Below are 144,179 nucleotides of genomic sequence, written 5' to 3'. Positions count from 1 at the left end.
GGTTTCGAACAAAAAAAATAACGTCACAGTGCTTATGTTTTTTCGTGGCATCATACAAATATTCCAATCGATTTGCAGCAAAATCGGATTTCGGTTTCGATACGAACATCTTGTTTCTGATTTTCTTCTCCAGAACAAAATAAAAATTAAGTAAACAATTACATAATTAATCATAAATACAGTAGAAATATGAATGCTAAGCATAATAAAGTGAGACTTACCAATTGAACAGAAATGCAGCGAATAATGTCAAACACAAACACTCTTCGGTTTTATCACGATAGATATGGATATCTTAACCCATTTGCTGCTGAATTGAAATAATTTTTCATATGTGCCATAGTGTTGAGACAGGTCATTCGAAATGCACACTATGACTACATACATAAATACAATATAGCTATACATATATTTACTATAATTCAGAAGTATATGTATGCTTAAAATAATCAGAAAATTCAGGCTAGGTAAATTTGCGAAAGTGGAAGGGATGCCAATTTTATTAGAATCTTCACAGCAAAAAAATTTGGTCAATTATCAAATTCTATCAGGAAACGGTTTATCTGAGTTTAAAACCCATCAATATATTGCCAGCAGGAAAATACGTATTCGTAATTATCAAGAAAATAGGTTAATTTTTCCGTTCTGACGTAATCTTTAAGCAAATAACAAAAAATATTTAAGTGATGGTTAAAATTAATAATATTTGTTACAAATCTTTATACCGAATTTTCGATTGCTTAATACAATATGCGATCTGAATTGTTTTTTGAATTTTGGACGAGTGAAATTTTAAATGATTTTTTCATCTTCCTAAGTAAAAGAAAAATAGTTTTTTTTTCCAAAACGAATTTGAAGCTAAAGGGTTAACGTTAAGTTATTTACACGGATGTGTCATTAAACCACAGAAAAACATGTTTTTTAAAATATTATATTGAAAAACCGCGTAAACATCCAATCCGATACTAAACCAATAATCTTCTCACAGATTACACACATTTATAAATTAAAAATAAGATCAACGGTGATTCAATTTTTCATCCACATTTTATCTCAAAAGGAATACTTTAATATTAAATACAATTTAAAGTTAATTATAAAGATAATAAAATATAAGCTTGATTCATAACCGCAAAAAATGCTCTTCATTATAATTTGAAATGACATTGAGCATGAAAAACCGCATAAAAAGAACAACCGACTATTATATTATTAAAAATAGACGCAGAATAATTGATACTGATTTCAACAGTATGTATGTCTATTAAATTCGTGTAAAATCTAATGTGATAATTTAACCGTTATATTCGAGAAATATCTTTAAATTTATTGTTTTGCGTTTTGTAATATTTTAAATCACTGGTGGCCTGTTATATGTTTATTTTGCTCTTCTGAGATTCTAAGCATATCGAATTAAAAGTAGTGATAACAATTTGTGAATTAAAAGTCAGTCTGTAGTAATGTTTTTGGAACTAAAAATTGGACTTCCGCTACTTTCAAATACATATAACGGTTTATTCTTAATGATATGATAAGCTGAGGTAAAGTCCTATAGATATTTTTCAATTGATGAAAGTTTATTTGCAAAAACAAATACACTTATCATTGTTGGGTTTAGTGAGATAAATATTATTTAAAATATATTGATGATAAATAAAATGAGAGCTTCAGCTGATTACCTTTTCGTGTTGTCGGTGTTATAATACTGTCAAAAATATACCTGTTGTTTAATTGAAATCTAACAAACTAACATACAAACACACCGAACGTTTGAACTCACATGATTTAATTGTTATGAAGTCGAAATCCAAATGGTTGATTGACGTCACTTGAATTTACATTTTACACGTGGCGAAATTAATTCAAAATAAAAGCGTGCATAAATGGATCGGAATATAATTAAAAATGAATTAGGCACTGATGTGCTTTCTCTACACGCGCTCGCAATACAAAACATGAAATCCATACCGTACGGATCTAATTAGTAACAAATTTTCTGGCTTTTTTTTCGCTTTAGTCCTGGCAAAAAACACAAAAAAAGAGCAAAAAGGATTAGGCGGGAAGCAGCCGTCATCACTAATGAGCCATAATGGAACTGGAGTAAAAAAAAAACATACCCGAGGCCTTTTGTCTCTGCCACACGACTCTCATTAATTCCTCATCACGCGTTGCTCACCGACCAGATGGACCTGCGATGCTGTAGTTTCAGATCGCACGTGTTCCAGTCATTTCGCCTTAGATGAAAGCAAAAAAAAATACTGAAACTTTAATATATATGTATATTACATACATATAATAATATATGAAATTTTAGTTTGATACAAAATTTGATGAAGTTCAAGAGTACAAAAACTACTTCCGGTTGATAAAGTTGTTGTAAAAAGTTTCAGCTCAATTAAGTAAGTGGCTTTTGACATCAAATCTAATCTGAAGAAGATATGAATAAAATGTTGGAGAAAATTGAAACTGATCAAAGCAATCATAAACAGTAGAAGCAGATTTGAGATTATTTATTTATTTATTACATTTTAAACCAGAAAGGCCCTACAGGTAAACCCCAATGCACCTTCCTGGCCAATTACTAACAATGCAGCATTTTAATTACACAAATCACTGAAATACGAGACACTGAAAAACTCGCAAATTAATGAGACATATATTTTATTTATTTTATTTTTTTTATTTTTTTTATTTAATTTACACAAAGAAGGCCTAACAGGTAAACCCAATGGGCCTTCCTGGCCAAAGACAATTATATAAACATATATGTACACCATCCATATATACACAAATACTTACACGTATACACAAATACACATACATACATACATAAATATAAAAATACACATATATACATATACATACATACATACCTACACACATATATATATATATATATATATATATATATATATATATATATATATATATATATTCACATATACATACATACACATATACATATACATATACACATACACATACATTACAAACATCCATAAACATACAAACATTATACATGCATATACACATAAACACATAAATACACATAAATAAAGATAAATTACTCATATATATAAAAATAAAAAATAGCATACATATATAAATAAAGATAAAACCAACATACATACACATTATGCTAAATAGTAAATATGTATGTAGCTAGAAGTCATTTAAAATATGCTGCCTGACAGAACTGTATGATGAAGTAAAAACATCAAGGCTCCCAGAAAGCAGGTTAAATATTCGAATGGCTCTTGAAAGGGGTGAGTCATCAAGCACATTAGTTCTGGCCCGAATAGGCAGGAATAGAGTTCTGGAGCGAGATTCTCTCAGTTTCTCAGGTACTCTAAGTTTAAGATTACACAGAACTTCATATGAATTGTACATAAATTTTATTGTACATTAATCGTACTCAAATAGTGGTGACATAGTAGATAGGAAGGATTTTAGCCAATTTTAATCAAATATTTATAAAAGAAATCTAATAATAATTAAAAAATATTCTTACTTGTTGAAATTATGATGTATTTATACTTCCATAATGCATCCTCTTCAACATCTTTGATTTTTCAAAACTCGTGTTTGTGTGTCAACAGCAACATTTTCTTTTAACAATGCTAAAACTAATGGTAATTTTTTTTTGCTAATACTAAATGTCAAAAAGTTATCAAATTTCAGCATGTGAATTTAGAGATGACTATTCATTTAAGCTGAGTTCTCTCATTTTTACATACCTCCTTTACGTTTCACTTACGATTACAATTCAGGAAAAAGTTTGCCTCTTATCTGATTGTTTTCGTACTTTGCCATATTGCTCATTTTGGTAATCAATATATGTAAATGGATCCTCCGCCATTACGATGGTGCAAAAATATCGTGTAAGACGCGTTTCAAATATGCCCGGCGAGATAGTTGTTGACGTTTATCCGCCGTTTGTTTATTAGTTTTAAACATAGATGGCAGTAGTAAAATAAAATTATTGTTTTTATTCAAAATAATAATTTTATATACAAATTATAGAAGAGGTATGTTTTTAAAAAACTTTTTTTTACTAATAAATTTTTTCTGCCCAAAATTATATCTATCCTCAAGTGCGTATGGTCAATAGTTCAAATAATGTTTTCTTTCGAAGTTTTGGGTGGTTTTAGATAAAAAAGCCAATAAATTTCATTAAACGTCCTTTATGTTTTGAATGCGCTCAGATTACTATTCGATTGTGGTCATCGAGTGTTGGAACGAGAGTCTGCTCATAATATTTGGAATACAAAATTTTAGTCAAAATATTTTTTAATTGTATTCGAAAAACAATGTGTATATCAATTAAAGTGCCAAGGCGGCGACCTGGCCCGACTACACCACTGGGGATGACCTTAAAATGGCTTATAAAATTTGGTGTGATAAAAGGTTTGTATAATATCGCAGTTCAGATGAGACGGTCTCAGTCCAAAATCAATCCATAAATTCGAAATCAGAGAGTTGTAAACAAAGATAGAAGAGATCGAAAAGAGAGACGTCAAACAAGCAGCGAAAACACCTTGGCCAAAGAACAAACACCGCATCGGCCATTTCAATTTTATAAAAAACATATTTTTATCATTCATTATATAGCGTATCGGTGATGTAAAAATATATATGTGATGCAAAATTTATAAGATACTAGCTGAACCCGGCATGCGTTGCAATGCCACAATAACGCATGCAATTCCCGTTCCCGTTCCCGTTCCCGTTCCCATTCCCATTCCCATTCCCATTCCCATTCCCATTCCCATTCCCGTTCCCGTTATTACATTAATGATAATTTGTCGGAAAAAAAAACACATGTGATGGTTGGAGTTCAACTAACGTCTTTTTAACGCCGTGTCGTCATAAACCAACTGGTCACGTGGTTACAAACGAACACATTTCCTTGACTACATAATGGCGCTTCAGACTTTCGCGTTGGTAAAATCGTAATTACGAATATTATTATTAAGAGGTTTTTTTTTCACAGTAAGCTTTCCGGACATGCATACAACAAATCCTGAAAGTCCTATAATGCAAATTTTATAATATTGTTACGTACGCCGCGGATTGAGCGAATAGAATCCCAGAGACTGTGTAACCGTTCAAGGATTATCTGTAACGGATATCTGTTAACGGATTAACTAAGTGCATACCGTGCGACTGGTATAAGTGATTTCAAGGATTAGCGACAGGCTAAGTGGAGATAAGCTAAACAATGATTGCACTTCTCATAACGTGGGAATACATATCCGAATACGTGACTATACAGTAGGTAAACAGATTAGACATCCTGAGAGATCTACCCCTTATAAGGTGGTACGTAGGCTATATCATGTTATTCTGGACTGAGCACTGCGAGTGCGTGTATCTCCTTAATCATCAATAAATGCTGTGAAACGACTGTTGGCCTTTTACTTGGATCCTCCACCCATCCCTACGCAACAATATACTAGTGGTTTTACCCAGCTTCGCTCGGTATTTGTAATATAAACCGCTTAAACATGACTAATATAATATTTAACAATTTATTAAATTTATTTGAATAGTTTTATTTTATATAAATTTATTTGAACCCTCGTTTGTATTTTTTTTATTAAATTGACTGTCACGAACAAAAAAACATATATACTAAGACTGTATCGAATCCTTTGAATCGAAAGAAAATCTAATCGGCGCCTATGAATCGAAAAAAAAATAAATCGAATGTGTTGTTTACTAAACAACCAACGAAGTTTACATATATATATACAAAGTCTCTTTCGAAATTATATATTAGAAAGTGTGAAAAAGATAAAGTTATAGGCGTTTAAACAATTAAAATCTGACAAAAGGGGAAGGGAGACAAGAGTGGGGGGTGAAAAATCAAATATATAAGACTACAGCCTAGTGGCAACGGGTTAGCTGTCTCAGTCTTTAAAATTTTTGGATGCTTATTCGTGTTTATTTCGATTATAATTCATCATCGACATAGCGAACCCAACTGAAATCTGTATCAGCAGCCAAACAGATCAGAAGAGTGTAGAAGTTTGTCAGACCATTTGATGAATGCAACTAATAAAAAACTTTGTAGTACTATTCAATCAAAATATCAAGGTTGAGTTCATATGGACATATGGAAAGACTTAGTCATCTTGAGGACATTCATGAATGTGTATGGCTAAAACTAAGATTTGTTAACATTCCTTTTTTTATATACATATGTACTATTTATTTTCCACCAAGATCTCCACCAAATATTTATAAGCGATTTTTTGATTTAATTATATCTAATTATTCACATTTTAGTAATGGTCGCATTTTTATATCTGGAGATTTTAATCTGAATTCTTCTAACTGTTTTCCTGATGACCTTAATTTTTTTATATCTTTATTCAACTTAAAACAAATTAATACTATTCGAAACTATTTTAATAATTCCATGTTGGATTTTCTATTAACAAATTTAGATTGTCAGAATATTATTATTTCAAATTCAGTTGATTCCTTGGTTCCTGAAGACAGCTATCATCCTGCTCTTGATATTCATTTAAAATTAACTATAACTTATTCCTCACTTCGTTTAATAAATAACTGTCTTAATACCTCTGTCCTAAATGGATGGTTATTTACAAATGTTGATTTCAAATATTTAAATGATATTCTTTGTAATTGTCAATGGGAGCGAGTTTATGAGTGCAAAGATGTTAATTTGGCCCTCTCTAATTTCTATGACATTATATATTCTATTTTTAATGATTGTTTTCGGTTGAAAGGATTAGTGACGAGTAAAAGGATTTATCCGCCTTGGTTTACTAAAGAAATTATTAATCTCTTAAAAAGTAAATATCAAACACATAAACTCTGGAAGAAATCGAGCAATCCTCTTATCTTAAATAATTTCCGTATTTTACGTACGGAAATTAAGAAATTAATTAATAATGCATATAATGTTTATGTAGCTGATTGTGAAAGTTCCATAGTTAAAAACCCTAAGAAATTCTGGAACTTCATCAATTCTAAACGTGTAAATCGTGTAAAGTCGACCATTATGTACAATGATTCTGGATTGTTAGAGGGTGATCAAAACATTGCTAATGGATTTGCCGACTTTTTTAAATCAGTTTTCAATAATCCTACTGATTCCATGGAACCTACCAATGACTCGGAATTTACTTTCCCCACTTTAGCGATTAATCATCTTGACTCTTCCGATCTGAAATATGGCTTTCTAAAGTTAAAAAATATTTATTCTTCCGGTCCTGACTCCATCCCTAATTACATCCTAAAAGGATGTGAGGTTAGTCTCTTAGAACCTTTAAAATTCATTTTTAATTTAATTCTAAGGAACTCTTCATTCCCCAATTTATGGAAATGCTCTAAAGTAACTCCTATTCATAAGAAGGACGATAAATCTTGTGTAAGGAACTACAGACCAATAACTATCTTGTCAGCGCCAGCCAAAATGTTTGAGGTAATATTACACAGATACATTTTTAATCACTTTCAAAGTATGCTCATTGATCAGCAGCATGGCTTTCGTCCGGCCAGATCAGCCATTACCAACTTGTTATGTTTCTCTAATGACATAACCAGCACTTTGGATTGTAATAATCAAATGGATGTAATATATACTGATTTTGAGAAGGCGTTTGATAAAGTTGATCATAAAATTTTGGTTAGTAAATTAAGTTTTATTGGATTTACTTATAATCTTGTTGGTCTTTTTATTTCTTATTTACAGGATCGACGTCAATTCGTTAAGTTTGGGAGTTGCTTTTCTTATGAGTATGTTGCCACTTCTGGGATTCCCCAAGGATCAAATCTTGGCCCTTTATTATTCCTAATATTTATCAACGATATTCAATCTTCTATTCACCATTCTAAATTTTTATTATATGCGGATGACTTAAAAATCTATAAGAGAATAATTGATTTACCTGACGCTCTTTATTTGCAAGAGGATTTGAATTCTATTTATGAATGGGCTAATGTTAATAAACTTCCCTTCAATATCCTAAAGTGTCGGGTCATTTCTTACTCTCGTTCTCGTTCTCCTATTAAATATCCGTATAAATTTCATGATTCTCTTCTTCAGAGAGAATTATTTATATCTGATCTGGGAATAGTCTTCGAAAATAGTTGGAGTTTCAACATTCACATTGAGAATATCTGTGATAGGGCAACAAAAATCCTTGGATTCGTAATCCGTAATTCGTCTGAACTAGGGCTCACTGCCATTCGTCTCTTATATTGTACATTAGTTCGCAGTGTGCTCGAGTTTGGCTCCATTATATGGTCTCCCTATCAACTTCGTTACTCTCTAATGTTGGAACGAGTCCAAAGGAAATTCCTTAGATTTTTATATCTGAAGACATTTGGATTTTATCCATATCTGTTCCCTAGTGCCTTTGTCTTGGGATCTTTGGGTTTCAACTCCCTGGCAAAGAGAAGAGATTTATTTCTTGGGAAACATTTCGTAAAATTACTTAGAGGAGAGATTCACAATCCCACTATCCTGGAGAAACTAAAATTCTGGGCCCCGGAAAATCGTAGAGTTTTAAGAAAACATGATATATTTTTACCAATTAGGGCTAAATCAAACGTGCTCATGAACTCCCCCCTCTCGAGAGCTGTTCGACTCCTTAACTTACTGGCACAATACTTGGACCTATTCGATGCCAGTTATGTTGAGTTGGTGGAACACATCCTAAATAGCACGATATAAATTTTTCAATCTTATTTCTTTGTTTTTATTTTGTGTACATATTTTTTACTTGATTTTTATTATTTTTTTATGATGTTTTTTTTTATTTATGATTTTTATTATTTTCTTATGTTTTTTTTTTATTTATGATTTTTATTATTTTTTTTATGATGTTTTTTTTGTAATTTTTATGATTTTTATTATTTGTATTAAAATCACATTGACGCTTTGGGGCAACCTGTCAAGTCTCTGTGGTATTGATTTTTTAAAATAAAATAAAATAAAATATATGTAAATGTTAACATGTCGATAATGTATAGTACTAATATATATAATATTGACGTTGAGATGACTATCACCGAACAATTCGAGATGAAACGGTCTAAGTGGGTGTTCTCTCGTGGGATTCGACTAGTTGTGGGTCGATCGGTCGATTTACAGACTGGCCCGAAATCCCCGAACGCCAGATTGAAAGGGTGGTTGAGGGGTTGGTTATAACACCGCGAACAGATCGTCTCCATCGTGAATAGATTTGCATTGAGAATTATATGCCCGATCGTCGAATCGTATCTATTATAACTTGTGTAAGCGCTTGTCTGCGGTTTGGCTTCGAAAGGACGTATCTCGATCTTTATTGGAGCGTATCCAATACAAACACTTAAAGGTATCATTATTTTTCAAACTAGAATTTGATCGAGAAAAATTGCTGGTGGTGTTGAGCGAGCGAGATAATGCATTTCATTTACAGATAATATATTTCTAAAGCTATATTTCATTTTATTTTATTTATTTTTACATTGATATACACCAGGAAGGCCAAGCAGGTGAACCCCAATGCGCCTTCCTAGACAATTAATTACAAACATTGCAGCATTTTTATTACATAAATCGCTGTATTTCGAGAGGCTGGAGATCACAAAATTAGCAATTAATTAATTAATTAATCCATAAAGGCATCTATGGGTTTAGACGTATATATACATTTTTACATATTGTACATAAATAAAATTCAGATATTTGAGACATAGCGGGTAAGATTTTTTTTTATTTTTAAATGCTTTTTACTATGACTAAATTATGCTCACAATACATTTTATACCAATTTTAATAGCTGCTGATCTTCTGATCATTTTCTATTTTACAATTTTAATTTAATTTTGTTAGTAATCATAGTATTATATTATTCTAATGTTAATGTGCAGCATAATAGGAAAAAGAGCTCAAAACCGACAATTTACAATTCTTATAAATGCTCATAAAACATCTAATACATAATATTAATTAAAGACTCTCTAAAGTCGATGACCTAAAGCAGATTGTGTTTAGGTAATTTGTGTTTATACCTGAAGGGTATAGACATTTTGTTGTAATCACCGAGACTCTTCACAAGTGTGTTGTATGGTTATTAGTGATTCTGTCATAGAATCTATTGGTTAGTTTGTTATTAATGTATGTGACTAACGGAATATTATTTACGGCATGCATTTTTTTCAAGCTAGTATATATCAGTGTGTTATAAATTATTTTTATGGATTTATTTTGTATTATTTGGAGCTTGGAAAGGTTGGTATTCGAGGCTTTATTCCATACAGGTGAAGCATAGGTTAATAATTGTAATATGGGCGCGAGATATAATTTTATTTTATTTTGAGTTGATAAATAACTATGGCGATTAAATATTGGGTATATTGAGGATATACGGGTAAGATGGTTTTTTCCAATTTGATAGGAACTGTTACAACAATGAAATCAAATAAATTGGCAAACATTGATAGAAAAGTGTCAAGCTGGAGTCACAAATATCCAAGCCTGACCAGCAGCATTAAATGGCATGGAATCGAACCCGGTAACCTATCGGTGCTGAATATAAAACAAACACTGAGTTATAATGCTGGCTTATATGGGGGAAGAATCAAGATTTTCAATCTTGAGTGCTTTTGAGATTTGAAAGTATATTTGATATCAAATACCGCACAGTTGTCCTATATACAGTGCCATTTGTGCTTTGGTGCAGAACCTCTAAAGCAGATTAACGTTAGACAATATCAAACGGTGCAGCTGCACTGTCACAACATTGTCCACGGCTAATTGCAACAAAACACTGACATTAACGTTTTTCTGTTTTTATTTTTTCTTATTTTCCGGACTAGTTTGGAGTAAGCCGTTGGGATATAGAGAGAGAGAGAGAGAGAAAAGCAACGCGTGTAAACACGCTCTTAGCTTAAGACTTAACGGCTTTTGTTGCACAAACGCTAATTGCATTTTAAGTGCACTTTCATCTCGGCCTGCAAAGACCGTCGTTGTATTGCATACGTATTATCAATTTTTGGTTCGTCCAATCAATATTTCTCAGTATATCCATTCGGTAAAAGCGGTTGTATAAAACAGTGCAGACGAATGTGAAAAATTCGGAAAATCTGAGCCGTTTTTCACCGAACGGGAAAATGGACGGGATTCGCTTCTGCTTATCGCAACGTCACTTCGGTGTTGGAAAGCGAATAAATATTTTCCACGGTTTCAAAAGTATTACGTTTATTTGTGCTAGAAATGCGACTGAGTTTTATTTTAAAATAAAAATATGCTGCTCGTATTTTAATAAAATGTTCACATTGAATGTAAAAATTGAATATTCTTTGGGAAAAAAAGCAAATAAATAAACACTAGCTCAATTTGTTTCTTGTTTGTTGTTTCTAATATTGTTTATATTTCTATTTATACAGAGCCAATAGAAATGATGCATTGAGTATACGGATTTATTAAGAATAGTACAATTTGTAATTGAAATAAGAGATTTAAAAGTATGTCAAAAAAACAGCTTTTAATAAACTGTTGGATATAATTTATTTATTTCATAGAACATGAACACTTTACTTTATAGATCGCTCCAAAGCGAAGAGTGTACTTAAACAGATACAATACATTCAATTAACAAAAGCATTTTATAAAATGCCACTTCATACAAACATCCACAGTGACACATATGGAGAAATTTTTGCAACATTTTATAATCAAATTGGCGAACCTCAAGATGCTGAATAACTTGACATTAGCAAGATTTATAGGAAAGAAGATCCCAATTTGATTGGAACCGTTTCAATAAAAATCAGAAAAATTAGCGAATTATGATAAGAAACGACCTGGAGTCATAAACCAAGGTTTAGACAGCAGCGGGACTCTAGTGGGACTAGAACCCGTGACCACTCCTTTCCAAAACATACTATTCTAACCACTAGGCCACGCCACTGGTTAAATAATTATCATATGAATGTAACAGCAACATCTTTGGCTTAGCCAACAGAATAGTTCGGTGGTTGCGTTAATTCAAACCACCGAGAGGTCCGGAGATCAAGCCCTAATTTCACCTCGATTGAGAAGAGTATAATATTTCTGCAATACTGTTGGTCAGACTTGAATATTTGTGACTCCAAGTCAATCGTTTCCAATTAATCTGATATGATCTGATTTCATTGTCAAAACGGTTCCTCATAAAATGAACAAAATACACATACCAACTATGCATGTACATATTTGTCACTACTATTTGAATATAATTTCAAATTTGTTACCTATTAAGTTAAGCATGTTCAATTTTAAATCCACATTATAGCTCAGGGTAACTTTAATGGTACCACGGTAAAATATAGTATTAAAAAATCATTTTTATTCTGTTTAATCGTTTGAAAAAATTTTCAATAAGTTGAAAATCAGTCAAATTATGCAAAAATTTATTATTTAAGCTCTTCATAGTATTTTTAAGGGTTTATAAATATTTAAATTGAATTATGTTGAAATAAACGTGTTGGTTTACGAATACGTATTAAAATACGTACACTAAATGAAATTTGTTCGAAAGTAGTCGTCTCACCGGTGGATCGCCACGTTCAAAGCTTGCCTAGGAAAATAGTGCGATTTTTCCGCTTTCCCATCGCTAATGGGATTGCAGACCAACGTTTCCCTGGCTTTTCCCTCTATTTTTCAGACAAAACACGCTGAAATCCGATGGAAAAACCGGCCGATACGACTGCGGTCGTGGAAATTGGATTTAATTCATCCGCAAATGGAGCCTTAGGCACCGCATCTGCCTCAGGAAAACTGCACGACGATCGCTTTTCCACGGTGAAAATGCATATTGGACTACAACGAAGGTGACGACGAAGCTGATGAAAATGCATTTTAGATACAATCGAATTCGCATTCGTTGCTTTAGTAACGCGTCAAGCACAATCGAAATCTCATATTTCGTGGAAAATTCAATCCAAAGGAAAAATCCCTTAAATGCAGACTACTATGACGAAAAATAGAATAACACATTTGATGAAGAATAACACTTTCTATGTTTTTCACTTTACACAGACTTAGCTGGAAATAGTGAGAACGAACTCATTATATTAAAGTAGTATTTATATCGTTGAAAACTTTTTTTAATAAGATACATAATAAGCACAAATTTTGAAGCCTAGTTTTCTTCATTTAAAACGTAAAAAAATTATACATGTTTTTAATTATAAAACGTCGCATTTTAGTTGACAAATTTTGTGAAGAAAACTAATAATCTTACTTATTAAAGCTGAGATATAATTTTGAAATTTTTCTTGCTTAATAAAAGCGAAAAATTAGACCGTCTAGTTCAACTACGAGTTTTACTAAATACAACTTTATCAAAATAAATATATACATATATTCATATGTAAATATATACAATTGTTTGAATTCATAAAATATTTCATACTATTTACGATATAATATTTAGGAAAATAAATAAACATACAAAAAGTTCAACAGTAGGCATCGCGATATTAAATATTTTAAAAAAGTTCAAGTAATTACAGGCTGATTAAGATAAGGATGTTATTGATATTTTATTTGTGCTATTTGAAATGTATGCATATAAAGAATGATTATTTTTAATACATTCAATAGCCGTTTTCATAAATTTCTTCCATGATGACTCATATGTCGTATTTTTGATTTTTAAATGCTTTTTATTATTACTTACTTATGTTCACAAACACATCTTATATCTATTTTAATAGCTACTGATCTACTGATCATTATTTATTTTACAATTTTAATTTAATTTTGTTTGTAATCATAGTATTATATTATTCTAATGTTAAAGAACAGCATAATAGGAAAAATAGCTCAAAAACCTATTTACAATTTGTATAAATGCTCATAATACATCGAATACGTAATATTAATAAAGTCGACGATCTAAAGCAGATTGTGTTTAGGTAATCTGTGTTTATAACTGAAGGGTATGGACATTTAGTTGTAATCACCGAGACTCTTCACAAGTGTGTTAGTATGGGTATAAGCGGTTCTGTCATAGAATCTACTGGTTACCATATGTCGTATGAACGTCATAGTATGCTGTAAAAATGAAACGTTAATATTGAATAAAAAATCATATTCATACATGTAAATAAAAAATTCAAAATTTCCTTAACCAAAGTGCATTTTTCAATTGCGGAAGTGCTGTGGAGATGCGCTTTTCGTATTTTCACTTTAACTTAATAACCAACATGTAAAACTGGCTGGCTGACAGACTGGAAAACTGCGCAGCTGTCACGGCTTTAATATGACAGCAACCGATATAATATTATACACAATATCAAGGAACGGGGACTAAGGATGAAAGACCGAAATCTCATGTGTACAAAATATATGCAAAGCTGTCCATTCGACGAAGCGAAAAGCTGTCGCATAATACACAATGCGACATATTGAGTATCGCGAATAAGTACGGATTCGATTCTACGAATAAGCAGGGACGTGTTTAGTGGATTTTGCGAAATGAATTTTGTGCGAAATCTGAACAGGGATATCGACCATAATTAAACGGTGAATTATTGCCTCGCATATCGGAATGGCCGATGGCCCGCTTTAAGTCGATACAGTAACGTAATAGGTTATTATATAGAACTAATTTTGTGCCCGTTGATTATACGAATTAAAATAAAGTTTTATGTTATATATGCATATAATGTAAGGTAATATATAGGCGCGCGCGTACGTATTAATACCAAAAAGTTGAGTGCGCGCATTACACGCTCACCGATCCAACCCGTTCACCCGTTCGAAATGATGAATGAATGTGTGTGTGTGTGTGTGTGCATCTTCGTGGATGTGTGTATGTGTGTACGCTCCCATACGCTGACGTCACCTGTAACTTGACCTGACGTCACACATGTCAGATTCTCAACACCCCTCCACTTCCCCGCGTCACTTGACCTCTGATTGGTTGTGTCTCCACGCGTCAGCCACATACCCACAAACATAAATACATCGCTTACGTTTTTATATATATTACGTTTACTCTCCCACGCATCTGACGCTGACGTCACCCGTTCTAAGTCAGATGCTCCACCCCTCCCCCTAGTTACACGATCGGTCGTTACGCCACATCCCTTTGCATAACGTATACTCCTGGTAATCTAAAATTTGTTTTTTTTGAAATCTTCATACTTTTCGAGGCACTCGCACATACAAACATATCATACATACTGTTAATCAAATTCAGTTCCCACAGTAATCAAATTCACTTTCTCACATTCATATGCGTGAGTAACAAGTCCATTAAAATTCCTTTAAAGGGATAGTAAGATAAGACAGGAGTGCCGGACTTTGCCCAACCCAAAAGATAAAAATCATTTATACAGATCACGATTAGATCACATAAGTTAGTCATCACCATCGAGACTCCGAGAGTGGTAGTTATTAATATCGACCCCGCAAGTGACGGTCAGCACAGCAGCAGAACAAAGTGAACCGAAGTTAATAAGTGAAACAAAGTTCTTCATATTTCATTTTAAATTCATCATCGTTCCATAATGAAATGTGTATTTTTTGAATATATCTACCAATAACATAAATGTAACGTTTTTATGATAATAAATGAATCTTGGTTTGTTAACCAAGTGATTTAAAAATATATTAACTGCGTTTTGGAACATGACAATACATCCCGTCCGTTTGTATTTATATTAATATTTTATAGGATATTACTGTTGATTTTTTTTTTATTATTAATACGAATAAATTATTCAAGAATCATATTTCTTCAAAAAAAAAAACGAGCGTGATTATTTGATTTCTTTTAAAAATATTTAAATTTTCATCATTCTTTTACGTATGAACTATTTCTCTATCGATCTAGTATGAGACTTACGTATAATATATATATATACATTTACCGCCCCACTTGAACCGCGATAGCCAATCACATTTCGTTTCAGTTTCGCATTGCGTTTTGGTCAAGAAATACAACATTGTTCGTGCGTATGGCGATCGGTAGAATTTGGCTTTATTTTTGGTAAGGTTTGTGTTTTGAAATATTAACATAAATAAAATTTTAATATAAAAAATACGTTGATGATATTACTAATTTATTTATGGAATATGTATATATTTTATATTAATGAGAATTTATGTGTATTTTCCAAACGATAAAAGTAATTGTAAACTTGATAGAATTTGACTTTTTTTTTTTTGTAAGTTTTAAGTTCGTGTTTCGTATTTTGAAATATTTACATTAATAATATTTTGATATAAAATACGAAGTTGTTGATTTTATTAATTTATTTATGGAATACGTAAATATTTTATATAAATGGAAATTTAAATATTTTTTTAGAAGGCATAAGTAATTAATTGTTAACGTCATATTATGGACAGCAATACTTACAGTAATATTATTTACGACCTTAAATTGAAATAATATTGTAGCATATGCTAAAAGGAGCCGCCGTTTTAATTGGTTTTCGAGGATTATCTCCAAGCTTAATTGCAGTCGGCTAACAATGGAGACCCCCGAATTGACTTAGTTGTCAGTAACGGCATTCGGTCGCTTTCCACTAGAGTTCTTATAACTGACAGCGCAAAAGCGTGGGACTGCATGCCGAGACCGTGGAACTGCATATCTAGTACGTGACTATAACAATAGGTAAACAAACGTCGAGGAAGATGCAGTGAGTGACCTGCTCTTTATAAGCAGGTACTTAGGCCATATGAAGGCATTCTGGACGGAGCATTGGTTGTGCGTGAATCTCATTTATCACCCAATAAATGCTGTGAAGCGACTTTGGCCTTTTATTTGGATCCTCCACCCACCCCTACGTAACAATATTATATAGTGAAATAAGAATATAAATAATTTACATATATAACATGCTTATAATGTTAAACACATTGCTCGAATGCGACAGAATGGTTGGTTCTCGTAAGACTTACGCTACATCGGATAGTTACATAGGTTCCCTTTTCAAGAAGCTTTTATCTTTTATGGTTTTAACATTGTAGATAATTTATTTATTTATTAATAGTTTTGAACCATTGTGGCATTACAGGAAGAACCTAAAGCGCCAATTTTTTAATTGGGTCAAATAAGCATTTTTGCGTATTATATATTACAGGTTTTTTTATTAAATTTTTCCCCCTTCACATTCGAGCACATTTAAGTTTTCGGTTTTCGGGTCTGAAACGTGACCTCTGAACAAAATTATTGTGAAACTCACGTTTCGGTCACCGTGAAAATTTCTCCCCGTGAATAACATTGCACGTTTGTTTTTTTTTATTGTGCTTTCGTGAATTATTGCTCTGTTGTTCCGGATTTGGCGAGCGCAGCTGCACGGCGTTGTCCGCGTGAGTAATTATCGCGATCTGTTGCACCTGCTGCAATTGCAGCACAGATTCGTTGCAAAAACGGTCTGTATTTATTACCCGGGGTTATTATTACCGGGTGTGAGGTCAAAACGAAACCTTCCGGTCACTCGCCGGTCCGGATTCCGGTAAAGAATGCAGGAGACATATTTTGCTCACGTCCTTGTACAGTAGCATACTATATATAGGTATATTAGTTTTTATCTCGTTTAAAACTTGATTTTGATTTTTAAATGCTTTTTATTATTACGAAATTATGTTCACAATACATCTTATATCTATTTTAATAGCTACTGATCTACTGATCATTTTCTATTTTACAATTTTAATTTAATTTTGTAAGTAATCATAGTATTATATTATTCCAATGTTAATGTACAGCATAATAGAAAAAAAAGCTATTTACAATTCTTATAAATGCTCATAATACATCTAATACATAATATTAATTAAAAACTCTCTAATGTCGACGATCTGAAGCAGATTGCGTTTAGGTAATCTGTGTTTATACCTGAAGGGTGAAGACATTTTGTTGTAATCACCGAGACGCTTTGCAAGTGTGTTAGTATAATTATTAGTGATTCTGTCATAGAATCTACTGGTTAATTTGTTAGTAATGTCTGTCCTTAACGGATTATTATATATGGCATGCAGTTTTATCAAGTTAGTATATGTGGGTGTATTATAAATTATTTTTAGGGATTTATTTTGTATTACTTGGAGCTTGGAAAGGTTAGTATTCGAGTTGGTATTCCATACAGGTGAAGCATAGGTTAATAATGTGTTAAACATCAATCTAGAGTCATAAATCCAAGGTCTGGCCAGCAGAAACCAGTGGGATTTGAACCCGTGTTTAATGATAAAACGGTTCGCAAATTCATTCTCGAGCTCTTATATTTATTTACGAGCGAAATAACAAACATCAGACGATATTAAGAAGCTCTTCAATTTTTCAAAACCGCCAAAGGAATGAAAATATTTCGCAATTTAAAATGTTCGATGGCAAAATAAAAACATTTCACAAACGAAAATCTCGAACGTGCCAAACCCGTGATTGCCAAACCACGCGGCTTTGACTAATTATACCCTCCGTATGGATTTGTTGTTTCAAATTCGTGCTTTATTTACACATCTGGTATAGAGAGAGAGTGAGGGAGAGCTTTGGAGAGCTTTTAATCGGGGCTGTTTGGCCGCGGGGCGCCAAAATCGAGTGAAATTAGAGCGACGCCAACACGCGAGCCCCCAATCAGAGCTCACAATAGCCCCAATAGCTTCGATATACCAAAGCAGTCGGGGCTATATTTTTTTCGTCGCCTTAGCGATTGATCGGACGCGGAAAAGCTCCCGGCTGCTAGTTTGGTGGTGCGCAATAAGCCTGTGAAAACTGACCCCACGTTGGGCGATATAAATTCGCCGTTAATTAGAGTTAAAATCAATACCGATAATTATGTTTAAACCTTTCCGGGAAATGTTGATTAATGACGCTGATTGGATATTTATATATTACCGTTTGTGCTTAAGTCATAATTGGGCGTCAAAATTGGTTCGATGAAATGCGGCTTAAGTGTGATAGGTGATTATTATTTATTATTTATTTTTTTTTTACATATATATCAAGAAGGCCTTACAGGTAACCCCAATGCGCCTTCCTGGCCAATTACAAACAATGCAGCATTTTTATTACACAAGTCGTTGAATTACGAGACACTGAAAACTTTTATTGTACATTAATCAATCTCAAGTAGTGGTGACTTAGTAGGTAGGAAGGATATTTAGCCAATTTTACCGGGAACCGTTTCAACAATGAAATCAGAGAAAATTGACAAACTCTGATAGGAAACGATCGACCTGGAGTCACAAATATCCAGATCTGACCAGCAGCACTACAGATATACTCAGTAAAATTCTTTTTAATCGAGGTCAGCTCATGGGATCGAACCCGGCGCCTCTCGACGCTTAGCAGAAGCTTAACGACCGAGCTATGCTGCTGGCTTACGTTATTAATGTGATGTGTTATGGGTATCGTTTTTACTTTCCCCTTATGGGTGTCCCCTTTTTTAAGTTTTTTAATTCAATTATCTCCCAAACCGCATACACACAGACACACACTTCTTTCAAGATCATCTAAACGTGATCAATGAGGAAAAAATCCCACTTCCGGCTTATTAAATTTTATGATTTTTTACTAACCTCTTATTCGTTTCACATGGTTTTCGTGTAAGCTGTCATTTTTTATATCCCTTATCTCTTATCCGATCGTTTTCATACTTTGACATTATGCTCATTTTGGTCATCAATATAAGTTAAGGTATCATCCGCAATTACGATGGTGAAAAAATATCGTATTAGACACGTTTGAAAATACTGCATCGTATTACACGGTGACGTTTATCTGTCACATTCATCATTCACATCGGTAGTTTCATTACTTTTCGCTATTTAAACGCCTATAACTTTTTCTTTTCTCTCTATATTTTATAAAATTTGCTTTATAGGTTCTCGTTATCTCTAATATATAAATATTTATAGTTTTGTGGAGGCTTGCTGAGCCAACGGTCTTGGGTGTTGCCACACCGGCCTTTATGCAGGGTGGCAACACTGTTCGGTGAGTCTGACAGAATGATGTTTAACCCATAACCTCAAATCAAAACAAACTTTCTAACCAATACAGGCTTAATATATGTACATAGATCAAACAGTGATAGTTTTATTCTTAGCTATTAGTTATCAGCTGATTTAAAAGTTCTACTCCGGTTATATAATTTTTTATTTTAATCACATTGATACATGGATTATACTTGAATTTTCTCTTGAAGAGCACTCATATTTAAAGGGTCGAAAAAAATAGTGAAAGAAAAATCGAACAAGAGTAAACAAGTAAGAACAAAAGTAGGTTCAAATCAGTCAAAATCTCGAGTTCGAATTTTTGAATGAATACAAAACGTCATCTATTGTTACTACGTAGATAAAGTAAAAACAATAAAAATTTATAATTATGGTTCGTAAGTTCATGATTTTAGTAAAATTGTCTACTTGATGAGGCTAGAGCGATGTAACGATGTTAAGAATACTGTTATTTTTCCATTTTAAAATTTTAATCCACAATCTGTCTATTTTATGATCATAATATAATATCTACAAATGTAAGCTGTTTTTTCATTACACTTATAGGATATTAATAATTGTGAGCCCAGAAAATACGAAGGTCTTTCTGTCTATTATTCTATTTCAAGCTAGTTGCAAATATGATTCTAGTCTAAAATTATACAGGATATTTATATATGTTGGTACAAAAAAACATACAGCTAGCAGAATAGTTCGGTGGTTGGGTTTATGTTAAGCACAGAGAGGTTACCGGGCTAGATCCCATGCTAATCTTTAATGCTGCTGGTCAGATTTGGATATTTGTGACTCCAAGGCAATCGTTTCTTATCAGAGTTTGCCAATTTATCTGATTTCATTGTTGAAACGGTTCCTCCATCAAACTGGTAAAAACCACCCTACCCACTATGTCACCAATATCTGAATTTGATTAATGTACAATATGTTAAAATTTATGTACAAGTCTAAATCCATAGATGTCTCTATGGATTAATTAATTAATTAATTAATAATTAATTTCGTGTTCTTCGACACCTCGAAAATCAGCGTTATCTGTAAAAATAAGGCTGCAATGATTGTAATTGGCTAGAATGGGGGCTTACCTGTTAGACTTTCCCAATTTATGTCTATGCAGAAATAAATATGATTTATTTTTATATTGATGTTTTTTCACATTTGGTCACTTTTTCTTGCTATCGAGATCAATTAACTGCACACGATTGACCATACAGGTTCTATAAATCAGAGGGAAATTCCAGTAGATGGGTTTTCGGTCGACGACTGGGCCAGCCGATCAAAATTTCAGTCATAAAACATTTTAACCGATAAAGTTGGTGAAATATTATTCGAGAGTACACGCCCGGTTGGCGGCTGAAAGAAAACTTGCCCGTGAAAGATAAGCAAAGTTCACAAAACTCTGTCTGTATGTGTGTGCATTTTCTGCACTGCCAGAGGCTTTCTTTTATGCAATGCGACCTACAACTGGTGGAAAATCTCGAAGAAAAACGAGAAAAATCAAGACGCGCAGGGGCGGTTGTTCGCAGCATACAATCAGGGAAAACTTGATAACTTTTTCACTTACATTAAAGCCAAAACCAACACACTTTTCTACAGTTTCTCCATGGTATAAAGAATAATACACATTCTCTCAAGCCCACACGATTGAAAGTTACCATACTTTTTATATTGCACTACCGAAGAGAACTTAGAAGAAAAGCGAAGCAAAATCATCTGTTCACGTGTAGTTTTTAAAATTCCATAAAAAGTTTCCTTTGTAACTCAATGGAGAAATATAATCGTATATACCTATATAATATCGCTGCTCTGTGTGTCTTTTTGTCTGTCTGAAATAACGCTTGCCGTACTATAATAGTCGTTTCGATTCGACATGCATATGTACGTCACCGCTAAACCGCTGCCAAAACATATACGATCTTATATTGTAGCATTTTTTGATCTTATATTGTAACTATTTCTACAAAATATACTCATCTCGGACTTTTGGCCGAATGGACACTTGGTCGACGGACATTGGGCCGACGGACGCTTGAGTGTACGGACATTTGAACAGAAATTACTCAAAAGTCACTGAAAATTGATACTACATATTTTTATTTTATTATTTTTATTTTACATATATACCAGGAAGGCCTTACAGGTACATCCCAATGCGCCTTCCTGGCCAATTACAAATACAAATACAGCATTTTTATTATAAGTCGTTGAATTGCGAGACACTGAAAAAACTCGCAAATTAACGAGACATCTATGAATTGTACATAAATTTTTATTTTACATCAATCAAATTTTTCAAATAGTGGTGACATAGTAGGTAGGAAGGATTTTTAGCCTATTTTTTTTTCCGGGAACCGTTTCAACAATGAAATCAGAGAAAATTGGCAAACTCTGATAGGAAACGATCAACCTGGAGTCACAAATCCAGGTCTGACCAACAGCATACTCTGAAAAATTCATTTTCATTCAGGGATAGAACCCGGCACCTTCTTGACGGTAAGCAGAAGCTTAACGTCCGAGCTATGCTGCTGGCTATATATATATATGGCTATATATATTCAAAAATCTCTTTGTCCTCATTAAAATTTTTGATATTTTTGATAAATATAAGGAATTAAAAATTTCATTCGGTCAAATGTCCATTCGGCCTAGTGTGCGTAGGAAAAGTTTCCCTTCAGGCAATAGAACCAAATATATATACATACCAACATCATTTATTTATTTATTTAAAGTTTGGACAATTGTGGCATTACAGGAATTCCTAATGCGCCACAATGGTCAAAAATATAACAGCAAAGAAAAGAAACAAAATAATAACTAAAGAAATTAGATTAGATATTAATGATGCTTGGATTCTGGTTTTGACATTATTATTTATGATATAAAATGTATATTTGTAAGACGGCATCGGTTTTTAATTATCCAAAGCAACGCCAGTAAAATAATGTATTATATATATTCGGAAAACGAGTACTAATTTTAATAATGTAATTATACGGAAAAGCAGTAGCTAATATTTGGTACCAGGCATTGGTTAACCTTTTACTACACAAATAGAATCCAAAATTAATATCGGAAGATCAATATTAGTCTCTATGTACATTGCATTAAATATGCTCATTTTTGATTTTTGGATCTACATAATTCTCCTTTTAGTATTTTACTGCTTTTATACTGAAGTTTTTTTCAGTTCGTTGATCTTACCCAAAATTTGTATCAAATTAGAGAAGGTAAGAAAAAGGCTAGAAAGAAAGGTAGTCTTTATTTTCTTCTTTATCTCAGCTATGCAATTATAGGTATTATTTCTTTGGGTAGTGTAATAAATACTATCTATATTTAGGTTGAAAAGTTCGAATTTTTGCATGATCACAAAACTTCATCTATTATTAATACGCACATATAAAGTAACGAAATAAAGCATCAAAATGTGGGAATCTTCGCATATACCGGTTTGAAATTGATAATTGACTAGATTTTTTTCGTTTTCAACGATGCTAGACTTTGAGACGGTGCTTGGTAAATTTAATGTGAATTCTTTACTCTATTATGTTTAAAATTATGTTTCTCATGCACGCATGCATTTTCTTGCACGTCTTCAAACGAGTCGTCACATATGAAAAGAATTTGCTTCTTACGGTTCGTAATAATACAAGATGTTCCGGATAATATGTCGTACGGTAAGGAAATCTTTGTTCGACACATTCGAGATGTTTCATATCGATACGTCTTGTCGTATGTAACGCAAAGACTAGACAGAGACTTCAAGTCGTTAAAGGCTTTTGAGGATTGTGTTACTAGACTGAGCTTGTTACTGTAATTAGTACTCGATTTTACATAGACGTATAACATAACAATGTTGATAAATGAGATGTCTACGAAGTTGTACGACACGTGTACATGAATAATCAGTGTTTTGCCTTTTGATGTTTTTGAAAGGAGTTGCAATATATGAATTTGATTTATTGACAATAGCTTCCAGCATTTAGTATATGCATATTATGTATATTATATACGTAAAGGGAGTGCACTGATTCGATTTTATGTAGTAAGCCTTATCGCAGTGTCAAAGTCAAATTGGTCGAGCTGGAGAATTTAACTGGAAGTTTCAAGTGAACGTTTCACTCGCACAGGGAAAAAAATAATCTAAGATATAATTTATGCAAGAGTTTGTTCAGGGCCGACGGCAGACATGCAAACGCCCCTAAGGGTAGATTTTAAATTTGCCCTCCCTCACATTTCTGTAGTATTTATCGCTGTTGTAATTAAAACGTTAAAGTTTGTACCACCTCTTGACCTTCCCTATAATTTTTCACTTGCCTTTCCAATAAGGGCTTTTTTCTTTGCGAGGAAAACTTTCTTCAATATTTCCTTTTACTAAATGTATTGTTTTACGTTACATGTTTTAAAGACTGATAAAACGTGCTATTTTATAGAAAGTATTTCATACGAATTTTGCTATGAATAAATTATGGCAATTAAATTTTAATAATAAGTTGACGATGGAAATCAATTTCAAAAATATGGCATAATTAAATTATTTTTATGAACGTATCAAGTGATTGAAAATTATTAATTTTAAGTGTGCATAATATTTTTTAATAAAAAATATTAATTTTAATAAGAATTATAATTTCGTATATTTTTCTGTTTCGTTTTTGAAAGTTTAATGATAGTTATACGTTTTTGACATTTGGTCTATATATCTTATGCGTGGACTTTTCGGTAAATGACACTTGGCTGACGAACGTTTGACCGAATGGTAATTAGGCTGATAAACTTTTGACCGAATATGACATTTGGCCGAATGGTCTTTTGGCCGAACGGACACTAGGCCGACTGATATTTGGCAGATCGGACATTTGGCTGATAGAAAACTTCAATTGCTATAATTTATTTCTATTCAACAATGCATGGCAAATGACTGTGAATGACGATGATGATGTTTATAAGGGATAGTGGTATTTACAGGTCCGTGGAACTTAAAAGTTTGAGTAGCACTGGGCTAAGGCACATCAAAAACAGCGAATTTGAATTTTATGGTCTCCAACATATTTAATAAATACAAATAAAATATTATTTTCAATTTTCTGCCGATTTTGAAAAAAAAGCTATTTTTTTTAAACATATATAAAATGATTAATAATTTAAATTGAAATTAATCAAAAATCACTAAAAATAGATTCCGTATTACTAAAATTTACTCTTACACTCCTATGTATCATTAAAATTGGATATTTTAGTTCAATTCAAACAATTAAACATTTCATTCGGCCAAATAACCGTCGCCAACTGTCAGTTCAGCCAAATGTCTGCTCGATTATTTATAGTGAAACGTTAAAAAACTTCTGCCCACATGTACATTGAAGATATTTCCTCAAGATCCATAATTATTATGCTTTCGAGCAGAGTAGTCACGGGGTCTAGACCTACTAGAGTCCAGTTGCTGGCCAGGCTTGGTTTGTGACTCCAGGTTGATCGTTTCTTATCGGAGTTTGCCAATTTTTACAAGCCTGTTCTTTGTTTGTTCGTCTGACAACATTTGGATTTGATATCCTACATTCTTCCGATCGTTTTGAAACATTTTGCGTGGTTTGGTCAACTCAAATTCGAATAAAATCCGCCAGTTTGAAGGTGAAAAATAATCGTAATAGACAAGTTTAAAAAATGCTACAATTTTGAGCATATTGACGTCTAATGGTAAGTTACCTTTTTTATTGTCCTTTCCGCCACTCTCTCACTTTGTCAGATTTTTATTGCTTAAACGCCTATAACATATTCATGAGGTTGCGCAGTTGACATTTCGATGTACATTGATGATTGGCAATTCTTAAAATTGAGTTGGATCTTTCTGGCAAGTTTAAAATGGCAAAAGCCGAGACAAAAGTATAAAATAGAGCATGCAGCGAAATGAGCATGCGACCGCGTGGTTAACCCTAGTATGCACATTATTCTGATTTTCATTTAAACGGTTTCAGTATATTCTCTTTGCTAATCTCAAGTTATTCAACGTCTTGAGGTTCGCAAATCTATATATATAAAATTAAATGTCTGTTTGTCTGTCTCGTAAAGGCTCCCAAACCACAGAACCGATTACGATGGAACTTTCAGGATTTGTTGTATTGATGTTCGGGAAGATTACTGTGAAAAAAAACTCTTAATAATAATATTCGTAATTAAGATTTTACCAACGCAAAAGTATGAAGCGCCATTGTGCATTCAAGCAAATGTGTTTGTTAGTAACAACGTTACCAGTTGGTTTGAAGAGACTTTCGGCTTTGAAGAGACGTTATTTGAGCTGAAACAATTACTTAAAACGGGCATTGCATGCCTTATTCTGGAATTGCAACGCATGCCGGGTTCAGCTAGTTTGATTATAAAAATACTGAAAATTTTCACCATTAATGTCAATGTGGTTGTTTGTATGAATTCGCACTCTATTAAATGCTTGTATTGATTTTTAAATACCTCCTTTACGTTTCACATGGCTTTCGTGTTAATGGTCATTTTTATCTCTTATCCGATCGTTTTCATACTTTGCCATATTGCTCATTTTGGTCATCAATACACGTTAATGTATCGTCTGCCATTACGTTGGAGATAAAATATCGTATACAACGCGTTTTAAACACGTGGGAAGTAAATCTCCCTGACGTTTAATAAGCGTTCGTCCCGTATCTTTCAACCTGTTCGCCTTGATATGGCGATATAAGATTTTAATTGTTTAAACGCCTATAATTCACTCTATATTTTATGAAATTTGCTCTATTGGTTCTCGTTATCTCTAATATATAAATATTTATAGTTTTAACTCTCATATGTATATATAAATTTCAAATTTGGCGTGTAGCTTCTTGTAGGGTAATACACGATATATTGATTTATGGCCAAATGTGTCAAATCTGACATTTCACGTCTTAAAGTATATCTCTCCACGGAGTTTTATCTGCGAGATAAGTATTCAATAAGAAGTTATGTTGTATCTAATTGTTAATATGATTTACAATAAGCTTTAATAAGCTAAATACATTTAGTTTTTTACAATAAGCTTACATACATAACATCACATTCAATTATTTTTAGTTATCAGCTGATTTAATTTATCTGATGATTGAAAAGTTCATTTTTGTAAATACATAAACTCATTTATGGACAATCATACATTGATAAACTATTCTTTAAGCAAATCATTAAAGCAATCTTAGTATTAATAACCTATTCTTAACTGCATAAATGAGTATACATATGTATCTCCAGCTGCAACTCATAACTTCAAATTTCATTCTTTATTTCTTCATAACAAACTTTCTAATCAATACAAGCTACACATGTTCACAGATCAAACAGTGATAGTTTTATTTTTAGTTATTTTATTGTATTGTTTAGTATCTGTAATAGTACACTTGTCGCTTTGGAGCGATCTGTAAATACGAGTTCACATATTCGATTGGAATAAGAAATAGCCTGTAGTAAGAAGCGTTAAGCTACTCAATTAATTTTCATTTTAAGTAAAGTGCTATGCTAGAGATAAACTTGGATTTATAGCGATGTATGCGGTGACAGGTTTTATATGTTCTTTTCGTTCTACATTAGTATTGCCATCGTCAAAATTTAAATACATACATAAATATTAAAAAAAAACTGTTCGACACTGCACTTTGCAGTTGCATGTGCGTTTATTTAGGTTGCGTTCGTGAGAGGCGACTGCAGCTCTTGCACGTGTTCGCCGTGAAATTGCATTACCCGGTTTTATGGGGGTGCACACCGAAGCTACGTGCAGTTGCATCTGCATAAACTACCCGCTTTTCAGCAAATTTTTGAGTTGAAAAATATCCTGAAAATTCCTCACAGCTGAACTTATTCGAAGTCAAACCGAACGAGAGGGAGAGAAGGCGAGTTTTCCCTCGTCGTAAAACAATTTTCCGGAATTGCGCGGTGCAAATATAATTTTTTCCACTCGCCCCGACTCGCTGAAAAATTCACCGCGTCTTATTAAAGGGAAAACAATCGGAGAAAATTGGAGGGATCGCGAGCGGGTATTCCCGGTGGCTTCGCATAAGCAGTTGGCTTTATAGAGAGAGAAATTTACGAGTTTGGCATGTGTAGACGACAACTATTGTCGGTCGTGGAAATTTTAAAAATGATTTTCCACCAGACAATGTTATGCTCTGTCGGGGAAAGTTCGACAGGTGAAGTTTCGATCGTACAATATGATACTGTCTGTACGTGGTCTTCATATTATATGTATTATGGAATGCTTAATACCGCTATAGTGGTTTCAAGCACGAAGAAAATATGTTATATAATTTAATAGTGCAGCAAAAATCAATCCTCAATATATAAAATATCTTCGAAATGGACACGTCATATTCTAGTTTGTTATTTAACGGAACACTGAGTCTCTTTTGTACCGGAAATTTTACATATATATTCAATGCAAAGTAAGATAAAAGTATTATTCACTATGATACCCAATGCTAGGTAGTTTTTTCAATAAAATTATATTATTGAAATATTAAAACAATAGATTTTTGACTTACTTTTTGGTCAAAATTCTACCTGTAATATATTAATTCCAATTTAAAATTAGTTGAATTGTTTTAAATTCAGAAGAAAACGTTGTATCAAATTGTTTGTATGGATAAGTTGAAGCATCAGTAGATGCTCAACATTTTGTATTGACCTGCTTATCAAAGGAGTGTATCATAAATTTAAAATCCTTATTCCTTGTTCCTGAGACTATTTCTGATTATATAATACATGTATTGGTTTATAGTATAATATTTAAAAGATGAAATCATCCCTTAAACGAAAATTCTTCAAAGCAACGAGCACGAAAAATTTACATTTTAATTTTTTTTAGACTCAATGGTAATTCACGCAGAGTAAAAGAACTCAACACATGCTTTTGTAATTAATTAAAAATTAAAGTAAGTAATTAAATTATACTATTAGTATTTTATTGATAATTGATTACATTTTTTTGCACCAATTTCTTACGTAAATCAATACCGATAGAAACCGGTACTACCGATAGTGATAGATTTTTCGTAGTAAACGGTAGTTAAAAAAAATGACGGCTTTGAAATTGTGAAAACTATTTTCATCTTCATTTTCGTAATCCCACAGTATCAATACATATGTAAATATTTAAATTTTTATAAATTTTATAAATCAAGGTCAAAAGATTAAGCTTTGATATTGTGTGTAAATAAAAGTGGAAATGAAACTAGTTTTATTTGCATTTTACTTGAAAGATGGGGAATGAGTCAGTTATGTATTTCATATATACATTTGTACGAATATTTGTCAAACACACTTAATATTTTATATACTCTTATATTTGTTTACAGATTTTAACGGGTGCTATATATTACTAATTTCAATTAATTGAACAATTAAAAAATTCTATGGTAGGTACTACTAATAATTAAAAATGATAATCCTCAGTTGTATATCTTAGTGTTCTTCAAGTATTCCATACATCGTTTTCTATATAGATTTTTCCATGAAAAAACAATTATATACACAATATTTCTATACAATATATATATATACGGATGAACTGATATTTTAACCGTTGTTTTATCTGCCAATATTTAAAGCTTAAGCAAATTTATGCTCCATTCTAAAAGTACGCCCGATTCAATTATATACGTAAATATTTCATTACTATTATAATTTACGATACACTAAATCATGTCAAAAAATTCTTTATATACATATTTCAATGACTAATAGACCAATGTAAATTTCCATTCAATTATTCAAAGTCTGTTTTCAATCGATGTTATTAAATTCCAGCCAAAATGTAAGCAGTACTTAAAAAAAATCGTCATTAAATAACTTTTATTCAACACGACCAATGAAAAATGGTATAAATCATATAAAGAAAGCAATTTTTCATAAAAAATAAAAATATAAGTAATTTCATTTGATGTTATCGTCAGAAACGAAAAATTATTGAACGAATGTTGAAATAAATATTGTACATTTTAAAAATGGTTTTCGCTGACAAATGGCGCGCTTTAAATGCGAAAATATTTGTGTTTTAAAATCGTGAAAAATAAGGCTTGATTTTTCCATTTTTTTTTTATAAATCTAATCCACTTGTGCGGTCATGCGATTTTCCAATTATTGCACATTGCGTGACTCACATAATTTGCCTATTTTAAAATTTACCCATTTAATACGCTGAGTATGAAAAAAAAAATACGTACACACTGTATAGTACATGAAATATTTTATTTTGGAAATAAAAATACCTCGCTTAATGCATGTTTTCGTAATGAATAAAGGCTACCTTGTGAATTAAAAATAAATAAATAAATAGAAACCAACGCAAAAAATACGCGGAGAGCTTATTAAAATAAATTTGAAATTCGATGAGGGGGCGAATTTGTACGAGGACAATTTGCATAGACAAATATCGAAGAGGCTCATTTGAATCCCATAAAAAGTCAAATTTGTTTCGAAATATATTCAAATCCAATATTATATCCACGATATAGCAATTTCAATGTTTGTTCAGCTCAAATATGGATGCGCCTCTACCATTAGGGGATGGGGGAAAACCGACTCGGCGTGTCGGTACATTTAACAAAGAAAGATCGAGTATAATAGTGAGAAAAGCCATAAAAGATCAAGATATTATGATGGGGAAAACCTCGAGATACACTGCCAGACTTACTGGCGAACGTGAACAAAGGCCTTTTGAAATAAATATTGGACGAAATGTGAAATGCGTTTGCTGAAAAACGATATTAGATGGATACGTGTCGTGTCTATTGTGAAACTTTCTTTTTTTTCCGTTAATCATTGAAAGAGAATAATATTGGAAAATTTTGAAAAATAAATAAGCTGCCATCAGAGAGACGGATGATCGTTAAATATTTACATGAATCATAATATATGTATAATATATCAACGAATATAAAATTCATCAAATAAAAAACATTATCCAGAATTTCATTTGGGCAAAGCATTTAATATAATGCTTTGAGTTGAGTAAATATTTCAACAGGCCGAATTATTAGAATAATATTTAAAATATTTATATGGCCCAAAGAAGATTGAAATTGGAATGGAATGCTTTTCGTAGACTGAGCATTGTTTGTAAGTCCAACGATTTATTATTATATATGTATTTAAAGCTTTTAAAAGCTCAATAATAATACTATTTGTGTGATATATCAGACAATTTAAATTAAATTAAATTTAATGTATTGTTTGCGAATAAGTAGCTGAGAAGTTTTTAATTATGTATTTAAGCATTTTATTTTTAAAATTGGGTCAAAGTGACATCACATATGCTAAATTCTTCGTTACACATCTTACATTGTTACATTGTGTTATACTAGAAAAAAAATACAAAAGAAAAGACCAATAAATAAACATAGAATATCAAGAAGATAGAAATAATTATAAAGGTAAAAATAAAATAATGAATTGTTTGATAAAATAATACTACTTCCGGTTTATAAATTCTAGCCTCAATTTTATTAATTTTCAGCTTGATTGATTAAATGGTGTGGAAAACATCGTGTTGTAACAATATTTTTGACTTTTCTAAGAGGAAATAATACTACTTCTTGTTAATAAAATTAAATGATTTTTTTTTATTTTAATCACATTGATACAAGGATTATATTTGAATCTTTTCAAGAAGAGTACATAAATTTAAAAGGCCTAAAAAATTAGTGGAAGAAAAATCGAACGAGAGTAAACTGACACTTCCGGTTGACGGGTGTCCACCAAATTAAACTTGATATTAAGCTTAAACTTATAGATATGTAATTTCAGTTCGATACATTAAAAGGTTTCTGGGAAAATCATAAAAAACCTAGATACTAGTAATAGTTATACTTCCGGTCGAGGTTAAAATATTTAAAAAATTGAATTGTATTAAATTTATAATTTCTATAACACATAAAAATAATCCACTGGGATATAATTGAATCAAAAAACATATAAAAACTTAGACATCAAAGAGTGGAGTTATCATTTCCGGAGTTACCAAAAATTTACATCATATCCAGAATTTCAGAAACCGATACCAAGTTTCACTTTGATAGGACTAAAGGTGTTCAAAAAGTCCCCAAAATACACAGAAAAACATACTAACAGACACACAGACATACACACATTTTTGCTAGATCATGAAAACGTGTTCAGTGATCAATTCTGAGTTCGAATCAGTCAAAATCTCGAGTTCGAATTTTTGCATGATCACAAAACTTCATCTATTGTTACTACGTACATATGCAAAAAGAAAGAAAAAATTCAATCTCTATATATGTATGTAGGTAATATCTATATTTTGGAAAAATTAATAGCAATAAAAAGGAATTCAAAAGATTGGCTTCGGGTTGTATAACGCTGGAAAAGTGAAAAATCGTAATTAAAAACTGAAATTCTTTTAAATAGAAGAAATTGAGATTATCATCCCTCAAAATCTTCACAAATAGTTTCAAGAGAAAAGAAACTACAAACCAGAAAGTTGAATCGTAATGATTCTAACACAAAGGAACTGAGATATATACATATGTACGTATACGTACTAGTAGTATTGAGCGTGATTTAATTATAAAGAAGTACATTCAATGGTAATTACATATATTAGAGTTCAAATTAAACAAATATGAAACTGTGTTTTGACTAAATATATTATTAATCGTTTTATCATTTTTTTCACCCCACTAACAGTCAAAACATTACTAGATAAAATAATGACGACCAATTAAGAGTAGCAATGTATAAAAAATGCATGCTTAAAACGTTAAATAAAAAGTGAATGAGATATTTGATGCAGGATAAAAATATACAATGCATGTATTTAAATAAAACATAAATGTACGTAGATGGGGTAGGCTTTTATTCATCAATCGATATTGAAAGGCCAATAATGATGATGATGATTCACAATATAAAATGAAAATCGCAGTATTTGTTTGTGACATTGTAAACACGATATTATTTTAATGTATTCGAGCGTCGTGTTGTGTTGAATTTATCTTGTCATCTGGAATCAACTTGCGTGACTCGTTCAGTACGAATGTATGTATTTAAATACATATTGTAGAATTATATACAAACAAACATTCCAGTTTTATCGTCAGTGTCAATGTGTGTGGCGTGAGATTTTAACGTTATCCATATGTACATATGTATATGATGAATATTAGATTGGACGGCCAAATGGTATGATTTAATTTTGTATTGTGTATGCTTTTTGTTGAATTGTAATAATATTAATGTCATATGTGTGTATGCCGAAAAATCAATCGATGAATTGTACTATTTAGCTTTAGAAGAACAATAGAATGGTATACATATGTATATTGAATGTTAAAATGTTTCTATTATAATGTTGATAATTCGATATGCGTGTTATGGCCAAATGCCTGTGACTGTCATAGTTGACATCTGACATCTCGCTGCACGAATCGGTCGATCTTTTTTGTTTTGTTTTTAAATATTGTCAAACGCAATATATTTCATGTTTTGTCAAATATTTCACGAAATTAACCCTTGAAGGACGGAGCGTCGAGATCGAACGAGTGTCTCGAACCGGGGTCGAGTAAGATCCCAGTATTTTCAAATCAAAATACAGATTTTATCAATGCAAATGGGTTCATATATGTATATCTTATTAATCGTTTTATACATAAACATAAAAAAGTTTTAGTCCTATAGCATGTTTTTGACTATATTTGTATTAAAAAATAACGACAAGCATCAACATGCAAACGCACATAGGTAAGGCCAACAGGCGACAGCATGACTCAATAGCCACGCGCCGAAAGCAATGAAAACAATTTCTTACGAAAATATAGCTGTCTCTTTTTCTCGCATTGATTCATATGTCAACAAGAATATGCAAGCGGACAGTCAAAAACATGAATTATCGCTACCGCCTTTAACAATTTATAATTTGGAACATAGAATAAATGTTTTTTTTAAGATGTACCCCTTTTCTAAATCATACAAAATCTATTAAAATAAATTTATTGTAGTTCATTCTAGGAATACAAGAAATATAGGTGTATAGCTTTGAAAACCACATAGTGGGGCACTTGCATACCCCACTTCGGTGAGGGAGGGTTAAAAAAATAGAGTCATGTCACTTTCAAATATGGCAGGTCTAGGGTTTCCAAGCCGGCTTAAATCGAAACCGAAAAGCTGGCTTTTTGACCATTTTTCAAAAAACTGAAAACCGTCTTTTTTGACTCGATCAATCGGATTTTTAAGGTTTTCTTTAATTAATGTTTTTTTTTCTCAAAACTAACAATTATGAATTTCAAATTTCTATGAAAGATCAACATAAATGTGTGTATCTAAACTCTCTTAGGCAATAGGCTTATATTTCTTTGGACAACAAAAAAAAGATACACCACTTGGCGGTTTCTTTGAGATTTAGTAATGGACGAAGGGCAGTTCATAAGCCAATAAAATGTTATTGAAAGTAGTTTCAATGATAAGTTCAGGTATAAATGTATAAAAAATATTATTATCGCAAAACCTTGTACTTTACAACAACAAAAAAGTAGTCGTAAACTCAAATGCTTTATGGCAAAATGCATGGGAATTTCCGGAATATAATTGATTTTTCTTTGAAGGAATTGGAAGCTTTTTAAATTTTGAGGCCACATACCTACTTTTTATTATGGTTTTAAAATGTTTATGATATGCCGTTTCTAATGAAATTGATTTGTTTCCGAAATTTGCAACGGTCTTACAAGCTTTTGGATTTTTAAGCTAAAACATATGTGTAAAAATAACTTTGAAAGATGGAAATATTCCAACGTTGAGCGCACCTCAAAACGAATCTTAGCAGTGTTCTTAATATCGATTTACACAATTAACATAATTATATTTTTTGTGAGAGGTAACACATTATTTACCGGAAGTAACTCATAATTTACAAATGACATCTGGCCAACTGGGTTTTTTTTCGTAGAAAAACCAAAAACCGGTTTTTCTTTCGGTCGGTTTTTCTGAACTAATATGGCGGCTCATATATTGACTGTATAATATACAATAATATTTGTTTCGATGTATTTAAGCTAATTATTAAATTGGTTGGTTTATGGTTATAAAATATTTGTTCGGGACGAACTATTTCAGATTATTTCAAAATTATATTTAAGAATTAAAGATATGATGAACATGTATTTATTTTAAATACAATATTAGTATTGGTATATATTATAATACATAAATGATATAAAAATAGAAATATTTATTTCTATGATCAAAAGGGGTGTCAAAGAAAATTTATTTTATAATTACATTTAATTTGAGTAGCATATTTTTTAAAATATTAAATATGAATTTAGTAAACAATCAAAAATAATATTTATGTATGATAGGATTTTTACAAGCTTTTTCTATGTTTTTCATATTATAATTATTAATTAAAAAAAAACTTATAATGACGTCTTTGAAATGTAAAGCTTTCGTATAAATCATGGTATAAAAGAATTTACCAAACTTAAATTTGAAAATACCAAAAATAATATTTTTATTGCTTAAATTGTTAAATACATATATGTATTATACGAGTATTACACTAATAAATAAGCAACCATGGAAATTGGAACCTTGAAACCTATAAATATCATCGAAATTATAGTCTCAAGTATGTAATATACAGTACAATAATTTCAGCTGTAATGTTCCGTCAAATATTATTGAAAATCATGTACAAAGTAGTCAAATTAAGTAGGACTTTAATACCTATTTTGTTTAAATGTATTAAATGTTGATATTATTAATTTACTTATGGAATACGTATATATTTAATATCAATGGAAATTTATATTTTTTAGACGATAAAAGTAATTGTCAACGTCATGTTATGGATAGTATATCTAGAAAAGTTAATCAATACTATGAATCACCACAATATTTTCTAAGTATCACTTCAGACTTTAGTAAGATATATCAGTTTCACTCTGAAAAAACTATACACACCGGTGAGATAAGATGTATCTGAAATAGTTTTAGTCCCATTTATCGATCGGTAAAAACCACAAAGTAGTTATTTACAACTTGAAAATCACCCCCATTAGAAGAGACGTCAACTGCCAAACGTCAAATCTGACACAATTGGCCATAAGACAACATAACAGAGATAAAACTAAAAAAATATACATACATATAAATATATGAGAGATAATGAAAACCTATAAAGCAAATTTTATAAAATATAGAGAAAGAAAAAGTTATAGGCGCTTAACAATTAAAATCTGACATAGCGAGAGGGTGGCGAAAAGGAAAAAAAAACGATAGAAACAGTGTGGATAAATCATAATTTCATCGATAAATATGATGGAGTATTTTCAAACGTGCCTATTACGATAATTTTTCACCATCATAATAGCAGACTTGATTTCCACATATTTATTTATTTTTTACATGTGTATACATATACCAGGAATGCAGCATTTTAATTACACAAGTCGTTGAATTACGAGACACTGAAAACTCGCAAATTAACGAGGCATCTATGAATTGTACATAAATTTTCTTGTACATTAATCATACTCAAATAGTGGTGACATAGTAGGTAGGAAGGATTTTAGCTGATTTAAATCGGGAACCGTTTCAACAATGAAATTAGAAAAATTGGCAAACTCTGATAATAAACGATCGACCCGGAGTCACAAATATCCAGGTCTGGCCAGCAGCACTACAGATGTACTCAGAAAAAATCTTTTTCAATCGAGGTCAGCTCATGGGATCGAACCCGGCGCCTCTCGGTGAAAGGCAGAAGCTTAACTACCGAGCTATGCTGCTGGCTAACATATGTATATTAATGCTGCTGACATATTTTTATTTATTTATTTTTTACATATATACCAGGAAGGCCTTACAGGTAACCCCAATGCGCTTTCCTGGCTAATTACAAACATTGCAGCATTTTTTATTATTATACAAGTCGCTGAATTACGAGACAATGAAAAACTCGCAAATTAACGAGACATCTATGAATTGTACATACATTTTTATTGTACAATAATCATACTCAAATAGTGTAGACATAGTAGGTAGGAAGGATTTTAGCGGGATTTTATTTAAATCGGGAATCGTTTCAACAATGAAATTAGAAAAATTGGAAAACTCTGATAGGAAACGATCGACCTGGAGTCACAAATATCCAGCAGAACTACAGATGTACTCATAAAAAATCTTTTTCAATCGAGGTCAGCTCATGGGATCGAACCCGGCGCCTCTCGGTGAAAGGCAGAAGCTTAACGGACGAGCTTTGCTGCTGGCTGGCTGGCTGTATATTGTTGATCAAACCGAGCAAAATGGCAAAGTTTGAAAACGATCGGATACGAACCCAAATTTTGTCAGACGAAATCAGACGTAAAAATCCAAACGGAAGTAAGAAAGAGGCTTGAAATAAAAACATGAAAAAATATTATTGGTATTTGAGAGATTAAAAGACTAAAACACGAATAGACTTAGTTTTATGCCAAAAAATAATTAAAACACGCCAACTACTATTGAAAAATAATTGAACACTGAAACGTGATGGTTTTTGTGTGCAATGTCGAATTAACCCTTTGCCTGGGGGTGGGGGAGCTGTTTCGAATGAGCTCTAGCCGGGTCAGTTACGTTTCGCCCGTCGAAGGGACGACACGTCTAAAAGCCTCTACGCCTCTCTACGGGCTACGACGTAACCAGTTTCGAACTTGATAAATTTTGCAAAATACCAAATTTACGAAATACAGTGAGCAATGTTCGCTTGGACTTTCGCAGAACGGTCGGATCGCACTTTGAAAATGTCTGTGTACTTCGGCGAATGTGTCAACACGAACAGATAAACTTTCGACGAATTGAACGCTTTACATATACATATATATTTCCAAAGTCGGAATTGTGCTTCGAGACAATGTTGACGGTCAAAATTATAGTTGCCTTTCTTTTGATTCTGTCCCAAGGTAAGAAACTTCGTTTTTCATCATTCATTTTAGAAATTTCACCCCATGAAATTAAGCTTACTTACAAATTGTATCATATTCATTGAAATTATACTATTAAAGAACGACTTTATTTGATTTTTTTTAAATATTATTATGCAATATTTATTCAACATATAATGGATACATTGAATTTCCACCTACACATACAATAATACAAAAGCAACATTTCATTTATAATTTATAATTAATAAAGGAATATAAAATTGTATGGATCAATCTGTCATTACTTATTGTCATATCATTTTCATATAAAACAGATATGTGTATCATTAAATAATTTAAAATATTTTTGTCAAACACATTTTCTTTTAACTTCAGTTAGTATATACATATTTATATATGAATGTATGTATGTATTTATGTAAAAATATAAAATTTGATAGGGAATGTTACAGTTATTTCATTATATTTTGATTTTGATTTTTAAATGCTTTTTATTATTACTTACTTATGTTCACAGCACATCTTATATCTATTTTAATAGCTACTGATCTACTGATCATTTTCTATTTTACAATTTTAATTTAATTTTGTTAGTAATCATAGTAGTATATTATTCTAATTTTAATATACAGCATAATAGGAAAAAGAGCTCAAAACCCTATGTATTTACAATTCTTATAAATGCTTATTATACATCTAATACATAATATTAACTAAATATTCTCTAAATTCGATGATTTATAGCAGATTGTGTTTAGGTAATCTGTGTGTTATACCTGAAGGGTATAGACATTTTGTTGTAATCGTCGAAACTTTTCACAAGTGTGTTAGTATGGTTATTAGTGATACTGTCATATAATCTTTCATAATATACATATGTATGTATGGATGTAAGACGATGAAATTTCGATGTTCTATCATTATAATATTTAATTATCTTGGTATTAATTCAAGGGTTTCATACATTCTTTGTACACAAAAGGATTCTGGAATGAAATGGGAAACAATGCTTTTAATCATCGCTCCCTTCTTCTGATTCACAGAATTTCTCAATTATTTTCAATACATATATCGGTATCTCTAGTGAGGGTTTTTATTTATTGTCACTTTTGAATGATTTGAACGGTTTTAGATTAAAATGAAAGATGGATTTATTATTATTGAAGGGAAATTTGAATAAAGCCGTCGAATTAGAATAGCAAGTAGAGCGAGCGGCATAATGAGATGTTTGTCTAGCTTCTGAGTAACGGTGATGAGGCGAGAGCCGGTTAATCTTATTTCATTTTGCGCTTTTCTTTTTATTTTTTTCCCTCCTCCAACTTTTCCGGCGAGCACTCCCGAAAGGAGGCACGAAAAAAAAGCTTCCCAATTTGCGTTATAAATTATTAAAAGGCGAATTTTTTCACATTGTCTCGTCGGACGCGCCTCCATTAAGGATCAGCTTTGCATGTCGGTCGGAAGCCTACAAAAAAAACGGAGAAAAAACCGGGAAAAAATACCGCCTTGAGCCTAAAACGCTAAGAAAAATTGTTTGAGTATGCGGGAGTGAAAGACTGAAGCGAAAATGGAAAAATCAAAGTCTCCAAAGGTCGCCCTTTCAAATGTAAATCCCTTAAAGAGTTGCCCTTCGTGTGCCGTCATCTACTCGCACACTTGCCGCCCCGAAATTTATCACTTTTTCGTAATCTATTCGGAATTTATGATTTCGTAATAAATATTTATAATGGGTGGGCATATTTCGGAAAAGATTACAGAGCAATTTCTTCGACTTGATTTGAATGAGACGCATTTTTTCCTCGGTTCGAAAATACACACCTATGTATGTCAATTTCAACCCACTCGCCTCTTAAAATTCCAATAACTCAATTATATAAAAAAAAAATGATAAACATCTTTTAGCTACTTCCTTTATTGACTAATTCCCTTATTTATTTATTATAATAAAACATTTTAAGACTTATATGTACGTTCTTCAGAAAAAAATAAAACAAATTTTTGCAACGCAAACAGTACAATGGTCCATTGGAACCACAATGCAAGTAGGTACTATGAAATTATCCACTTTCAAAGTTCAACTGCATTTTATTACATTAAATGATAAAAATAGTAAATATTAATGAGAAAGAAAATATAATAAATTATTACTATTTCAAATATTTGAGATAAAATAAACGATAATATTTATATCAAGAATCTAATAATGAGTTTTTAAATGTCTATTTTGACAATATTTAGTCAAAAACCCGATAAATAGGAAATAAACCAATTAATGATTTAAATAAATAATTTTTATTTTAAATAAAAATATTAATACCCGTATAATATAGATCTAATTCAACTTACTTACCATTTCTAAAGTGCCATTTATTATTTTGAATTAAAATATTTTTTATTTCTTCAATATAAATCATATAATGACTTTGATAATCAACTATCGTTCATATAAAACCAAAATAAGCAACAAATCATTTAAAAATCAAGCCGATATACGCAAGGGTCCAACAGGCCCACTAGGGTTAAATTCCGAGCAAACAGGTATAGAAAAATTCGTTCAAATACTTTTCAAATATTATCATAACTTGAGTCTTAAATAAAAAGCCCGCTTCATTATTAAACTCTCTCCGATTAAATGCTCCTCTAATTTTAGGTGAAAATCAACTGAAAAAAATTTACAATTTCCATTTTTTTTCTTACATTATATTTGAAAGAACTCATTTTAAATATTATTATTACAAAAAAATATATTTCATGAATAATAAATACTCAAATTTTCAGGCTTTGCTTGGCAGGGTGAAAGTTGAAAGAAAAATGTAAAAACCGGACTTTTTTTTTTTTATCAAAATCCAATGAAATTGATACTAAATTTAATTTAAAACTGTAGATTTACATATTGGGCTAAAATAAATAAAAAATCGTCTATATGCATAATTGATAAATAACGAAACTACCTTAACTATAACAGTCTAATATGCCAATATTCTACCGATATCGTTAGAAATATTTTTTTACGTAAAAATAGTAAAATTTGATGGCTATATATAAATCAAAATAATATATTTATTGTATTATATATATATGTATGCAGTAAACATTATCCACAAACCTCTTAATAATGGAAAAAGTGGATGTAAAGATGTCTGAGACATTTCTGAAAATAGAAATGTTGAGCCTGTCAATTGCCGCCAGGTCTGAAAAATGGCGTTACAGCGTGAACGAAACACTTTTTTTTCGTATTTTTTATTTACAGATTTCTGGAGAACCTTATTGCTTTGCTACCTATACCTTTTTCAAATATAAACCACTCTCTTCCTTGTGATGTTGAATGTAAGCGTTACAAAAAAGCGCAAAACCTTCAACTTGAGACGTTAATACGTCATGCAGACGAATCCTAAACATTTATAAATAAATAAAGTGATTCAATTGAGTCGAAACTGAATTTATAATACTTAAACCGTCACATTATAATATAATGCGATATTTGGAATTGAGATGATAATTTTCCAATTTTCCATTTTTCATTTGAAGTGAGAGACTCGACCGAAGTAACTGCCACATAAAATCTGCGGATTCGCCGAAAATAATTCATTATTTGTTTTTCTGCTGCCGAAGAAGTAGATTGAAATGTCAAAAGGGAAAACTGATTAATGGTCGCAAAGAATGCAGGGGATGAGGAGAAGGAGAATGCGTCGATCTGATTTTAGGCGTTTTCGAGCAATTAGGACTCGGTGCGGAAGATAATTTCAATGCAGGAATAAAACGATCGTACGATAGTAAAGTTGGGACCTTTTTATATTATATATAAAATTTATATAGAAAGGAACTGAAAGAAAAAGCAAAGTCGGCGACAATTTTTTCCGCACCGTCGACTCATCAGAAGAATATATTTTTTTTTGTATTTTTGGAGACTTTGGCGTCGTTAAACGAAGTCACAACGCGAAAAGGAACGCGGTTAAAAGGACTTAATCCCGGATTATGCGCGCCGTTAAGTACGCTCCTTGAGGGCCAGGATTAGGGCCCAATCCTAATGAAATCATCGGATACACTTGAAAGGTTTTACACTGTGAAAAAATCGACATCTCATGAATAAATATTCATTTTGATTTTTAGCCCCTCAAAGCTTATTTTTATTTTTACATATTTTATTTTTTATTACATTTTATACCAGGAAGGCCTTACAGGTAAACCTCAATGCGCCTTCCTGGCCAATTACAAACAATGCAGCATTTTTAATAAACAAGTCGCTGAATTACGAGACGCTGAAAACTCGCAAATTAACGAGACATCTATGAATTGTACATACATTTTATTGTACATTAATCAATCTCAAGTAGTGGTGACATAGTAGGTAGGAATGTTTTTAGCCAATTTTAATCGGGAACCGTTTCAACAATGAAATCAGAGAAATTGGCAAAGTCTGATAGGAAACGATCGACCTGGAGTCACAAATACCCAGATCTGACCAGCAGCACTACAGATATACTCATAAAAATATTTTTAATCGAGGTCAGCTCATGGGATCTAGCTATCGAGTCTATGAGAACTCCAGCGTATCCTTTGTTCGGGCACTTACTGAGTCCCGTTAGCCTAATCCTGGTTGTCTGTTGGTCACCCACAAATTTACTTCAATAGTGGATACTCTCTCTCTCTCTCTCTCATGTTCCCACGGTATATTATTTTAATAACTATTACTTCTAGTTAAATACTCGACTTAATACAAAACATATTATACATAATATATTTTTTACAAACAGTATGACTCGGTGGTTGTGTTTATGTTTAACACCGATAAGTTACCGGGTTCGATCCCATGCTAATCTTTAATGCTGCTGGTTAGAATTGGATATGTGTGACTCCAAGTCGATCGTTTCCTATCAGAGTTTCCCAATTTATCTGATTTCATTGTTGAAACGGTTCCTTCATCAAATTAGCAAAAACAATGCTATCCGCTATGTCAAAAATATCTGAATTTGATTTATGTACAATTATTTTAGAAAAATATGTCTTTATTTTAAAAAAATCCAAAGATGTCTCTACGGACTAATTAATTAATTAATCAATTGCTAATTTCGTGTTATTCAGCCTTTCGAAATACAGCGATTTGTGTAATAAAAATGCTGCAATGTTTGTAATTATTTGTATATGCAGGTGCATTGAGGTTTACCTGTAAGGCCTTCCTGGTATATATCAGATCACAACAAAAATCATTGTCCTTCATATTAAATAAAATAAAAATTATATTAAATCTTAAGTAAATTACTTACAGATTTAATATAAGACATTTACTATCTGTTTTCCAAACGATTATAACGCTTTCAAATAAAAATATATCTCAAAAAGTTGATTCAATAACTGATATTACAAAAGCCTTTTGGGTTGAATTTGAAACCCCTATTGAAATTTAAACCATACCTAATATATTTCTAATATGTTTTTCATGGCTGAAGATTGTGGTTGTTTCTTCTTTGTTGTTTTCCTAAAATAGTCGTACATTTCGGGGATGAATCTGTCGGATCCGTCCTATCAGGGATGAGTTTATTTGTTTGGTTTTTCCGACGCGAAAATTCAATGCCACTTACAGTCATAATTACTGTACCACAAATCTGCAAAAAATACCTATCCTTGCCGATAATCTTGTAATATTACATTCTAACTATCCACTGTCTCAATTGTCTGAATTTCTCACGAGAAGACATATGGAGAAAACCAATATTTCAAGATGTATTATGATTGCATGTTTTATGGTTCTACGTAAGCCTTACCAAGTTTCAACGTATATCACATTCTGCATCGCCTTAATTTCCACGACTAATCTTAAACAACATACACTTAAACACTATAATTTATATAAGAAGCGAGGTTGAGCTCCCGCATCCGCTTATTATCGTTTGAGCAACGTTTTGAATTGCGTCTGAATCCGAATCCGGGTTTAAATCCCGCATAAACGAGCGGCGCTAATGTTCCCAACGCGAACTAAACTACTCGAGAATTATCTGAAATTTGAGACCGAAACCCTCACTCGAGATACTTTGAAGGGTTCGTTCTGCAGATAAAGCTTTTTTGAGCTTGCTTAGTCGGGTGCAATTTCTATCTAGTTACGTATAGCAATCTCGCAAGGGTTCTACATATGCGCTAAAAAAATAATACTTACAGTTTTATGCTGATAATACTGCATACGATACTTTTAACTAAGTAACATATATGCCCAATGACTTCCGGGCTATATTATTGCAGTTTTAAGACTTAAATGTGCTTCCAGCAAAGATGGAAATGGTTCATTTAATGGTTAACGGTTAACCGGTCTCGCTAGAATGTCGAACTGTTAAAGTTGTCGGCATATTTTAGTTCGAGCTCGAAAAAATGTATAATGTGGTTTATAACATGTCTGTTTTTTTTAAATTTCAGCCACTTTTTATTCGTGTCTATTTTCTTCTTCCATTTTCATCTCATACCTAATACCATTCACCGTCATGATCAAAATCTCACTTGTTTGGTACACAAATCCATTAAGTACATCTAATTGCAATGTAACTAGCTTTGAAATTAATTAATCACAGGAAATTAATCATATTTGAAGTTATAATAATAATATATAAAAAACGGACGCGATGTATGTATGTATGTGGGTATGTGGCGGAAATTGATGAAAATTCTTATCGCTACGACTTATTTTTTTTTTAATTTTTAAGTTGACCGGAAATGGTATCTCCTCATATACATATGTAGGTGTCATATTTTTACAAACCTCCTTTACGTTTCACTAACTATTATTTTAAGTTTTTGAATTCAATTATCTTCCAAACAGCTAATTGAATCGGATTGAAAGTTTTTTACATGTAATAGAAATTATAAATTATAGACCCCAACAATATTTTTTTAATATTTTTCCTGTTTGTTTATTGAACTAAAAATTCATATCTAGAAGTTTAAGTTTAATACTAAGTTATTTATAAAATTTGGTAAGCGTCCGTCAACCAGAAGTGGTAGTTTACTATTGTTTGATTTTTCTTCCACTATTTTTTCTCTCTCTTTAAAGATGCGTGTTCTTCACAAAAAAGTTCAAGTCTTATTCTTGTATCAATGTGATGAAAATAAAAAAAACCGGAAGTGGGATTTTTAGGTCTTAGAATGGTCAAAAATGTTGTGACCACGATTCTGTCCACACCCCTTAATGAATCAAGCTGATAATTTATATTTGCATTCTTTATGTACTAATTTAAAGCTGATAAGGCTTTGGTCAGAATTCGTAAACCGAAAGTAATATTTTTTTAAAACAATATTTCATTATTTTATTTTGACCTTTTACATTATTTTAATCTTCTTAATACTTATTGTGTATAATACTGATAGTGATGTTAGGTAATAAAATAAATTTGAACAAAATCCGACGACCGGAAGTAGAACTTTTGTCTTGTGCAAGTTTCCATACATTTGCGCTCAATTTGTATCGAAAATGCTGTCATAGCTATTAGTATTTCATAATGCTGCCGGTATGTGTCTGTACGGTTCAATATCGAATTTTGTTTTGTGACCTTCTCATATTCCTCAAATACATAGATAAAGTCATGGGTTGCTCACATCCGAATTTTTTATTCTAGGAAATGACCAATTGGCAATATTATTAGTTTTCACTATATGTAGGCATGTCAATAGAAAGATTATTCCTTCTCGGAAATAGTAAACGTTGACAGTTTCACCTCACTTCATCTCTCTCGAGATGTTCAGACAAAATGGACGCGTTTTATTTCCAGATCACTATTCCCGAATTTCGTGATTTCTGCAATGCGCCTCTCTCTATATACTATAGTATATTCTAAGCTATTTTTGTTTTTCAGAGTATCCAATAATTTGGGATAATCCGATACCCGGCGTATACATGTCGAGTGTATTTTTTACGCACACTTTTCCGACTGTGAGTAAAATGGTTGGCGGGGAAAAAGGTACGGGCCTGTAATAGGGATTGAGAGGGCATCTCACTACACTTTCGAGAATATCTCTATTTTTCCTCGGGTAGCTAGTTCTCGTTCTCTTTATCCTTCTATTTTTTTATATTAAACATTTGACAAATTGTCGAAGAAGGCTATTACTGCAATCAATAAAGTCACCGTAGCGTTTGCGCCCGAAGGGACGTATTTACCCTTTGATAGAGTGTGTGTATGTGAGTCAGATAAAACAATCTCGATGATGGATGAAGGTTGCTAAATCATTTTTGATCTAATCCGACCCAGTCGTTTTATGATTTCGGCGATTTATTTCCTTTTTCAATTTGTCTATGTAGTTATCACCTATTAGCGAAATTTATTAATCAATTTGTACGAGTGTAAGTACATTTAGGTACTATTGCCAGTATCGCTATTCAAAACAGAAGGGTTTGTAATAATAATGCAAAATTGAATTTGTATGTGAAACAAAGCCTTTAATTTCCATAACCGGACTAGCATATTCTGTATGCAAACCTGTTTCTTAGCTATGCACAATTATTGCATAATTGTGAAGAAAATCTACGACTGTACATAAATCGAAAGCTGTCAGGGAAAACTATTGTAAAACTAAGACAATTGTAAAATCTTTAAAATAACTACTCATAGTTAGGACTGCATTATATTATTATTATATTTAGATATGAAATTGATTTATATACATAATAGAAGAAAAAATTAAGCACAAAAATTGTTCATTATTTAAGCAAAATCGAATTCAGGCAAAAATCTATTAACAAAATAATTGAACTAAATTTCGTTTTAGTTCAATTATTTTAATCAAAACTAATTGTGATACCAGTAATAATAATTAGTATATATTAACCGTTGAAGTAACGCAATTTTGCAAAAGAAAATATGAGAAGATGGCATCGAAAAATCGATACGAGGAATATTACACTAATCTATTGACACCAAAAATGTTGTGGAATGTTTAAAAAATTCCATGAAATGGGACAAGTACTCTAAATATTTAAATATGTAATCAAAATTAGCCAACAGACTTTACCAATAATTATTACTTTTTCATGTATTGTTCGGAAAACTTTAATTGTGGAGATTATAATTTCACTGACTTAAGCAGTTAGTACAGATATAACAAAATAATTACTTATTTACTGCTCAATGTCAGTGATTTTGTAATTCGAATAAAATCGTACTACCAACCCTAACAACCTAATCTTAAAATAAAAACAACCCTAACTTAACCAAACCTATCCTTACCCTAAATAAATAAAACCAACACTAATTTAACCTAGCTTCCGCATCCAGTTCCACACATGCGGCATCAAAAAAAGATGATGGACCATGAAGATAGAGGGAATGGACAAGAGTCGGGTTGTGGGGTTACAAGGATGGGGTGTGAGCGCAATCTGAGTGGGGATGGAGCGGATCAGGGTTGTGACGTGGGGTGGTGGTGAGATTCGTATCATCTAACTGTCAATAAATATAATTTCACTGATGGGGCCAGTGAAAATTAAACTGGTTATGATTTCACTGAAACGTCAGTGAAATTATAATTCCACTGTGATATATGTATACATTTAATTAAATTAAATATTTATATTTAATATTAAATCGCTAAATCAGGTTAATTGCATTAATTATTTAAAATTCATGCAATTGCATTCACTTAAATAATTAATTGCATTAACCATTGAGCCAGCAGTATGGCTTAATGGCAGCGTATATGTTTAGCACCAATTGATCAGTGGGTTCAATCCGCTATACTGCTGGTTAGATTTGGGGGTATTTGTGACTCCAAATCGATCGTTTCTTATCAGAGTTTTGCAATTTTATCTGATCATTGTTGAAACGGTTCCTCAAAATTGGCAAAAAATTATCTTTCCCGCTGTCACAAATCTTCTGTATTTATTGTATGTACAATTTGTAAACATAACGTACAAATCTAAATCCATAGATGTCTCAATGGATTATTCTGTAATTAATGAATTGTTATTTCGTGTTCATTAGCTTCTCGAAATACAGTGATATATGTAATAATAAAATGCTCTCCATTTTTTGTAGTAGCATTGGGGTCTTCCTGTCAAGATTTCCTGGCATATGTACATATATCTATGTAAAATAAAAATAAAAAATAAAATTCAACAAAAAAATCTTGACATATTAAGTTACATACGACACACACACACACACACACAAATCCAACGATACTTCCCATCCATGTAAGTTTCTACTTCACCGGTTAATTGTCGCACTAAAAACCGGTCACAAGTCGCACCGTAAAAGTGTCGTTACCCCCTGTTTTTCCCCCATCGTCTGCGATAAGCCCAGCTTTTCCATACACATATATTTTTTACGAGTCACTCACAAACCAAAGCCTTATCGTAGCGATAAACGCGGATAATAGTATTTCGGCAGCTGAAGCAAACGGTTCGATTTGTTCGCAGAGTCGATATGCTTGAGGGTGGTCGAAGTGGTCATCCCTGGGTACCGAGTGAGGGGTGAAACAGCCCTTCTGGAGTGCCAATACGACTTGGAACGAGACGTCCTTTACTCTGTCAAGTGGTACAAAGACAACGAGGAGTTCTATAGGTTCATGCCGAGGTTCTCGCCGCCTCAGCAAAGCTACAGAATGGACGGTGTCAAAGTGGACGTAAGTAGCTCCCCCTGCATTTACATTATATTATATCATGGAAAAATATTGTAAGGGTTACCATATCGTGTCCTTAGAGTGATAGCTTCTGAAAACCTTATTGTTATGGGTAGAATTTTAAATATTGCAACAAATCAGGGGGTTCAATATAAAAATGATACCCTATCATAGTTCACTCCAGTTTACTGTCTTGCAATTGAAAGTCATTTTTATATTTATTTTTTATGTTTATTTTGTCTGTTGACATTTCAATGGAATACATAAATGATTTAAAATTAAAGATAAAATTGATGACTATTGTATAGGTATATTGCATTGCTACAAAAAGTGATCTGATATACATTTGTATAGTACACAATTTATACATTTGTATATGATACAAATGTTTGTTTCATTTTTAATTATTGAGATTTAAACACATCTAGAAAATTATTGATTGAACCAAAAATAGCCCGTTATCATTTTAGTTCGTATAACAGTCAGATTAGAAAATCTACCTACAAGTTCATAGTTTTGTAGAATTTGATTTTTAACCATCCGAATATTTGAAAAACTTGAAATTACACACTATGAAGTACTATATGTTGATAAATTGATATGTTGACCAGGAAAAACATATATCATAATCTGAAATGTCTTTCACTATCAAAATTAAATGAAAAATATTTTAGATAAGTCTTTGAAACGTCAATGAAAACTCACGTTTCAAATAGCTATGACTAGACTATGCAAATAGCTATTTTTGAAAGAAGTAGGGATGATTTCAAACTTTCATAGTATCTTCAGAAATATGGGTGTGTACGAAATTTCAAGACAATCAATTTGATAGAGTGGGTCAAAATTTTATCCACACTAGCAGAAATGTTCAGGTAATAAAGCCATGTAAAAACCGATTGTCTCTTTTTACACGTCGCTTTACGAATGTTTTTTTTTCGTCTATATTTCCTCATTTTTAATGACCAGGATATGGTAACCCTACCTTGTACACTTGTAAAAATATAGCAGTTTTTCCGTATCGTGCGACAGAGTAGTTTCGCGTTAGATAAGCGATGTCGTTCGTTGCGAGTTTCGTTCTTATCGCTAGCATTGTTATTGTGGTCATATAAAAGTGGGGTTAAAAAATACATGCTTTGTTTTCTTACTAAAGTTATGCACTTTCAGGTTATAAAATGTATGTAGGTTATAGTTGGGAGGGCCAGTATGTTGTTGTAAGTTCAAAATGTGTAATAAAAAGTAGAGCAAAAGTCCCTTTACAACTTATTTTTTATTCAACTTATGTACGAAATGCAAAATGAAATTTCAAGTTGGATAGAGGAGCTTAGTGCTTTTTATTTTCATACATAATGTGCGAAAAATTATGACAAAGCTTCTTAGTGTTTCCTTGTGATATCATTGAAAGTTTGCCTGTACGATTTCTATCTTCAACTAATCTTTATTGTTCAACTCTCAAACGATGTATAGTTCCAAGATCAAAGGAAACTTCTGTGGTTTGATCTGTGAATTTGAATGCAAATTTGAATTAGTTTCGAATTAAATTATATTATTAGACCTTTGTCTTACTTTATATAAATTTATTTTCAATTTAGTGTATGTTTTTATTGTTTTTTTTCTATCTCTAGAATCATCTGTCAGATGACAAGAGGGTGACTCTGAAGGGTGTCACGCTGAAGTCTTCGGGTCTATACAGGTGTGAGGTTTCAGCTGAAGCCCCAAGTTTTTCTTCGGTTAGTGGAGAAGGTCGCATGGAAGTTGTCTGTAAGTATTATTTTTAAATATTTTATTTTAAAAGAATCAATAGATGATATAACAAAATCTTGGTCATGAAAATAATTTTATTTTTTATTTAATTTGATTCAAATTTTATATAGTTGCAATTAAAAGCTATTATACGTATATGTATATATATGTATGCTTTAGTTAATATAGTGTTATGTATTTAAACGTTCCGGATCTCAAATAATATGACTCATTTATATACTAAATGTATTAATTAGAGTTAATACGATGCACTCTAATCTATGTATAGTCGGAATTTTATACAAACCATTGGTTGTTCAATATCGTATATATTGAACAACTAACTGAAATGAATTGAAAATATATTATAGGTAATGTATGCAAATTCATTTTGATATTTAAATTAATGGATTTGAAAATGGAAAATATAAAATCACATTTATTGGTATACACTTTAAAAGTTATTATTATTGGGTTATTGGAAAAATAAAATGAGCATAAATCAAACGAACAAATTACAAAGGACGTGATTGCTTTTTTTTATTAATTTATACACTAGTATGTAATCAAAATGTGGATTCGCAGGGAAAAATTGAAGTACGTACCGAATTTAGTGGTAGGAAAGTGGTCGTTATATGCTTTAATTTAAAAAAAAAAACACAATATATACCGAGCCTCAAACGTAGTTTTCGTTTATTCTATAATATCATGAATCTATTCTATTTTAAAATATCCAAAAATCAAGGCAAACTTAAACCGTATAAAAAAAAATATACATATTGGAATTTTTGTTATAGAGATTCTATAATATATAAGATTCTATAATATAATAAAAACAGAAAAACATTTCAAATAAATTTTCTCTTTGTTTGATAAAAGCTTCCGACTACTGAACTAATACTTTCATAGATAAATCAAATTCGAAAGATATCATATTTCATTATAATAAATAATAAAAATAACAAACGGCCAGATTTAAATGAGTTCGGATGCTTGGAATAGCCCCGGGCTATTTATTATGGATATTATATTACATTGCTAACATGATCACTCCGAGCGGCCAATAACGTATTTTTTCGACGTTCGAATACAAAAAATCGTATAAAAACCATCCGAAACGTAATATTTCGACAATAATACGGCATTATGATATCGAGAGATGGAATAGGGTTGATTTATTCGATGGAAAAATAAAATGAGCCTGATCCGAGGGCACAAAGGAGACTCTACACCTGGACCCTGAGGTGTCAATAATATCCAGGTTATTAATAGCCGAACCAATTACAGACCTGCCCAGGGATGGACCCCACATAAGCGAGCAGGGGAAATTGTATCAAGTGGGAGATGTGCTAAGCTTGAACTGCACATCGGGAAGGTCCTACCCAGCTTCCATCCTTCATTGGTACGTCAACGACGAAAAGGTGAGAAAATTTTATTAACCCTCCGAATACGGTTACTGGGATTACTTCCCCTTCGTTTTCTCCAAGCTTATGATACCTTTTGATTTTCTTGAGTCTCTGAGATGTAATGAGATGATCATGCTGATGTTTAGATGTATATTAAGCACATATATATTAAAAAGTTTAATAAAATACATATATTTTGTATATTAGATTTAATGTACATATATATTAAATATATAAAATATAAAGATTTATACGTTTGTTAAAAATAACCCCACAAATTTTCCTCACTTAGTCAACTTCTTGTCATTTAAGACACTTATCAATTCCTTCTAAATTCTTTCAGATACCATTTAAGCACTTTACTTGTCCATTTTTGTCCATTCTTTTGACGAAGTTCAATTTTTTCATATCCTCCAGTTAATCATCATTATAATCATAATACTTGTCGATTTTTTTAGGCTTTCTGCTTTTTCTTGCCATACTTATTTAAATGCACCAAATCATATCTATATTATACTTTGGCAATCAAATTTAACACGTGTTTCAGATACCATTTAAGCACTTATTTTGTCCATTCTTTTGACAGAGTTGTCAGTCTTTTCATTTGATCCAGTTAATCATCATTCTAATCACAATTCTTTTCCATATTTTTAGGCTTTATGATTTTTCTTGCCATACTTATTTAAATGCGCCAAAACATATATTACACTTTGGCAATCAAAGTTAAGACATTTATCCATTCGTTTTACATTCTTTCAGATACCATATAAGCACTTCTCTTGTCCATTTTTGTCCATTATTTTGACTAAGTAGTCAGTCTTTTAATTTGCTCCAGTTAATCATAATTATCACAATTCTTGTAGATAGTTTTAAGCTTTCTGCTTTTTCTTGCCATTCTTATTTAAATGCGCCAAAGCAAATATTACACTTTGCAAATCAAATTTAAGATATTTATCCATTCGTTTTACATTCTTTCAGATACCTTTTGGCTACGTTGTCATATCAGTTTTTCATTTGCTCCAGTCAACCATCACATTTTCATCCATATTTTTTGGCTTTCTGCTTTTTCTTTCCATAATTCTTTAAATGCATCAAACCATATATGTACAACACTTTGGCAATCAATCATGTATCGAAAACATACGTCATTACTATGTAAATACGAAAACATACGTCATTACTTCTCGATCAAAGCCAAATAAACTTCATGTCAATTTAGCAAGTTTTATTTTCATTTTTGTTACTTCGTTAAAAAATAAATCTGTCTTATATCAAATGCATATTATAACACGAGTTATTAGAATGCATCACATAATGAGATAAATTCGGCTCATTGAGAAAGTTCACAAATAATAAAAATAGTTTGGATACAAATTTTTTGATTAATACATATATCAAAAAGTATTTTATATATTTTTATTTTTTCTACTTTAAAGCCAAGTTGAATAGTATGAATATTTTGCAAAAGTGTCGTATTTATAATTTATACCGTGTTTAGATAACAAGTTCGAAGGAGTTGGTGGAGTACGCTCCAGTGATGCACAAGCACGGATTGTTGACAGCAAGCTTAGGGCTAAAGCTCTCTCTAGCTCCAGGACATTTTCCAGGAGGAGCTTTAAGAGCCAGGTGTGTTGCTAGAGTCTCCCCAGTACTTTGGACGGCAGATCAAGAATCCTTGGTTGAAAGAGTGGCCCCTCTGATCGATAATAGAGAAGCTCTTCTTCTAGGTGAGAGCTTTTCCTATATATTTAAGAAAATAATTCAGTAAATTTTATTTATATTTTATTTATTAAAATTTCCCTACAGTTAAAAGTGGAAGTTCGTCGAAACAATGCCTTTTCGAGTGCAAGCTTTGGTTTTTAATATTCTCGATCCACGTCACTGTATTGGCGCTCGGTGGCGCCTCATTCAAGACATGATCGCGCAAAGAGAAATAAATACATTTAAAAAAAAAATCAGTGGGTGTTTTTTAAGACGATTCTTATATAATATTATATAAAAAATATATTAAAAAATAAGCAGTTGTGATGTGTGTTTTTGTTTCACATTAGAAAAATCATTTTATCATAACAAAATGTACAATCAAAATCAATGAGATCGCGAGGCGAATATTTACTATACATACCTACATACATACATATAATATGTAGTTAAAAAAATATTTTGATTTCTGTGATATTTTCAGTAAGTGTGTGAATTGTTATTTACTCAAAAATTGAATAAATAGTTTACATATTCTTCATTTCGAATTGACATGCAGGATATTCGTATTCGTTTGAAACAATGTAAAAATGAAATTTATGTTACGTACTGAAAAAAAATACAACGTATTTTTATAAATGTTATTTTTTTGCGATGTAAATACAATACTGTAAATAAATATAATATATGTTGAATGTAATATACGTGAAATTTATTTATCGCATTCGCATAAAGTCGGTCTCACACTACTTTGATCGTGTGTGGTTTGCTTTAGTAAATGCGCTAGAATGACTTACTTAAATCAACAGATTATATAATTTAGCATATCAATGACGCTGTTATTTTCATGTCTGAAATTCAGTTAGATTGTATCAATTGTAGAATTAATAAAAGAAAAGTAAATTATATATCGAATCTGTTTAAACAATGAACGAAACAATTGACAATGTGAATGTTTCTGAAGTGGCTATTTTAATTGTAAAATAATCGGTATACAGAAACTCATCTAAATAGTATAATTTTCGCTTCAGATGTATAACATATTGAATGTTTATGTTTATTTATGTGATATTCAAATAAAACATATCGAAAAGCTTTTCCTTTTTTTTTATTTGATTATATACATATGTATGTATTTTTTGGATAAATAAAATAGATTTGACTACATAATAATCACATTTAGAACCATTCTACACAACATGAAAATACGTAGCGCAGAAGATGATGATTACAGCATGTAATCACATTACAAACCGAGTATTGGAAAGCAGTAAGTATAATTACTACTTATAATATACAATTTGAACTAACCATAGATATAGAATTCTTATTCTATATCTATGGATCCAACTATGCAATATTGAACAAGTAACAAGTACGATCACACTATGAAACATATGCTATTATACTGTGTAACAAATGCGATTACACTCTGTAACATATGCGATTACCTTATACATATATCACATGATATTACACTGTGCAACAAATGCGATTAAATTAGATAATTTAATCGCATTTGTTATGCTATTTCATTTAATAACAAATTCGATAACATCATTTTAATTTTTAATTTATACCAGGAAGGCCAAACAGGTAACCCCAAGGCGCCTTCCTGGCCTGAAACATTGTACATTTGATACATGTATTATTTGTATTAATAAAAAGTAAGAAGAGGTAAGTAAAAAATAAATACATATTAATTAACACCCACAGAGACATCCATGGTCAAATTTGTAAATTTGCAGCATTTTAAAGCAATTCAGTGAAATTTAGTAAGTACATATCGAGTAACACCCAAAAAGACATTTTCGGTCCAATTTGTAAATTTGTAGCATTTCATACAATTCAGTGGAAATTCGAAACTGCTGAAAACTCGAGATTTGCGAGAAAATGGAAAAGGTTGCCAATTTCTTGTAACCGTTTCAATGAAAATCAGATAAATTGGCAAACTTTGATAGGCAACGATCGGTCTGGAGACACAAATCTAAGGTCTCACCAGCAGAAACCAGTGGGATTTGAGCCCGTGACCACTTTGTTCAAAGCATTATATGTTAACCACTAGTCTATTCTGTTGGTTATATACGAGACAATATTGAAACCTTGTAACTTTTTCAAACAAATATGAAACGATCGACCTGGAGTCACAAATCTAAGATCTGGCCAGCAGAAACCAGTGGGATTTGAACCCGTGACCACTTTCTTCAAAGCAAAGCAAAGTACATAATATATCCTAACTACAAGTCTATTCTGCTGGTGATTTTTTGTAACACACGCTACATATTACACTGTAGCAAATGCGATTACACTATGCAGAGCGATTACACTAATAACACCGAGCAACGAAAAAATAACGGAAGCAGAGATTTTATTGAGTAAATTTGACCCGCTGAATTCGAATATGACAATGGTTTTTGTTGGTTTGCTCTCGTTTACGAGTCTGCAGTTTGCAGTATTGAACTCAAAATCTAGTATTTCTGTGTCAAAAGTAAGTACTGGAATCAATAGTCAGATACTTGTCCTATTGTTGGTGATTTTTAATTGCTCTCAGATATCTGTGATATTAAACGAAATTTTAAAATTTGTTATCTACTTTGAACCTAAATAACGTATTTTTATTTGATGTAGATTTGGAACATATTATTCCAAATATGGCTTGACATTGTTTTTGAACAAAAGCTCATTTATCAGGCATATAAATTCATATAACGAACTATACAATTTTATAATATAAAAACTTTTTTTGTATATTCGTATATTTGTTTCGCGTTATAAGCTACATTACAGTCTGTAATTTGGAATATAAATCTATAGTATATACATACATATATACGTTTCACCATTGATAACGAATAAATCACACAATCCGATTTGCAGGACAAATTCAATAAATATATAGTAAAATTCGATATTGAGTTTGTGTATTATTCGATTAGCGTCAAAATATTACTTTAAATTTGTTCCAAATCAGTTCATGTGATTCCTGTATTACACGATAATTTCACGTTATAAACATAACCGTCATATAAAGTAAAAAGAAAACTTTTCATTCACTTTAACAATAATCACGCAATGCTTTATTTTGTATCCTTATTCAATATTTGAAAGCAATACTGTCAACAAAACTAACTCTACAGCTTAACAACACTTGTCAACAAAACTGACTCTCTACAAGGTACTGTATAATATTACAGTACTTTGTTCTTCGTTTTCATTTCATTTTTATACAGAAATGATTGTAATTGATATACGAAACAAGCTTTTCCACAAGCGAGGTAAATACTTTGAAAGCGTGTAATGACTAAACGAGATTTAGACGTCCGAAATGAAAAACAAAGAATCTGCTCCTCGCATACGTGTCTCCTTTTATCTCGCAAATTCCTAGGAAGTCTCTCATTTTTCGCTAAATTTCATTCGCATTACGACTTTTTACGCCTGTTGGCCACGCGGAAAGAAAGAACAAGGAATAAACAGATTCCATCCACTCAGCAGATTTGCCGACAGACAAAGAAGACGTCGTCAGAGATTCAATACGGAGATTTAACGACTCGGTGACGTCACCGCTGAACCACCCGTCGACTCCCCCTCGAATTTCCCACCCTGTAGAATTTCCCGGCCCCCCTGTCTTTCTGCCATCAAAATTGGAGAATTTCAAAGGGAGCGGAAAATCTGATTGGCACACACAAGAGGATCGCGCGCGTTCTGCGGCAAATGGATTTTAGAACGACGACGTACCACTTTTATCCCTTCCCTGCGAATTTTCACAACTACCCCACGTGCAAAAATCAGGTGTGACTGACTAGGGTGAAATTTGGCTCGGAAGATGTAGAAATTTTATTAAACTATTAGCAATTTCATTGGGGATTTGGAGCGAATGGCCAATCGTCTCGATCGAGTGTCGCAAACTTTGGATCCGGCCTCTTTTGCGATATTGGCAAGTGTTTTACAAGTTTTACGTGATTTAGTTTGAAATCCACAAATTCATGGACCTTTTTGTACAAAGCGAGCTAATTAAATTCAGTACAATGTAGTAAGCAATATTCAATATTGCTTTGTACCTACATACTAAAAAATATCTGAATTTGAAGATACCAAAAATAAAATGTATAGTTTGGTTTTTTTGATTTCCATTTTGTTATATTAACTTTGGCGATAGTTTATTTGTTTTTTTTTCATTTAATTTAAGTTTATATAACATATGTAGATATAGAAACCAAGTTAAGAAAACTATAAAATATTATACTAACTTAAATACAAGCAGTAAATAAATAAAGATTAATATACAAACACAAATTTATACCACACAATATCTAATATATAATTTCGAAAGAGACATTGTATGTTAGTATGTATATATGTAAGTATCTTTGGTTGGGAACTTCGTAAACAAAACAAAATTTCTATGATGACAATATATTTTTATATTTTTTTCCATTCAAATAAATTAAATAAAAGAAGAAATGAATATTTCCTATCAGATTCACCATGTTTACGCTGTTTATATTACAAATACTGAGCGAATCCGGGTAAAACAACTAGTATAATATACATATACACAAATTGGTACCACACAAAATTGTATTTTTATGTTATTTCATTAAATATTTGTATATTTATAGAATACTTAGGAAAGAGAGCAAAACCTATGGACCCAAGGGGTTAAATATCCATACAGTAGTAAAGAAATATTATATAAGATAATTTGAAATTAAATATTAAAATAAAAGTCAACCACTCAAAATCGACGAAAATTGAACAACAAGAAAAAATACAAAACATAAATTTTAACAAGTTTATTTCTAAAAAGGTTTAAGTCACTAATTCATTGGATATACATACGTACTATTCCTAACTTTACCAACTCTATTTGAAATTATTTTGTAATAAATATATTTTTTTAAGCCTAAGAATATGAACTCTCAGATAAGTGTTATTGTTAAACGTATGGATATTTATCGTAGGACAATTGCTATGGTTATTTATATGAATTAGTGAATTAAAATGATATTTCCATGAAGTAAAGAAAAACTTAATAATTAGTGAATTATACAAAAATAACGTATTAATTCAATACCAATTAAATAAACCAAATATAGAGAAAATAATACCGTGCATGTGAAACTGTCGTTTAATTAATCAATTTGACGAGCTACTTAATAATTAATACAGTCATAAATACCCACATAAGAGAATGATTCGTAATCTTATTAATTAAATATAATAAGCTTAGGTATTTATAAATTGGATGAGAGAATTATTGGAGGAACGTATCTCCAAAGAAACAAAACGGAAAAATAAATACTAGAGCTGAAATATATTCGTGAAACGTGAAATTTTATTTTTACATATTTTTTATTTTTATTTTTATTCAATCAATCAATATACACTCGCCATTACAGACCATTCCAATGTGACGAGTGTACTATAGATATCAAGAAATTATATATATTTAATACATAATAATTATATAATTCGAAACCATACGTTTATGGTCAGACATCGTATAAAATACGTTCAATAAACATCGTATACAATACGTTCAATAAACATCGAATATAATACGACCAATAAACACTTTTATACAACAATACGAATTTATACGATAAACACCCACAGAAACAACTATGGAGAGAAACCCGGTGAATCCTGAGATAAAACAATAACTTAAGATTTCGCGAGAGAAATTGGTAGGGAAAGCCAACTTTGCAGGAACCGTTTCAATGAAAATCAGAAAAATTGGGAAACTATGTTAAGAAACGACCGACCGAAAAGCCAAATCTGGCCAGCAGCAAGCAGTGTGACTCGAACTCATAACCACACTGACCATAACAAGATATGATATAACCAGTAGTCCATGCTGCTGGTTGTAAATTCAAACATCAATTAAAACCTATGAAATACAATCACATATGTTTCCAATTGAAAAATAACGTTTATTCCTTGTATTATTAATTAAAGAAAGCCTTAAAAAGCCGGTTGATTTGATCCAAGAAAGTCGGTTTTCATTTTTTTTTTAAATTGATAAGAAGCCGGTTTTTCGATTTTGGTTTAAGCCGGCTTGGAAGCCCTACGCCATACTGACTGTACAACAAAATGTCTATACCCTTCAGATATAAACACAGATTGCCTAAATACAATCTGATTTAGATCGTCGACTTTAGAGAGTATTTAATTAGTATTAGATGTATTATGAGCATTTATAAGAATTGTAAATAGCTTTTTGAGCTCTTTTTCCTATTATTCTGTACATTAACATTGGAATTATATAATACTGAGATTACTAACAAAATTAAAATAAAATTGTAAAATAGAAAATGATCAGTAGATCAGTAGCTATTAAAATATATACATATATAAGATGTATTGTGAACATAATTTAGTAATAATAAAAAGGATGTGGCTATTTGTTCATACAGTATCGACGAATTATTAGCTATTTGTACATACAGTATTGACGAATGTACTGTAACTACAAATAGTCAATAATTCGTTCAAAATTCCACTGTAATATTATGGCAGTAGTGCAAAGAAGCATCAAATAAGTTAGATTGAATCGAATCTTAGTCTTGAATATGGTTTTTGAACAGTTTTGTTTACTTTTAAAAAGTTTATACCAAACGTCACTTTCACTGTCAAATGTTGCGCTTTTAGGTTATGTGCAACGACCGAAGGAAAAGTTTTTTAATCGACTTTAAATTTCTTATCTTATAATTTATTAATCTTAAATCCTAATTCTTATAATCTTCTTATGTACTATGTGCTGTATGTACAAATAGCCAATAATTCTTCGATACTGTATGTACAAACAGCCAATATTTCGTCAATACTGTATGTAAAAATAGCCAATAATTCGTCGATACTGTATGTACAAATAGCTACATCTTAATAAAAATCAAAAAATTAATACTGACTGTAAACCAGCGGGTGAAAACACTATCATTATTACAAATAATCATTTTAATTATATTCAACAACATACATAATATTGCTATTTGTAATAATATCTCTGATTTATACTGAATTAAATGAAGATATACGACCAATAGAAATATACTTATACATATATATGTCCATATGCACATTACATACATATGTCAATAGGTAGATTTTAATTTTTTTTTTTTTTTCTTTGAGATTTATTCTACTGAAATTTTTAAACATATAAATCAGAATGAAGCAGAGAAAAGGCGGAAAAAATTCTTGGCCGCAGATGTAAGACGGACAATTGTTTCCGGTGCTTTCGCCGCGAACGGGGCAATAAAAGCTTAAGCCAGCACACGTATCTGAACGAGTTTTATGCGGATTAGGAGAGTTCGAGACGAGCGGAATAAAAATACAAAAAAATAAAACACGAGACGAAATAACCCGACAAAAACGGAAAATAGCAAAGAAAAGCGGGGGAGTCTTTACGTCCTGTTGGCACTGAGAGGAAAAACTCAGTATTTACGCGGTGGCGGACTTTAGAACTCTGCCTCGGACCAAATTTAAAGATTTACTTGATAAACGAACGATGCATAGCAACTGTACGTAGCCCAGTCAGTGACCTATTTTCAACTACTTTTTGGTTGGAAAGCCATTTGTTTTGCGTTTTAATTTATAAATATTCGATGTGTCAGAGCCTCGATTCCTGTACTTCATTTATATACTGACTACGTGTTTTTATATAAAATACTCGCAATCATAGGAAGTTCAAGCGCTCAAATTTCCAGAAAAACGTCCTGAAAAATTTATGTGAAAAAGATACAGGTTTCAGCTATAAATTTCAATATTTTTTGAATTCTATAGTTCAATGTGTGTTTTGCAGTAATCGTCCAGGTAATGGAGACCGTACAATATGTACGGCTATTTTTCCCCATGTTGAGAATTAAAAGCAAAACTCTTCGAATTAGGTTACAATAAAATAAAATATATGTACATATGTACATATATATTTATAATGATAGCAGAATATTTTATTGAGATGTCTCCGTGTAATTAGCTGCTTATATTACATTATATAACATATGATGATCTGACACTATCTTAAGATAAAAATTCCGGTACAAAGAATTATATATTAAAAATAAAAATAAAAATTCGGATGTGACCGACCCATGACTTTATTTATGTATTTGAGGAATATAAGGAGGTCACATAATAAAATTAGATATTGAATCGTACAAACACATCACACATACCATCAGCATTGTGAAATACGCACGTGTTTATGTCATCCGATGGATGATGAATTATTTTTTTTAGTTACTAGAGAAATTTATAAAATACTATATATTTAAAAAATCTAAATTGATTAATTTTTTTTGACAGCATTTTCGATACAAATTGAGCGCAAGTGTAGGGAAACTTACACAAGACAAAAGTTCTACTTTCGGTTGTCCGATTTTGTTCAAATTTTTTGTATTAATTAAAATAACTATCAGTATTATACACATTAAATATCGATAAAAATAATTTACAAGATCAAATAATAAAAATAAATAAAATATAATTTAAAAGGTCAAAATAAAATAATGAAATATTGTTTTAAAAAAAAATACTACTTCCAGTTAACGAATTCTGACCAAAGCCTTATCAGCTCTAAGTTAGTACATAAAGAATACAAATATAAATTTTCAGCTTGATACGTTCAGGGGTGTGGATAGAGTAGTGGCGACAACATTTTTGACGAAAGAAGAGGAAAAAATCCCACTTCCAGTTTATAAAATTGAATGATTTTTTTTTATTTGCATCACATTGCGGAAGAAAAATCGAACTAGAGTAAACTGCCACTTCCGATTGACGAATGCTTACAAAATTTTATAAATAACTTAGTATTAAGCTTAAACTTCTAGATATGAAATTTCAGTTAAATAAAACAAAAGGTGTTTTAGAAAAACATAAAAATCTCGATTCTCTAGAGTAAAAGTACTACTTCCGGTTCATATAATAATTTATATTACATATAAAAAAAATTCAGTCCGATTTAATTAGTGGTTTAGGAGATAATTGAATTCAAAAACTTAAAAAAGGGGACACCTATAAGGGGAGGTACCCTTTCCGCTCAACTTAAAAAATTGAAAAAAATTAAATCGTGTCGATAAAAATTTCAGTAACCGATACTAAGTTTCAGTTTGATAGGACTAACGGTGTTCAAAAAATCCCCAAAATACACAGACACACAGGCACACACACATTTTTTCTAGATCATGAAAACGTGATCAGTGATCGATTCTCAGTTCGAATCAGTCAAAATCTTGAGTTGAAATTTTCGCATGATCACAAAACTTCATCTATTGTTATTACGTACATAGATAAAGTAAAAATTATATACATAGATTTGATTATAATGAAAAAACGTTATGTATGAAAGGGGATGACGGTTTTGAGCGCGTCCAGATTAACCTGTTGCATTTCGGGCGAGATTTTTTTTATCATATTTATGTTTTCAGTATGAATTAATTCCAACGTTGTTATTACGAGCTTTCTGACCTTTTTATTATTTTGTTTTAATCAGTAAAGATGCGAAAAGCTTTCGCGCAGAATAAACACGTTTCCTCTCTACTTCGTTTAAAATAAAACGCTTGTTTACACTGAATCCCCTTCCTTCCCCGTCTCACTCTCTTTCCCTCAAGTTGACTTATATTCCGGAAGAATAATATTTAGACGATATTTTAAGCAAGCGAGAGCTTATCTCGCACATTTTTTACGTACCCAAAAAAAAAAACGAAATAAAACAAGAAGTTTTAATATAACATAATTATTTTCACGTCAAAATGAAATGTACTCCAAATTATTTACGATATTATGGATAGTCGTATAATTATAAAAAAAGTATAATCTATTATTATTATACAACTAGTGTTGTACCCGATGAAATATCATCGCATGGGTGTTGACATATAGTCATTAAAAAAATTAAAAGAAATGTGTCGGTCCTGTGTTTGATCTACACGCCGTCGAATTTTTTTTCAAATACCTGTAAATATATTTATATTTAATTGTTTAATATGAAAAAAATGGTAAAAACTACCTACCTTTTTTTGGACCGTTGTGGCATTACAGCAAGAACCTAATGCGCCACAATGGCCTAGATAATAAAACAAGAGAGAGAGAAAAACAAAAAAATAATAGATAGAACAAAAAATAAAAGCAAAAATAAGATGAAAATTAAAAATTTCAAAAAAAAAAAACAGTAAAGTAATAAAATAGCGGATAAATGAAAATTTAATAAGTAGTAAAAATACAAAGAAGGGAATGTCTTGAAAACTGCAGCCTGTTCCGATAAATAAGAACAAGCTACAAACACAAAACATCCCTGCGAGGCCCAAATGGAAGAGAGTAGATTAAAATTGCACTCATACATCACATTCAAATTAAGAAAGTAATGATGAATGCAGATTACCAGATAAACATGTTAAAATAATATCCGATAATCTACGCTCGCCTAGGTGAAAAATATCGCATTCATTGAGAAGTCGAATAGCTCTTGTAATAGGAGCCATTCGAAAAAGAACTGTGCGAGTAGGAGGTACAACCATAAAATGATGATGTCTACCATGCACATAGTTATTACGGACATGAGTTAAAGTTATTAGGGACATGTGTTTGAGTTAAAGACCACAAAAGACAAAAAACTGTTAAAAATTGCGCATATTTTTAAACGCTCATATCTCGCAAACGATCATGAACCAACAAAAATCATTATCATATTCAAATTCAATGGGTCAATTTTTACAAACCTCCTTTACGTTTCACTTACGATTACAATTCAGGGAAAAATTTGCTTCTTATCCGATTGTTTTCATACATTGCCATATTGCTCATTTTGGTCATCAATATAAGTAAATGGATCCTCCGCCATTACGATAAAGATAAAATATCGTTTAAGACGCGTTTGAAGTTTGCAAATTTGAAATCTGGGTGACGTCTATGTAGTCTTTAGTTTTATACATAGATGGCGGTAGTAAAATAAAATTATTGGTATTTTTATTCAAAATAATAATTTATATATCTTAATATTATTTTTTGTTGCTCAGTGTTATTAGTCTTTATATCTCAACGGTGATTTGGAGCAAGTTTAAGCTTATTGTAAAAAACTAAATGTATGTAAGCTTATTGTAAATCATATTAACAATTAGATACAACATAACTTCTTATTGAATACTTATCTCACAGATAAAACTCACTGAGGAGATATGCAGTGAAATGCCAGATCTGACATATTTGGCCAAAAATCAATCAATCAATATCGTGTATTAGATTACATGAAGCTAGACGCCAAATTTGAAATTTATATATACATATGAGAGTTAAACTATAAATATTTAAATATTAGAGATAACGAGAACCTATAGAGCAAACTTTATAAAATATAGAGTGAATTATAGGCGTTTAAACAATTAAAATCTGATATGGCCATATCAAGGCGAACAGGTTGGAAGACACGAGACGAACGCTTGTTAAACGTCGATAAATTCTACGGGCCCCGTTTTTAAAATGCGTTGTATACGATATTTTATCTACAACGTAATGGCAGACGATACATTAACGTATATTGATGACCAAAATGAGCAATATGGCAATGTATGAAAACGATCGGATAATGGTGCTTACGGACTAAACCAACGACGATTTTGGGCCAACTTTTTTAATCAGCAGGATAAAACCAGTAGCGTACAAAATATTGAAATAAAAATTAAATTAAAAAATTGAAATTGAATATCAAAATTAAGTTAAAGAGCGAGATTTAGCTAAAATTAGATCATCGTTGATGTTTTGAATTACAACAATGTTTTGAATGGCGACGATACGCATTTAAAACCAGAGAAATATTATAATTTCTCTGCTTACGAGTGAAAAAATATCTTGATATAATATTTTAAAGTCGTCACGATATGTTTCTGTATTTCGACGTCGATGATCGATAAAAAAAAACAATTCATAAAAAACGCGGTGTCGGTTGTCGGTGATTTGTCAAAGGGTTTTTTTTTCTTTCGTCGAAATAAAATTAATAATCACACATTATCCGATAAATTTTACCTCTGAAATGATTTAATTACTTGATTTATTTCGACGAGAGAAACAATTGAAGAATAAAAAGATCCGTTTGATGTGACCGACAACACCCCGGGTTAGCAAAAATCGTTGGATCACCCATACTAATACATGATTAGTCACTGGAGCCTGAGGGGACCGTGTATTGTTCAAAGGTTGTAAATGCATTGTTAAAGGTTTGCCGAACAATGGATAACACTGTGACTATCCTACCTCTATACATGATATATTCTCAGTAGCTGTGCTTTACGGGGAAGTAAAAATAATAATTCTTTGATTTTTTTTCGATCTTAGTGCGTATCTTCGTAAGTCAAAACTTCTTGTCGAGGATTACCTGTATGTGATTGTTGATGATCTAATTTTAGGTCAATCTCGAAAATTTATTTAAATTGTGCATGTTCTGTTTTAACTTTCAATATTTTATTTTAATTTTAATATAATGATTATAATTTTATTTTGATACTTGAATTTAATTTTAATATAATAATAATAGTTTTAATTTTGATATTTAATTTCAATTTTTAAATTTAATTTTTATTTCGATATTTTGTACGCTACTGGTTTTAAAAGTTGGCCTGTGGGCCGTTCGTTGGCTTGGTGCGTACGCACCATAAGAGATAATAGATATAAATATAACCACTAACACGAAAGCCATGTGAAATGCAAAGGAGGTATATAAAAAGAAATACAGTTTAGAATGAAGTAAAGATTCCATCCCTTTGCAAAATAGTATGAAATTCTGTGCCAATAGTATGTATGTATTATTGAATTGCTGATATAAATTCGACGTCGTTATAAAGCGAGAAAGTTGAACTTCCCGAACGACTCGCAACGGGTTAAACGGCCGAAAATAATATCCACGCAGAGCCGGAAGGGGTCACGAATCGTCAATCGTACCAGCCGCGTCGACCGTTAACGTGTTAACGTCGCTCTATTTATACAGTTGCGAATATTTGACGTCGGCAACAAGCCGCAATTGCCATAAAACAAAGGCCCCAGCTGTAGAATGATGGGGGTGAGAAGGGGCTAAACTAGGGCTACCAGGTCTATGAAATCACGAAGGGCATGCATACATTGAAATCTATCCCAACTTGTTAAAGAATCCCATCAAATTTCTTCCCCTTCAACAATATTTACATACCGTGTATTGTAAATTAATATGACGCATAGGATTTTTACTAGACTTTTTTATGTGTCTATGTTTGCTAAAGATTTAATATATATTCCAACAGTCTTTCGATCGTTTTGAAACTTTGCCATTTTGCGCGGTTCGGTCAACGACGGAAATTTTAATCGATTCTGATATTTTGATGGTGAAAAATAATAATAATTGACACGTTTAAAAATGCAAACATTTTGACGTTTAGCGGTCAGTGACCTTATATGTTTGACTTTCCGCCACCCTCTCGTTTTGTCAGATTTTAATTATTTAAACGCCTATAACTTCACAATATCTATATACATATAAAAAATTGAATGTCTGTTTGTTTGTCTGTCTGTCTCGTATAGGCTCCTAAACCACTCAACTGATTACGATGGAACTTGCAGGATTTGTTGTATGCATGTTCGGGAAGCTTAATATGAAAAAAAAACGGGAAAAAGCCTCTTAATAATAATATTCGTAATTACAATTTTATCGACGCGAAAGTTTGAAGCGCCATTGTGTAGTCAAGGACATGTATTCGTTGGTAACCACGTTACCAGTTGGTTTATGACGACACGTCGTTGAAGCCACGTTGTTGAGTTCCAACCATCACTTGGAACGGGAACGGGAATTGCATGTCATATTCTGGCATTGCAACGCATGCCGGGTTCAGTTGGTATCTTATAAAATTTGCATTATAGGTTCTCATTATTTCTCATATATATTTTTATTTTACTAATAGGTTATATAATGAATGTTAAAATGTTTATATTATAATTCGATATTCGTCTAATGGCCAAACATGAATGTTGACATTCATGTTTGACAGTCGGATTTTTATATTTTGATTTTTAAATGCTTTATATTATTACAAAATTATGTTCACAATACATCTTTTATCTATTTTAATAGCTACTGATCTACCGATCATTTAATATTTTAAAATTTTAATTTAATTTTGTTAGTAATCATAGTATTATATTATTCTAATGCTAATGTTCAGCACAATAGGAAAAAGAGCTCAAAAATCTATTTACAATTCTTATAAATGCTCATAATACATCTAATAAATAACATTAATTAAAGTCGATGACCTAAAGCGGATTGTGTTGAGGTAATCTATATTTTTTACCGGTCTACGTGACAAGCCAGAATGTTAAATTACAGAAAACGCAAATATCGGAAGGTAAAGATTGAAAATCGAAAGATCTTAAGTCGAAAGATAAAAAAAGGGTGCATGATAAACGGTACATACTCAATTAATTTGCGCGAGCAGGATACAACAGGAACAAGAGGAACAGGCTTTTCCTCCCGTATTAATGTGCGTGCGCAGAATACGGGAGGAAAAGCCTGTTCCTCTTGTTCCTGTTGTACCCTGCTCGCGCAAATTAAGTGAGTATGTGCCGTTTACCATGCACGCTTATTTTTTGATCTTTCGACTTAAGATCTTTCGATTTTCGATCTTTGCCTTCCGATATTTGTGTTTTCTGTAATTTAACATTCTGGCTCGTCACGTAGACCCATTTTTTACATACCTCCTTTTTACTAACCTCTTTTTAGTTCAGAATCGATTTTGTTGTCTGACGAAGTTGGGGTTCTTATCCTTTCGTTTTAAAACTTTTCCATTTTTTACAAACCTCTTTTATGTTTCACTTAGGATTACAATTCTGAAAAAAATTTGCCTCTTATCCGATCGTTTTTATACTTTTTGCCATATTGCTCATTTTGGTCATCAATATAAGTAAATGTATCTTCCGCCATTACGATGCTGAAAGAATTTCGTATTAGACGCATTTGAAAATTCTCCCACGAATAAGTGCCTGACGCTAATCGCCCAAAATTTTCGCCTACTGCGATCGCTTCGGCTTTTACTTGGTGAATATCCGTTTTCGCCGTCATCTAGTTTTAATTGCTTAAATGCCAATAACTATTTCTTTTTCACTCTATATTTTATAAAAATTATTAAATACAAAACATAGAAAAGCCTAGTTTTTAAAAAACTTTTTTTTATATACATATATGTATATCTTTGAAAAGGCCTTTGACCGTGTCCAACACGCCTGATGGAAACATTAAAAAATATTGGCCTGGATGACAGAGATGTCAGATTGCTACGAAATATTTATTGGAATCAGACTGCAGTAGTACGTGTCGATGATCAATTCACTGATGAGATTCCTATAGAACGGGGCGTCAGGCAAGGATGCATCCTATCACCTACTCTTTTTAACACCTACACCGAATCCATCTTCCACGATGCTCTCCAAGAGGCGGAGGGCATCAAGGTGGGCGGCGAGACGATCACCAATATAAGATATGCTGATGACACGGCACTAGTCGCTGAAAATTTAGCAGACCTGCAAATATCTCTAGACCGTGTACATCAAGAAAGCAATCGAAGAGGTCTGCGTATAAATCTAAAGAAGACAAAATTTATGATAGTAAATATAATGCAAACAGACACCGGGAATCTAACCTTGGATGGAGAGGTGATAGAAAGAGTAAAAAGATTCAAATACCTGGGTACCTGGCTGAATGAAGAGATAGACCCAGATGAAGATCTAAGAATCCGCATCGAGATGGCTAGAACAGCATTTGTAAAAATGAAGGCGGCGCTTACAAACAAGCATCTCAATCTTCATACGCGGTTGAGATTCGCGAAGAGCTACGTCTGGACAGTATTACTACACGGATGTGAGACGTGGACTCTGAAAACCAAGGTGATCAACCGCATTGAAGCTTTTGAGATGTGGGTCTATAGGCGTATGCTGAAGATTCCGTGGACCAAAAAGATATCAAACGAAGCTGTCCTCGGCATGATGGGGAGAGGCAGGGAACTTGTTTCTTTCATCAAGCGGAGAAAGATGGAGTACCTCGGACACATGATACGGGGTCCAAAATACGAATTTCTCCGTTTGATAACCATGGGGAAAATAGAAGGAAAAAAATGGATTGGCAGGAAAAAGTTATCTTGGCTTCGAAACATGCGCATGTGGACCGATATGAGCGCCGAAGAGTTGTTCCGAGCCGCTGAAGACCGATGCGGATATATTCAAATAATCGACGAGGTGGTCGCCAACGTTCGGATGCGGACAAGGCATTAACAAGAAGAAGAAGAATATTAGTATCATAATTGACAAATTTTAAGATTTTACATTAAATAAAATGTTACTAAGACAATATTTGAAAATAAATATTTGAAATTCCAAAAGAATACGTATGGTAGCGCCCTGGTTTGGTTGAAGGAAGAAAAGGCGCGTAGGGGTTGTAAAGTTTCAGTATGGGGGTTATATATGTAGTTTGACGTGACCGGCACAAGTTTTGATGTGAGCTAACTGGGGATCCCCAGCGCGCATTGTTACTTGCGGTCGCCAACTTTTGAGAAGCACTGACGGCACGTGAGGTGGTGGCGAAGGGGTTAGCGTGCGCAAAAATGAACCACGCACTGCTCTTCCGTACTGGTTCTATTATATTTACTTCGCTTTACGTAATCCAGTGGTCTAGTTATGAATGTTGGCAGACTTGTCGGGTTAAAAGCAGGCAGTCGTTGATGGGTTGAACCTTATATTGAATTCGTTTGTATTTCAGAATAGATATTGTAAATTTATGATTGGTTCTATTTGATAAAATTAAGAAGTGCTAAATTTTTGGGCTCAATATTGTTTTGTTGAACTTGGAGTAAACATGGATATGTAGAGAATTTTATAGCTTTGAATTCCACTGATAGAAAAGATAGATTCTTCAGGAAAGATTAACATATCTAAAACTAAGAAGTTAAAACTTTTACTCTATGTTCAATAAGAAGTGAAGAAGATACTCAAGGTACTCAAAAGGAATAAGAAGATATGGATGAAATACATATATTTACATATGTATATTTGAAAGATACGTAAATGAAATGCTCAATTAAGTGGGTAAATTTACAGAAGAATTGAAGAAAGTGTTGAAATGGTGCTTAAAAACAATAAGTAAGAAAGAGTGATTGTTGTTGGAATATTTTGGAGAAAGTGTTGAAATGGTGCTTGAAAAAAATAAGTAAGAAAGAGTGATTGTTGTTGGAATATTTTGGAATATGTAAGTTAATAGGAGGCAGATTTTATTTATTAATTTATTTTAAAAAGTTGCTTAATAGTCCATAGATTTAGAATAGTTCTTAGATTTTTTTTTTATGGAAGAAATATTATAGAAAGTTAGTTCATTGCGGATCTATGTAGCTAGAATAAAGGATAGAAGATTTCCAAATAAGGTTTGAAATGGTTGACAAAAAATAAACATAAAGCAAGAGAAGAAGTCAAGTAAGGTAATGAAAAATGACCTTAAGGGAAAATTTGGTAGTTGGTGGAAGTTAAGTTAATTGGAGAGGAAGTAAATAAAAATTTTGATTGATACACAAAATAGCGCTGACAAAAAGCATAGAAGATTTGAAGTACACGAACCCAAATGATGCAATGTAAGAAAGAAAGCACTCCACAAACACAATAGAGGAAGTTTTGGGTGAAAAGCATAAGTGCTGAATACAAAATTTGAAGAAATTTTGAAGAGATATCAAGAAAAATCAAGCCTTGAAATATATGTATTGTAAAAACGGACCAATGATTCAATGGGGTTAGATATATTTATAAGTGAGACACTTTATCTAAAAACCAGTCTCAACTTCGCCCAAAGCAAATTTACACCCCTGAAAATAAATTCGATCCCCTTCAAAAAAAAAAAGAAGAAAAAAACGGAAGACGGACACAATGGAGGAGACGGACGCGACAAAAAGAAAATCATGATAGGGGATGGGGGATGAATCGGTCCTTCGTTACACTTTGGGTCGGTTTCTTTCGGACTCCACCGAAACGAGGTTCCTCTCGTTAATGACTTGAGAACTCTTCAGCTTCCGCAATTACTGTTTTCAATTCGGGGCCAATATCGGCTAGCTTTCACACAAAAGCCTCCCCCTCATCATAACCACCCACACCACCCCCATACATCCATGGTATAATGCAAGTGTATTAGGTACTTAGCTAGTTCCATTCGGTGGATTCGATTAAAGCGGTAGACGTTTGTGGATAACTGTTCCGCGGTAAAGTCTGGTAACAAGTTGGTCAAAGTTTGGCGTGACGTCACGTCCGCGTAGCGAGCTTATCTTTGGTTTTAACCCACCGATTCGCGAACGTAGGTGAGGGGTAGTGGGTCGGAGGGGTGGACGGAGGCTTATTTGCTCTCCATTATTAAGTTTCCCGAAGTTTAGGGGCGTCACGTGTGCCGACATTTGACGCGAAGTGAAAAGCGCGGAAAAATCTGAGCTTTCTTATTAAAATTTTGGTATTGATTTCGAGGATTGTTCGTTTTGGCGCTGAATTCAGTCTATTTAAGAAGGTGCATTTGCTTTTAAAATTGATTGTGATTGTCAATGTAATAATGTCGTTTGTTGATTATTATAGGTTCCTCTGGTGATAAACAATTAGAATGCTGACATATGTATGTACATACATATGTAGGATCGAAATTATTTATTATTTATTTATTAATAGTTTTGGACCATTGTGGCATTACAGGAAGAACCTAATGCGCCACAATGGCCTACATTTACAAGTAATTAGTAAAAAACAGAAAAATTAAAAAGAAGAAAACATGGTAAAATAAAATAATAATAAAAAAGTAACAAAAGAAAAATAATAATACAACTAAAATAGTACATAAAAATGTACAAAGGAGAAAGAAAAAGTAAAATAAATAAAACAAAATATGAATAAAAAATAAAATCACAGCGAGGCCCAAATGGAAGAGAGTAGATTAAGATTCCACTCATACATCACATTCAAATTAAGAAAGTAATGATGAGTGCAGGTTACCAGATAAGTATGTTAAAATAATATCCGATAATCTACGCTCACCGAGGTGGAAATTATCGCATTCAGGGACGGCAGCAACGATTTCATTGAGAAATTATATGTATTAGCGTACTTATTAGACTTAAGTTTCTCTAAACCTGATGAGAGAATATTAAAATCATACAGAAAGAAGGATTTTTATAAGCAACTAATTGGCCTGATGAAATGCTCGGTCAAGTCGCAATTAGGGCTTCCAAAAATCCCCCCAGGAAAAATCTGGTTTTCATTACAAAAAAATCCGGTTAACTGGTTTTTATAGAATTTGACATCGGATTAAATGAGTTCGAGGGCCATATGCTGGAAAAATCTGGTATTTATGCTGTATCTTCGTCGTAAGAAAGTTTTACTTCTCGTTTGAATCGCCCCTTAAGTATTTGCGTCCTTGTTCAGGTTATTGAAAATACTTTATTTATTGGTTTATGACCCGGTCCTCACCCATTACTAAATCTCAAAGCTACCGCTAAGTGCTGTCCCTTTTTTTGTTTGTTCAAAGAAAAATACGGATATTCCATAAGAAAGTCTAGAAATGCTCATTTTTTTCTTTCTTCCGTAGATATTTCATATAAGAAAATGTATAAATATTAAGTATAAGATAATAGTGACAACCTTGAAAATAGGTGATTAAAAAAAAAGTTTTTATCACTGTTTAATTTTATAGCCTAGAAGAATGCATGTATGATTGATTAAGTTGGCATGCATAAGTTGAATACTGGATTATCACTGTATACCATCGATTTATAATACACTAGTTACTTTAACCGGCTTCGCTCAGTGTTTGTAATATAAACAGCATATAATGGAGAATCTAATAGTAAATATTCATTTGTTTTTTTATTAAATTTATTTGAATCGAAAAAAAAATCAAATCGTCGTCATAGAAATTGTGACTTTTTTACGAAATTACCAACCAAAGATATATACATATGTATATACATACTTACATATGTACATACAAAGTCTCTTTCGAAAATATATATATTAGATTTAATTCTGTTTTTTTTCATCTGTTTTCTATGGACATATATAAATATAATCTAGGCATTCACGCATCAAAATTCGACGATATAATAAAAATTGTATATCGAATTACGCATGAGAGGGACGCGTTAAAATTTTGAATTTGCACAGCCCCAATGTTTGTTTAATTTATTGCACATAATCCCGCTTACAAGAGCACATATGTGTATGCATATTGTACGCCCACTTACCTGTTTGAATGTACATACGTATATACATATATTGCAAAATCAAACACGAATTTCATCATGCGGTGAGGTTTGTTTGCGTTTAATTTTTTAGCCATATTTGCAGTGCGCTGCGGCTGCTTGTCAATTATTTCGCGTTCGGTACAAAAGGTCGAAAACTTCACCGGTCACTTTATGCGAGTTTTCCCCATTTCCGGAATATATATATGTTTTTTAATATTTAGGTAGATTGGAGTGCGGGAGAGTCGCGTGTGTGCATTTTCAGGATCGTTGTGCAATTTACGTATTGCGAAAGTTACGTCGAAATTGCACCATCGCAATTTGAGTGGGTGGGTCCTTGAAAGATTCAGGAATTTAGATTTTTAAAATTTTGCAGTTTAATCATACTTGAAATAAATAGCTATTATATTTCTTCCAATATTTTTTTCTAGTTTGAAAAGCAGTTCTAGAATTCTAAGAACCTAAGAGCTATTATACTAATATATACACATGTAGTCCTGTTTCTTATTGAGAAACATTGTTCGACAGACTTGCATTAATGGCTGTTACGACCTATTCCTCCCTCTATTCAGTGTAATGCTCTATAAGGTGCAATGCTCACGCATAGTCAGACAGACACGTGAAAGTAGTCACTCGAGACCCACTCACACAACAGTCGTCAGCATGCACCTTATGGAGCAACAAGGGAAAGTGTACTTTAAAATTACAAATAAATAGACAAAGAGAGGAGCGAGCATTTTATTTCATCGTTCTGGATCCCGAACACAATCCTGATACAAGCCCGAACAGTTGTCATGGAAACTAATGTAATTTTCTAAAAATTTATATTGAAAATCAGGTAGAAAACTTTTTTAATAAGACCCAAAAAAGCTTAAAATGTGTTTATGTATGTACACATATTAAAACCGATGGGATGTTTGTATGTTTGTGGGTGTGTATTTATGTACATATGTAATATGTATGTGACGAGTGCATCGACAAGTATGGAAATTTCAAAACAAATTTTAAAAATGATTTATTAAAAATTTCGATTTCAGTTCCAATGTCTATTTTAATAATAGTTCCAATGCCGATTCCTATTCCAGTTCCAACTTCGGTTCTGATTTCGTTTCCAATTCCTATCCGATTTCGGTTCCAATTTGGTTACGATTACGATTACAACAATAATTGTTGTTCTTAGTATTATTATTATTTATATATAACTTTATTTAAATTAATGTATCTACTCTTTTTTCAAAAATACCAGTTGAAATATCAATGGACAAAACACTTTGTAGTTTATAAAATAAGTCTTTGGCTGAATTTCTTACGAAACGTTGGACCCCTCCTATTCTACGCTATGGGTTTGCTACAAATCATTTCGATTTCGGTATTTCAAGTCTCGACGAAATTCACGACTGTTTGAATTTAAGCATATACGAAAGACGAGATATTCATTGGGTCGCGCAGATGACATTTCGATGTGCATTGATGATGGGCAATTATTAAAATTGAGTTAGATCTTTCTGGAAATTTTAAAAAGGCAAAAATCGAGACAAAAGTATCAGGATCACAAGACCAGTGGAGATGTATATTGGGCATCTGACACAGAGTTCGCATAAGTGTGAGCAGTACTCGCGCCAAAATATATGCGTGCAAAAGAGACATCCATATGTTCGACGTCGATACAAGTTCGAGTGAACATGCGGTCAAACAGTCGCAAATTTTGTCGAGACGAAAAATACCGAAATCGAAATGAGCATGCAACCGCGTGTTAAGTTGCGCTATACAGTTAAATTAAAACACTGGGAAGATACTGGGAATTGCCTTACCTAACCTAATCTAACCTAACCTCGCCGATTTCTTACCTAAAATGTATGCAGATTTTGCGCAAGTAAATTGGTGAATATGGTCAATTTTGTATTGAAGAAGGAATTCCGGCTACTTTTAAGTTCCACCTCTTATAACACAAATGGGGAAAAAATGGGAGATATTTCACTAGCCGTAGTTGGATTTAGGAATAAATGAAACTTGCTCAATTATCGTCTCACTCGAAAAGAAAATTTATTCAAATTAAAGCCAACCGCAGTGCAGCATCTCGACCAGCGAAAGAGAGACGCTCCCACCCCATCCCCCCCGTATGCAAGTTCAAATTGAACTGTGTATAAAATTTCAATTTGGCAGACGTTTTCGCCTTTCGAGAAGAGGATAAAATAATTTTCGTTCGTGTCCGTGAAAGGGTTGCTTATCTGAGAGATCGCACACAACTGTGTAACACTGTAGCGAACAGCACACGGTATGTCTGTTGCCGTAATTGACGTTTTCCTGTCAAAGAACACGTTGCGTGCATCACGCACGTTCTGAAAATATCAGTTTTGCTGAATTATTTTTGCAATTCTGAAGCGTCGGGGCTTTCTTATTGACACGCTCGTGCCGTAGGCCAAAATAAACACGGTAGTCTCGTTTGCGGTTAATTCTTTTATGTACCTACAGCAATAGATATCAATGATAGCTAATGATTCTGTTACAAACATATATGTATAACGTTATTCGATTTTTTTTTTGATTTTTAAATGCTTTTTATTATTACTAAATTATGTTCTCAAAACATCTTATATCTATTTTAATAGCTACTGATGATCTACCGATCATTTTCTATTTTACAATTTTAATTTAATTTTGTTAGAAATCATAGTATTATATTATTCTAATGTTAATGTACAACATAATAGGAAAAGAGCTCAAAAACCTATTTACAATTCTTATAAATGCTCATAATACATCTAATACATAATAATAATTAAAGACTCACTAAAGTCGATGACCTAAAGCAGATTGTGTTTAGGTAATCTGTGTTTATACCTGAAGGGTATAGACATTTTGTTATAATCACCGAGACTCTTCACAAGTGTGTTATTAAGGTTATTAGTGATTCTGTCATAGAATCTACTGGTTAGTTTGTTAGTAATGTCTGTAATAAACGGAATATTATATATGGCATGCAGTTTTTTCAAGTTAGTATATATGGGTGTATTATAATTCTTATAAATGCTCATAATTAGTCACCGGAGTCTGAGGGGGCCGTGTATTGTTCAAAGGTTGTAAATGCATTGTTAAAGGTTTGTCGAACAATGGATAGCACTGTGACTATCCTACCTCTACTCATAATACATCTAATACATAATATTAATTAAAGACTCTCTTAAGTATATGACCTAAAGCAGATTGTGTTTAGGTAATCTATATTTTTATATACAAAACATAGAAAAGCCTAGTTTTTATAATATTCATATAAATGCTCATAATACATCTAATACATAATATTAATTAAAGATTCTCTAAAGTCGATCATCTAAAGTAGATTGTGTTTAGGTAATCTGTCTTTATACCTGAAGGTTAAAGACATTTTTGTAATCACCGAGACTCTTCACAACTGTGTTAGTATGATTAGTAGTGATTCTGTCATAGAATCTACTGGTTGGTTTGTTAGTGATATCTGTAAGTAACGAAATATTATTTATGGCATGCAGTGTTCTTAAGTAGTTATATATAGGTGTTATTCGATTTGGATTTTAAGCTTTTAATTTATTTTTAATTACTTTGTTGAAGATGAATAAACATGTTCTTAAATCTTTAATTACCATGCTATAATAATAATAATAGCGTTGCTCGACGCTGCTTTATTAAATAAAATTAAAATAAAACCCTTCCAGAGATTAGGTCTTCGGTATTTAAATATGTGGAATTGTATAGAAGATAAGTACATTGACATTTTTATATAGGAACTTTTTAATCAAAAGCCTTCAGATCTTGATAGAGCTCCAGATTTTGATTGATTTGGGAAAGTTCTAAGACAGAATACTTTGATAAAGTGTTACAAATTTAGTGATAAAAGTTAATTATTATGTTTATTTATAAACATTAAACTATACATATCTTTCTAATATATAATTTAGAAAGAGACTTTGTATGTATTTAACATTGGTTGGTTGGGAACAAAACATTCGATTTATTACTTTATCTATGTATGTACATACGTAGTAACAATAGATGAAGTTTTGTGATCATGCAAAAATTCGAACTCGTTTTTTTTTCGATTCAAACCTTTCTAAAAATTTGCCTACTTATTGCCATTTCTTTTAAGATATCACTCATACAGATTTCTTGCCAATTATCAGAATTAGGGTGTAAAAACAAATTGAGGGAGCGTACCGAACAATGGTGGCCATTCATAATCGACTTTAATTTTCACTTCTAATGTCAAATTTTTATTGTCAATGTTGACAAATTTCGATTTCTAATGCATGCTAGGGTCCTTCGTTTCACTTCGGTGGTGGTAATTTTGAGTTTTATCTTTCATTTCATGGTATTTAAGATAATTATGTTATATGTATATGTTATTTTGTGATTTTTTTTTCCACACATTTTACTAAACATAATTATCTCTTATTGTGTTATATATTTTGTTATTAGTGTTCAACGGAGCTTTAATCGAATTAAATTTGAAATTTACAATATCGTTTCACAATTTATTGAAATAGTATGCGCGATAATTAATTAAATACTAAACGATTTCAATTATTCGATTAGATGAATAGTTTTTACGCATTTGCCAAATTCACAAAATTGCGTTCGAACCGAATGGCGAATTTCACACATACAAACTTTTAATAACTTTCATGCGACGCAAATAAATCATCATCGATGTGGAAGCGATTCAAAATGGCGCTCATTTATAATCATGAACGCTTTTGATACAAATTAATTATTTATTTATGAAATGTAAATGCGAACGGCGTAAAACCACCGTAGAAATTGCATGCGATAAATATGATTATTGCCATTTTTGCCAACCGGTTAATGATGGGAGTAATAATGAAAAAATAAAATAGAGAAGTATTATATATTATATGTTTTTTAGTTGATATATATATTAACAATTGAGATTTGACCCCGACTCGTCTCATTCGAGGCTTTTCCGCGCCGGAAATTCGTCGGCTTTTATTATTTCAATTCAAAAGCGTTTTTATTTCACTTTCGAGCTGGAATGGGATGCAATTTTTGAGTGCGCTTCTTCACCGGATATTTCGTGAGCCTTCTCCATTTTCCCACCCACCTCTAGTAATTGTAGTGGAAAAGCAGTTTTGCCAAAGTCAAATTGCATTTAAGGATTTTTCAATCTACATATACATAAAACGGGAAAAGCGCTCAAAAAGTTTTTGGAAAATCGTTATTTGAACATCGTTTGATAAAATAAAGTAAAACTTTCTGAAGAGAGATCTGCTCAATCCGGCCTTTATTTATTTATTTATTTAAAGTTTGGACCATTGTAGCATTACAGAAATTCCTAATGCGCCACAATGGTCAAAAATATAACAGAAAATAAACAAAATAATAACTAAAGAAATTAGACATACCAAAAACAAAACATATATGTATATACACAAACAACTAATAATAATAATAATAATAATTACAAATTATAAAAAAAACAACAAAGAAGGGAATGTATTATAAAAGAAAATATAGAAAGAAAAATAAATATAAACGTATGTTTATACGTAGACAATAATACATGTAATAATTATAAGATAGTAATTAGAACTTGACTATCTGGGAGGGTTCCTGCCCTGAGAAGATTGCTTGATTCCCGAGAGTGGCAGTCTCCCAGTCGCGGGGGGTAAAACGGGGGGATATTTACTTTATAAATTAAAATAAATATATTTGGTACATGATTACAAAGGATTTTTGGTATGATAAGTTTCTTTTTACATACCTCCTTTTAGCTTCACGATAGAGATATTTATTTATTTGGAAAATTTACAGTTTATTATGTTACATATATTGATAGTAAAAAAACATAATTATTTTAAGTAAACCATTAATAATTTTCACATATACATAGGTAAAAAAAGAAAAGCTTATGTGTAATACCCATACTCTTTCCTATATAGGAAACGAAGAAATGCTTTTTATTACCAACCTCTTTTACGTTTGACTTACGATTACAATTCAGGAAAAAATTTACCTCTTATCCGATTGTTTTCATACTTTGCCATATTGCTCATTTTGGTCATCAATATGTAACAAGTAAATGTATACTCCGCCATTACGATGGAAAAAAATATCGTTTTAGACGCGTTTGAAATTTTAATTTCCGAAAAGTGCCTGACGTTTATCCAGTTTTTAGTTTTAAACATACATAGATGGCGGTAGTAAAATAAAATTATTGGTATTATTATTCAAAATAATAATTATAGTCTCACTCTAACTAAAATATCCATAGGGGGGGGGGGGGGGGGCAACGTTTCGTAATACATTCCAACTTACTCTATCATGCGTTAGGAAATTTTTCTTTCAACATACATACATCGAATTGAATCAGGTGCTATATTTTCTGTATTTTTTATTAAAAAACTTTAAATATTGATTAGACTTAATGAATACTTTAGAATACTATGTATATTTTAGAATACTTTTTTCTGACAATCCAAAGCTTGAGCTATCATTTGGATTTGGTTTTCAATGCTTACCATAGCCTCCACAGCACATACATTTTCTTAGGAAAACAAATTGATCTCCATTGCGACTGTCGTCTTTGGTGTTTCTTTATACTTCATTAAAATGATTAATGTATTGAAAAATAATGAATTTCTTCGACATATTTTCTCCTTATATCTATGTAAAATAAAAATAAATTAGTGTATACCTGTATAAATATTTAAATAAATAAATAAATTAATATAAATCTGTAGTCTGAATAATATAAATTTTTTTCAATCAAATAAAACTGATTTAAAATTAGAATGCACTTCAAATTTAGCCAAATTTCTATAAGTAGGTACAAAAGTTTCTGCCCGGGTTGACCCGGGACAGAAATTCACGGAATCTTACGAAATTTTTGATGTCCCGGGAATTTTCATCTCGAATCAATTCGTTCCTTAAATGGTTTAATGAAAGCGAAAGTGTATCTTTCGATGAAACTATTATGAAGCGAGTGTATCATTCTAGTATTGACGATTCATAACTTTTTTAGATTCCGATGAAGATGAGATAATTGTGTTATAACAATAAACGATGAATTAAATAAGGATTTATCAAAGACAAAACTAGAAAATAACGTTGATTTAAACCAATAATTTGACATTATATCATACTGAAATACTGTCAAAAAGCTTACACATATTAATATAACATTCTGTTTACGAATATTAACCATTTTCCGGAAAGTTTTTGAGCATATAAGGCAATTGATTGATTTTTGCATAAAGTAAAAAGTCTCTTCAAGACGTTCGTGTTAAACAAGTATCACCATACAGCGTTCGTGCTGTATAGTTCAATGCGCATTTAAGAAAATTCGCTCTACACGTTACACGGGGGTTAAATTAAATTTATAATTGTACATATTGCGTATAGGCGATGTAGTTTAACACGAACGAGTCCAATTTGTAATACGATATATTTTAAATGGAAAAAATTACGGTCGAATAGATGGTTGTTCGCGAGGCTCTCTCTCATGCTCGCTCGGCGCGGTACACGAACTAATTAAACCGGAACAGGACTTGTTTAATTAGATGCTGTGAAAATATTATTTTTGCGGTCAACGAGCACTCGCTAAGGTTTTGCAGGAAAAATATACTGATATTTTCGTTTTAAAGTGGTTATATTTTTTTACTGAAGAAAATGTCCGACTTGTACTTGTACCTGAGCGACCGTTCGTTTTTGCAGCGGCGTTCAAAAAAACGCTAAGATGTGATCTAATTATGAATACTTTTACTCGAGATGTGGTAATTGTCTTGGCAAAATGTTTATTTCAATTTTAAAGACGATAGCTTAATGTAAAATCTTACTTGCACGAGAAATGTCTGCGTAGAAAAATAGCCACTACATAAAATAGTACGTTCATTATTTTTAATACAGACATTTATAATGAGATAATACTTTTGTATGTATTAAATTCATTAAAAACAAAATAAAAATATATTGAGCACTTATTTTAACTTCTGTAGAACCTGTATGGAATAATACCTCCTCCACTTCCCACTCAAAGTTTCTAGTAATCCAAAATAAATCATTTAACCACTAACCTGGAACAATATACTATTCAGATATAAACAAAATTTACCATAAGAATATTCGATTTAGATAGTCAACATAAAAGGTCTTAAAGTTATTAAACGTTAAATTTAACATTAAAAGTTTAACGTTAACATTAAAATATGATTGAAAAAATGAATACTATGAAGAAAAATAATGTGTAAATAGTAGATACAGATCACTGGATCAGTAGACTTAAGTTGTATTTTGAACATAATATATGAACAATAAAAATATTTAAAAAATCTTTATTAAATGTAATAATTGATTGCATTTATTGATCTAATTAAGAGAAGAATTGGAAAGTCGAAATACGATAATTTAAGAATTATATATTATATATTTTAAATTTCATCAATAACAATATATAGAGATAGAGCCATTGATAACAAATAACTTAAAAGAAAAAATTAAAAAAGTCAAGAAAATACGTATCTATGCGTAAAAATAATACGTAAAATACGTATCTATATAAAGACATTTTGTGATGAAAAAAGTCTAAATCAAATAAAAATATTTGCCAATGTTATTGAATTGTATTGCAAAACACTACACACACCCATCAAAAGCGACATGCAACCTTCAACAAATCAACCCTGACACCCCCATAATTATTTCCATATAATCTCAACACACCCCACCCAGACAGAGACTTGTTAGAAATTCGAAAAGAAATTTAATTAAGCAGATAAGCAGACCCGAAGTATGGTAATTGGACCCGCGAGGAATCGTCTCGACACACACGTCTCTGCCGGCCCGCTTCCACCCCTAATTTACCCCATCCCCCTTATTTATAGGCAATCGTGCATTAGATATTTTGTGCATTATGGGCATCCTGTGGGATCACACCTCGCATGTTAGCCGCTTCCCATTCGGCCTCCAAACCACGATTTATGGCAGCGGGACACGAAGCCCGCTTTATTGTTTCGCGCCGGGGAAAACGTTGTCATACAAAACCCAGAAACGGAACTAATTCATGCCCTGTTCCATCCCCATCCCAGTCTCTACCACCCTCCCAAATCCGCATATTTCATATGTGACTTTACCGCCTTTGGGGTATTGCGATGATATTCGGTGGGCTTATGCCCGCGCCTATGCAATTTTGACGCATATTGCTCGGAGGCTTGATGCATTGGTGTGTTGCTGTGAAATATGTATACGTATGTAAATATATTTTGAAATAAATTTATTTGTTTACATATATATAAATGTTTATGTAGGTATGGCTATGATAAATTAGGTGTATTTGTGGTTTTAATAACTTAAATTTGTACCAAACTGCGTATTTATGTATTAATACAAATCTACGTTTCAAATTCAGACATTTTTTATACATTGTAAATATTTTATTTGGAAAAAATACCGGATAAAATATTGTAACGTAGAGATTAGGTGAGTGGCGCTCGTGGACCGATGGTTTACTAGCGCAGATCACCTTATCTCTCGTTCCCGTCAAAATAGCCTCTACGAATGAATGAGCCGTACGCAACGGCCAATGGGATCACCTGACTCATCGACCAATAGTTGTTGAGCCCAAACGGGTATAAATATGGGGCGCTCTCGGCCTGGAAACCATTCCGACCTGGAGCTTCGACGAGAGCAGACGAATAAACGACTTCTACAACCCTCCTGCGTCTTTCTCTCCGATTCTGGAAGCCCCCTCTTCACTTTCACGCAACAATATCTTCATGCCTTATAATTAAAGTTAATTTATACATATATGCATGAATTAATTTGTGATCTATTGAAAGTTGGCTTTTTCTTTGAAATGTGGAGAAAAACTCTTTCAAAATTCTCAACAGAATGTTTTATATAATGAAAAAACATCCGTTGATTTTGCAACTTTTATTTGTCAAATTATTTTTTTTTTTTTCATATTTATATTTTGGATATTTAGAAATTTGATTCGGAATAACATTCTTTAAATTGCTTTTGGGTCTTCTTTTTACTATTGATAGTTAAATCAGATTTATTTAAATAGATTTAACTGAATAGGACAATGCATAATTAAACATAAAATTATATAATATAATTGGATAAAGAAATAGAAATGGATCTATCAATCAAGACTCTCTTGATGGCAGTCCCGAATTGATGTAAGGAAATAACGAATATATCAACCTCATTCAGCTTCCCGTTAAGCATACGATAAAGGAATATTTTAGGGAATTGGTTTTGAAAGGATTAAGTGAAAAGAGTGCAACGTGTCTAGAATACCTAACTGGGATCCCGAAACCAACCTTACTCAGTAAATCGAAATAATCAAGGAAACTATTTAGGAGCTTAAAATAGAATGTTGTATCAGTGAGTTGTCGCCTGACAGAAAGATTGTTAAAGGATGGGATGTTTAAAATATTGAAAAGAGTAGTAAGGGCGTAGGTAGGAAAACGGTAGCGTAAAGATTTAATACATTTTAGTTGCAATTTTTCAATACAATTAATATGGGATAAATAAAAAGTTGACCTTGAGGGAAATTCAAGGTGAGACCCTACAAGGGAAAAATAAAGTAATTTAAGTACATAAGAACCATTAAAGAGTTTTGTTGAGCCGAGTAGGAATCCAAGAGATTTACATATATGTTTTATTAGTATTACCCGGCTTCGCTCGGTATTTGTAATATAAACCGCTTAAACATGCCTAATCTAATAGTAAACATTTTATAAAATTTATTTCAATAGTTTTATTTGATATAAATTTATTTGGATACTCATTTTTTATTTTATTAAATTGACTGTCACGAACAAACAAACATATATAGTAAGTCTCTTATAAATAATTATATGTAGGCCCTCGGCATCTGCGCCCCCTAGGGCAGAGCCCTCGGCGTCTGCGCCCCCTAGAGGGTAGAGCCCTAGGGCTTCGTCCTCAATGCCCCCTACGTCTGCGCCCCCTAGGGCTTTGCTCTGGGCGCTCCCTAGAGCTGTGCTCCCTAGGGCTTCGCCCTCGGCGCCTACGCCCACGGATCCTTTGAATCGTAAAATACCGAATTATTTGTTGGATGACGTCACGGATTTCTGAGAAGGATATATACATACATAGAAGGAAATCATGTTAATCTGTAGTGAAAATTATAAATATTACATACAGTAGTATTTAAAATATGAATATTACATTTTAAAATAGTTACGCAACAATGAACCTGCACTTTTTTTTTTAAACCCTATAATATTAGACTCTCTAGGGGTCCAGAAAATGACGATGATAGGCATCATCCTCACGATGGTGAAGATTACCGCCTCGGACGTATCATCTTCGGCGCAACCCCAGGCTAAAAGCTTCAGTCTGCAGTCAATCTTTCGTCGGAAAATTTCCCACAGGAATACAACCGGGATAGCACTAGTGGTAGTGGGATTTTCACGTAGTCCAGGCCAGCCGCATTGCAGGAGAAAAGCCATCCGGACTCTATCCGGACGCACGTGTAATTTCATTCGTGGCTGAACAAGTGCGGATTAAACGCGGACCCCTCACGGTCGTTAAGGGTTTCGGGTCCGAGGGGCCTAATTGGGGCCCTGGAAAATCCACCGCCCTCCCCCCCCCAAGCTCAGTTCTCTAGAGGGGCGAAAATATTTCACATCCTTCAAAGCATCTCGCTTTTAAAATCAGCCGCTCTCTGGTAATTGGGTTAATTATTCACCATGACGAAATCAAAAGTGCTCGCGTGTGTATCGCTTTGCTAAATAATTTTCGGCTAATTAACCGAGGAAAACTCGAAATGGAAAAATCGGATGTCGAGATTATAATTTGTATTAGGCGCGTAATGAATCCGGTGGATTTCATTCGCGCGTAAATATTTAGTAGGGAAAGTTTCGCGCGTGTCAGGTTTTCCTATTACGAAGTTTCTAAGCAATTATCATTACATTATATGTATATATGTATGTAGGTATATATGTAAGTATAAATATTTACAAAGGGCTCAGGTGTTTCATCCTGTGAATTTCAGATGCTGGAGGATTAGTTTTGTAGATAATTATACCTTCTCGATTTTATGAATCATTTAAATGCCACCATATTTTATTTTATTTATTTATCTAACCCTCCCACAACGAAGTTGGGTATGCAATATTCAAATAGTGGTGCAGGAATCGTTTCAATAATGAAATCAGATACATAGGCAAACTCGGATAGGAAACGATTGACTTGGAGTCACAAACATACAGCAGCACTGCAGATTATACTCAGTGTATTTATTCTGAAAACATTATTTTCAATTGAGGTGGGCTCACGGGATCGAATTCGGCACCTTCTCGGAGCTTAGCGTAAACGCAAACACCAAGCCACGCTGCTAGTAATTTATTTCGTTAAAGTCACAAGCGCACATTGAATGTACATTTTGGCGGCCAGTGCCAAGAAATCCGAATAGGCCCCACCCCATCTTTTATTTACTTTAAAAAAATCACAAATATATTTATTTATAAAAAAAAATCAATATAAATGGTTCAACAGCTAAGTGGGTATTTTTATGTATTTAATTTTATGAATTATTCACTATTTAAATTTTGCGAAATCAACAATGAATTAATTCCAATTTTACAAAGCACGGCTCTCCTGGCGACAACAATGGTGTTATTAATCAATACTAAATTAAACAAAGCTTCCTTTGCCAATTCGCACAAAGCTTTGCAAATGCCCGACGTTGTGATTTTTTAAATTTTTTATTTTCCGAATTCCATCGCTAATCAAAAATTGCCTCGAATAATACTACCACTAGATCCTATAACACTATACTAGAGTGCAAACAGAATTCAGTTGCATTTGCCGGTCGCCATATTTGCATTCGTTGCAATTATTGCAGTGTTTGCCCGCCCGACCGCACATTCGAGCGACCCACGAATCAAAAATCGCCGGATTTAGTGTGTTAACAAATATTATTTAATGCTACTGGCGATGGCTAAACACAGGCTAACTAAGCCGATTGCAAATTTCCTCGAATATATGTATGTATATATGTAATTGGCACTTATGGCCTAATTGGATAATTGAACGCCGATATGACATGCCCGCATAGTGTTAAACATAATATTTTAAATTATTTTTAATTGAGGTAAGCTAACGGGATCGAATCCGGTGACCTGTCGGTGCTTATTATCAACAAACCACCGAGCCATGCTACTGGCTATAAACTATACACAATTAGATGAAATTATACATATATTGATATGATTTTTTAATTATTATAAAACGCCTTTAAAATAAACAAACGCATATACATAAATATAATGTAAATTTTTAAGAATTCGTTTTTTTTGTCTAACTTTTAGATTCTAATTTTTATGAAATTAATGGGAAAATAATTGAAATTATATGAATTGATGTTTTCACTTTTTATTTTAAAAATAGTATTCTAAAAATAGCACAAATAAATAAAAGCAATAATATGATTTTATCGAATACTATGCAATACGCGATCTGTGTGCTTTTTATTGCGCGGACTGCTTTGTTGTAACAGAATCGAAAGAAAAGTCTTTTCTACGAGTCAAGTTCTTTTTTAACAGAACCACCGGTAAAAAGAATACACATACAAGTATATACATATATATGTGTATATAAAAGTATACACACTCGAACAAAATGTACAATACAAGGCGCAGGATCAAAAGAAAGACTGCGAGTTGAAAGTGAATGAGTCAGATCGATCAAAGGTTTCGGAAATGAAAGGAGAAAAACGTCAAAAAGGAACAATCGCATTCGGGCGAGTCATGAGTGTATTGGATACTAACACTCGTCCATTTCTTTTCGAAATAATAACACAAAAAAGACCATTATTACTGTCGAATCGGCCCTCAGTGGGTTAACTCATGTGCGACAGTAGATATGTACATATGTGGGTCGTTCAATTTGGATATTTTGATTTTTAAATGCTTTAATTATTACTAAATTATGTATCATATATCTATTTTCATAGCTAGTGATCTACTGAACATTTTATATTTTACAATTTTAATTTAATTTTGTTAGTAATCATAGTATTATATTATTCTAATGTTAATGTGCAGCATAATAGGAAAAAAAAAGCTCAAAAACCTATTTACAATTCTTATAAATGCTCATAATACATCTAATACAAAATCTTAATTAAAGACTCTCTTAAGTCTATGACCTAAAGCAGATTGTGTTTAGGTAATCTATATTTTTATATACAAAACATAGAAAAGCCTAGTTTTTAAAAAACTTTTTTTTTTATATTTATTATTATCATAATTGACAAATTTTCAGGTCAAACATTTAAAAAAATGATACCCGAATCCACCATAGACTCCACATGCTAACAAGACGGATCCAATGGAATGATGATCAAAAGACTACGATCACTTAAAAGGTTCAAACTTTCAAAACGGAATAAACGCTTGTACACCAACCGCCGAACTACAGACTAACCATCTCATAATATTTTTTTGACTTTTAAATACTTTTAATTATTACTTGATTCTGTATACACTACATCATATATATATTTGAATAGATACTGATCTACTGATCATTTTCAATTTTACAATTTTAATTTAATTTTGTTAATAACCATAGTATTATATTATTCTAATGTTAATGTACAGCATAATAGGAAAAAGAGCTCAAAAACCTATTTAAAATTCTTATAATACATCTAATACATAATATTAATTAAAGACTCTCTATAGGTGATGACCTAAAGCAGATTGTGTTAATTAAGGTAATCTGTGCTTATACCTGAAGGGTATATACAATTACCGAGACTCTTCACAATTGTGTTAGTATGGTTATTAGTGATTTTTTCATAGAATCTACTGGTTAGTTAGTAATGTCTGTAACTTACGGAATATTATTTATGACATGCAGTTTTTTCTAGTTAGTATATATAAATGGGTGTGTTATAAATTATGTTTAGGGATTTATTTTGTATTATTTGGAGCTTGATTTGGATATGTATATTATTTTAGTTGGCTGTTTGGTTTGGTTCGGTGAATTGGTCTGATTTGCATTTACATTGCAGATACATACAGACCGACAGAAGGACGGACAGACGTTGTCGAAGTGAGAATCGAACGCTATTACCATCCGATTGCATGCGAATTGAGGTAATCGTATTACCGATAGCGAATTGCCCTATGCTAATTCTCAGATGTGTTCGTATTGGGGTAGCAGTGTTGCTACATATCGAATGGAATCTGCAGTTTAATTTTATCTTTAATAATTTTGAATCAATTTTTCGACTTTATGTTCAACGATGAAAATTTCAATGAAATTTGCAATTGTGGCTTGTATTTCCAGGGTTTGCTGTCACCTGTTCTGACCCAAATACATAGGTACGTCAGGGCTCGCGTTCCAGTCAGGGCTGTGCCAAAGCCCGCGCAGGAATTCTCGGTAGCGATTTTAACGACGCGAAAGTTTCGCGAGAAAGTTCCCTTTGGCATTCTTGGAAACTCACACCTTATGTTTGTAAATTCGAGAGAGACACAGTTGCGCTATGATATATCACGTAAAAGTTTAACAACAGTTGCCAAACTTGGGCATTAATGTACTGAAACTCGAGCGGTGGCATTCGCCTCGTATATTTACGGGTAAAATACATACGAGTGACAAAATGGCAATTAATTCTTTCAACAATGCGACAGGGTATTTTCGAAAAATTAAATTTGAAACTAATTAGTGTGTATGTTTGGAAAATATCTTTATCAAATGTAGGCCATTGTGGCACATTAGGTTTTTCCTGTAATGCCACAATGGTCCAAAACTATAAATAAATGAATAAATGACAAATTTAATATAATTATTTTATTGTCTCGTATATAACCAACAGAATAGACTAGTGGTTAACATATAATGCTTTGAACAAAGTGGTCACGGGCTCAAATCCCACTGGTTTCTGCTGGTCAGACCTTAGATTTGTGTCTCCAGACCGATCGTTACCTATCAAAGTTTGCCAATTTATCTGATTTTTTCATTGAAACAGTTCCCGTAAAATAAGCATCTCCTTTCCCATCTCTCTTGAAAATGTCAATTTATTGTCTCGAGGTTTTTATAATTTAATTTTTTTATCAAATATAAAACCTATTAATGATCAAGCATTCAATGTGATCATTATAATCAATACAAGCATTTAAGCAATGCGAATTCATACAAACATTATCCACAGTGACATTTATGTAGACATTTTTTGCAGCATTTTATTATACAAATTTCCGAAACTCGAGACATTAAATAGCTAGAGATTTAGAGGGGAGATTGCAAAGAAGATGCCAAATTAAGAGGAACCATTTCATTTTAAATCAGAAAAAAAGCAAACTCTGATAGGAAACGATCAACAAACCAAGGTCTGGCCAGCAGCTAATAGTGGGAATCGAACCGTGACCACTCTGTTCAAAGCATTATTTGTTTACCACTAGTCCATGCTACTGCTTTTATATATATCAGGTTTATTTAACTTTTTTATAATGTTAAACATTGGAGTTGAATGCGTGCTAATTAATAAGTTAGGAAATTCTGAAGAAAAAGTACAAAATGTATGCCTGTTTTATATTTGATAGATAATATAAAAAGGCTATTATATAGTGATATTTTCTACAAAAAAATAAAATCAAAATTCATTTTTGATAAAGATATTTAAAGATGAAATTCAAATATGAAGAAAAAGTTGAAAAATTACGGAAAAGTTGGGAATGGAAAATGGAAAATGCAAGGCTTTATTTTATTCAATGTTTAATTAAACCTTGTTAATAGTTTCAAAACTATTCGTTTAAATTTAACAGGTATATAATAATGTTAGCTCTATTGTAGATATTTCAAATACTATGAATTTGAAAAACTTTCATTGTGTGAAGTTTTGTACCACATATTCATATTTGCTCATATGAAACCTCATAAATTCAAATTTCATAATATAATCGTGTATTACAATTACATATTGTAATTTTGATGAATAATTAATTAAAATTCTATACATTATAGTTGCACTTTTGAACGACAAAAATTTAAAATATGGTATATAAAAAATTTCCCACACGGGAAAGTTAAAAAATTCCATAGTTAATGCAATACCTAGTTAGAGGTTTACGATCGTATCTCGTTACCACGTATACGTATTATAAACGTGCGTACGAGTAGGCCAACATACTTCGTTTAATGTTCGTGTTTATCGCATAATTTTGAGAGACTAAGCCTAGAGGAAAATTCGCACACACACTCGGAAAATCGAGTGGAAAACTAAGGGCTCCAGTCACAGTTTCGGGTACGAGAGTCTTCTTAGCGCTCTTGGACAAACTTTATAATCCTCGTTCGCTCGTTAACCAATTACATCCGACAAGTTTCCTCATACACCTCCGCATTTCTTCCCCCCTTTCTATATTCCCCTCCCTCCTCTTGGTTCTCTTTTCGGCGGCTCTTGGATATGGAAAAAATAATCTGGGATGGGGTAGTGGGATGTTTACGAGCACACTCTCCCTTCTTCGACGGTTAATAGCCTGCGAAAAACATGATATGAATACACAAACAGGATGATATGAGCACTTATTGCGTACAAGCCTTTATCCAGGATAATGCGTAAAGTCACTTTATATTATATAATCAAATTGGAAATAATGTGATCAAAATTCTAAAGAGGCGTTGCTTTATGTATGACACATAATTTTGATAATAAGGTGATATGAAGTATGTTTAATTGACTGATCTATAAATCCAGTTTATGATTATTATTTTTATATATGCCTATTTATGTAGATTATCTGTATTATAAAATATGTATTTTTTTTAATTTTTACACTTTTGTTATTTTTTTTTTCTCTCTGAATGAGGTATTATTTTCCTTTTGTTACTTTTTTTTATTATTTTATTTTACCATGTTTTCTGCTTTTGATTTTTTCCTTTATTTACAGTATACTTGTTTTTATATTATGTTTTTATATCTTTTTCAAATGTAGGCCATTGTGGCGCATTAGGTTCTTCCTGTAATGCCACAATGGTCCAAAACTATCAAATAAATAAATAAATAAATAAATAAATAGTTGAAATAAAACATTAACGCTCGAATATGTTCTAATGGTACATACTTATGAGAATAAACATAAAATAAGAAGCCAAATGAATACTATACATCAAACAACATGAAGGAATAATATTTGGAATTTCAGAATAAAATTATATGTGACTCAAATAATGCACAAAGAATTCCAAATTTATAAAAGATACTCTTTAAGTGGAATTAAAGTAAAATACTTTAGGCTTTAAGTCATATTTTCTAGCAAATAGACCCAATGGATGGAAAAAAACATTGAATAGGCTATTAATATATGAGTATGAAAAGGCAAAAAAAGACATTTAAAGAATACAAAGTAGTTGTATTTTGAAATAGTCTGTATTAACAGATGTATTAGCTAACAAATTAAATTAAATTTCAAAAAAGTTCAGAAAGACAAGTGGATTAATGAAAAGGGGAGAGGACATAGTGGATAGAGTAAAGAGATTGAAATGAAAATGGGTGGGCCATGTGGCTAAAAGAATGGACGAGAGGTGGACAAAAGAAGTGCTAGAATTGTACCCGAAAGAATGCAAAAGGGTAAAAGAAGATGGGTAGAAAAAATTAGGAAAATGTGTGGGGTGAGATGAATGAGAGTTGAGCAAAATAGAGACAAGTGGAAGCATGTTGGAGAGGCCTTCAGCCAGCAGTGGATGGTGAGTGGCTGTTTATGATGATGATGATTATATTTTAAGGCTTAATTTTTATATGAGTTAAGTAAAAATTGGAATTTTGGGCAATGCTTAATAATAAAGAGACATTTAAAACTGAATAGAAACTGGGCAATGCTTAATGATAGACTGAAATAAAGAGGAACTGATCGTTATAATTATTAAGTGAATGCTCAATTGAAGATAACTTCACCATTTTTATTGTACTTTGTATCTTGTTTTCCGATCCGTTTTCAAACACTCAAGTGATAAATGGAGTGCATATCTGGAAACACCTTGCGAATTAAATCGCATATATCAAACGTGCGCGTATGTATGTACATACATAGGCTTTCGAGAAAGTTTCGTGAGGAAATCAAAGGGTTTTCCGGCAGTGTAACTAACTATCGGAAAACACTACTTCATAATCAATTACGTATAAAACACGTGCTGACCTTTATACCACAAACTTAGTTCTCACTCGTGTATTATACAGTCGGTCGCGGAAACTTATCGAATCTAACGCAATAATTAGTCAAACTTTATACGACCGCAGCACGTACTATATTTTTGATAAGTTTTCTCGTTAATATGATGAACGGTTTTCCAACATTTACAATGCAATAGAACGCCCGGGTACCAAGTTTTTATTATACTAACATCGGAGGGAATTCGATATCATGAAATATTGCAACATATTAAAAATGAGTGACATGAAATTTATTAGTTTCGCCGAGGTAACGTAAACGTAGAATGTAAATAATATTTAGTAATGTATGGGCACTGATGCATGGGGAGGAAAATGCACCACCAAAACATTGGTTCTCAACCAAGTCGATTTTGCTATATTATCACTTGAAAAATATTTCATTTGATCTTTGAGATGTTTTTGTTTATGAAAATAGTCAATAAATAAATAAATTATTCAATAAATATTGTAAATTCCGGTTCGTCAATTTGTATCTAGCATAAAATTGCACGGTTCAATGAATTTTTTTGTTTTTGTTTGAAAGATAAATTCGTATTAGTATTTGGTATGTTCCACACAATCTCTCTTGAATTAGTATGTTAAATGAGAAAATCAAATTTATTATAGATATTGTTTGTCGATGTCTCTCAATAACAAGTATTTTGTTATTGAGAGATTTGATATCCAAAGTTGAAACATGATATTTATTAATTTCTATGTAGGTATAAATTTATTTAGTTTGACTTATAAAATATCAATCAATACTGAAATCAGTACCTGTAATTCTTAGAAAAAAGTCATAAAAAATTGGTTAAATAAATTTTTTTTCACATTGAATAAAGAACAAAGTAATATTTAACTACTTTCAAATTTTTGATTGAGAGTTATTTTCGATTTAACTTATATAAAAATCATAATATGATTATATTTTCTATATACTATACTTTATATTTTTATATAAGTATTATATTTTTTCATAATAAGTATAAAATCAAATTGTGAAAAATACTGAAATTTAAAAAAAACATATTTCGACTTTAAAATGACGCAATAGATATATGTATGTATTTATTGAAAATGTTGTTATCATATTTAAAAAAAAATTAAGACAAAATATAAAATTATAATATATACATTCTAACATTCGTTATATACATATATTCATATAACCTATGAAGGAAGTAAAAATATATATGAGAGATAATGAGAGTCTATAATGCAAATTGTATAAGATATAGTGTGAAAAAGAAAAAGTGTCCATGTAAAATATATCAATATTATACTACTTTTTACGACAAAATATATGGTTAAAAGAAAATTACTTAAAAAAGTACTTAACGAATCGAAATATTAAGCATACGCACATTGAATGAATGCGCAATAATTTTATTTACATATATAGATATATACCAAGAAGGCTTGACAGGAAGACCCTAATGCGCCTTCCTGGACAATTAATTACAAACAATGCAGCATTTTATTATTACATAAATCACTGTATTTCCAGAAGCTGAAAACCACGAAAACACAATTAATGAATTAGTTAATTACAGAATTGATCCATTGAGACTTCTATGGATTTAGATTTTGTACATAATTTTTACAAATTTTACACACAATAAATACAGAAAATTTGTGACAACAGGAAAGATGATTTTTTGGCAATTTTGAAGAACCGTTTCAACAATGATCAGATAATATTAGCAAACTCTGATACGAAACGATCGATTTGTAGTCAAATCTAACCAGCAGTATGGCTGATCGAACATACTGATCATTTGGTGCTAAACATACACGCTACCATTAAGCCATACTGCTGGCTAAAATACTTTATCTCATTTGACAATGAACCACTTGTGTAATTATATGACTTCAAATAGAGCTAACTGAAACTATTATGGTGAGGATGCAGTCACACATAGTTATTAATAACGTATATTGATGACCAAAATGAGCAATATGGCAAAGTATGATAAGAGATATAAAAATGTCGTCTTAATTGTAATAGTAAGTGAAACGTAAAGGAGGTTTGTAAAAATATGTTCAATTGTATCTTATAAGTATTGGGTATACTTTCTATTAGAAACAACCATTTTGCTCTTCCGTATTTCACATTTTAAGACTCGAAAGGTTTGACATCCATGTGGCAGGTGCGCCCCAATAGGCCATCTTCATTCCATTAACATCCACCGCAGTGATATATCACCGAGGGTAGTTGCAGCCGGATGCAGCTTTCGGTGATAAACGATTTACAGTGTTGCTACTTGACAGCGCCCTGAAGTGCTACTGCTGAAAGATTGATAAACACTGAACAACGTTTACCAGAGTAAAATCCACGTGAAAGTGCTCGGCCCCCCCAAACCAATCCAAAATACTTCCAAAGATCATAAATATCGATGTTTAAAAATGAATTTCACCTATCCAATATATGCATGCACAGAGTGGGGTGTAAAAATGAGACGATACGAATATAAAAATTGCTTGTTCCAAGAAAATTTCCTAGGCTTATTGTGAATTGGAATTAGAACTTTTTTCCTATTATGCTGTACATTTATAAACAGTATTACTAGAATACTAACCAGTAGATTCTATGACAGAATAATTAATACCCATACTAACACACTTGTGAAGAGTCTCGGTAATTACAAAAAAATGTCTATACCCTTCAGGTATACACATAAATATACACAGATTACCTAAACACAATCTGCTTTATGTGAATCATCGACTATAGAGAGTCTTTAAATAATATTATGTATTATATGTATTATGAGCATTTATAAGAATTGTAAATAGGTTTTTGAGCTCTTTTTCCTATTATGCTGTACATTAACATTAGAATAATATAATACTATGATTACTAACCAAATTAAATTAAAATTGTAAAATACAAAATGACCAGTAGATCAGTAGCTATTAAAATAGATATAAGATGTATTTTGAACATAATTTAGTGATAATAAAAAGCATTTAAAAAACAAATACACACTATTAAAATAGGAGAGTTCTGTAAATGCATACAATGAAAAATGAGTAAAATAGATATTGATCACAGTTGTTATAAGATATATTCTCAACAAAATTTAAGACAGTTTAAAATAAAAATAAATATTCCATCGGCTTATAATAAAATGAATGGAGTTTTATGATATTTAAATCCTTATTCTAGAGGAATCAAACAAATTTCGAAATCCTATTTGAAAACAACTGTTGATGACAATTTAAAATTACATATGCAGTTTATGAATAATTATTTACAATTAAATTAAGCTAAATTATACTTATTAAATCATTTTTATATATTTTATATAACAGAAGTCCCAAATTCATCACTTTGACTAAAAAATGAATAAATATTATGTTTAATAAATAACTGTGTACAATTATAGTTGAGCATAGAGAGCATCAATAGACTTACGAACTTGACTCTAATTAAAAGATTAATAAAAGCACTTTAGATCAAAATCAACAAACTACCAACCATTCAAATTATTAGAATCAAATGATGTATTAATGGAAGAATAATCAAACACTTTCAGAGTATTTCAAACCTGGATAATAATTGATCTCAGGTAACGAAATAAATTTACTTCTAGAAACAATACACCAATTTGCTCGATTTTTCCTATTATTAAAATGATTATCTATCAAATTATTATATATTGCATATGATTAAATAATCTATACACAATCAATATACATATAAGTTAGAGATTCGGAATTAAAGTCGCCCTGTTTCAAAATTTTACCAGAACGAGATCAATTAATATTATTATAATTAATGTCAACTATTTTCTTATAAATACATATTATTACATAATATGTACATAAACATATATGAATTTTTAGCGTCCGTCTAAAGCCTAGAATGTTACATCGCGATCGTGTAGTAAATTCTCGATATTATACAACCTGCATTAATTCGCATTAATATAATATTATAAAATCTGATTTACGAGGCCGAAGTTTAACGGTTTTTTTAACGGCTTAAAATGTCGTTAAAACTCTACGTTTTTTTAGCCTTTGAAGAAAGACGCGAAGCGTAAAAAGAGTGATATAAATTCAAATCATGCTTAAAATGCGCATAAATTTTCATATCGATTTAATTAAATAAATTTCCCAATATTAAACCATGTACGTATATATAAAAGTATAATAGTGTTTTTAATGAAAATTTACTATGCATAAAATATAATAAATATTCAAAAAGTTTCATATTAATACATAATTATGTATATTTTTACATTAAAAATGTAAATGAATTTAAGTGGTTTAAAAAATAGGTTTCGTATTTAATTTTTAATATTTTTTATGAACGCAATATTGTGATGTTGATATCTGGTTTGCAGCTAACTGAAAGCTATGAGCCTGAAAGCTGAATATTGAAACTTCTAGCCGCACTTCAGCCTTCCCAACAATCTCTAATGGTTAAGAAGATAAGCAAAACGTACGACATTTTCCATGTTAATACTATATAAATATACACGCATACACATAAAAGCATAATATTGTGGCTCGTCTTAGAAACTCGTCAGATAATAATTGTTCAGACGGGAAAAGACCAAAAGTACTGTAATATACAGCGAAAATAATTCAAGAAGAGTCTGTAAATATGATAAATGTCCACGCTCAAGTGTCTCGCGATTCCTTTATACGTTTATAAATTGAATAAATAAGTATTAATTTGCGGGAATGAGAGCTTTTCGAATTGATGCCGCGCGTTTTGTTTCTTTCGAAAGTAATCCTAACAAATTCGCTTGACAATGAAAACGAATGGGTCCACTTTGTTCCGGCTGCGGGATGTTCCGGTTTATTTTGCGGTGGAAAATTCATTTTCAAATGACGCAGCTCCGGATGTTTTTGCACGCGAAAAGCGATTTTTCAGCGGGCAAACATTTTAAATTGCTCTATCCTCTAGCAAGGGGGCGGGGGCCTGCATTTTCTTCCACAAAGGATCGGTATAAAGAATAATTCTTAAAGTCTCAATTCTGGACTCTAAACAATGGGCAAAGAATGGCTCGCGAGAGAACAATATGGCGCGTTTTCACTAAAGCGACCCGTATCTTCTGTATCTGGTAAAGTCGTTTCGCAACTATAGAGCTTGAATCGCAATCTATTGCAGTGTTTGCTATGGATACAAGTACATATAAGGTAAACCGCAAAATAAACCTTTCATACAATTAAGCCTTTATGTAGAGTAAACTTGCCGTTTAAATAACTATTTGGAAGTTTGTTTTTCGTTACACTCCGTTGGAGTCGAAAACAAATCCTCTTCATGGCCTTAAATATTATTTTACCCGATTTTGAAACCTAAAATAATACAAGTCATTAAAAAAATCAACTTTATCTCTATCTAAAAATCTATTTTTTCACTAAATACACAGAGCAACAAATAAATGTATGTAAGCTTATTGTAAATCATATTAACAATTAGATACAACATAACTTATTATTGAATACTTATCTCACAGATAAACCCAGTGAAGAGATATACTTTTAGCCGTGAAATGTCAGATTTGACATATTTGGCCAAAAATCAATATATATCGTGTATATACCCTACAAGAAGCTACACGCCAAATTTGAAATATATATACATATACATATGAGAGTTAAAACTATAAACATTTATATATTAGAGATAACGAGAACCTATAGAGCAAGTTTTATAAAATATAGAGTGAATTATAGGCGTTTAAACAATTAAAATCAGATACGGCCATTTCATGGCGAAAAGGTTGAAAGACACGGGACGAACGCTTTTTTAACGTCAAGAAGGTCTACGGGCCCCGTTTTTAAAACGCGTTGTATACGATATTTGATCTCCAACGTAATGGCAGACGATACATTAACGTATATTGATGACCAAAATGAGCAATATGGCAAAGTGTGAAAACGACCGGATAAGAGATATAAAAATGACCACTAACATGAAATCCATGTGAAATTCAAAGGAGGTATGTAAAAATAACGTTTTTTCTTACTGGAGTGGAGAGTTGGAGACTAATCAATCTTTACTATATTTATTTAAAATACATAGCAAATGTGGCAAAGCCGAGAGACCCACAGGGTTTGACTTAATTTAATAATAAAATAAATAATACAAAAATATTCATACCAATACTAAGATAAAAAAATAAAATATGAAAATTGACTTGAAAAAAAAAAACGAAATAAAAGAAAACATTAATAGATTACCTAAGCACAACCTGCTTTAGATCGTGGAATTTAGAAAATCTTTAATATATATTATGTATTACGTGTACTATGAGCATTTATAAGAATTGTTAATGGGTTTTGAGCTCTTTTTCCTATTATGCTGTACATTATAAACATTAGAATAATATAATACTATGATTACTAACAAAATTAAATTAAAATTGTAAAATAGAAAATGATCAATAGATCAGTAGCTATTAAAATTGATATAAAATGTATTGTGAACATAATTTAGTGATAATAAAAAGCATTTAAAAATCAAAAGGTCGAAAGATACAAAAGAATAAAAATAAAAATATCTGGAACGGTTACAAAATAACTAAAAGAAAAGGAAAATATAGATTCTATATACATATACATATGTAAATTGGAGTGAGTTTAAAACATACACTCCCTTGCTCATGTAGTAGCTCATGTTCAAAATTTGCTACTCAGGATAAAGAAGGACATCTCTTGTTTTTACTAACCTCTTCTTACTTTCACTTACGACTTCAAATCAGAAGAAATTTGGCTTCTTATCCGATCGTTTTCAAACGTTGTCATTTTGCTCGGTTTGGTCATCAATATATGTGGAAATGACGTCCGCCATTACGATCGTGAAAAATAATCGTAATAAACTCGTTTCAAAATACTCCATCATATATCTTAATGACGTCTATCGTCCACATTGATCGTACTAGCCTCTTCTTACTTTATATCATTTATATCGCCATCATCTCGCTATGTCAGATTTTTATTGTTTAAATGCCTATTACTTTTTCTTTTTTCACTGTATCTGTATATTTGGATACTGTATGATGGTGAAATGATCAGAGACAAATTAAATAACAACAATTAGACAGTCATCGAGCGTCCAAGTAAAAACATTTAAACAGTCATGCGTCAACATCCATCGTAACAAAGGCGATGATAGTTTATCAGGCAAGGGTAGGCAAGTAGGCAGTTAAAATGCAAATCGGCCCCGCAAGGTAAATGTGCGAACCCACGTAATGAAAGACACATATTAGAGAGGCTGGCTAGCTCTGGCTCAGTTTGCTTCCCCTCTATATTTAATTAGCCAAAAGGAACACAATAAATTTTACGGTGTTAACGCGTCGCCCGTACATCATAAACACTGGTGCCAGCCCTAATTATTTCTAACCGCTAACGGGCCGAGAGCCAAGCCGAGCACATGTGTATTTGTTACAACTCCAATTATCTCTCTTGAGAGTGAATATTCCAAGTATATCTACGTATGTAAGTACAGGGGGGGGGGGTGTCAGTGTCTTAAATTTCGCTTTCAGCAAGTGGGGAGAACGCTCCAGATGAGGCTCACTTTGATGGGATTATTTTTGCTTTGATGCTTAGACGTCTTTAATTGTCATTTACATAGAATGTGGTTAAAGCGTCTAAAATTTTTGAACTGTTGATGAAATTCTACTACATATGTAAATATATACGCATATCATATGCTAGGCGTTTTTGGCTTTTCGAGAAGCATATTATAACTATCGAGAATTTCTCTTCAATAATACATGATGAAAATGTTTTTGAGATAAATACCACCTAATACATTTTAAAGATATATCATCAAACTTAATATTATTATATCAACCATATATTTTTTTCAATATTACTATGTACATATATCAAAAGCAGACACAACACAATCGGACCTAAACAGCATTAACATTTGATGATTTTTCAAAGCTTACTCGAAGTCAAAGTTTACAATTATAAGATTTAATATACAATTTCCATTTATTAAATTAAATATTCTAAACAATAAATATACTTTGCATATTATTGATAGTTATTTGTATGCTTTATTTCGTATATGTATATCGTCACGTTCCAATGAAAGGTTAAATACATTTTCCTTTTTTAAAACTACTTGGTGTTAACTAACTAAGATTTCTTTATTATTATTAAAGCATTATATTTATCCTATTTGTAGAATTTAATTATGGAACGGATAATTTAAATGAGATACGTACAACTGTTTCACTTTAACTTTGCTTCACTATTTAATTTTTTTTCTGCTGCTGATGTGTTGACTGCTACTCTCGGAGTCTCGATGGTGATGACTGACTCTCGGAGTCGATGGCGATGACTGGCTGTCACTTGTGGAGTCGATGGTGATGACTAACTTAAATTCTAACAGTAATGAGTTTATATACTCTTCTTCAAAACAATGAAGTGTTGAAGACACATGTCGTACAATTTTGGTTAGTCAGTGTTTAAGGTGTGCTATAAATTAATGGTGTTATTTATTAAATTAGGTGTGCCACAAATCAATGATGCTACTTATTAAATTAGGTGTGCCACAAATTAAAGGTGTGTCTTATCCCTACTGGTTAGTCGACTACTTTAATAAACGAGGTACATAGCAATATGTACATATATATTCTTAAAAATCATGCTATAGTCTTGACTTGTGTTAGGAAAGAACATTTTAATTTAAGAATATCCAAATCATCCGTATTAATAAATATACATATATTAATAAAAAAAATATTTATGGCGGTTGGTGAAGCATTTCAATCGATCGATAAATAAATAATTTTTTTTGTTATTTAAAATATATTATAGTATTCAAGCAAATAGCTTTTTTGTATAAATTTAGAATTTTTATAATTGATGAAAGTACTATTAATCAAACAGACTGTTCATCAAAGGAAATTATGAATGAAAAACAGCACTCATAATTCCAATCACATTTTGTAGCAATATTGTAATTAAATTAATCATATGGAATATTGAGAATTGAATTTATGCTTATAGCGAATGATTTAACAGTTTATGAATATTTTTAACCATTATCTATACAATCTATGTACTTTATCATCATATAAAGATAATACAAAACGTATATATCAATAGTTAGTTAAAATGTCAATATTCACAGACACAGAGACCCCACATTATGAATACCACATGTATTCAATCCAAAACCATCGCACTTATTACACATTTCGCATTTCAATATGGAAAAGTGAACATCTTTTCGTGGAAATAATACCAAATGAAATAATGACAGCGAGCTTTACATATAACGGGCCTTCATTAAAATGGAACGCAATATAATGTCACGGGGGTAGACTTTTATTTGGAGTTGTGTAATATAATACCCGTGACAAATGAAAGGGCTTTATTCGGTCGCATTGGTGCACTCGTTTCGTATATAAATAAATATTGCAATTAAATGCACCGATAACGAATGCAATTACAGGGTAGCTGGTCGGCACTCGAACACCCCCATGATCTTCCCCTAACAGCAAAACACGCCATAACCACTCCACGGTGGACGTGCTGCAATGATTTTTCGCGACAAAATTGACAAAGTGGAATTTCATAAGTTTTAGTATTGATTTTTATAGCTGTCAAATATTTTGAATATTCGAATATCGAATTGTGTAAGCTTTAAATATTCAGACGCAGATTCAGAAAGGTCAAAATATTCTTAAAATTTCAACAGAATCATAATCTAGTAAACATTGGATTAAATAAAATATTTTGTACGTATACATACATATATTAGCCAGCAGTATGGCTTAACGTCTATGTTTAGCACCAATTGATCAGTGGGTTCGATCTGCCATACTGCTGGTTAGATTTGGGGATATTCTTGACTCTAAATCGATCGTTTCTTATCAGAGTTTACCGAATTTATCTGATCATTGTTGAAACGGTTCATCAAAATTGGCAAAAAATCATCTTTCCTTTTGTCACAAATCTTCTGTATTTATTGTGTTTATAATTTGTAAAAATTATGTACGAAATCTCAATCCATAGATGTCTCAATGGATTAATCTGTAATTAATTAATTAATTATTATTTCTTGTGCTTCAGCTTCTGGAAATACAGTGATTTATGTAATAATAAAATGGTGCATTGTTTGTAATTAGTTGTCCAGGAAGGCGTATTGGGGTCTTCCTGTCAAGCCTTCCTGGTAAAACTTCATCTATTGTTACTACGTACATACATAGATAAAGTAATAAAAATAAAATAAAAAAAATGTTGGCTGTGTTTTAACTGTGACGTACATGTGTCGAATCAAAACGAATATTAACAGTGGGAAAAAATCCCAATTGAAAATACGTATTTTTGACTTTTGATTTGAAATGGACGACTACTTAAAGAGATTTGAAATCTGAAAAGTACTACAAATGAAACATAAAATACCCGACTATAGATTCCAATATTCATTTTGAACAAGAAATTGACAAATTTTGAGACATCGACCGAACAACACCAAGATATAGAAAAATCGCGTGATTTAAAAAAACACATATATCTTCGAATCTAGAGCCAATCAACATATTTTATTACCAGATTCGTGTTTACTGGGCATAGATCAATAATAAAAGTCATATCTCGTCTCTGAACCAAAAAAAAGTCGTCATTTGTCGAACAGTGTAATTATATGTGATAGAAATTCATTTAAAGTGATAAGTATTATTCGAGAATAGTAATCATTGATTACTATTCTCGAAATTGATTTTACTTTTGAATATAATATGAAATCAATTTTGGCGATAGGAAAAAATATAATACTTCATCTGTGCATCGCGTCAAACAATCCGCTCGGTCACGACTAACGAGCGACCGGGAAAACCGTGGAAAGCTCGAGTATTATGCAGTGGAAAAAGCTCACTCAAAGGAGCCCCCCCCCCCACCTCTTTCTGTTCCCAGTCCAGTTTCGATGACGTGTCCCTCGCTTACAAAACAAAATTGGACTTCGATGTAAAGCCACACCCCCCCCCCCTACTACCCCCCTGCAAATGTAACTGAGGTTTCATAAATAATGACCATACATACATACACCATTAATGAACTTTCTGCCATCATCTTTGTTGGTTTTATTTTTCAAATTAAACCACGGTCTGAGGTCGCGTTTGATTTGAACTGAATATCAAAGCCTTTCAAGTCAACTTTTCACCTGATGCAATTATATTTATGTGTACACATACAATATAAAGGTATGTGAGACTTTTTTATTTAAAAATTGCCTTTTGAATACAATATGTAAATTGGTTTTATATTTCAAAAAGAGTGTTTTACCAATTGTATTGGGTTACAAATAACATATAGGGGACTTGGCGATCGTATGAGAATTCTGTATAGAGATTTTGACGGATTTGAACTTAGAACCACGTTTTAATGGTGTGTTTGTTTATTTATTTAAGTTAATGTTCGGACCATTGTGGCATTACAGGAGTCCCTAATGCGCCACAATGGTTGAAAAAAAAAGAGATATGAGAAAAATAAAAATAAATACATATGTACCTACATATTTATTTATTTATTTACATATATACCAAGAAGGCCTTACAGGTAAATTTCAATGCGCCTTCCTGGCCAATTACAAATACAAATTCAGCGTTTTTATTACAAGTCGTTGAATTGCGAGACACTGAAAAACTCGCAAATTAACGAGACATCTATGAATTGTACATCAATCAAACTTCAAATAGTGGTGACATAGTAGGTAGGAAGGATTTTTAGCCAATTTTTTTTTTCCGGGAACCGTTTCAACAATGAAATCACAGAAAATTGGCACGATCAACCTGGATTCACAAATCCAGGTCTGACCAACAGCATACTCTGGAAAATTCATTTTCATTCAGGGATTGAACCCGGCACCTTCTTGACGCTAAGCAGAAGCTTAACGACCGAGCTATGCTACTGGCAATATATACATATATACTCAGTCAAAAAATACATTTATACATAATTATTAAATAAAAATAGCTTTTGTAATAATAGCGGATAAATTAAAAATATCAAAAAATTATATAAAAAGAAGAAAATGTCTTGCACTTATACCCAGCACCAATAAATTAGAACCAGCCACAAATACAATACATCCCTTCAAGGCTCAAATGGAAGAGAGAGTATCAAAATTTCACTCAAGTCACATTCAATTATGAAAATAGTGATGAGTGCAGCCTACCAGACAAATTGGTTAAAATTAATCTCCGATAACGTACGCTCACCGAGGTGAAAAATATCACATTCAGGCTCAGCAGCAAAAATTTTATTGAGAAGTCGGACAGTTCTTGGATTAGGAGCCATTCGATGAAGAACTGTGCGAGCAAACTATGGTTCAAACATCAAATGATGATGTCTACTACGCACATAAAATCGTATAACTACGTAGACGGGCATGTCGTATTACTACATACATACATAGAAGCTGGAGAACAAAACGAATTAATGAGTAGTTTCTTTGAAGTTCAAGGGATTTACATATATCCAAGCATGCCCAAAAGGACAGTAATACCCATACTCTTTCTTATATAGGAAACGAAGAAATGCTTTTTTCAATTTCTCAATCATTACAGAGTAATTTGCTTCATGCGGATTCCACGCAATTGCATTACACTCTAGTTTGCCTCTCACAAGCGAGTTAAAAAGCAAACGAGAATACAAGGGGTTGGAGAATAACCTAGCATATCTCAAGACAAATCCGAGTCGACGAAAGGAAACGTCAGCGACTGGCTACTATGTCTACTACGGTTACCTGACAACTCGTTGACAGATTATCCGTAAACCGAAGATGCGCTCCAGGCATTACGTATACGGTCATCTCTTTCTCACCACGTCTGTTCACCAAGATCTCGTTTACTATGCCATTACGTATTTTCTTTTATTTATTTATATATATTTTAGCTATCAAGCTAATTTAAAAATACATCTTAATTATTATACTTAACTCTAAAATTTATAATTAACTTATATGTACTGTCCCTCACAGAGGTGTCTCTTCGCACCTCGCAGGAATGCATCCATGTTTTTAGCAGACCTGACGCACTCAGGGAGGGCATTATACATGAGCACACCTCTGTGAAAAACACCCCCAGCCGTCTTATTCTTTCTTACTCTACTTACAACTAGTTTGTCCTTATTTCTAGTATAAAAACTATGTTTATCTCTATTCCTTATTATATAATCATCAAAATACTTAGGTAATAACTTATGATCTAACTTATAAACAAAAGAAAATGTACTAATATTTAGACTAATTCTAATACTCATCCATCCTAATTCATCTAACATACTTCCAATACTCTTAAATCTACTCACATTCAAAATAGCTCTCATAGCTTTATTCTGTTTTTTTTTCTAAATCTTGGCCACTAAACAAATTAAGCACAGTGGCACAATAAACCACATGTGGCAAGACAATTGAATTAAACACTAAAATTTTACTTTTTTTACTTAAAATATTTCTTAATCTACATAATACACCAACTTTTCTAGCCATTTTTTTTATTATATAGTCAGCGTGCATTTTAAAATTTATTCCTGAATCTATGTATACACCTAAGTATTTTATATTTTCAACTTTTTCAATTAACTTATCATCAATTCTAATTTCATTCAATATATTTTTATTTTTACCATTCAACCACATCATTTTTGTTTTATTCACATTCAACTTTAATTTATTTTCACACAACCAGTCATTCACATAATTTAATTCTATATTTAAAATCTCAGACATTACATCAACATTCTTTCCAATTATATATATATCAATGTATCATCTGCAAACAAATGTATTTTACACCTCTTAATTACCTTAACAATATCATTTATATATAATATAAATAATAAGGGTCCCAATTTGGACCCTTGCGGCACTCCATGAGGTGTTACAAATTCAGAGGTTAACACCTTATCAATTTTTACTATTTGCCTTCTATTATTTAAGTATGATTGAAGCCACATTACGTATGCACCAATCTCTTTCACAGACCGTCTGTTATCGGTTAACAGACGTATTTTTTTATTTAGATGTTTATGGTTGCTTTTGTTCCCATTCGTTGGTTTATATTATATTGTCAATTGTTTTTCAATTAAAATTTTTACGACTGCTTTTTTTAGCTGAATATAGATTTTAATCCTATTAATGTGTTCATGTGCACTTTACATTGTATTTTTTAAAATCTAGATGTTTATGACTGTTTTGTTCCTATTTAATTTATTAATATAATTTAATTATTTAATATAAATTAAAATTATTTGATCTGATTTTTCTTCTTTACAAGTGGTTAGTATATCTAGCTTGAAAAGCATTAAATCTGACAACTCTACCTTAAGACGTCCAGCTTCTTTTCGATTTTGATCACAACCTGACTAATAGCGAGCCATCCATTTACAGCCGACAAACTTTTAACATCGGTTTTTAAGTCTATTTATAATTTCAACTTACGTAGCACATTTCATTCCCAATTAATTTGTCCTGTACATCCATCAGTGGGGTGGTTTCGGTTGCAGCTTGCACTTGCAGACGCCTAATGAACGACCATTGCCTTGGCTAACGAGTGACGTGAAGCTGCTGTCAGCTCAGCATTTTAGCTGATGCATCCGAGTCCTTATCAGATCGTCTGCACGAAACGTCATAAATGCACGCTAGCCTTCTATAAAATTTGCAGACTTGCTCTAGACCACGAAACCAATTGCGATAAAACGCGACAGATGATGCCACCACCATTATCCATTAACTAGTGTTGTACCCGATGAAATATTATCGCATAGGTGTTGGTACATATATTAAGTTATTAAACAAAAAAAAGTTAGAAGAAATGTGTCGTCGTTCATGTGTTCGATCCCGGTCGAACTTTTTTCAAATACCTTTTAAATATATTTAATTTAATATTGTTGCGTATGGGTGGGAGGAGGATCCAAAAAAAGGCCAAAGTCGCTTCACAGCATTTATTGGGTGATTAAAGAGATCCACGCACTGCCAGTGATCCGTCCTGAATGCCTTCATATGGTCTACGTACCTGCTTATAAAAGGCAGGTCGCTCACTGCATCTTCCTCGACGCGTTTGTTTACCTATTGTTATAGTCACGTACGAGATATGTAGCCCCACGGTCTCGGCATGTAGTCCCACGCTTTCGTGCTGTCAGTTAGGATAACTCTAGCGGGAAGTGACCAAATGCCGCTACCGACCACTAAGTCTATTTGGGGTTCTCCATTATTAGCCAACAGAACTTAAGTCTGGAGATAATTATCGAAAACCAATTATAACGGTGGCTCCTTAAAGCATATGCTACATTATATTAAATTTAATATTTATATTTAACTAGCTGAACCCGGCATGCGTTGCAATGCATGTAATAATGCAGAATAAGGCATGCAATTCCCATTCCCGTTCCCGTTTCAAGGGAACGGAAATGGGAACCGATGGTTGGAGCTCTTCTAACGTCTCTTCAACGCTGTGTCGTCATAAACCAACTGACAACGTGGTTTCCAACGAACACATTTCCTTAACTACACAATGGCGCTTTAAACTGTCGCGTCGGTAGAATCGAAATTAGGAATATTATTACTAAGAGGTTTTTCTCGTTTTTTTTCACAGTAATCTTTACCGACATGCATACAACAAATCCTGAAATTTATGAACTTCGTAATCAGTTAAGTGGTTAAGGATCCTATACAAGACAGACATTCAATTTTATATACATATTATAATACATTACATTTTGAACCAGGAAGGCCTTACAGGTAAACTCCAATGCGCCTTCTTGGTCAATTACAAACAATACAGCATTTTTATTATACAAGTCGCTGAATCACGAGACACTGAAAACTCGGAAATTAACGAGACATCTATGAATTGTACATAATTTTTTGATTGTACATTAATCATACTCAAATAGTGGTGACATAGTAAGTAGGAAGGTTTTTAGCCAATTTTTAATCGGGAACCGTTTTAACAATGAAACCAGATAAAATTGCCAAACTCTGATAGGAAACGATCGACCTGGAGTCACAAATATCTAGGTCTGACCATCAGCACTACAGATATACTCAGAAAAATTCTTTTCAATCGAGGTCAGCTCATGGAATCGAACCCGGCGCCAGGCAGAAGCTTAAAGACCGAGCTATGCTGCTGGCTAATATATATGTAGATAAAGCATTTTTTTAAGTAACAAAACGATTCTTTATATGTCCTTTTCTCCAAAAAATATAATCACCGTAACTACACACACTCACTCTAATCAATTGGTACTATTCACAACCTATTCTCCTATTTTCAAGACACTATCCAATAGCCTTCGTCATTCCTGTAAGTGGGTATGACGTATCGTTCTGTCGTCGCGGAGATATCAACACGTTCGCTCAACATCTAGATCCTAGACGACCCTGAGGCGAGGTTAATCGTCGTTGGGAGGTGAACGGGTGATTTTTAAGGTCGATGAGGTACCTAATGGTGGTCAGAAGGGGTCTGTGGCGGAAATGTGTGATTGATAGTGGTCGCGTGCGGTGATGAGCGGCCCTTCATCACGCCGATACACATCGGTCCGACGAATTACCGATTCGCTCACCAATCACGTAACAGAGTGCGCTTCACCTCCAAAAGGTAGTATCCGACAGGTCTTTGATAGTGTGTCAACTTATCCGAGTCGATAAATTGTAGTTTTTATGCGTGGTGTGGGCGAATTCAACTTTTTCGCCTTGAAAACGCTCTAGGTTCGAGATATCTACGTAGCTAAGAATACCATAATACTTATAGTACAATATAAATAATATTCCGTTAGTTTCAGACATTACTAACAAACTAACCAGTAGATTCTATGACAGAATCACTAATAACCATACTAACACACTTGTGAAGAGTCTCGGTGATTATAACAAAATGTCTATACCCTTAAGGTATTAACACAGATTACCCAAATCTGCTTTAGATCGTCCACTTTAGATATTCTTTAATTAATATTATGTATTAGATGTATTACGAGCATTTATAAGAATTTTAAATAGGTTTTTGAGCTCTTTTTCCTATTATGCTGTACATTAAAATTATAATAATATAATACTATGATTACTGACAAAATAAATTGAAATTGTAAAATAGAAAATGATCAGTAGATCAGTAGCTATTAAAATAGATATAAGATGTATTGTGAACATAATTTCGTAATAATAAAAAGCATTTAAAAATCAAAAAAAAAAATACACACTTGTGTATGGTTATTAGTAATACACTTGTGAAGAGTCTCGATGATTACAACAAAATGTCTATACCCTTCAGGTATAACACACAGATTACCTAAACACAATCTGCTTTAGATCTTCGACTTCAGAGAGTCTTTAAATATTATGTATTAGATGTACTATGATCATTTATTAAAATTTTAAATAGGTTTTTGAGTTCATTTTCCTATTATGCTGTACATTAACATTAGAATAATATAATACTATGATTACTAGCAAAATTAAATTAAAATTGTTAAATAGAAAATGATCAGTAGCTATTAAAATAGATATAAGACGTATTGTGAACATAATTTAGTAATAATAAAAAGCATTTAAAAATCAAAATAAAAATAGTACAATACAAACAAATAGTAACATACAAATGTACATACATTAACAATCAGCGTGGACTAATAGTTAGCATATAATGATTTTTCATGCTATCTGAAGAAACTTGTAAATGGCTTATGTATAAATATTCATTTTATTATTTTTGTATTAGCTGTAAGTTTCTCTTAAAAATCCTAAAATAAATAAAATAGTAGTTGCTGCCAGACCTTGGTTTGTGACTTCAGTTCGATCGTTTCCTACCAGAGTTTGGCAATTTTTCTGATTTTCATTGAAACGGTTTCTGTAAAATTACCATCTCCTTGAAAATGTCGACTTATTGTCTTGAGGTTTTTATAATAAATTGCTGTAAAAAATTTCTCCATAGAAGTCTCTGTGCATAATTTTTGTATGAATTTGCATTATATAAATGCTTGTATTGATCGTATTCAACGTATTGTATCTGTATTAGTACACTCGTCGCTTTGGAACGATCTGTATAGGCGAGTGTACATGTTCGATTGAAATAAAAAATATATATTTATTTAAAATATATACATAGTAGTACATTTAATGTACTAAATTTAAAACTGCGGATTTTCATAGCCTACAAGCAAGAAATCATCTGCATATATACATACATATACATAGAGTAAATAGTTGAATTTTCTGGTGTTTTATGGAAAAGTTGGAACAGAGAGTAAAATATGAAACTTTTTCAGAAAAACGTAACCCAAGTCCCATGAGATTGACATATGTACATACATTTATACATACATTTTCTTTTTAACCACAAAACTGACGTCCAACTGAGAAATTCAGCATATATATTGTAAAGTTATGAAGAGAGACGCCCGTAGACCGACGACGTCATGGTGACGCCGACCAATGGTGGAGTCGGGCGTTGCGGCCAATGGCTGCGCCAGACTCCTTGACCAATGATAATACGTGTATGCGCTGAGCGCTCTATGATATAACGCGGTACGCTCTCGATCGGTGGCATTCGGATCCTGACCTCCACCGGACGAGCAGCAATAAAGACTTGGAACCTGCCTGCGTGTTTTCTTGTACCTCGACCTGACTCCACTTACCTCTGAATACTCTTCAATATACACAATAATATTAAGATGAAAGTTTGTTTGCTAATTCACAATAAAAATTTGGTATAATGCCTTATTATTAGACCGCAAACTATAAAATTTTCTGATATACTTTTTTTCACTTCGCCAATCGGTCTGACGAACTTCCTACATTCTTCCGATCGCTTTGAAACTTAGCCATTTTGCAAGGTTTGGCCGCCGATGGTGAAATATAATCGTTATAAACACGTTTAACAATCCAAAAATTTTGAAGAAGGTGACAGCTCACCCACTGTCAATAGCCTTGTTTGTTTGAATTTCCGCCCCCCACTCGTTTTATCAGATTTTAATTGTTTAAACGCCTATGCATTTTTTCATTTTCTCACTATATCTTATAAAATTTGAATTTATGTTCTGATTATCTCTCTATTTTATTTTACTAAAAGGTTTTATAAAGAATTTTAAAATGTTTATATTATATAATGTTGATAATTCGATATGCGCGCTATGGCCAACGCACTGACGGTCACATTTTTTGACGTCGTGCCGCTCAATATTTGTTTTCAACTCTTTAGTTGAGTTTGGCTTTTTAGCTTGATTTTGTACTGATATCGTTTATTCGGAACTGCGATATTTTACGAAATTTATAATTTACTTTTTTTATAAGCCATTTGTTAATTGACTTACCTACTAAAATCCACCTAAACATTGTTATACAGTTTGGATAGAATTTTTTCATAATTTAAAATGAATTTAAAAGTGACTTGTTTTATGTTTTTTTTGTATGAAATAAAATTCATTAAAGAGATATTTTGCATTGAGAAGATGCACCTGTAATTACAAATTGTTCCAAATATAAAATTAATTAATAAAACTCGAAAACTTTCATCGTTAAAATCGAACGAAATCTTTCTAATTAAAAGTTTATTTTTCATACAAATCAAAGAAGGATTAGGGTACAATTTTCACGTAATTTTCCAGAACGCTCGTAAAATTAAAATTTTTACCAATTAAATATCAGACGCACTCCAATTATATAGCATCCATTAATTTGCGTTTGCGTTATCATAAATAAGAGGTGGATCGCCGTTGATTCAATTATTCAGGGGCGTGCAAGCGGGGAGGCGAATTCATTACCACGAGCCGCCCAATAAAACAATCGGACGTAAAAACAAGGGCGGCTCACCCCCTGCTCTCTCACACCTGACCAACCCTCCCATAACAACCCCTTCGAAACCGCTAATGAGTTTCTCCGATAGTTATCAATTCTTCGGACTCGAACCGAAAACAAATTTCCGCGCGTTAACCCTTCCGCCGAATGTTATAATTATTGTGGGGGGCGCGATTAACATGCAAATTGACGTCCAACCCTCCTTGATGGGAAATTTCCAGCCCCTCTGAATCTCTCTCACTCCCCTGTTTTCTTTCACCTGCTTAAACGGTCTTCCGTGTCGAAAGTTGAAAAAAGTTCGACGAGGGAATTTTTCGCCGACGAGACTTCGCTTTCAACAGTTTTCGGAGCTTTGAGAAAATTACCAGTGCATTATGGAAAATTGAAATTTTTCTATGTTATCGTCACGACCTATGCGATCGTTGAGTCAATTTCGTTAATTCAATTTTTATATATTATATATCATAAAATTTGGCCCAAATCCATTTACGAAGATTCACGTTTGAAGTAAGCTAAAGATACATATCATCAGAATACACTTTACTTTTGAAATAATCAAAGAAGATAAATCTCATAATGTCAGTAAACAAAACCAAATTTTTTTTATTGCTCAGAAATAAAAATAATAAAATCCTTTAGGGATGTTCGAAAAGTAAAGTATTATATACAATATATATATATACCAATTATGTACCTACATATGTATATATGGTGTAATACAATACAATTGATATTGTGAGCTTATCTTAAATGGCAAAAAATGTTGGCATGTTGTTGGTATTAGAAACTAATTAATTATATATATGTAGGGTTGGAATTGAACAAAATGCTGATGTATGGGCAGATTGTTAGAAAGGGATGAAAAGGGGTTAGTAGCAGTTAGACTTGTGCTCCGCGCGGTTGGTCGCGAAACCTCCGCACATTCATCTTCGTGGTCCTGAACAGCGTCATTTGTTCAGGAATCTCTACCACATATATTTGAAATTTTATTTACTAATTAAAAATTATCAATTACTTGACATAATTAATTACATACAAAACATGTAAAACTGTGGTAATATGACGTTTTTTTCTAATAGTGACGGGAACAATGTTGAAACTTTAAATAAATAAGAGTATAGCAAAGAAATTTTTCCGATGCTGATTTATGGCGTTTTGAGTACTGTTTTTGAATATATTTTTTTTGTATATTACTCTTGAAAGTATGGTTATTAATTTAATTGTAGAAAAAGTGGTGTGTCGGTCACGCAATTATTATTTTTTCGTTGTTGATTTAGAGCTATGTTTGTTGATAGGCGCGTCCCGCTGCGCTCGTTTCGACTGGCGACATTTCATACATAAAAAGTAAAAATTTTCGAGCCGAATAAATTAATTCGGTATCGGCACGGTGCTGAGTTCGCCGCCTGAATACAAAATTCAGCCGGAAAATAAATTCAAATTGGAAGAAATAACGCAAACGAATTAGGCGTCGATGTCTCTGTATTATGAATTTTCGTCCGGATAACTTTTTTTCAGCCAACAACGTGGTGAAATGTTGTTTTTCAATTATTTCTCCGCGAAAATTGAATCACAAAGCGCTTTTCCGGAAACCTATCGAAAATTTACATTCAGGCCATATCCTAACACTCGTATTTATATAAGTTTTTTTGTCGGAACACTCATAATGAATTCCAAGGAATACCTACGCGAAATTGCGCACGACGCAAATTCGAAATTTCTCATACATATTTATATGCAAAGTATCGAAAATCCTTTAAACCAATTCCATTTCGATAAGAAAAATATCCCGCTCGTTCTAAATTTTAATCAATCGATTCAAAACGTAATATATTCATCAAAGAAATCAATCTGATAAGGATATTCTATTTTAGGAAAATTTATATAAACATGAACTACATATATATTTTAAGAAAAATGCCCATGTAATATGTATACGTTTTCGATAATATTGAAAAATTGTTAAAACTCAAATATTATTATACGATATGGAAATAAAAATTTATTTTACATATAGATAAAAATACATATGTATATGATTATATAAAATAAGAACCATTGAAACAATTTTGCGAAAAATATTCTTAAAGTATCGTATATTAGTGGCTTTACCCGGCTTCGCTCGGCATTTGTAACATAAACCGCATAAACATGGCTAATCTAATAGTAAAAATTCATTTGTTTTTTTATTAAATTTATTTATTTATTTACTATCCGTTTCAGATTCTACAAACCAAAATTTACATACAAAGTCTCTTTCAAAATTATTTTATACTAGTGGTTTTACCCGGCTTCGCTCGGTATTTATTATGTAAACCGATTAAACTTGGTTAATCTTATCGTAAAAATTAATTTGATTTTTATTAAATTTATCGAATTAAAAAATCGAAAAAAAAATTAATGACAGCCAATCAGAAATGAATTTTTTTTATGTATAAGTGAACCAGAACTGAAAAAATTATCCTGATCTGGAACTGAAACAGGGATCTGGATCCGGAACCGGAACTGAAAAAAGAATCGGGAACTTGAACTGAAACAGGAATCCGGATCTAGTACTGAAAAAGGATTGCGGATCCGGATCTGAAACAGGAATATGGATACGGAACTGAAAAAGGAATCTGGACTCTGAACTGAAACAGAAATCCGGATCCGGAACTGACTGAATACAAACTTTGATTTGTTTTCAATGTTACTAACCAACATTACATACATACTTACAAAGTCTCTTTTGAAATTATATATAAGATATATTAGATATGATTAAAATACGTATCATTTACTAACTAACGAAACAATCGAAAACTATTGATCCTATTGAGAAAATATAATTAACATACTTTTTACAAAGCTCATACATATAATACATGGATTTTTATGTAACAAAATCCTATTCTTCATCTGTATGGAATAACGACTCAAATACTAACCTTTCCAAGCTCCAAGTAATACAAAATAAATCCCTAAAAATAATTTATAATACACCCATATATGTATACTAACTTGAAAAAAATGCATGCCATAAATAATATTCAGTTTGTTACAGACATTACTAACAAACTAAAAAAGTAGATTTTATGACAGAATTACTAATAACCATACTAACACACTTAGTGTTTACAGCAAAATGTCTATACCCTTTAGGTATAAACACAGATTACCCAAACACAATCTGCTTTAGATCGTCGACTTCAGAGAGTCTTTAAATATTATGTATTAGATGTACTATGAGCATTTATTAAAATTTTAAATAGGTTTTTGAGTTCATTTTCATATTATGCTGTTGTAATGAACAGATTTACGCGCGTCTTTATGCAGAGGGCGTGATACGTCGTTATTCTTCCATGAGTCGAGTTAGGTGGAAACGTGGGATAGTTATATATGTGTATATAGTCGGGGAGGTTCCTGACTGCAAGTCGTCTGCGTTGATAACAGCTTCCTGGCTCCAGAAGCTGGCTCTGCGGTCGGGTCACAGCAGCGGGAGGGGGGAGGCAGGAGACAAACTCCGTACTGCCTCGTGTGGACACAAGACGGCGATCTCTGGGCGTCTCTGAAGACGCTCGGCGGAGATGCTGAAGGGAGGTCCGTCCCGGATGGTGGCTGGCTGTCGAGAGAGCGCGTCTCGATACTTCTCGAGAGGGGTATGGTGTTTGGCGCGGTACAGTAACTGGTGCCAACCTAAAGATTACTACCGCTACCAACTGAAGGGACACTCGGGAGAACGTCGCGTTACACTGTACATTAACATTAGAATAATATAATACTATGATTACTAGCAAAATTAAATTAAAACTGTAAAATAGAAAATGATCATTAGATCAGCAGCTATTAAAATAGATATAAGATGTATTGTGAACATAATTTAGTAATAATAAAAAGCATTTAAAATCAAAAAATCAATTTAACAATATAAAAAAGTACAAATATTTTTCTCATATGAATTTTCACAAAGCAGAAGGTTGGACAATAGTAAATATTACCATATACATTTATATATGTAACATGTGCAGTTGTTGCAATGTTGAGATGAATGTTTTTCCAAGGTAACATTTTCCTATTCGCGTCAAAAGGCTTCTCTGCTGGTGGCGTGAGGCCTTTGAGGCCTTCGGGTCCTTTTGTTTGGCCGAAGCACAATGCTTTCGTAGAATGCATCCCGAGGATAATTCTGCGTGCTTATCTCCCTCGACGACAAATCCAGAGGGATGAACGACGTTGCGGCAACATCTCGAAGATACTCAAAATATCCTGCGTATTTCTTAAATACGTCGGGAAAATCCATGGAATTTCATTCATTAGTATGACAAAATTTCAGCTGTCTTGGGTATACCTATATTATATGCGTATATTGTACTTGTATATCAACTTTTTTGTATCATATCATTTATTTTTTACATGCCTATATATACATATGTATATATATATACCAGGAAGGGCTTACAGGTAAACTCTTATGTGCCTTCCTGCCCAATCACTAGAGACACGCATTTTGGGGATGCGGTGCATCCGCTCTAAAATCGCCAGACAAATTGAACGACAGATTAACGGACGGCTGCTTTAAATGCAATTCTCGTCTTCTTGAATGATAGATTGCACATCAGATGACGGGTAACCTTTCGATGTGCACAGATGCAATTATTAAAATGGTAATTATTAAAATTGGGTTGGATCTTTCAGGCGAGTTTAATAATGCAAGATTCGATAAGTTCCGAATCTAAGACAAGACAAAAATTAAAAAATAATAGAAAAATTTAAAAATGTTTTGGAATTAAAATTACAATGAAACAAACATGAATATAAAAATACAAAGACAAAAAATATGAATATAAAAATATTATATAATACCAATTAAAATTTATTAAAACTCAACATGGAGCATATTTCTACAGATTTTTTTTTGAGATGCGTGCGTCGACCGGTAACAATTATATTGTATTTACAAATATACACAAATATACAAGTCTGCAGCAGCATTAAAGATTAACACGGGATCGAACCCAGTAACTTCTCGGTGCTCAACATGAACGCAACCACCGAGCAATACTGCTGGTTAGACTTGTATATTTGTGACTCCAAGTCAATCGTTCCCTATCAGAGTTTGCCAATTTATCGGATGTCGTTTTTGAAACGGTAATATGTTATATGTCATATTCTGCCAATGGTCAACAATAGGTTTTTGTGAATTTGAAATTTCGAACAAATATAGCATAATAATAAAATTATTTGTATTGAATACGAAATTTGTGGTTTCATTGAGCTAATTGTATCTCTAAAATTAAACTAATAGAAATACATATACATACAATTGTGATTTAAGTATTGAAATTTCCATTTTCTTCCAAGATGCTGTTCTATGTATGTATGTATACATACATATATCATCAAACTACCGATGGAACGATTTTTAAAATTTATTATATGAACTTGCAAACCCATTGCTAAATTCATATTTAACATTTAATTTTTTGATGTGAATTTGATGATCGAGGCCGTCGTTTTTTTCGCATGGTTTTTCGAGTTCAAAATACTTTATCGGAAAATTCAGTGAAAATTTTTCATTTCGTCGAATGTTTTCATCCATCCGCTTTTCAGCTTTCCAATGCCGTTCCATATTTATTTTTCCCATATTTGTTATCAAAAGACATAGTAAAAAAACTCTTAATTGGCACCCATTGTTCTCTGCACAGTAACTTTTTTCACCGGCTGAATTTTCGGACCAAACTGGAAACTATATCATTTTTCAGTAAACCTTTTGTATCGCAAACATATGCATGCATTATTTAATATACGTATGTTATATGTTCACATTCATTGATTTTGTAACATGGCTGGAGTAAATTTCCAATTATTGAAGAGTACCTACGTAAAACAGGTTTGAAACAGTATGTATATAAATTTGTTTTTCCCGAGCACATCATTTTATAAATGTATTTTATAGTTTTTCTTAGAAACAGTCACGCTAAAGAAAATAATGTCAGCTGCACACTGTGTTAGACGTATGTACATACAAACACAGATACGTGAAAATGCCAGTAAAAGTTAGTGCATTTTTAAAGCGGAAATGGTATTTTCTTCCGTCCGGAAAATTCACTACATTCACGTCTTTATTGCTAGTGTAAAATGCCCATCGAATTACGTTTCGCATGACGTCACAATCCCAGTATATCCCTTAATTCTCTTTCGCTCACAAATCTAATACTTTATATGTCGGAAAATGGAGAATAGCCAAAGCCTATTTATACCCACGCGTATGTATATTTTGCACGGAACATGATCGTAAGCCTAAAGATGCTAACTTTCCACGAAAGCAAGTTCAGAAGCTAAAATTATGTCAGACTAGAATATAATTTGATGAATTCGACAAATAAGAGTTAATTTAGTTGTACATATTTTGCCGATTATATATTGAAATAAATATAGTATAATTATAAAATTTTAAGTGCGTTGAATCAATCAATTAATTTTACTTTTCTTTCTCCTTATGTACATTTTTATGTGCTATTTTTTCTTTTGTTCAATGTGAATCTAAGAATTTGAGTATTTTATTTTTTATTTTTACACCTTTGTTCATTGTATTATTGTATTATGTATTATTTTTCTTTTGTAATTTTTTTTATTATTTTATTTTATAATGTTTTTCTTTTTATTTTATGTATTTTACTTAATAAATGAATAAATGAATAAATGAATAAATGAATAAATGAATAAATGAATAAATGAATAAATGAATAAATGAATAAATGAATAAATGAATAAATGAATAAATGAATAAATGAATAAATGAATAAATGAATAAATGAATAAATGAATAAATGAATAAATGAATAAATGAATAAATGAATAAATGAATAAATGAATAAATGAATAAATGAATAAATGAATAAATGAATAAATGAATAAATGAATAAATGAATAAATGAATAAATGAATAAATGAATAAATGAATAAATGAATAAATGAATAAATGAATAAATGAATAAATTAATAAATTAATAAATTAATAGACGAATAGACGAATAGACGAATAGACGAATAGATTAATAGATGCATAGATGAATTGATGAATTGATGAATAGATGAATAGATGAATAGATGAATAGATGAATAGATGAATAGATGAATAGATGAATAGATGAATAGATGAATAGATGAATAGATGAATAGATGAATAGATGAATAGATGAATAGATGAATAGATGAATAGATGAATAGATGAATAGATGAATAGATGAATAGATGAATAGATGAATAGATGAATAGATGAATAGATGAATAGATGAATAGATGAATAGATGAATAGATGAATAGATGAATAGATGAATAGATGAATAGATGAATAGATGAATAGATGAATAGATGAATAGATGAATAGATGAATAGATGAATAGATGAATAGATGAATAGATGAATAGATGAATAGATGAATAGATGAATAGATGAATAGATGAATAGATGAATAGATGAATAGATGAATAGATGAATAGATGAATAGATGAATAGATGAATAGATGAATAGATGAATAGATGAATAGATGAATAGATGAATAGATGAATAGATGAATAGATGAATAGATGAATAGATGAATAGATGAATAGATGAATAGATGAATAGATGAATAGATGCATAAATAAAATTAAATTAAATAAAATTTAAATTTAAATCTTATTTAAAATAAATGATAACAGTTTCCGCCAATCGATTCATAAAATTACTCTAATAAATCATTCCAATATCAATATTATTTTCATATTTATTAAAAAACGCAGTTTTCTAATAACAAATAACACATATTTGTGTTAGAATACTCCATTAATAACATAATAATAAAGTAAAAAAACCTGAATCTACAAACAACTATTTCACACTATTTTTGTAAAACAAGCCTATCGTTAGACTACAAAAATATTTGTTGGAATTTTATCTATATGTATATTTTTTGACATACTAATCTATTATACTTCGGGCTACCAGCAACGTTCAAAATAAAAAACCGCAATGTTATTTACCACCATCAATTGTAATTTAGTAACAACCGTATAATAACAAATTAAAACTTGTAGATAATCAATGGGTCATGATACTCTTATATATCGTGGCAAACGGCTTAAAACCTAAATATCTTAGTACTGGATATCATTCATCGTTGGGATACTGTCCGATAGGTAAGTCCTTTTATCGTACATACGTGTATTGAAATTGGCATGTATTAATTCTGAACATATCTAACTTTAAGAGAGAAAAAAAAATCAAAGAGCAAGATGATAAAAGTGAACGCAAAGCCAGGTTTCGTTACAAACCGACTTGAATATTTTTACGATGCTATGAAAGATGGCAGCCACTCCGATGTGTTTTCGTTGTTCGCAATAAAAAGTATTTTCATTTGATTTCAAAAATAATAGCTCAAAAAGTCACTTTTATTTTTTTTAAATTGCAGGTTTCATGCGCACATGATAGTGCTCTTATCGTGTAGTGAAGTTTTTAAGAAAAATAAAGACAACCTGAGTGCAATTTTTTCTGAATTCGATTACCCAGTTATCGATGCAATGCTAAAATATTGCTACTTTGGAGAGATAGGTAAGAGTCGCTTTCATCATAAAAACAACTTATTCACTTTTTTATTTTCCAATTTAATAAATCTACTTACAGAAATCGAAGACGAACACTAAAAAAATTTCATGCAACTAGCCGAAAAACTAGAGATTATAAGTATAGTTTTTTGGACGCCTTGATTTTTTCAAACGATCCAAAATCAAAGGAAAAAGCAATGATTTTGACTCTGGAAAATTTTATAACTGTTAGTATTGATTACGTGAAAAGCATCATTCATCAAATATATTACATTTTCATTTTTGTTTCAGTTGCACAAAACACCAGGCTTCCTCAATATGCCGGTCTCCATCCTGGCTGAGATACTGAAGTCGAATAAATTAAACGTGTCCATCGAGGAAGTCTTCAATTCTGTAAAATTGTGGGTAGATCATGATAAAGCAAACCGTAGCAATGACATGGTGGATCTGTTAAATTTTCTTCAACAAGCAATGCAATTAATTTTATCAAATTGTCTAAGTCCAATGCATAAAGAAACGAGTGACGAAATAGCAGTCGTAAGTTGAATGCTAAAAATATTTGATTTGATCAATGATTATTTCATTACATTTTATATTTATGTATACAGACAGCAAATACAGAAAATTTAATTACAACAGAAGAATCAACGAAAAATGAATACATTGGATTCACCGAAGATAATAACGCAGTTGTATGTTTTTTATTTCAAATCTTTGGTTGTATGATTTAATTAATTACTTAATTTCATATTGAATTTTTAGCGGGAAAATGCAGAAAGTGCGAGTCAAAAAGGTGAAACCAAAAAATTTGAGAAAATTGCTTTCATCGGAGATATAAACACATTTGTAAGTTTTACAAAACATAAATATTCAATTTGAAAACAAATTAAATTACATATATTTTACTTTTAGAAAGCAAATACAATTGATATTTTTGATGGTAGAAATAACAGTTGGCTTTTAAAAAAAAATTGCGGATTGGACAGAGACCGTTTTGCAGCAGCTCTCGTCAACAATTGGATTCTAATTATAGGCGGATGCAATTCTTTAGATAGAACAGTCAATAATGTAAGGTTTCGGTTCAATTGTGAAAAATTTTCTTGTGCATCACCTCGGCTGTAATGATTTCAATTATTCTCAGGTGGACTACATTGATTTGAAAGACGGTCAAAAACATCCCCTGAAGCCCCTAAATCACAGCCGTTCCTATTTATCAGCTGTGACAGTTCTTCGCGATTCGTCCATCGATGTATACGCCATCGGGGGAAGTCCTAGTATGCCAGTTATAATGAATTTATCATCAGTTGAGAGGTGATCTTTAAATTGGTAATTTGAACTGCGTTAATCTTCTAGGCAGATTGAACTTATCGTTGAATTGATTTGGAATAGGTGGAACAGCGACATAAAGAACTGGGATACGAAAGTAGCTCCATTATTGACAGCCGTGTGTTTGCATAGTGCTTCTGTCGTCAATGACAGAGTCTACGTGACAGGTGGATTGATATTAAAGGATTCAGAATGGAAGTCCATCAACTACGTCAAAGTGTATTCAGCGAAGACCAATTCTTGGTCTTATTGCGCTCCGATGAATCAAGCAAGAGATAGCCATTCGGTCAGTATTTCTTAATGTACATACATTGATGATTTTTCATTCATAAATACAATGCAATTTCTGTTTTTAGAGCGTGGCAATCAAAGGAGAGCTCAACGTCGGCGGTGGATACTATATAGAAAGAGACTCAAGAGTCTCAAGAAAACAAGTTTAGACAGTGTTGAATCGTATAATCCACATACGAATAAGTGGACAGATTATTGTAAACTGCCAAATCCTGCACGTGGAATCATTCTCTGCCTTTTCCGTGATAAATTACTCTCTATAGGTAACTTTAAGCAGCTTTGAATTTTTATATACATATCTTAGAGATTGGTGGAGTTTTTATTATGAATTTTATTTCATTTTCAGGAGGATTTGAAAATAGGTGTGTGAAAAGTGTTTGGGAATACGACGACTTAAGCAGAGTTTGGAAACCTTTGCCCAATCTCAGCGAAGTAAGAAGTTTGGCGAATGCTATCGCTATTCCATACGACTCCATTATTTAGTCTTTCATTGAAGATTCATCACAATTTGTATGCATAATTTAAATAAATGCTAAAATGAAGTACATAATGTTAGTTGTAATCTTAATTTAATATGTTGTAATAAATATGAATAAACTATAAATATGTTAATATATTTTGTTTGAATTATTTTTCTTGTAAAACATTACATTTTATACAGTTTAATACAACTAAAGTGAAAAAATCTCCAAATCAATTGGGTTTTTAACAACATAATAAGCAATTTCATCAATTATGCCCATAATTTTTCAGTAAGCATGTGCCAAAAATATATAAAATCTTACTACAAAACTATATATGTAAGGGTTGGAGAATAATTTAGCATATCTCAAGACCGATGCGGTGCAAGCGATCGAAAAGCGCCAGACAGACTGAACTACAGATTAACGACACGTATACCTTATGCGTGCGCACTGCTCGCACTTACACTAAGCGATATCTACCCAAAGTCCCGAAATACCTACCCTGTATACGTTCTGTGCTTCTGATACTTAAGTTCCGAATTTTTCCTTATTAAATTATTAAAAACTTGCCAGAAAGATCCAACTCAATTTTAATAATTACCATTTTAATAATTGCAATTTTTCAATCGTGAAGTCCAGAATTGCGTTTAAAGCAGCCATTCAGTTAATCTGTGGTTCAATCTGTCTGGCGCTTTTCGATCGTTTGCACCAAACCCATTATTCTAATGTTAATGTACAGCATAATAGGAAAAAGAGCTCAAAAACCTATTTACAATTCTTATAAATGTTCATAATACATCTAATACATAATATTAATTAAAGACTCTCTAAAGTCGACGATCTAAAGCAGATTGTGTTTAGGTAATCTGTGTTTATACCTGAAGGGTATAGACATTTTGTTGTAATCACCGAGACTCTTAACAATTGTGTTAGTATGGTTATTAGTAATTCTGTCATAGAATCTACTGGTTAGTTTGTTAGTAATGTCTGTAACAAACGGAGTATTATTTATGGCATGCAGTTTTTTCAAGTTAGTATATATGGGTGTATTATTAATTATTTTTAGGGATTTATTTTGTATTACTTGGAGCTTGGAAAGGTTAGTACTCGAGGCGTTATGCCTAATAGTATAAAAATTGGCTTTACTACAAACAAATATTTACTGTATTGATCTTTGGACAAAGTTCAGACCCGTCAAAAATAATGTCGGCTTTTCGCGAGGATTGCAGGCCGCGTTTAAAATCATGTCACATACGGCAATGTGACAGGTCATAAAACGTAATATCCAGGTATTCGCATAAAATTTTCGGGCAAACACACACATACATACATATGTATATATACATACCCACAGTATAAATATCCTTTTGACTAGTCATTCGAGGGAATGTACGCACGGCGAGGCCTTTTATGTCGTAAGCCACACGAGAAATGGGGTTTCCTTGTGTGCACGGCAATAAATTTCTTTTATTCGTCTGCCGAAAAACTCGCAAAAGCCAAAAGACTCATAACTTTATTGCGGTTCTTTATTTGTCTTTATTTTTATATATTCTTCCGACTCGTATTATATTTGTGTGTGTGTGTTTGTTGGATATATACCTGCCTATTTCCAGTTAGCTGCCGGCTATTTGGCAAATGTAAACAAACGAGTGCGCGATATAACAATCGCTAAGTCAACGCTTATGTACATACATATCTACGTATACATATGTATATGTAAAATGATTCGCATGTGATTGATTTCTTTTTGATTTAGTTTTGTTGGTGTAGCACGTGTCAAAAGGCTTTGCGACTATTTTTCAAGATAAATTTTCACCCAACTATACACATGTATGCATAGTTTGTGAGTAGTTTTAAAATCAAATCATCAGTAACTATTTTATGTATATTAGCCAGCAGTATGACTCAATGGTAGCGTGATTTGGGGGTGTTTGTGATTCCAAATAGATCGTTTCGTTTGCCAATTATATCTCATCCTTGTTGAAACGGTTCCTCAAAATTGGCAAAAAATCATCTTTACTGTTGTCACAAATCTTCTGTATTTATTGTATGTATGTACAATTTGTAAAAATTATGTACAAATCTAAATTCATAGATGTCTCTATGGATAAATTATTTAATTAATTAATTACTTTATTGTTATTTCGTGTTCTTCAGCTACCCGAAATACATTGATTTATAGAATAATAAAATGCTGCATTGTTAGTAATTGAATTATCCATGAAGGCGCGTTGCGTTCTTCCTGTCAAGCCTTCCTGGTATATATAATATCTATGTAAAATGAAATAAAATATTTAACGAATGCGGTAAATTCATTATCAGTTTGGCCAGTAAATACTTGTATTAGATTCATCAAAATGTTCATTCTATGAAATTATAAAATTACTTAGATAAAAAATCATTTCATTAAGCGTGATAGCACAAGAGAACTTCATATGCCAAATTATGAACCAACTTTCAAAATAAACTGGAATTTTTTTTATATATTATAAGCGATTGGTATTTTGAAAATCAAAATGTTACTAATTCAGATATTAATATTCAATACATAAATACAAATAAACTTTAAAAGGTTTTATTCAACAACCAACAGTATAGATCAATTATTAGCATTTAATTCTTACAATTGTGTAGTCACAATTGAAAGTATTAGACTATACCTTTTATGATAATTATATTTCCTATCAGAGTTTGAGTTTGGCGATTTATCCGCTTTTCATTGAAACGGTTCCAACAAATTGGCAACTTTTACCCATTTCCTCGCGAAATTTCGAGTTTTTCAGCAACTTGAATTTGGCTGATTTGTATAAATGCTGCCAGTTTGTCAATAGATGTCTCTGTGGATCGATTTTTAATGTTAAATCGATGTTTATATTTGCCTTGTATAATACTTAATTACTTCCGTACAATGTTTGGCCATAGATCGTGTTTAATGTAAATATATAATTTATTAACCAACAACATATGTATATCAATGGTAAACATGTAATGCTTTCAATTTTGTGGTCATAGTTTCTATCCCATGTGCTGCTGGCCAAACCTTGGATATGTCACTTGGATATGAGTTTGCAAGTTTTTTTGATCTCATTAAAACGGTTCCAACAAATTGGCAAACATTCGAGTTATTCAACATCTCGATTTTCACTGATTTGAAATTGCTGCAAAAATTAATAATTAATCGTTTGATCATAGACGTCGTGTTTAATAAATGGGTTTATACCAGTTTAAAAAGTTAATAAATTAATTCTTAAAATGTATACTTGTCGCGTTGGAGAAATATGCGGTTTTGAACCATTTTTTTTTCATATTATACAATAACATAAGTACATACATATAACTATTAAATTAATTATATTTTAAAGGTATTTGAAAAAATACGACAGATCGATCACAGAACCGACACATTTATTTTATTATTTTTATTATATTATTATTATATTTATATTTATATATAACTAGCTGAACCCGGCATGCGTTGCAATGCCACAATAACGCGTGCAATTCCCGTTCCCGTTCTCGTTCCCGTTCCACAGACATTCAATTTTATATATAGGTATAGATATATTTGTGTGTTTGTGTTTTGTCGCTGTGTGTTTGTGGTACAGCTCTGAATGGTCAGTACATTCGAGTGCAAGGTAGGCGTGGCGCAATTATTGTCACAATCGCGGCGTAATGCATTGAATGCGGGATAGGATAGCTTTACTTTCGCGTCAGTAAAATCGTAATTATGAATATTATTATTAAGAGGTTTTTTTCACAGTAATCTTTCCGGCCATGTATACAACAAATCCTGAAAGTTCCATCGTAATCGGTTCAGTGGTTTAGGCGCCTATTTAAGACACACAAACAGACATTCATATTTATATACGTATATAGAAGATTAACCCACGCGATGATATTTCATCGGCCACAACATAAGTGTATTAGAAATTTGACTTGTGATCGAAAACAAAAACCACATACAGAAAAAGTTCCAATGGTGATTGAGTGCGCTTAATTAACGTGGAGCTTTTCATTAAAAAATATAAAATTTTTGAATTATAATAAAGTGGGCTTGAAAAGTTGTTCGCGACAAAGCTTGAGTCTCATCTCAGCCCGTTCTCCATCCACCACTCTCCCCTAATCCGTTTTGAGCTTTTCAAAAGCACTTTTGCTTCCAGGCTGTTAGCCCAATTGTTTCGCGGCCCGCGGGGCTTTAAAACAAAACAATTAAATTCCTGTAATGGAAATGAAAAGGTTAAGGAGCCCAATGAGAAATACTAGGGGGGGGGGGGATGGTTTCGGTGGAGGACAGGAAATTTTGAACGTTTCTCGAGATAAGGGCGAGTTGGTGCGCCTTCGGGGACGGATTTTACCTCCTCTTTCTCTTATTTTCCACCTCGAGTTGTCTTCCGTCGAATATTTTACGCTCGAAATACGATATGCACTTCGAGAAAATTAAATAATCATTCTATCGCATGTGTGCTAAAATATACGTAGTAAAATGGCGGCCATTGTCACAACTTGATGATTAAATCACTGATATTGATGGCTTATTCCGATCATAAGCTAAATAATGACAGACTAGTCAAACACAATTTAACCTAAACTGTCAGTTCAACAACAAGTACACTTGTTAATCTATTGTGTTTGATCGAACTTTCAGACAGGTGAAAATTTTAATATTAAGACAAAACCGAATATGATTATGCTGTTTATTTTTGATTAAAATCATTTTATTTAATTTTTGAATAAAAACATGCTTTGTAAATCCCATCCTGTAATAATTTCATATTTGATTTACATAATTGAAGCTAACTGTAAAGCCTTAAAGGGTTGATAGCTCATGATTTAATAAACACAAGGAAAATAATATTGACTAACATTCCACTTTTAATATAGTAGTATTTGCAATTAACTGTGTGATTTTGGTGTTTTTTTTACTAAAAATCATTAAAAATGAAATTAAAATTAAACTATAAGACATTGTACTGAGGTATGTAAGGCTAAAAAGGTTTTAAATGGTTTGAACTATCAACCCTTTAAGGCTTTTTCACTCAGCTTCATAACACCATGTATACTTATATGTATATAGTAGACAAATGATTTCTCATCCTCCGTTCTAATTTTCGCCTAAAATCAAAATTAAATAGGAATTCATATATCTGAGAAAATATTTCAAAAATAAATCATGAGAAAGATATTCCGATATATTTTTTGTAATATAAATAAATACTTATCAATAAAGTAAATTAACGTAGCAGAGACTAATCCAACTTGACCAAATTTGACCCACTAAATTCGAATACGACATTGATTTTTTAAACGCTCATATCTCTTTTACGACATACTAGTTGTTTTACTCGGCTTCGCTCAGTATTTGTAATATAAACAGCGGAAACATGGTGAATCTAATAGTAAATATTCATTTGTTTTTTTTATTAAATTTATTTGAATTGAAAAAAATATAATATTCAACCAATTGAATTGTCGTCATAGAAATTTTGTTTTGCTTACGAAGTTCCCAACCAAAGACAAAGTACTTACATACATACAAACATACAAAGTCTCTTTCTACATTATATATTAGATGGGCGTTTTAAAAATGTTAATTTTAAATAGAAGTATGGCTTTTGCAATATTTAACTCAAAGTCTACTTGTATTGCCGTGCCAAAAGTGAGTATTGGAATAAATAGTCAGGTGTTTTTTCTGTTGATTATGATTATATAAAAAAAATTTGGGTCTTATCCGATCGTTTTGATACTTTGTCATATTGCTCATTTTGGTCATCAATATAAGTAAATGGATCCTCCGCCATTACGATGGTGCAAAAATATCGTGTAAGACGCGTTTAAAATTTGAATTTCTGAAAAGTGCCTGACGTCTATCCAGTTTTTAGTAGTAAACATAGATGGCGGTAGTAAAATAAAATTATTGGTTTTTTTATTCAAAATAATAATTTTATATACAATTATAGAAGAGGTATGTTTTTAAAAAACTTTTTTTTTACTGTTGCTTTATATAAAATTACCTTTAAATAATTAAATAGCAAATTTTAATGTGAAAAAAAATATATATATGTACTATGTATATATATTTTTACAAATTTTACTCGAGCAATGAAATGTGAGCGCTCAAAAAAATGCGCAATTTTTGGATTAAACAGTCTTCATTTCAAAATCTTATATTGCTGTGTCAAAAGTGAGTAGTGGAATCAATAGTCGGATGTTTTTTTCTATTGATTGTGAACTTTATTGCTTTAAAATTTTTATTATTAATTATCTAGCGAATTTAAAAGTTCAAAATTATGCTTTACGTAAAATATATAGACGCGACTGTAAGTCGCCAATTCAACCAATCTGTGCTATTTACTTACAATTAAAATCACAAATAAATATAATAATAGCCTTCACAACAAGACCTCCTTGCACGTCAAAAGTGAGTCTCGATTACAAATTGCAACCCACACAAAACATTCAACGTGTCGGCACGATGAAGGCTCTCAAATTAGATTAAAATAAAACAAACACGTCACAGGCACAAATCTGAATGGTTGGTCGTGACGTTGAAGTAATCCCCATGAACGACCCCAAACCCCCTTTTCCCCCTCCCCCAGGTCGCAGTGATATGTTTATCTGTCGCTTTGATAAATAATCGCGTTAATTGGCGCCAAGTGACGCTTTGGCGCCCCTCTATTAATAGCCTTATTACTCTACTCACCCAACCTCCCCCCATAAGCGGATTCCGGGAAGCAAATTGGCGCCAAAAAAGGCTCTGCAGCATCATTAGCCGCGTCCAATTAACGACTTCCACTTCCGGGCCCTCTACCAGCTCGTTTTCCATCCTTGTGTGGGTGTTTGGGAAGCATATGTCTCGGAACATGATGTGCCAACCGGTCGAAGCTTTGCACATACATAGATCGGTGACCGGTAAGTCGAACCGGTTTCAAATTTAATGAAAATCGAAACGAACAAATTATGACATATGACATATTGTATTTGGTGAATTGTGATTAAGTGGTTTTCAACATTTTCATATAAATGTGTACAGTCAGTTTTCAGAAATTTTGATAGTTCATATGTGTCCCAGATATATTGCACATAGATATTTTATGTTGCGGCCTACTATTGCTAAGTTTTAATTTACATATAGAAATTTAATTTACATATTTTTCTTCCACTATTTTTTTCAACCCCTTTAATATGTGTGCTCTTCAGGAAAAATATCAACTATAATTATTGTATCGATGTGATAAAATTATAAATTTCGAATGGCTCCTATTCCAAGAGCTATTCGACTTCTTAATGAAATCGTTGCTGCCGAGACTGAATATGATATTTTCCACCTTAGTGAGCGTAAATTGTCGGAAATTACTCTAACCCATTTATCTGGTAGTCTGCGCTCATCATTGTTTTCATGATTGATTGTGATTTATGAGTGAAATTTTGATTAACTCTCTTCCATTTGGGCCTTACAGGGATGTTTTGTATTTGTAGTTGTTTCTTACATATTTATTTGAACTGGCTGTAGGTGCAAGGCATTCCTTATGCTATATTTTTTTTATTTGATATTTTTACTTTATCTGTTATTATTAAATGCTATTTTTATCATTTAATGTCTCGCTTCGGGCTCGACCATTGCTCGAGTACCCGAATGACAGCCAGTCCTACCAACTTAAAATATTCTCAGTCATACCAATCCCACATCTATATATTTAATAAACCGTAAGTGGGATATTTCCCACTTAAAAAGGTCAAAAATATTGTGGCCACTATTCTCTCCACACCCCTGAACATATCAAGTTGAAAATTTATATTTGTATTATTTACATATGTACTAACTTAGAGCTGATAAGGTTTTGGTCAGAATTCGTAAACTGGAAGTAATATATTTTTTTAAAACAATATTTCATTTTTCTATTTTGACCTTTAAAATTATTTTTATTTTCTTGATATTGAATGTGTATAATAATTATAGTGATTTCAAGTAAAAAAAAAATCAATCAAAATCCGACAACCAGACGTAGAACTTTTGTTTTGTATAAGTTTCCCTACATTTGCGCTCAATTTGTATCGAAAACGCTCCCATAACCGGTATGTGTGTGTACCTTTTCTATGTGTACATTGTATTGCTAGAAAAAATCGTGAATTTTAGTGCATCAAACTGCACCAATAAATTAATTAAGGCATATTGAGATTTATCGCAACTGTGCTTTAACGACATAATTGTATACATACTAGATCGGAGTGAAAAACGCAAATTTCGGATTTTCATCGATGGTAAACTTTTGTCGTAACTAGGGAACGTTAAATAAAAAAAATAATTAATTTTAAATAATGTCCTGAGCCAACATCTGATTGATTTATATAGACAAAATTTTCTGAAAAAGTACATACATAGGTCTCTTTGTCGAAAATAATTCTAAAAAATAATAATTCAATATTCACCTACTAAAGCTTATTTGGGTCTATTATTTAACTAAATTGACAGTTTTTTCATGTTCCCATTATTATTTGAAAACTAAAAGTCATTGAAAATTACGTACCTTAGGTAAATTGCTTTAATTTTAACAGAAGTAATACCGAAAAAAAACAATAAAAGTTTTTTGAAATATAAAGAGTCTAAAATGATCTATTTTGACGTCAAATATCATGTTTTAGGTCAAAATAGATAGCTTTGGCCTCATCACATTTCCTGTAATTCGCTTTTTTTTCGGAATTTTTTGTATTGAAATTATATGTATACACTTTAGAAAGCTTTCTACTATTCAAAAATAATTTTCAAAATAATTATGGGAAAACGAAAAGAAAACGATTTTCTGAAAATGACGTTTCCTCATTCAAATACCTTGTTATGTTTAAATTTTTTGTCTGAAGACATACATATGAAGTTTAAAATATATGATTTTTTTATCATTATTTAACGCTCCTTCGATACGATGAAAATTTTCCACTAGGCCCATCGACGATCTATTCTATCCGGTCTATTCTATACAATTCAAACCAATTCAATCAAATACTACATATATGTACATATAATCAGCTGATAACTAAAAATAATTGTATGTGATGTATGTATGTAAGCTTATTGTAAAAAGCTAAATGTACGTAAGCTTATTGTAAATCATATTAAATAAAACTATCAGTATTTGATCTGTGTACATATATGAAGCTTTTATTAGTTAGAAAGTTTGTTTTGGAGAAATAAACAATGTAATTTGAGGTTATGGGTAGCTGTTGAACTAATTGTATGTGATGTATGTATGTAAGCTTATTGTAAAAAACTAAATGTACGTAAGCTTATTGTAAATCATATTAACAATTAGATACAAAATAACTTCTTATTGAATACTTATCTCGCAGATGAAACTCCGTGAAGAGATATACTTTTAGCCGTGAAATGTTAGATTTGACATATTTGGCCAAAAATCAATATATATCGTGAAGTACATTACATGAAGCTACACGCCAAATTTGAAATTTATATATACATATGAGAATTAAAACTATAAATATTTAAATATTAGAGATAACGAGAACCTATAGAGCAAATTTTATAAAATATAGAGTGAATTATAGGCGTTTAAACAATTACAATCTGAAATAACATATCAAGGCGAAAAGGTTGAAGATAGATTATGGTAGCCTTACGTACCGTCATAAACGTCACCGTATCCGAGATTCTGGATATTTGTTACGCATTGTATACGATATTCTATCTCCAACGTAATGGCAGACGATACATTAATGTATATTGATGACCAAAATGAGCAAAATGGCAAAGTATGAAAACGATCGGATAAGAGAAAAATGACCACTCACACGAAAGCCATATGAAACGTAAAAGATGTAAGTAAAATTAGTGGTATGGGAGATAATTGAATTCAAAAACTAGGGGAGGTACCATTTCCGGTCAACTTAAGAATTTGAAAAAAAAATTACGTCGTATTGATAAGAATTTCAGTAACCAATACTAAGCTTAAGTTCCATAGTACTAACGGTGTTCAAAAAATACACAGACACATACACATTTTTTCTAGATCATGAAAACGTGATCAGTGATGGATTCTGAGTTCGAATCAGTCAAAATCTCAAGTTTGAATTTTCGCATGATCACAAAACTTCATATATTGTTACTACGTACATGGATAACGTAAAAAAATATTTAATAATAGTATAAATATACAAACAATCTAAGCAAAATTTGAAAGCAGTGGAAAATGTAATACTTTTCATGCGAATTTTCCGACGTAAACGATTTTCCGCGCGACCTCAGGTCTAATGAGACCTCCGCCGAACGTCACCGTGAAAAATGCAATCTTTCCGTAGTTGTCGTTGATTTACCACCCCTGCCTCCGAGCCGTTGCTATTAATAACATCTGACGCTAATGGTCGCGAGTCCGATTCGAAAATAAACTAAATAGTTGGAGCAAGTAAAGCGGTTCCCAACCCTGCCGTTGTACCCGCTGGAAATGTAGATGAGTGCGAAACTTTTCAGATCAATAATATTGTTCTGAAGTTATCGACTCCTTTGATCCTCTTTCGGTCTGTTCCCCGTCTTTCGTTCATTTTATACTATTGATTGGGTTACGTGGAACAAGCCCGATACCGCAAAAGTGGAAACTCTCGCTCTAATTCGATTCAATTTATTCATGAAAAGCGGACGAACGGTGGGAACACTTACGTACACACTGCCTTTCGAACAAGTAAAAATATAATAATAATATATATCGCATTCACGTTTGATTCTATTGTTAAAATTTAAGCTGGTTGTTGAAATTGTACTAGAGAAATTTCATAGGAACAATCAACATTTACTTTGTATATTGAGATGGCAATCTTTTTGAAGAAGCTTATATATAATTAGTTTAAAGCTCGTTGATATTTCAACTGATGCTTTCGGATTGAGACATGATTTAAAATAAAGTTACAATATGAAGAGTAATAGTTCACACACACACAGATTACCGTCTTTATATATATGATATGTTTTTTCCAAACATCTTATAAGAAAATCTTTAAAATGTTATATGAAAAATGTAACTAAAAGTATTTTATTCGCATTAAATTTACCAAGCATCGTCTCAAAGTCTTGCATCGTTAAAAAAGAAAAATCTAGTCTATTAACAATTTCAATCCGGTATATGCGTATAGCCACGTGTTTTTGAACAAATTTTTATGCTTTATTTCGTTACTTTATACATATTATATGTATGTATTAACAATAGATGAAGTTTTGTGATCATACGATCATTCGAACTCTTTACTCTTGCTCTTAGTTGTTTACTCTTGTTCGATTTTTCTTCCACTATTTTTTTCGACCCTTTAAATACGAGTCCTCTTCACGAGAAAATTCAAGTATAATCCATGTATCAATGTGATTCAAATGAAAATAAATCATGAAATTTAATAAACCGGAAGTGGGATTTTTTCCTCTCCGAGAGGTCAAAAATGATGTGACCTCGCGATTTTTTCCACACCACAGAAGACATTACGCTGAAAATTCATATATGTATTCTTTTTATGCTAACTTAGAGTTGATAAAGTTTTCGTTAGGATTTGTCAACCGAAAGAAGTAATTTTTTTTAATACAATATTTCATTATTTTATTTTGATCTTTGTAATTATTTGTATGTTCTTCATATTGCTGCGTAGGGGTGGGTGTAGGATCCAAATAAAAGAACAATGTCGCTTCACAGCATTTATTGGGTGATTACTGAGATCCACGCACTGCCATTGACCGTGCAGAATGTCTTGGTATGGCCTATGTAAGTACCTGCTTATAAAGGGCAGGTCGCTCTCTGCATCTTCCTCAGCGTATTTGTTTATCCATTGTTATAGTCACTTACTAGATATGCAGTCCCACGGTCTCGGCATGCAGTCCCATGCTTTCGCGCTGTCAGTTCTGAGAAATCTAGCGGGAAATGGCTGGGTGCCGTTACTGACCACTAAATCTATTCGGAGGTCTTCATTGTTAGCCGACAGAACTTAAGCCTGGAGATAATTTTCGAAAACCAATTAAAACGGCGGCTCCTTTTAGCATATGCTACACTATCAACTTGAAATGTACATAAGTAGTAAAGCCAGCAGCGTGGCTCGGTGGTTGCGTTGATACTAAGCACCGAAAGATTTCCGGGTTGAATCCCGTGAGCTGACCGCAATTGAAAATAATTTATTCAAAGTATAGTCTTTAATGCTGCTGGTCAGAATTGGATATTTGTGACTCCAAGTCGATCGTTTCCTATTAGATTTTTCGAATTTATCTGATTTTATTGTTTAAGCAATTCCTCCATCAAATTTACAAAAACTATTTTACCCACTGCCATCAATATTTGAATATGATTCAAAATAAATTTTATCTATAAAATTATAATAAATTGTCTCGCTAATTTTCTTATATATAATATTTGTATTACTTAATTGTCACTGTGGCTAATATTTCAATGAATAATTAACCAGAAACTTGGACTAGCGGTTAACATATTATGCTTTTGAGCCGAGTGGTCATGGGTTCGAGTCCCACTGGTGGCTGTTGGCCAGACCTTGGTTTGTGACTCCAGGTCGATCATTTTCTATCAGAGTTTGCCAATTTATCTGATTTCATTCTTGAAACGGTTCCTCCATCAAATTGGCAAAAACAACCCTACCCACTATGTCACCACTATTTGAATATGATTTAAAAATATTATTATCTATATTTGTATATCACAGATATCTCGCTAATTTTTGTATATGTATATAGTATTTGTATAATGCTAATATGTCTGGTCAAAGTGACGAGTTATGTTATGTCACTGTGGCTAATATGTAAATAAATAAAGCAAAATTGCAATGTATCTACATATGTATAAAAATAAATAAAACATGCTTACAGGTCAATTATCTACGCGAGTTCAATTTTAATCTCCGACCTTCACTGCAATCTGTAAAAAGTCAAATATTAAAAATAAACATAAAGGTATTATAAAATAAAATTGTATAACATAATATAATTTTAAAAAATTTTTAAATTCACTATCTGTATGACGTCTCCATAGCAATAGTTTAAGCGCCTTTGACAATTATCTTCTTTACTATATGAACACTTAAAGAGATTGCAAACAACTTATAACAACAAATACTGATATTTATTTTATTTGAATTTGCTTTATACGAGAACAAATGAATATACATTTTACATACGTCAGAAAATTTCAAAACAATCAAAATTAATATTAAAAAACACGCACTGATATTACTTTGTATCAAAAATGTAACTAAGAGTCAATAATAATTGTTGCGAATGATGATTTATCTGAACAAAATACGCGGATGCTGCGTTCGAAGTATGAATTCACAGACAATAATATGCAATAAAAACATACATAGTTCGGTACTCAAATTTGCAATATTTATTTTAAATCTCCCAGCATTGTTTGCAAATGATTTATATTTTTGACAATGAATTCAAACGTTATATATTCGCGTACAGTTTTTGCCTAGTTTTAGGTTCGTCCGGTATTCCTCGACTGAAATTGAATAAAAATATACAAAACGAATTAAATTTATTGAATTCAAATGCACGTATAGTGTATTTTGTGTATTATTTATTTAAGTCTTTGTTATTTTCTTTGGTTATATGAGCCGTTATATTTGTGGCAAAAGTTCACTTTTCTTCATTTCGAGAAATATTTGGCAAAAGTTTCAAATGGCGAAAAATGCTAGTTGGTTATTACTAAAGTAACGAAATCGAAACTTTTGATAATAAGATACTACATATGTAGGTATTTAGAAGATTTCTATATAAAAAAGTCTAGATCGAATGTGAAACGAAACGCTTTAGCTTAATGTGACACCTATCGTTTTTTTGTTCACAAATTTGACTTTTGTGCATTTGGTATTTTTGTATCTTTTTATCTGTCTTCCTCGAACAAAGTGTTAAAATAATTGATGAATTGGTTAATTAGTGGCTTGAATTAACTGACATAAGTTGGTGTAATTGAAAGTCGCATAAGTTCACTTTCCTTCATTTCGAGAAATATTTCGCAAATTATTAAATGTAATGTTTTACATTTAACAATATTAAAAAAAATACTGGTGACCTGTAATTCGTTTATTCTGCTTTTCCGTGATTCAGGACATATCGAAGGAAAATAAGTGATAACAATTTGTGAATTAAATCAAACAATAATAGTGTTTTTGGAACTGAAAATTTGACTTTTGCCACTTTCAATTATAACTGCTCATATATAAAATATATATATATATTTGACAAAAACAGAGTTTCAGGTTGAATGCTTTCATCGTGGATTATTGATCGAATGATATCTGGAAAGTACACATTGAATAAATTCAAATAGTTCGTTCATTTGAAAGTCTGTGTAGGTCGACGGTGAGCAAAAAAGCGGTTGGAAAAACTGTGATGTAACAAATTTGCGAAAACTCGCACCCCCGCGTTTGAGAAACTTTTCTTTTTGTCGGTAGAAATGAAATGGAAGCCGCAACGGGATCCCGGTGGCCATTTTCACGTGTTTGCAAAGTTACCGCGAACCAAACGCGACAAAGTGACTACGTCGAACAACGGCGTTGACAGTGACGAGTGGATAAATGAAAATTATTTATATATATATATATATATATATATATATATATATATATATATATATATATATATATATATATATATATATATATATATATATGTATATATATATATATATATATATATATATATATATATATATATATATATATATATATATATATTTATATATTCTATTCTATGTATATGTAGGATTTAGTTTTCAAACCCAGAAGAGTGCATGTATAAATTACATATACATATATGAATATATATTGACATGCTTAGGTTGAATGTCAGGGTTTCCAACAGGTCTCTTTTCATACGAATATACATACATATGAGCCGTCTAGTTTCAAAACCAGATAAGTCAGTTTTTAGAAATTTTTCAGGAACAAGGAAAAACTTATAACTTGCTTAATTTTTATTTTTTTTCTTTAAATATTTTATATAAACTGGTCATAGATGTTTACATCCTTGGCTATATTTTCACTTTTGACCAATAACTAAGATATATATATATATATATATATATATATATATATATATATATATATATATATATATATATATATATATATATATATATATATATATATATATATATATATATATATATATATATATATATATATATATATATATATATATATATATATATATATATATATATATATATATATATATATATATATATATATATATATATATATATATATATATATATATATATATATATATATGTATGTATATAGTATATAGGTATAATACAATAGCGCTATTCTGGGTGAGTCTGTGTGTGTATCTATCTGTTTGTGAGTCTGTGTGTGTATCTGTGTGGGATAACGCTCACCGTACTATAATATTCGTTTCGATTTGACGTATGTACGTCAAATCGAATATAATTCGAACATAATAACAAATCAACATAAAACTTATACTGTTTGCTACCAATACATACATACATACTGTTTGCTACCAATGTTTCTTCTAAGGCAAAAAGTATCCGAGTATTTAGCGCCATATATTGAAAATTTATTTAATTAATTAATTAATTTTTCTATTGTTTATATGTAGGTAGGTAGGTAGTTTTTATATTTTTGTTTCATACTAAGCAATTAAATATAAATATTTGATTAAATAATTTTAAAAGTTATTTGAAAAAAATACGACAGCGTGCAGATCGAACACAGGACCAACACATTTTTTTTTTTTTTTAATTAATAGCCTAATATGCCATAAGCCATGCGATGATATTTCATCGGGCACAACACTAGTATATTATACCAATATAGCTGTACTGAATTGATAGAATGTGTTGTAAGCATTCATAAACTTTTACATCATATGTTTTACAATCCTTCCAGTTGTAAAATTTAATATATATCAACTTGATTTTAGATTAAAATGGTATTTTATTAACACTATAAAATATATTTTTTATACTTTTATTATACAATAAAATGTGAACAATAAATACGATATATTATATGTTGTAAAATTATCCTACATTTAATTTAATTTAAATTGCATTCTGCATCCTCAGTTTAATCTGAAAATTATTTTTGATGCTTACCGTTGATACTTCTGAAAAACTTTATTTTTTTCAATGAATTTATATTCAATTTATTTTAAAGACAGTACGATATTTTAAGCTTGTCCCTTTGTTTTTTGCGAGTGTGAAAAAATAACTGGTATAAAACAATTTCGCTTACTTTCATACCTGACAAGGGAATTCAAACGTCTGCCATATATGTATGTACAATTGAAACTTTGATTACAAATAAGAAAATAAGTTAGATATTCTAAAAGTTTCACATACATATGGACATACTCATTTTATTCATATTTGAGATAAAATTGTTGTTTTTTTTTTGAATTTCAAGTATTAGTGTCGTCGTAAAAGTTTCATGGTCTATTTTTTTTTTCATTTGGAGATGTACATAAAATATGTAGAGTAGGCATAAAATATTTTTCAACACTCAAAAGGTAGCTTTTTTCTGATTTTTTTTTTATTTAATATGTATTTCATAACGGAGGAACGACGAGTTTTGACTTTACTATGAGATTGTATTTGAAATTTGCTCGTTCTAAAATTCAAACTGTAAATTTGAATTGCAAATAAATATTAAACTTAAAATTCTTATTTGCTTTCACAATATACACTTTGAGATGTGATGCTGCAGGCGTATATTGAGAGTATTGTGAACAGGCAGGATAAATAATGATCCCTCCTTCAGTAAAACAAGTCAGTGGACTGTCGTTAGTCTATCTTCAAAGAATCTTCAACTTCTTCAGACATGCATATATTAAAAAAAGAGCTGGATAGTTTGGAAAGATTACTTGTGACTGAAAATATAAGGTTTCCTACTCGATGGTCCATACTAGGGCTTCCAAGCCAGCTAAAACCAAAACCAAAAAATCGGATTTTTGACCATTTTTCAAAAAACCGGCAATTTTTGGCTCGATCAACCGGCTTTTGAAGGTTTTTTTTTTAATATTTTTTTTTCTCCAAAGCTTACAGTTAAGAATTTAAAATTTCTAAGAAAGAACGAAAAAATGAGTATATCTAGACATTCTTAGGGAATAGGAGTATATTTGTTTGAACTACAAAAAAATGAGACTTAGTAACGAGCGAGGACCAGGACATAAACCAATAAAATAACATTGAAAGTAGTTTCAATTACAAGGCCACGGCAAAAGGTTATTTTTCTCAGAACACAAAGACTAGGAGGGGTGATTCAAATGAGAAGTAAAACTTTCTTACGACGAAAGATACAACATTCGGCCCCCGAAATCATCTAATCCGACGTCGGATAATACCTTGAATCCAGCCCGTGGTCCTTTATATTTTTCAAGGCTTTTATTTTTTAAACTTCACCCAGATAATTAACAAAAACTGCTTAGATATAAATTTAAGATATGTATTTTATTAATGCAATTCAAAAAAATTCAATGAATTATATAATCTTCAATTTCATTATTATTATCGGTTGTAGCTCACCGGCCTTCGAAAAATTGTCGATTCAACTCACCGGTCAATTGTTGGAGACCCCTGAAAAACACTATATAAGAGTTTCGTTTAAAGCGGCTTTTGATTTGTAAAAAAACTGAATACCGTTTTTTCCGGGTGGTTTTGTAAAACTGCAACTCCTAGACCAGGCAGGTCCAAATCGCTATTGGATCTTCTATGACTGAAACCATTGGGTTAACGAAATGAAAATTTTATTTTATTATTCAATCAATCAATCAATCAATCAATCTATGCACACTGGTCATTACAGATCGCTCCAATACGACGAGTGTACTATTTATTTATTTTATTTAAATTTTATTAATTGAAAAATCAACAGACAGGATGTACATATACATAGATCAAGAAACTATATACATAGATAAGACTATATACATAATCAAGTACTATATACATAGATCAAGAAACACACCTAATTATATACGTAATTATTATATAATTCGAAATTATACATGACATCTATGGTCAAAAATAGCAAAGTACATTGCAAGCATCGTATACAATACGACCAACAACATGTATACAACAATTACACAACAATATTCTACAGAGACATCTATGGAGAGAAACTTTGATATAACATAATAACTGTCAATGAGAGAAATGGGGAGGGAAAGCCAATTTTGCCGGAACCGTTTCAATAAAAATCAGAAAAATTGGCAAACTCTGATAGGAAACGACCGACCTGGTCACAAACCAAGGTCTGACCAACAGCAAACAGTGTGATTTGAACTCATAACCACACTGACCACAGCAAGATATGCTAACCACTAGTAAAGATTGAGACGACTGATGGACTTGGGAGTATGCACTAGATATAATGCATATATTGATGAGCTTACATAGGGTTGTCAGATTTCATGCAAGTCAAACCGGAACACCCTCCCTCTAAAAAAGAAAATCAGATCAAATTATTTTTAATTTATATTAAATAATTAAATTATATTAATTACTTAAATAGGAACAAAAGCTGTCATAAACATCTAAATTTAAAAAAATACAAATACTATGCACATAAACATAAATGATTCATCATCGATGAATCATTCTGAGTGTGAGAAAATTATCGATTAAATATAAATTGATTGATGCCTGATACACATTTTTTGTGTCCCTTCTACAAATAGTTCTCCAGAAAGTATAGGACAGAGACAAATAGTTCATTGTTGAATATTGCTGCAGTGTGTACCAGACTGTCTGATCCAGATATCGACTTTTTGTTTATAGTTCATGTTACGTATTTTTACATACCTCCTTTGCATTTCACATGGCTTTCGTGTTAGTGGTCATTTTTATCTCTTATCCGATCGTTTTCATACTTTGCCATATTGCTCATTTTGGTCATCAATATACGTTAATGTATCGTCTGCCATTACGTTGGAGATAAAATATCGTATACAATGCGTAACAAATATCCAGAATCTTGGATACGGTGACGTTTATGACGGTACGTAAGGCTACCATAATCTATCTTCAACCTTTTCGCCTTGATATGTTATTTCACTCTATATTTTATAAAATTTGCTCTATAGGTTCTCGTTATCTCTAATATTTAAATATTTATAGTTTTAACTCTCATATGTATATATAAATTTCAAATTTGGCGTCTAGCTTCATGTATATTGATTTTTGGCCAAATATGTCAGATCTGACATTTCACTGTATATCTCTTCAGTGAGTTTTATCTGCGAGATAAGTATTCAATAAGGAGTTATGTTGTATCTAGTTGTTAATATGATTTACAATAAGCTTACATACATTTAGTTTTTTACAATAAGCTTACATACATACATCACAATTATTTTTAGTTATCAGCTGATTTAATTTTTTAATTCTGAGTTACAAACTTCTGTAGGAATTTAAAAAGTAGTAAACCGGGACATTATGCGTCCCGAGAGGTTTGTTCGGGACACAGGGACACGAGACTTAGCACTGGTGACAATCCCGATTAATCGGAACGCCTGACAACCCTAGCTTACATATGCACATATATAAACTTGGCCGTCCTCTACTTGTAAAGAACATAGTCATGTCTTATTACGTTGAGAAATGATTAAATTATTCACTGAAATAACCCACTCAGAACAGATCCATCTCAACGTCTTCGAAAAAGGCACACTTCGAACGGAAACGAGTGAGGGGGGGAGGGTGGTAGGTGTATAAAAAAACAACCAAATGGAACTCATCAGTATATTCGGACACGTATTTTATATGATCGGTTTGCGAAAGTGAATTTTTTGCTCTTGAATGTGTATAAAAAAGGGGACTTTGTTGGTGTGGCGACAGTTCCTCGTAGCGGTTGATGTATCGGGGACACTTTATACTTTATCGGGAGCGTTCGTCCTGCGGGCGGCAATAATCCCGGAGTCGGATCAGGAGCTTTTGCTCCTTTTTTCATCCCACCGCTGAGGTGTATCGACCCAGAGGGGCATTTTTCCAGGGGCGTACGTGCCCCGAATCCGCGATTCGAATCGTCCACTCGACTATTAAGTTCCAAGTATTCTATTATATTCGACCGAGTCAACAGTGACCCTGCATAAATTCCCCGGAGCCCAGTGCCGAAAGTGAGGGCAGTTTAAAAAGGATACACGTAAATACGATGGGGGATCCCTACCACCCCCTCACTACCCCCCACCCCCCTCCTCCCATCCTCTCGGTCTTTCGAGCAATAAATTCCGATCTGAGAATAGAATGCGAGCTCCATTTCCCACTCCGCAAATATATCGATTTAAATAAACATGGGCCACTTCGCAAAAATACGATAATATACGAGCAGGCGGCGAATGGTCGAATGTGACACTTTGAGCGCGCTATATTACTTTTCTATGTCACTATTTATTTATTGGACCCCCCCTCCTCTCTCCGTTAGATTTTGGGCTATTTAAAATATAGGGTCGAAAGTGAGGGGTTTGGGGATGGGTTTGTGCTATAACTGTAAATGATCATTGTTGCGTGGGGATTTATAGCGAGTGCTTTTCCGAAATGTATGTAAAAATATATATTATGATAGTAATAGTGATGCATTAGGGACGGATCGAAGGACCGGTCTATGATCTATGCATATTGAAAATATACACAGTTTAGTTCATATGTTGTATTACATATACATAAAATATATTAAAGCCTGAAAAATTTATTTTGAATGAACTAAATATGATGTTTAAATGATTGCTAAACATCATCTATTGATACTGTCTATACAGATAAAATAGCAACTTGGTGATTTTATCTCTAATTTTTTGAGTGATAATCATCTGTAAAATAATAAGATATTTATGAATTCTTGCTTGGTTTGCTGACTGGATTGAAAACCTATGATCAATTATTGAGATCGGTTTATTGTCTCAAGGCCTATTAATATGCAAATTTTGGATTGTTTTTCAACTTTTAAATAAATTTTGAATATGTTTACGAGAGA

The 144,179-nt window shown here is 31.8% G+C and overlaps 3 protein-coding genes across 3 annotated transcripts in view; 2 read left to right on the top strand and 1 right to left on the bottom strand.

Moving 5' to 3' along the window:
- LOC143921271 (kelch-like protein 25) overlaps positions 1-242 on the bottom strand; it is a 3,124-nt gene extending 2,882 nt beyond the window's left edge. Inside the window, exons 1-2 of the mRNA XM_077444500.1 lie at positions 222-242; positions 1-127 (exon numbers count right to left, since the gene is read on the bottom strand). The exon at positions 1-127 is cut by the window's left edge and continues 4 nt beyond it. Coding sequence (XP_077300626.1) covers positions 1-109 — 109 coding nt within the window. The 5' untranslated portion in view covers positions 110-127; positions 222-242. The remainder of the gene's footprint in view (positions 128-221) is intronic.
- Positions 243-45,626: 45,384 nt separating this feature from the next.
- On the top strand, positions 45,627-121,448 carry LOC143921688 (uncharacterized). The gene is made up of 8 exons (XM_077445040.1): positions 45,627-45,666; positions 45,732-45,836; positions 48,287-48,492; positions 50,112-50,247; positions 51,517-51,650; positions 53,134-53,362; positions 120,601-120,702; positions 121,399-121,448. Exons 1-8 carry the CDS (start codon positions 45,627-45,629, stop codon positions 121,446-121,448), a joined length of 1,002 nt encoding a protein of 333 aa, XP_077301166.1.
- A 428-nt stretch (positions 121,449-121,876) lies between these two features.
- LOC143921686 (kelch-like protein 15) lies at positions 121,877-122,873 on the top strand. The gene is made up of 5 exons (XM_077445039.1): positions 121,877-121,900; positions 122,020-122,175; positions 122,249-122,418; positions 122,497-122,719; positions 122,790-122,873. The coding sequence occupies exons 1-5, from the start codon at positions 121,877-121,879 to the stop codon at positions 122,871-122,873; spliced, it is 657 nt and encodes a 218-aa protein (XP_077301165.1).
- The last annotated feature ends 21,306 nt before the right edge of the window (positions 122,874-144,179 follow it).

This window comes from Arctopsyche grandis, chromosome 13 (assembly GCF_051622035.1).
Source record: "Arctopsyche grandis isolate Sample6627 chromosome 13, ASM5162203v2, whole genome shotgun sequence".
Classification (NCBI taxonomy): domain Eukaryota; kingdom Metazoa; phylum Arthropoda; class Insecta; order Trichoptera; family Hydropsychidae; genus Arctopsyche; species Arctopsyche grandis.
This window is presented reverse-complemented; position numbering and strand designations above follow the sequence as displayed.

Excerpts from the sequence above, each read along its gene's own strand:
- LOC143921688 (XM_077445040.1), top strand. The coding sequence starts at position 45,627 with ATGGACGCGTTTTATTTCCAGATCACTATTCCCGAATTTC. Across the intron at positions 45,837-48,286 it reads AATGGTTGGCGGGGAAAAAG|AGTCGATATGCTTGAGGGTG; the intron begins GTACGGGCCTGT and ends ATTTGTTCGCAG. Across the intron at positions 48,493-50,111 it reads TGGACGGTGTCAAAGTGGAC|AATCATCTGTCAGATGACAA; the intron begins GTAAGTAGCTCC and ends TTCTATCTCTAG.
- LOC143921686 (XM_077445039.1), top strand. The coding sequence starts at position 121,877 with ATGCAGAAAGTGCGAGTCAAAAAG. Across the intron at positions 122,176-122,248 it reads TAGATAGAACAGTCAATAAT|GTGGACTACATTGATTTGAA; the intron begins GTAAGGTTTCGG and ends AATTATTCTCAG. Across the intron at positions 122,419-122,496 it reads AATTTATCATCAGTTGAGAG|GTGGAACAGCGACATAAAGA; the intron begins GTGATCTTTAAA and ends GATTTGGAATAG.